The sequence below is a fragment of the Chelon labrosus genome (genome assembly GCF_963514085.1).
Source record: "Chelon labrosus genome assembly, chromosome: 3".
Lineage (NCBI taxonomy): Eukaryota > Metazoa > Chordata > Actinopteri > Mugiliformes > Mugilidae > Chelon > Chelon labrosus.
In genome coordinates, this window is record NC_140339.1 from 3395711 (window position 1) to 3538000 (window position 142290).

General features: G+C 41.4%; 9 protein-coding genes and 1 pseudogene across 12 annotated transcripts; 3 read left to right on the top strand and 7 right to left on the bottom strand.

Moving 5' to 3' along the window:
• Positions 1-430: 430 nt before the first annotated feature.
• Positions 431-9164, bottom strand: LOC311485820 (protein NLRC3-like). 2 transcript variants are annotated; one of them, XM_084541459.1, is made up of 10 exons: positions 9006-9164; positions 8797-8894; positions 8596-8709; positions 7513-7606; positions 5845-6058; positions 3855-5643; positions 3591-3764; positions 3156-3329; positions 3000-3046; positions 431-2051 (listed from the first exon to the last, which is right to left on the bottom strand). In XM_084541459.1, exons 2-10 carry the CDS (start codon positions 8883-8885, stop codon positions 1387-1389), a joined length of 3360 nt encoding a protein of 1119 aa, XP_084397585.1. In that variant the 5' UTR covers positions 8886-8894; positions 9006-9164; the 3' UTR covers positions 431-1386. The 2 variants fall into 2 exon arrangements, with proteins under 2 accessions (XP_084397585.1, XP_084397584.1); XM_084541458.1 differs by having other exon boundaries at positions 8797-9164.
• Positions 9165-10434: 1270 nt separating this feature from the next.
• Positions 10435-20234, bottom strand: LOC311485822 (protein NLRC3-like). Its single transcript, XM_084541461.1, has 9 exons — positions 18258-20234; positions 17520-17627; positions 16806-16893; positions 16160-16373; positions 14024-15803; positions 13760-13933; positions 13484-13657; positions 13338-13384; positions 10435-12293 (listed from the first exon to the last, which is right to left on the bottom strand). Exons 1-9 carry the CDS (start codon positions 18341-18343, stop codon positions 11716-11718), a joined length of 3249 nt encoding a protein of 1082 aa, XP_084397587.1. The 5' UTR covers positions 18344-20234; the 3' UTR covers positions 10435-11715.
• A 119-nt stretch (positions 20235-20353) lies between these two features.
• On the bottom strand, positions 20354-42693 carry LOC311485818 (NACHT, LRR and PYD domains-containing protein 3-like). Its single transcript, XM_084541456.1, has 12 exons — positions 42049-42693; positions 41848-41945; positions 41647-41760; positions 41426-41533; positions 41190-41297; positions 40117-40204; positions 35594-35810; positions 33595-35374; positions 33332-33505; positions 33084-33257; positions 32938-32984; positions 20354-21565 (listed from the first exon to the last, which is right to left on the bottom strand). Exons 2-12 carry the CDS (start codon positions 41934-41936, stop codon positions 20991-20993), a joined length of 3474 nt encoding a protein of 1157 aa, XP_084397582.1. The 5' UTR covers positions 41937-41945; positions 42049-42693; the 3' UTR covers positions 20354-20990.
• A 44-nt stretch (positions 42694-42737) lies between these two features.
• On the bottom strand, positions 42738-48355 carry LOC311486109 (protein NLRC3-like; annotated as a pseudogene). Its single transcript, XR_014699918.1, has 7 exons — positions 48350-48355; positions 47914-48127; positions 45948-47758; positions 45684-45857; positions 45269-45442; positions 45127-45173; positions 42738-44447 (listed from the first exon to the last, which is right to left on the bottom strand). The product of XR_014699918.1 is annotated as a protein NLRC3-like (transcript).
• A 5072-nt stretch (positions 48356-53427) lies between these two features.
• LOC311485821 (protein NLRC3-like) lies at positions 53428-65740 on the bottom strand. Its single transcript, XM_084541460.1, has 11 exons — positions 65469-65740; positions 65268-65365; positions 65072-65128; positions 64841-64948; positions 62720-62807; positions 60730-60943; positions 57154-58939; positions 56890-57063; positions 56614-56787; positions 56468-56514; positions 53428-55383 (listed from the first exon to the last, which is right to left on the bottom strand). The coding sequence occupies exons 2-11, from the start codon at positions 65354-65356 to the stop codon at positions 54806-54808; spliced, it is 3315 nt and encodes a 1104-aa protein (XP_084397586.1). The 5' UTR covers positions 65357-65365; positions 65469-65740; the 3' UTR covers positions 53428-54805.
• A 517-nt stretch (positions 65741-66257) lies between these two features.
• On the bottom strand, positions 66258-70678 carry LOC311486110 (protein NLRC3-like; the record flags this gene model as incomplete). The annotated part of the gene is made up of 5 exons (XM_084541872.1): positions 66258-67359; positions 68057-68103; positions 68199-68372; positions 68611-68784; positions 68871-70678. Coding segments are annotated over 5 exons (2781 nt in total), but the record flags the coding sequence as incomplete, so codon positions are not given.
• A 75-nt stretch (positions 70679-70753) lies between these two features.
• On the bottom strand, positions 70754-73306 carry LOC311485823 (uncharacterized protein). The gene is made up of 6 exons (XM_084541462.1): positions 73214-73306; positions 72965-73123; positions 72632-72694; positions 72395-72502; positions 71724-71811; positions 70754-71238 (listed from the first exon to the last, which is right to left on the bottom strand). The coding sequence occupies exons 1-6, from the start codon at positions 73297-73299 to the stop codon at positions 70969-70971; spliced, it is 774 nt and encodes a 257-aa protein (XP_084397588.1). The 5' UTR covers positions 73300-73306; the 3' UTR covers positions 70754-70968.
• A 1588-nt stretch (positions 73307-74894) lies between these two features.
• Positions 74895-81777, top strand: LOC311485858 (V-type proton ATPase subunit d 1). The gene is made up of 8 exons (XM_084541520.1): positions 74895-75085; positions 76587-76758; positions 77307-77485; positions 77620-77699; positions 78552-78629; positions 78727-78903; positions 79055-79132; positions 80636-81777. Exons 1-8 carry the CDS (start codon positions 74959-74961, stop codon positions 80795-80797), a joined length of 1053 nt encoding a protein of 350 aa, XP_084397646.1. The 5' UTR covers positions 74895-74958; the 3' UTR covers positions 80798-81777.
• Positions 81778-83371: 1594 nt separating this feature from the next.
• foxr1 (forkhead box R1) lies at positions 83372-90458 on the top strand. 2 transcript variants are annotated; one of them, XR_014698991.1, is made up of 7 exons: positions 83372-83656; positions 85350-85442; positions 86241-86479; positions 88844-88912; positions 89684-89811; positions 89912-90122; positions 90210-90458. XR_014698991.1 is itself a non-coding variant. In XM_084542002.1 (7 exons), exons 1-7 carry the CDS (start codon positions 83536-83538, stop codon positions 90236-90238), a joined length of 912 nt encoding a protein of 303 aa, XP_084398128.1. In that variant the 5' UTR covers positions 83383-83535; the 3' UTR covers positions 90239-90458. The 2 variants fall into 2 exon arrangements, 1 of the variants encoding a protein (XP_084398128.1); XM_084542002.1 differs by having other exon boundaries at positions 83383-83656; positions 89890-90122.
• Positions 90459-107445: 16987 nt separating this feature from the next.
• On the top strand, positions 107446-139001 carry LOC311485564 (uncharacterized protein). Its single transcript, XM_084541058.1, has 15 exons — positions 107446-107617; positions 117687-117833; positions 119885-120104; positions 122197-122333; positions 122742-123015; positions 124788-124931; positions 125912-125935; positions 126285-126326; positions 126759-126790; positions 126943-127027; positions 127234-127374; positions 128446-128544; positions 128930-129013; positions 129685-129787; positions 138656-139001. Exons 1-15 carry the CDS (start codon positions 107559-107561, stop codon positions 138679-138681), a joined length of 1617 nt encoding a protein of 538 aa, XP_084397184.1. The 5' UTR covers positions 107446-107558; the 3' UTR covers positions 138682-139001.
• Positions 139002-142290: the final 3289 nt, after the last annotated feature.

Consider the following 142290-nt stretch of genomic DNA (forward strand, 5'->3'; position numbering starts at 1 on the left):
GGGTACACCCTGGACAGGTTTCCAGGCTATTACATCCTTTCAATATTTCTAAAACAAACACACATGTTAGTATTATGTGAGAACATGTGAAAGGAGAAACTAAGTAACTGATGGCTACGACAGCAGTGACAGCTCTAAACTGAGTGGAATTAAGCAGCCAGTCACTTGTCATCCTGTCGACGGGTGATTTCTGCAGCTAGGAATGCAGCTGCTTTGTGTTACAGTTTTGTGTGACAAGAAGCTTAAAAGAAAAACATTAAATTGCTGCTGGAGATGACGCATATGCATGTGTGCATGCTCACAGATGCAGAGAGGTGGAGCTCAGAGTGCTTTACATTAGGAAGTAAGAACACAAGACAATAACATTCATTCAGATAAGTCAAATAAGAAGCAGGATTCAGGTTTATTCTGCCTTAAAAATAAACGGAATATCATTTAAAAACTAGTGAATTTAGATTCATGTGTTGTGCACAAAAAGACATTCAAAGATTCAATATGTTTTTTTTTTTATTTGTTTTTTATGGATAAATTGAGTCTTTTTTGTCTTTTTCCTATAAACTAAAAGTCAAATTTTTACACATAAATACATTACATTGCTATTGAGTTTTAATGACATGAAAAATGACTGGAATACATTTAAAATGAGTTAGAAACTACTGTTTTTGTTGACTTCATGAATTAGACAGCCCTGACCTCTACTGGTCTAAACTGTAAATAGCAAAAACTACATCCATATATCTTCCCTGGACAAAATATCATACAGAGTAAAATAAATTAGACGCATATTTAATGACTACTGGAAAAAAGATGTGTTCAGACCATAGACTGTATATAAAGATGGACGGTTGACCTGCTCCTCTGATGTGAAGCCGAAGCAAGTAGAGCTCCCCCTGGTGGCTGGCTGCAGTATATGTCATAAGCTCCACCCCCTTCATGTTAGTGGGCGGGACTTGGGCCAAACTAAAACGCTAAAATACAGTCAAATAATAAGAATGGTTTGTGTCAATTTAGGTAGTTAATATGATGTTGATGCATGCTCCTAAAGTGGTCCAGTAGGAACATGAGAGTTGTAAATGAAAAAACAAGTACAGTGTATAAGCCAACATTTCCTTGTAACTTGTGGAGGTAGAGCAGAACGTAGTATAGATTAAAAACACGAGTGAGTCTAGAGGAAGTGTGGACGGGTCATCGATATCGCGGCTCCATGTGGTTCCACTCTCGGACCGTACTGTTTGGCCAATGCAAGGAAATGGCGACAGTCTATGGTTCAGACTGTCGCCGTGTAAATTTGCAGATACATTTTTAACTTAGCTGGAACAATCAAGCATGGTGCCACAGACAGCTGCACACCAAATATTGCTTTGTTTTTCCCGACATATGATGACTCTAAAGATGCAACCAACGCTCCATGCTCCCATTCCGTCTGGCGTCTGTGTACCAAATTGTAGACGGCATTTGGTTTAGAGGGTATCCGGTACAGGGGCACAGAGAAACCAAGGACCAGAAGGATGTGGACTCAGATAGAACCTCAGGGGTTCGTCCAAACCCAAAGGCAGGGTAGAGGGGTTCGGTGAATGTGGAGTGGAAGGTGTGGAGGTGGATCCGTTTCACGAAGGAAACTCTGGAGGGGAGAGAGTAGAAGGACAGGGTTCCAGCATTCCAGTCCAGATACACTGCTACCCGGTTGGAGTCAGTGGGTGGGGGTGTGTTGATGTCTGATGGTGTGTTATTGTGCCAGGCAGTGAAACCCTGAGGCGAGCAGGACACACACCAGGACTGATCGTTCCATCCAATACAGCAGTCGTCACTGGTTCCCTTCCTTCTGATGCCTTTGTACGTCACTCCTATGCTAACCCTTCCTCTCCACTCTACCTCCCAGTAACAGCGTCCAGTCAGACCTTCAGTGCACAGCAGCTGCTTCCAGCCGTCAAATCTCTCCTGATGTTTGGGGTACGGCAGCTTCTCAATTACCACCTGCACTTCTTTGTTGTTTTCAGAAAGCAAGAGTTTTCTGTCTGCTGTGTTTGAGTCCAGTTCAAGTTCACAGAAATCTGATGGTGGAATCAAGAGAGAAGAAAACACAGATTAGTAAACTCATAAATCTGTTATCTATGTTGGGAAACTTGTAGTTGGTCTGGATGCTCTCCCTTGGGAATAATTATGCCCCAGTAAAGATCAAATCAAATCATTTGGATGGGCTTTATGTGGTGTTGGACAACAAAGTCACCAGCAACTAAATGGCTCTGATTGGTTGGAGGACTGACCAGTTTCTTCTCTGTGGTTGAAACATAGCCTTTATGGAAACCCAAATGGCGTGATAAGAATGAAATGTGGCTACATGATAATTTGAATTGTCCTGAGTGAGTAGTAATTTTTTAATTTTAAGTTGAAAATACCTGAAACTGGCATATCTCTTCAATTTACAGCAGTTAATTGAAATGAAACAACAGCAAGTGGGCAGGAGGATACCTTTGAGATCTGATCTCATTTTGACCACCTCCACATTTGGAAGTGAGAACACACAAATCATCCTGGCCACACTGATGTTCCACCATCTTCCTCAACAATGACCAGGCTCTTTACCGTTATTGCTTGCAGTTTTTCCCTCATTGCTACAAACAGCTCAGCAATGACATCACTCTGTGCATGGATGCTTCCATGGTGCTGTCAGGACCACGTAGTGTCTGTTATATTGTGTGTACCAGCTCATTACCTCCAACAGTTTATGTCATGCCCTCATTTTAAAGCACAAACATAGCAGTGGTGGTCTTGAGTGGTGGTTTGAGACCCAAGTACTGCCAACTGGTGATAGGATCACTCAAGAGGCCAGGCTAAAAAGGGCCTATTGCCGATTTGACAAGACGATCAATTAATTTCAGTACCAGACATTTCTAATCTGCACTAAAAATATGTGAAACAGTCAAACAAATACAGCGGAAACAAATGGTTGAAATGTTAACTGGTCAATTTTCGAATCTTCAAGTGACACTGTAACTTACACTTGTAGAGTGATGATTTCAGTCTGCATTTTCCACAGTGATCGGTTCTGTGGAGGGACAGAGAAAGATAGATGATCACTGACACTAAAACATGCACATGTACAGTATATGATGCACATGAAACACAGTACATAGATACTATATGACTGATTGTACTTGAGAATTTCCAGTTTCCAGTTTGGGTCCTTCAGTCCAGCAGACAGCTGCATTACTTCAGATTCTTCTAGAGCATTGTAGCTCAGATCCAGCTCTCTCAGATAGGAAGGGTTTGAACTCAGAGCAGAGGCCAGAAAATTACAGCCTTCCCCTGTGATCAGACAGCCTGACAACCTGGAAACAATGTAGATTCATACTTAATGATAAAAGTTGCCTCATTAATGGTTAAATTGAGAGGTCCACAAGGTCGTCACAACATCTCACTAATTTTAGAAAACAAAATAAATATTCTGTCTGCAACATAATGGATAGAGAGCCAGTGACCCAGATGAAGTTGTGTTGGTGGTATTTTTGGGTTTGGCACCAAATGCCAAGATGTGTACATCATGTACATATTTAACTGTTTGCATGACAAACTAATCACCAATAACCAACCTGAGAATCTCCAGTCTACACTCTGGACTTTGGAGTCCAGCTGAGAGCAGCTGTACTCCCTCACTGTGCAGGTCATTGTTGCTCATGTCCAGCTCTCTCAGACTTGAGTTCTTGGAGGTTAAAACTGGGGCTAGAACTTCACAGCTTCTCCACGAGAGGTTGCAGTCACTGAGCCTAAAGAAGAAAAAGGTTTGATTATGAAGTGTTTCCTTGTTCTCTGAAGGGAAACATAAATATGATGATGTTATTTATTTGTGCACCTACAGAGACGTTTTGGATGCTTTGACCACTGGGAGCAGCCACTGAAGGAACTCCTTCGAAGCAGAGAATTTCTTCATGTCAAACACGTCCAGATCTTTTTGTGATGACAGTAAGATGAAGCAGAGCGCTGACCACTGAGAAGGAGTGGGTTTGTTTTCAAAAAAACTTCCTGATCTCAGACTCTCTTGGATCTCCTCCTCTAAAGTGTGATCATTCAGTTCATTCAGACAGTGAAACAGATTAATGCTTCTCTCTGGAGAAGGGTTTTCCCTTATCTTCTTCTTGACATACTCCACGAGTACTTCTTTGACCTGTGGTTTACTTGCTGTCTTTTTCAGAAGACCTCGTAGCAGAGTCTGATTAGTGTCCAGTGAAAGGCCCAGGAGGAAGCGAACAAACAAGTCCAGATGTCCATTGGAACTCTGTAAAGAATTGTCCACTGCCCTCTTGTAGAGTTTTTTTAGTTTAGATTCAGCTGGTAATGCCAACCGCCTTCCTCTCAGCATGTCTTCACCAGTGTTGATGATCATCACAGAGACGTAGAGTGCAGCTAGAAACTCTTGAACACTCAGATGGACAAAGGAAAACACCCTCTCCTGGGTCATCCCACATTCTTCTTTGTAGATCTCTGTGAACAGTCCTGAGTAGACTGAGGCAGATGTTATGTCAATGCCACAATCTTTCAGGTCTGTTTCATAGAAGATTAAGTATCCTTTATCCAGCTGCTCAAAAGCCAGTTTTCCCAAAGCGAGAATGGTCTTCTTGGTCTCTCCATTCCAGACTTTATCTGTTTCAGCTTCTTTGTTGTACTTCACATTACTCTGTTTGGTCTGCACCACCAAGAAGTGGATGTACATCTCAGTCAGGGTCTTGGGCAGCTCTGCTTTGTCTTTGGTCTTCAGTGTGTGATCCAGAACTTTAGCAGTGATCCAGCAGAAGACTGGGATGTGGCACATCATCTGGAGGCTTTGTGATGTCCCAATGTGGGAGATGATCCTGCTGGCCTGCTCCTCATCTCTGAATCTCTTCCTGAAGTACTCCTCCTTCTGTGGGTCAGTGAACCCTCTGACCTCTGTCACCATGTCAACATACTCTGGAGGGATCTGATTGGCTGCTGCAGGCCGTGTGGTTATCCAGAGGTGAGCAGAGGGAAGCAGTTTCCCCCTGATGAGGTTTGTCAGCAGCACATCCACTGAGGTGGACTCTGTAACATCAGTCAGGATCTCATTGTTGTGGAAGTCCAGAGGAAGTCGACACTCATCCAGACCGTCAAAGATGAACACAACCTGGAACTCTTCCAAACTGCAGATTCCTGCTTCTTTGGTTTCATTGAAGAAGTGGTGAACAAGTTCCACCAAGCTGAACTTTCTTTCTTTCAGCAAATTGACCTCTCTGAACATGAATGGGAAGATAAACTGTATGTTGTTGTTGGTTTTGTCTTCAGCCCAGTCCAGAGTGAACTTCTGTGTTAGAACTGATTTACCAATGCCAGCCACTCCCTTTGTCACCAGTGTCCTGACTGGCTCATTCCTTCCAGGTAAAGGTTTAAATATATCCTCACATTTGATGGTGGATTCTGATCTTGCATGTTTACCAGAAGCTGCTCCTATCTGGTCCAGGACTTCATGCTGATCACTGACTTCTTTATTCTGACCTTCTGTGATGTAGAGCTCTGTGTAGATCTGTTTGAGAAGTGTTGGGTTCCCTGCTTGGGTAGTTCCTTCAAACAAACACTGAAACTTTTTCTTCAGGTTGGACTTTAATTTACGTTGACAAATTGCAGCACACGTTTCTGAGGAAACAATGCATGAGAAGTTAGTCAGTGGAAGATGAGACTATATAAAAAAAATAAAAATAAATTCATGAATCTGATCCCATATTAACAAATTCGGATCTTGGGCTTATGTAGGTGAATCTGAGACACATACAGTAGATATAATAGATAGATATTGTTTATTTCTAGAGATGGTGCATAATAATTAAAATGTCTTACTGCTCTGCAGAGAGCCAGCCAGCTGATCGTGTTTCTTTCTTCTCAAGAAGTTCAGAGTGATTTTCAGAAATGTATCTCTGTCGCTGTTTCTCTTCTCTTCTTCGCCATCATCTTCCCTGATGTTCACTGAGCCTTCTGGATGTTCTGAATTCAGGATTCCCTTGAACTTCTTCAGCTCTTCCTTCACAAAAGTAATAATGTCTTCCTCAAGCTCCTAGAAGAATACAGCAATAACAGTCAGGTAAACAAAAAAACTTTCCATCTTCACCTCTCTTGGCAACAATAATTTTACTACAAAGCCTAGAGAGTATTATCTGGATTAAAAAAAAACACATTAGACAACTGTGACTCTTTTTTATTATTATTATTTAGACAGAATCCATTTTCTCCATGTGGGCAATGATTTGTCCAATTGATGTGAACAAAAGTTAGTTATGGAGTTCCACAGGGTTCTGTGCATACTACATGCATACTACAAGCAATATTAGTAATACGTTCTTTCTGGCTCGATATACCAGAACTTAGAAACATGCCCAGACAAAACCATTATTCTTGTTATTGCGGGTTAGGTTTTATAAGAGAGATTACTTCAAGAACAAGGACTAACTCACTGGCTATCTTCCCCACGTGAATATGATTATCTCCAATAGCAGATTAGCAAGGGGAGAGCATTGGTCGTTATTAATCAACAGAAAAAAGTGTATAGTATTTACATGCATCAATACATTATCAATGAATTACATGACTAATTGTGCTTGAAAAGTCTCAATGACTCAGGAGTTTGTCTTCCAGCATTTTGGTTACACAATGCAAAACTTCCTTGTTTGGATTCACTGTCATTGCAATTATATTTATTTTTAGACATGATCACAAAGTCTGTGCCGATGGAGGTTACTGGACTTCAGCCAAATACATTCATTCATTCATTCATTCTCTGTAACAACTTGTCACCTACTGCCAATTTAGAATCACCAATGAACCTAACGAGCATGTCTTTGGACGGTGGGAGGAAGCTGGCCTACCCGGAGAGAACCCACGCAGACACAGGGAGAACCTTCTTATAACAATCAAATATGCAATCAAATATTATTAAAATAAAACAGTGTTAAACATGCATGTTTCTTCTACATACCCTACATACCTTATTGTCATCATTGTCTGCACTGGAACCAAAACTATGACATAGCTGAAAACAAAACTAAAACACAGACCACAGGTCTGGTCTGAGTTTTCTGTGAAAATGTTTCCACCGTAAGAGGACAAAGGAGTGGTGACTCATCCATCTCAATGACTAGTTTAGGTTTTTATCGTCATGGATTTGAACCTGGAACCTTCTTTCTGTGAAGCATCAGTGCTAACCACCACACCGCTGTGCCGCCCCAGCCAAATACAATAAACAGTAATTATAAAGGTTGTCTGACAGGCTGGAAAACGTGGGACATCCCAGACAACAGAACATGGATGCTGCTCTTCGGTGTAAGAGGTGAGAATCTTTACAAGGGAAATAGTTTCGAACATGTCCAACAAAACCAACAAAACAAAGTCAAATAGAAATTGTAGCATTTACTTTACTAATTCCCTATACATTTTTGTGACCTATGCTTTACGTCTGAATTGAAAGGGAACAAAGAAATGCAATATTTGTGAAGGAAATAAGGGCATTGATACCTTGAAAATAGAATCCAGATGTGTCTGCTGATGCTGATGCTGATGACTGACCTCTGAGCCCTTCCGGGAAGTTCGGGGGAGTGTATGATCACAACTAAACAGAAAGAGACGTTTCATTGATTCTTTGTTACCTAACCAACTTCAGCTCACATCTCTAGCTCTCTGTTTGATTTGTTACACAAGTATTTTTCAGTTTTCATTCAGACAGCTGAAGTCAGTCACATGAGTTTGCTCCTGGAGAAACTGTCTGGATATATTTCTTAGGAATCAAAACAAACTGGTCAGATTTACAAATGTTTGTCTGATTCATGCAGGGTGCATGTGTATTATGTAGGCGTAAAATGTCTCTTATCTGTAACATTTATTCTTTTAGCCCTTTCCAGTGACACCTGCAGGAATGAATGTGAGTATTTAACTGCAATCACTTTGTTTGTTTAGGCAGTAATCCTTCCTCTTCCTCTAAATAAAGTGTATTCACATTTTAATCTGGAGCTCAAAATATTTATTGAACAAGTCTTAAGTTCTGTTTTGTTCTTAATAATAATAATAGTAATTTTTGGGGAGGGCTAATTCATAGAACCCAAGTTACATTTGTAACTCTCGTTTTTCTGCCTTGAGCCTACACCATACTCCTAGGGAGCCTACTCCATCTCCAGTGCTAATAATAATCATTGCTGGTTGATAAAACATCATACAAAATAATGAGATTCACCTCGTGCTGATTAGTTTAATCATTGGTGAACTTGAACTTTTACTTTTATGCAAAAAAAAAAAAGACCATAGCTTCAACTTTAAGAATGTAACAATAACATTCACTGAGTATAAGAGTTAAGCTAACATTAACGTAAGATAATTACATGACAACCTTTGAGCTAAACCGTCATTGTATCAAACTTTCATCTAAATTGTTAAAAATATCTCTCAAAAGTCTTAAAGTTGAAATAGACTGGTCACTCTTCATGGAAACACGGCTGGATTGAGGTGGGCCTGGACTCTCAAAACATAAACTGAAGCTTAAACAATTAATTGAATCTCTAAGTGTTCATCAGTAAAATAAAACGGTAATAAACTTGAAATACTCACATTTGCTGATCAGAGGGTTCTCCATTCTTGAAATTAATGGGATGACACATAGACTGGTTACTCTTCAGGGAAATATTGGATACAGTTGAGTCCGAGCTCTGGCGGTTCACTTGGCTTCATTGAAAAAGTCAAAGGTTGATTTTAAGGCAGAATTCTGAGCTGGACATCCATTGTTTCCAGTCAACAATCTCTTCATCTTACCTTTTATATCTTGTCTGGTCGTCATTTTGCACACACCAAACAGCTTTAAAGGAAGAACGTCCGTGCCGTATCTCATCAGAAACATTCATGGTGCACACCTTAATAGACATAAACAGAGATTGTTATCACCTCTATCAACAGTATGTCACATACAATCAAACAGGTCAACTGTGTAATTCACATGTAGTTCAGTAGTTCAGGATTCTTACCTGCTAAACTCAAATCCAGGTGAAATGTTTAAAACGCAGCAGAAAAGCATCTTTCTCTGTTTGTTCCAGGCGATTTGTGTGTGCGTGTTTGTAATTTATTTCTCTTACCCTCCTTTGCTACGTACTTGGTAAACCGGTCTGGAAGAATGTGATGTAGATGTGATTGGTCCCTAACTATGAAAGAAGGAAATAATGTGGTGGTTGTGTGTTCGAGAACATTTGCACAAACAAGCAAGATTTCACTAACAAAACCACACCTCAGTGGGTTCAAGGAAGTTTATTTTGACTGGGTAAAGGGGTGGTGGAGAGGGGTCGAGGGGATGGGATGAGAGGGGTTGGAGGTAAAGTAAAGGTAAATTAGGTCATTATATAACTTTGTACAACGTATTTGCATGGTTGGATGGAGGGTTAGTCCCGAGCCGTTGCGACCAAGTGCGCAGCCACTGTGGGCCAACCTGACCTGGCACCAAGCACCCATGTTTTTTGATGATTGTGGGAGGAAACCGGAGTGCCCAGAGGAAACCCAAGCAAACATGGAGAGAACATGGAAACTCCACACAGAAAGGCCCTGAGAATCAAATCCTGTCTGTCCCGGTTATTTGAACTGAGGACTGTGAAGCACCAGCACTAACCACTGCTCCACCTTGTTCAAATAAACTTGCGGAAGTTTATTGAAGCTTGAACATGGGCTAATGTCGACCATAGCCCACGTTAACACCATAAACACCATCAGTCCGACACTTCTAACACTCTTGCTCTGCAAACTGTCAGCTCTACCATAACTGCTGTCTCTGGCATGGTGCATTCACTGACATCAAGGACAAAAAACACGTGCTACAACCACAGCAACAATGTCAACTAATATAACCCAAGAGAACTGACCACAAACACATGCGCTTATCAATACTGTGCACTGCAGATATGTTTAGCCTATATAAATCGGCACCGTCAATAACATTTAATAGTACTTCACAGTGTGCTGTAAGATAAGATAATAGATAAGATAAGCCAATTTAAGATAAGATCTTAAATTGTACAGCATATTTGCATGATTGGATGGAGGGTTAGTCCTGAGCCGCTGCGACCGAGTGCACCGCCACTGGTTTCCTGAGTTCTTGTCTCGCTTTTGTTTTTCATTTCAGATAAGATCTACAATTGGCCCAGTTCACATTAGTTTAAAAAATGCTAATGTCCAGTAGTCATGGTGGTCCATTGGAAGGGACAGCACTCTCTTTAAAAATGCCTTCATCTTTGCTGCGCAGATTTTTCAATTTCAGGATATTTGCCATTATGGTGAAAGTTTTTGCCTTTGACGTTTAGAACCAGTGTCTTTCCCCATGTATCCTAACTACAACACACACCAGACAAAGGCTGATTTAAATATTTATTTCAACAAGATGACAAAGAAAATTATAGATAAACAGTAAACGAACATATGAGTTTTAAGTGAAATAAATTAGGCAAGTATTAAATCTCCAAGAAGTCAGAAGTCAGGTTTAAATTAGTGTGCAAATATGCAGACAAGTATTGAACTCTGCTGAATTCTGTGCTCAGCTTCTTATTGTGTTGTGGACTCGAAAAGTAGACACAAGGGGAGGCAGAAGAAGGAAACTAAAGAACATTATTGAAAACTTACAAAATCTGGAACAAAAAGTGCTGCAGGTTAGGCGGGGTAAAACAAAAAACAAAAGCGAGACAAGAACTCAAGAAACCAGGAATCATGAGAAGACAACCAGAAACACGAGGGTACATCAACAAGCAACTGACTAAACAGAGGAAACTTAATAGACTTAACTCAACAGGGGTAACTCCACAGACAACTTGACAAGGGACAAAGAGAAAGACTGGACTATATAAGCCAAAAGGATAAAAGAGACAGAGGTCAAACAAATGAGGTAGGAACACACACAAAGAAACCAATTATAGAATTGGAGGGAAAACACAGACAGGAAGTGAAGTAGGACAAGAAACCTCAAGGAAGAAGCTTACAAAATAAAAACAGGATAAACAAGAAAAGCCAGATAGGGTTACAAAAACATTCAAAAGTCAGTATCAGGACACTTCTAGAGTTTAAATACAGGCAATGTAGTTGTTAAATAATAGTGCGGGTTTCAGCGACTGGTTCTGGTTTGTTGGTCTTGACCAAACAGTACAATCTGACACCAGTCTGGATTTCAGACAACACATCCACAGTCCTGATTTAAACAACGTAGGGTCACTGTAGAGATACAACCCATACTTAGATTTACAGATTATTATACATGATCTTATTCCATCTGGCTCGTATTACCATAATGACCTGTATAAACCCGCTAGAATGTCCTAAAACCAGGATGTTTCATCCCATGCCTGCCCATGCATTTCACACTAGGTTGGAAAGTTTTATTGACAACTTTTTAATGCCTTTATTATTTACGACTATTTATAAGAGCTTCTTCATTTTGGTGAGCTCTCACCCAGCAAGAAATGGTCTAGTTGGGTTATGAGAAGCAACCATGCTTTTACATCCAGTCCTCTGAAGCTCTGGAGCAGTAAAATGCTATTTTATGCTGAGCTTAGTTTGCTTCATAACACATAACACAACCTGTAGTTGTGTCATTTCTGTGTTGGACCGATTTCTTTGCTCATCCACAAACAGCCAGAGATTGTCTTTATTGTAGGCTTCAAGAACCTGGTGAGAGCTGTTCTACCAAAGGAGTAACCTTCATTACTAAATCAGAGTCAGAGAAACTGAGGACGAGAAGGTTGTGGACTCAGTCCCATCCTCAGTCATTTGTCTGAACCCTACAGCAGGGTAGAGGGGTTCAGTGAATGTAGAGTGGAAGGTGTGGAGGTGGATCCGTCTATTAAGGAGGTTTCTGGAGGAGAGAGAGTAGAAGGACAGGGTTCCAGCATTCCAGTCCAGATACACTGCTACCCGGTTGGAGTCAGTGGGTGGGGGTGCGTTGATATCTGATGGTGTGTTATTGTGCCAGGCAGTGAAACCCTGAGGTGAGCAGGACACACACCAGGACTGATCGTTCCATCCAATACAGCAGTCACTACTGGTTCCCTTCCTTCTGATGCCTTTGTATGTCACTCCTATCCTAACCCTTCCTCTCCACTGTACCTCCCAGTAACAGCGTCCAGTCAGACCTTCAGTGCACAGCAGCTGCTTCCAGCCATCAAATCTCTCTGGATGATCAGGATACGACTGCTTCTCTGTCACCACCTGCACATCTTTGTTGTTTTCAGACAGTAAAAGGTTCCTGTCTGCTGTGTTTGGGTCCAGTTCAAGTTCACAGAAATCTGATGGTGAAAACAGGACAGAAGAAAACTTTGTGAACTCACAAATGTGTTATCTATGTAGCTGATGTGTGATCATTGCTATTAGTTGATCTTCTAATATGGCTCTGGTTCCCATATTTTATATTTCTGCATAAATATGACTCAAAACATCAACATCAGCAGATTATCCCACAAATTGTGGAAGTAGGAACCCAGGGTAACTTCTAAGCAGCTAAAGGCCTCTCTCACATTGGCTAAAGGTTCTGTGTTATGATTTAATGTGTTCATGTTTTGAGATTTGTTCATGTTTCATGTTTTAGAGTTTCCTGTTGTATTTTGTTAAGTTTTTCCTTGTTTCCTGTCTTGCCTTCTTCCTGTCCTGTGATTTCCCACCTGTGTAATTGTCTGCCCCGCCCTGATTGTTTTCACCTGTGTCTCCTCTGCTCTTGAGTATATATAGTCCTGCCTTTCCCTTTGTCCTCTGTTGTCTCAGACTGTTCTTTTTTTCCATGTCTTGTCTTGTCAGGTCTTAGTATAGTTACTGTTTCCATGCCGAGTTATGTCAAGTTTTGGTCCTGTCATGTCCAGGCGTTCTTCTTGTTTTCATTTTCATTTTTGGACTATCCTGCCATTTAGCATCTCTTTGTGTCTCTTTTTATTTGATTAAATTCATTTGTACCAACTCCCATCTCATCCCATCCATGAAACATGGGGGTGGGAATGTCCTCGTTAGGGCCTGTTTTGTTCAATCTGGGCCAGGACAGCTTGTCATTGGTGATGGACCAATGTCTACTTTCAGGCCTTGAGTGAAAATGCGGTGATGGTTCGAGTAATATTCATGCAGAAATGTAGATAATTCTGAATTGTACAAAAACATTTAAGCTGATAGGAACCCAAGGCCAGGTTGAATCAATCAATCACAACAAACATTTTGTGATTGTCATGTTGAAGATGGTACATCAGTGCAGTAGATTATAGAAGTTATCAATCACTTCATTTAACTAACCCTAACCCTAACCCTAACCTATTTCATTTAATACGTGATGCTGGAAAAGTGTAACTTACACTTGAAGAGTGATGGTCTCAGTCTGCATTTTCCACAATGATCAGTACTGCAGAGTGACAGAGGAAGACAAATGGTCACTGACACTAACACATGTACAGTATATTATGGAAATAATCCATCTCTACACTGATATTATTAACTGTACTTGAGAATTTCCAGTTTCCAGTTTGGGTCCTTCAGTCCAGCAGACAGCTGCATCACTTCAGATTCTTCTAGAGGATTGTAGCTCAGATCCAGCTCTTTCAGATGGGAAGGGTTTAAGCTCAGAGCAGAGGCCAGAACATTACAGCCTTCCTCTGTGATCAGACAGCCTGACAACCTGGAGACATGAGCACAATGTAGATTCTTCTTAATAGAGGTGATGGATCATGTACATACATGTTTAATTGTTTAAATGCCAAACTAATCACCAATAACCAACCTGAGAATCTCCAGTCTACACTCTGGACTCTGGAGTCCGACTGAGAGCAGCTGTACTCCGTGGTTGTGCAGGTCATTGTTGCTCATGTCCAGCTCTCTCAGACTTGAGTTCTTGGAGGTTAAAACTGGGGCTAGAACTTCACAGCTTCTCCACGAGAGGTTGCAGTCACTGAGCCTAAAGAAGAAAAAGGTTTGATTATGAAGTATTTCCTTGTTCTCTGAAGGGAAATATAAACATGACGATGTTATTTATTTGTACACCTACAGAGACGTTTTGGATGCTTTGACCACTGGGAGCAGCCACTGGAGAAAGTCCTTTGAAGCAGAGAATTTCTTCATGTCAAACACATCCAGATCTTTTTGTGATGACAGTAAGATGAAGCAGAGCGCTGACCACTGAGAAGAAGTGGGTTTGTTTTCGAAGAAACTTCCTGATCTCAGACTTTTTTGGATCTCCTCCTCTAAAGTGCGGTCATTCAGTTCATTTAGACAGTGAAACAGATTAATGCTTCTCTCTGGAGAGGGATTTTCCCTGATCTTCTTTTTAACATACTGCACGAGCACTTCTTTGACCTGTGGTTTACTTGCTTCCTTATTCAGCAGACCTTGTAGCAGAGTCTGATTAGTGTCCAGTGAAAGGCCCAGGAGGAAGCGGACAAAGAAGTCCAGATGTCCGTTGGTACTCTGTAAAGAATTGTCCACTGCCCTCTGGTAGAGTTTTTTCAGTTGAGATTCAGCTGGTAATGCCAACCGCCTTCCTCTCAGCATGTCTTCACCAGTGTTGATGATCGTCACAAAGACATGGAGTGCAGCCAGAAACTCTTGAAGGCTCTGATGGACGAAGGAAAACACCCTCTCCTGGGTCATCCCACATTCTTCTTTGTAGATCTCTGTGAACAGTCGTGAGTAGACTGAGGCAGATGTTATGTCAATGCCACAATCTTTCAAATCTGTTTCGTAGAAGATTAAGTATCCTTTATCCAGCTGCTCAAAAGCCAGTTTTCCCAAAGCGAGAATGGTCTTCTTGGTCTCTTCGTTCCAGACTTTATCTGTTTGAGCTTCTTTGTTGTTCTTTACATTACTCTGTTTGGTCTGCACCACCAAGAAGTGGATGTACATCTCAGTCAGGGTCTTGGGCAGCTCGGCTTTGTCTTTGGTCTTCAGTGTATGATCCAGAACTTTAGCAGTGATCCAGCAGAAGACTGGGATGTGGCACATCATCTGGAGGCTTTGTGATGTCCCAATGTGGGAGATGATCCTGCTGGCCTGCTCCTCATCTCTGAATCTCTTCCTGAAGTACTCCTCCTTCTGTGGGTCAGTGAACCCTCTGACCTCTGTCACCATGTCAACATACTCTGGAGGGATCTGATTGGCTGCTGCAGGTTGTGTGGTTATCCATAGGTGAGCAGAAGGAAGCAGTTTCCCCCTGATGAGGTTTGTCAGCAGCACATCCACTGAGGTGGACTCTGTAACATCAGTCAGGATCTCAGTGTTGTGAAAGTCTAGAGGAAGTCGACACTCATCCAGACCGTCAAAGATGAACACAACCTGGAACTCTTCCAAAGTGCAGATTCCTGCTTCTTTGGTTTCATTGAAGAAGTGATGAACAAGTTCCACCAAGCTGAACTTTTTTTCTTTCAGCAAATTGAGCTCTCTGAACATGAATGGGAAGATAAATTGTACGTTGTTGTTGGTTTTGTCTTCAGCCCAGTCCAGAGTGAACTTCTGTGTTAGGACTGATTTACCAATGCCAGCCACTCCCTTTGTCACCAGTGTCCTGACTGGCTCATTCCTTCCAGGTAAAGGTTTAAATATATCCTCACATCTGATGGTGGTTTCTGATTTTGCATGTTTGCCTGAGGCTGCTTCTGTCTCCCGGACTTCATGCTGATCACTGACTTCTTTACTCTCTGTGACGTAGAGCTCTGTGTAGATCTGACTGAGAAGTGTTGGGTTCCCTGCTTGGGCAATTCCCTTAAACAAACACTGAAACTTCCGTTTCAGGTTGGACTTTAATTTACGTTGACAAATTGGAACATGAGTTTCTGAGGACAGAAACAATAATATCAGTCAGTGAATGGTGATGCAATACAGTAATTTTTCTGATTTTAGCAGTTAGTGCAGACACTGAGGGTATTGCCATCCAAATCGGATGAAGGCTTGTCTCTTTTTCAAATTATCGTATTTGATTGGACACAACATCAGGTTTATGGTCAGATGTTGGATATTTCTTCAATAGTTTTTTCATCAATTGCGCAGGTAAATGTTCCAGAGTTGTTTGGCATTTGCTAATTGCTGCTGTGAACCTACAATATGCATTCAAAGGAGGTATCAATACAAGTTAAGCAGGTCTGCAAAACAAAATAAAAAGAGATGGTGCATAATAGTTAAATCATCTTACTGCTCTGCAGAGAGTTAGCTAGCTGGTCCTTTTTCTTTCTCCTCAAGAAGTTCAGTGTGATTTTCAGAAATGCATCTCTGTCGCTGCTTCTCTGCTCTTCTTCTCCATCATCTTCTCTCAGGTTCTCTGAGCCTCCTGGAGAGTCTGAAATCAGTAATTTCTTGAGCCTGTTCAGCTCCTGCTTCACAAACGTAACAATGTCCTCCTCCAGCCCCTAGAGAAAATGTCCAACAATATGACTCGATGAGTTTAGAAGGTTTTGCTGATTGACATCATAAATGTCGTAGTTCCAACTTGACACAGCAGATCTTTCTAAACTGAATGCAAATGTTTTGGCCTCCCCTAGCAGTAAAAGCACTTACCAGGCAAATATCAAAATCAATTACACATATACATTTTCTGCTATGACAAGTCAATTCATTTTTCTCTTTCTGTTCTGTGGACTTGGCTCACTGTTGCTGCAGAAAAACCTGGACAAGACCTGATATTAGCTTCAGTGGGTTGGTTTTATAAACCTTTAGGAATGAGGACTAACTGGTTGTTCTGGCAAATGCATATCTGTTAAAGACGGCCACATATTATCTTCATATTATCCTGCTCTTCTAAGTAAGAGAGTGAAAATCTGAATAAATAAATACAGTTATACCCTGAAAATGAAATCCAGATGTTTTGGATGCTGATGACCGATTACCTCTGACCTCTTCCGGAAAGTGTGGGGAAGTGTGTGACTAAAACTGAACAGAAAAAAAAGAGATATAGAAAAGAACAAAGATCAACCAGAAATATACACTGTCTGAACTGAATGTTGAATGATTGGATAGCATTTGGGCACAAATATTTGGGTCCGCAAATTCTTGATTAATTACGTTTTTTAGAGGAACGTCTGGGCTCAGCCAGCTTGGTTAGAACATGAGAGGGGGACAACAAGAGAGCTAATGTCCCACTAATGGAAGGCTGTTAAACATGATCAATTTTGTGGCTATGTGATTCCCTGATTTAGAGACTAAGAGCCTAAGATTAAAATCTTAGGGGTACTGAGAAAATGCAGAGAGATGTTGATTAGCTCAGTCAGCATTGTGTGAACTAAATGAATATATTTTTTTTATAGTTTTTATTTATAGTTTTAACGTTAAAAATGAAACAATAACACAAAATGAAAGAACTTAACATTGCTTTTACAGCTGCTCGAAGCTTCAAGTATTTTTGTAATGATCCTTTTATAAGCTCATTTTATTTCCAACAATAGCTACTATACAAATTCACATTCTATGGTTTCTTTACGTGAAAAACTAATGTCACTTAAAGTAAGATCAGATCCTTGATTTCAGCTCAAACTTAAGTTAGTATTCATAATACATACCTTTGCTCATCAGAGTGTTGTTTATTATTGAAATCAACTGGTTCATTTCTTGACCGGTCACTTTTCATGGAGACATTGGTGGGTTCAGGTGGGTCTGGACTCACTTGGCTTCAACACAACAAAAACATTCACATTCCAGGTTATAAACTGAACTTAAGTACATTTCACAATTCAATAAACCTCCAAGTATTCATCGGTAAAGTCACACAAGAACAGACATCTACTTTAAATTCTAACATTTGTTGATCAGAGTAGTTTCCATCCTTGAATGCTATGGGTTCAGTCATAGACCGATCACTCCTGAAGGAAACACCAGGTACAGGGTTCAACACATCATAAACATTTAAATTCCAGGTTATAAAGACAGCAGTTAATGTTGTCTGTCAGGGTTCCTTTTCATCAGGTTTAAAATAATGTACTTCCTGAAAGAAATGACATAACCTAAAGTAAAAATTAGATTCCTGACTTACTTCAAACCTCAGTAAGTATTCATAATTCATACCTTGGCTCAACAGAGTGTCGTTTATTACTGAATGCAATTGGTTCATTTCTTGACTGTCCCTTGTCTCCACCCTTAAATTCAATGTGTTTACTCATAGACCTACCACTCCTCAAACAAACACCAGGTACAGGTGAGTCCAGTCTCTCCTGGTTCACTTGGCTTAAACACATCATATACAGGTTGATTTTAGAGCTGAACTCTGAGCTGAACAATCGTTCAACATTCAACATTTTTACCTATTTTGTCTTTGGCCATCGTTTTGCTCAGACAGAGCAGCCTTTGAGGTAGAAACACCGTCCTCTCTCTCTGCAGAAACATTCATCGTACACACCTCTATGGAGATGAGATTGATCGTTATCACCTCTATCAGAAGTACATCACATACAGCCTAACAGGTCACCATCTAATCTGTATGAATAGTTCAGGATTCTTACCTTTCAAACTCACGTCCAGGTCAACGATTTAAAACACCACAGAAAATCACCTTTCTGTGTTGCTTCCAGACGGTTTGTGTGTCTGATTTGTTTCGCTTATCTTCCTGTGCTATGAACTTAGTAAACTGGTCTAACCAGTGGTAGAACATGAAACACAAAATAGTTCCTTACCGTCAAAGAAGGAAATGTGTGTGATTGAGTGAGCGTTAGTCCAATCAGACATTGGTTGTCAGTTCAAAAAATAACATCCAACCTTCATTTCATCTGTTGTATATTGTCAGCCATTATCAGATTCATACATGTTCAAACTAATGATCCAATGCCATTTAATCATGTAGGCTATGAAACCTGAAAGAAAAGATGAGCAAGGTAAATTGTAAGTATTGTAAATTGTGTTGTCTTTTTCCTCCCTGTCCTTGTTTAATAATTTCACAGTGGTTTCTAAGTTTCTTGCTGTCTTTCATAAATATCAGGGTTGTTGCACATTCTTTTCAACTGTGATATTTCTTTATTAGTAGTTCAGGTTTCAGTCTTTGAACTGGTTCATTTTTTTTTTTGGTCTTGTACAAACACAATCTGCAACACAAACACAGCCACGGTCCTGGTTCTACCAACTGTAAAGATACAATCCATGCTCAGATTATTATAGATTATTATAAAAGCTCTTATTCCATCTGGCTTTTATTACCATAATTACCTTTTGAAACTCGTAACTGTCTTGAGGACGTCCATAGCTGATTTTCATCATTTCACATTATCCCAGTTTAACTAATGGGGTCTACTCGTCTTTTGGTCATGTGCTGCATGTGTTTTCGTCTGGAGATGTGTCATTTCTCTGTTGGACAGCTTTCTTTGCTCATCCATAAACATTCATTCATTCATTCATTCATTCATTTTCTGTAACTGAACGAATGAACCTAGCCAGCATGTCTCTGGACGGTGGGAGGAAGCTGGAGTACCTGGAGAGAACCCACGCAGACACAAGGAGAACACCACCCCATCCAAAAACAGCCATAGACCAAACCTTTGCTTTATTGTCTTTACAAGTTTCATCTCTATTACAGTTCACGTCTTATTAGGGTTGTTGCACATTCTTTTTAAATGCATTCCTTTTTCTTTTTTTTTTAACAAAGGATTTACACAAATAAATTATGGGATTATACCCTCTACCTGACCCATAGTTTGAGAAAGCCAGCAGTGATGTGGAAACAGCACCGTGGACGGAGGGCAGAAACTAACTCCCTCTGGTAGAAACAGACAAAGAAAAGGGTTATTCTGGATTATTCTGGAGAATATTCTGGACTGTATTTGTGTGGGATTGTTGCAATAATCACAAACATTCACTTAAAGGAAGCTGGAAAGCACTTTTGTCCACTCCCACCATGTTCATAAGAGTGTTGAAAACTTGAAAAATATCTTATTTTACACGATAGACTGCCCTATTTAAATATATTATATTCTTTATTTTTAGGTCTACTGTTTAGACCAGGAGATGAGGGAAGTAACAAGTACAACTGTTCCCATGGAAAATTACTAGTTACTTGTATGTCTTAATACAGCTGTGAGAGTGTTATTTTACTGTACATCATTTGCATTATGAACTAAACCAACCAACCAACAATCACAAGTGATTAAATCAAATTAAATTAAACGTCCTGCGGCCCATATGTCCTTCAATGTCTTTGAAAATAACAGGATGTATTAAACATTGATGGTTCCTAAAAAATGCATTATAGTGAGTTTAAACAAAGTCAAACATGTTTTTTCTCATATCTTGATTGTTACTGTGCAGATTTTTCTATTTCATGGTATTTGTCATTATGCTGAAAGTTTTTGCCTTTGAGGTTTCAGCACTCATGTCTTTCCCCATGTGTCCTAACTACATCACACAACAGACAAAGGCTTAACATTTATTTCAACAAGATGACAAAGAAAATTACAGATATACAGTAAAAGAACACATGAGTTTTAAGCTAAATAAATTAGGTAAACATTTCATCTCCAAACAGTGAGGTTTAAATCAATGTCCAAATCATCAGATAGATATTAAACTCTGTTTAAACTGATAACTGCAGGTAGGTTAGTTCATGTTTCATTCTTTGGACTGGTACTGGTTTGTTGATCCTGAAGAAACAACACAATTTGACACCACTCTGGATTTCACAGTCATTCACAGTCCTGATTTTATCAGTCTGATCACTGTACATTTGGTAGATAAGTTTTATTGACAACTTTTAAATTACTAGCGAGAAATGGTCTAGTTGGGTTATGAGAAGCAAGCATGCTTTTGCATCCAGTCCTCTGAAGCTCTGGAGCAGTAAAATGCTATTTTATGTTGAGCTTAGTTTGCTTCATAACTCATAACACAACCTGTAGTTGTGTCATTTCTGTGTTGGACAAATTTCTTTGCTCATCCACAAACAGCCAGAGGTTGTCTTTATTGTTTTTATTGTAGGCTTCAACTCTATTACAGCTCAGGTCTGCTGGTCTCAGTCTGTGCTGAGAGCTGTTCTACCAAGGAGGTAACCTTCATTATTAAATCAGAGTCAGAGAAACTGAGGACCAGAAGATTGTGGACTCAGTCCCATCCTCAGGCGTTTGTTCGAACCCAAAGGCAGGGTAGAGGGGTTCAGTGAATGTAGAGTGGAAGGTGTGGAGGTGGATCCGTCTATTTAGAATTCTGGAGGAGAGAGAGTAGAAGGACAGGGTTCCAGCTTTCCAGTCCAGATACACTGCTACCCGGTTGGAGTCAGTGGGTGGGGGTGTGTTGATGTCTGATGGTGTGTTATTGTGCCAGGCAGTGAAACCCTGAGGTGAGCAGGACACACACCAGGACTGATCGTTCCATCCAATACAGCAGTCGTCTCTGGTTCCCTTCCTTCTGATGCCTTTGTATGTCACTCCTATCCTAACCCTTCCTCTCCACTGTACCTCCCAGTAACAGCGTCCAGTCAGACCTTCAGTGCACAGCAGCTGCTTCCAGCCGTTAAATCTCTCCTGATGTTTGGGGTACGGCAGCTTCTCTGTCACCACCTGCACATCTTTGTTGTTTTCAGAAAGAAAGAGTTTTCTGTGTGCTGTGTTTGGGTCCAGTTCAAGTTCACAGAAATCTGATGGTGAAAATAGGACAGAAGAAAATGTTGTGAACTCATAAATATGTTATCTGTGTTGCTGACGTGTGCTCATTGCTATTAGTTGATCTTCTAATATGGCTCTATTTCACATATTTTATATTTCTGTATAAATATGACTCAAAACATCAACATCAGCAGATAAGTCCTGAAAGTAGGAACCCAGGGTATGAAAAAAATGACTTTTAGGCATTGTAATATTTACTTATTCAAATGTAGCAATTCTTACAGTGTAATATCAAGTTTCAGTGGGGACTAGAAAAAAACATGAAACTATAACACAACATATTCATGTAATAAATGTTCTTGATTTGGAAGAGTATTTTTTACTAGATATTTACTCGTAGTATCTAAATGATTTACCAACACCTGAAAATTCTAAGTAACTTTTACTAAATAAAGCTTCGCGCATTTGAATTCGCGCATGCGCCGTTGGACAATGCCTAGTGGTAGTGCGGCGCACTTGAACTGAAGACCTGTCGCCGAAGAAGTCGCCATTTTGCTGCACCTGACTGTCGAAACGAGTGAGTATTCCCTTTTTGTTTTATATTTGTGGTCGTATACGAGTTCGTGTACATGTTGGTAATTTGATAATTGTCTGACGTACAGTAGCACACATTAGCGATACTGTTCGTACTTCGGGTAGGCTACAGTTAGTTTGGATATCGGGTGATCAAAAGTTAGGCTACTCAGTTAACGTCTGCAAACGTTTGAGGTGAGTTGGAGGTTATCTTGATAATAAGCACGGCAACTTCTAAGTTAGAATATCTTCTCTCAAAACAAAAACGATAAAGGTTTTATATCTAAGTGTTTGTGGTTGAGGTCCAGTCGAAACAAAGTACTTTCTGAAACTTTTGGCGGCAATGTAGTGCTATGACTTGAGCCTTAAACTGTTAAGTCAGCGCTAGCCTAGCTATAATTTCACTGAAGTCCACATATGTAGCGCTACCAGAGCTAGTGAGCGGAGCTGAGCGGTGCGAATTTCCCGCTCCTCGCTCAGGTGGCTGTTCAGTCGGCCGCTCCTGTGTCTGTGAGTAGTCATGGCAACCAGCAGAGTCACCATGGCAGCCTCAGGCCAGGGCCACAGCTGCAGCCATTTTTGTAGTCCTTGGCAGTTAATTTCAGTTTATTTAAGTAAATAACAAAGAAAGAGACAGAGAGAGGGTAAAAGACAGACAGGCAGTAACAGAGAGGTAAAGCAAGACATTTTTTGAGGTGACTGTCACTCTGCTTGCTCTGTGTGTACATCTGAGCTGAATGTTTTCTATTGTGTGTGTGCGTGACTTTGCTAATCTCTAGCCTTAGCCTAGTTCATGGTACAGAGCCCCTCCCCTCGATATCGCGGGATCCTCCCCCTCTCCGCCATGTTGGCAGGATTCCAGCGGCAAAACATGATTGTTTACGTGTGTTGTTAACTCGGTAGTAGAGGAGGTTCTCGCAATTCCGCACTGTTTTACCATGCCTGGAACTCACTGCTGCGTTAAAAACTGCTCCAGTACCTCACACGACACATATGGAAAACATAGGAACAATGGAATACAGTTTTTTAAGTTACCGAAATGGCCACAGCATCAGGGAGAGCAAGTCTCTGACCTGACGAGGAGATGCCGGATTGCTTGGTTGGCTGCAATGAGAAGAAAGGACCTTACTTTCGATCTCACCAGTCGATGAGAGTGTGTTCTCTGCATTTTCACTCGGGTACCTTCTCTAAAAAATGTCTTTATGTTGTTTGTTAAAGCTACGAAGTGTAGGTTACCTAGCTGTTAATGTTGTTGCAAACCCTGAAGTGCATCTGAAGTTTGCTGCCTAGCTAACTATCTAACAAACTGTTGCCTCTTCGAAAATGCTCAATGGCCAACCATTAATGTTAACTAAAAAGTAGTTGAGATTCTGCTCATGACATTATGCTACCGCTGTTTTGCGGCGTAAGGTCCATTTTCTTTCGCCTTAACTTTCTCCATTGCTTTACTTTCTTACTTTTCTTGTATTCGTAGATCTGTCCCGCCGAAATAATAAACGCGCAAAAATTAAAGAGCTCTGAAATGTTTAGTCGTCTCCGTTAAGTTCTGAAGGCGTTGCCCCTGGCAACCGATAGCGTCTCCTACCATCATGGCCGACCGGCTCAGACCCAGCCGCTCCACTCAGTGTAATCTGTTTAGCAGGCGCAGTGAAGTGTCAGCGCATTTAATCAATCATAACTCGCTGAATACTTAACTGATTTTCACGCGGGTTTTTTTGCTGCAAACGTCATACATGTACCTATAAGCCTATTCACAAAGTACAAAAAAAGAATCATTTTCAATCTTACTTGTGAAAAGTAATCCCCCGAGCCCTGTTATAAATAGTCCGCCGATTTTTACAGAAATACGCTGCACAGTGCTCAGGCATGTTGTTGCTTTGGTGGTTGCTAGGTTTACGCGTTGGTAGGATGACTGGTTCACGATGGCGGCCGCATTTCTCGTGCCCCAGCAGCCAATGCGGCGTCTACTCTTTATTATGTCTATGGTGTGAGAGGTATCGGAGCGAAATTGGAGCGGAACAGAGCGCCCGCTCTGGCCTCTAATGTTACATTATGCTTATATAAGTACAGTATACTTATTTTTTTACTCAAATACTGACTGGAAATGTTGTGGTAATATTAATTTGTGATTATTTTAGTCTTACTATTGTATTTTTCTCAACAGGAATCACTGATTTGTCACGCGTCATTGCGTTATTGCGGGTTGAGCCAGGCAAGAGTGCCATAAGGTTGACTCTGCACCTTAGTCTATTTCAGGCAAGTAAACATCTATGTGTGTGTGATATGATATTACTGCTGTTATTATATGCCATTGTTCACTCTGTACTGTAATATTTAATGTTGAAATGTTCCCGTATTTTGTGTGAATAACCCGGGAAATTTCCCTTATTTTCAATGTTGACAGCTATGTAATTGTGATTTGCAGGTAGGCGTTAGGACAAGCCAGTGCAGCCAGTTGAAGTATAAGGAGGACAGATTGAAAGGTTTTAATGTGGGAGAACCCATAGGCTTATGGTATGAGATGGTCATGCAAAAATTGCAACTTTAGGGCATCAACCCGTCTAGAGCTCTTAAAACATTATAGGTTGAAACATTTACACTCTCGTCAAGGCCGCTCTCTACCCTGTTTGTACCCTGATTGTCCTTGCTTGTTTAAGACTTGGGGGGCCCTTCGTACACATTTGTCAAGAGAGCATACACAGACAGAACAGTCAGGACAAATTCATTCATTCTCATGTGTTTTATGTAATTCATGTAGCTTTCACACTGAGCGGCAATATTTTGAACACCTTGGAGCTCACCTCAAAAAATTTGAAACTCTCCATTGTGTTTTTAAAGGTTGCGACTTCAGCACTAATATATATTCAACCTTTTTGTCACATAAAAGTAGAAAGCACAATCCTCACAGCCTTGAAGATTTCAAGGAAACTGTATGCCATACATATTCAAATCAGGGAACAGAGGATGGTGTTTGCGTATTAGATGAAAGTGACATTCCCTCAGATGACGTGCTTGTGAGTGAGGGTGAAGACTTAGTTCAAGTCATTGTTGATAAGCTTGGCTCCTTACTACTTAAATTAGATTGTGTCTTTAATGTGTCCAGTAGGTGTATAGATGAGATTGTTGAGGAGCTTCAATTTATTACTCATTCAGCATCTGCACCCATTATCAAAAACATTGTCTCTAACACATTACAAAATCATGATTGTGTTGTTGAAGAACTGGTGGTTACAGATTTGGTAAATAGCATTTGTCAGTTAAATCCTCTCAGTGTAGCCTTTAGTGAGGAAGGTCCTCTTGGCACAGCATACAAGAGAAAGAGTTTTGTAACGGAACGTTTCTCTGTTGTTGAACCATTGGAGTATATACTTGATGCAAAAGAGGGAAAGTCATTCCAATATATACCAATTTTGCAAACTTTGTCACATGTGCTGGAAAATAGTGACATTCAGGAGAAAGTTTTAAAGAGTGCAAGGCATTGTGGTTCTTCAGGTCACTATACTAGTTTCCATGATGGTTCCCACTTCAAAGGAAACACATTTCTGTCTGGAGAGGAGTTAAGACTTTCACTTCTTCTCTACTGTGACGATTTTGAAGTATGTAACCCCTTAGGAACCTCTCGTAAGAAGCACAAAGTGACCGCTGTCTACTGGGTGTTTGCTGATATTCCTTCAGTGTTAAGGTCTACATTATCATCAATTTACCTAGCTGTTTTGTGCAAGGCAGTTGACATTAAGACATTTGGTTATCCCAAAGTGCTAGAGCCATTATTAAGTGATTTGAAAAGCTTAGAAGATGATGGTATTTTTGTACCCTGTTTAGGGGAAATTATTAAGGGCACTGTGTTTTCTGTCATCGCTGATAACCTTGGGGCCCACTCAGTCGGGGGATTTGTTGAAAGTTTTAGTGGGCCATACAGTTGTAGGTTTTGTGTTGGAGAACGGTCCCAATTTCAGGAGCTTGAAGTTAGGGTAGGAGAATTCCCTAGTAGAACAAAACAGCAACATCAGTTGGACATTGAAGCAGCATTGGCTAGTGACACCCATAGTCACGGAGTAAAAAGGCACTGTCCAATTACTCAAAGATTAAGTCATTTTCATGTAACAACAGGTTACCCACCAGATATACTCCATGACTTACTCGAGGGTATTGTACCTCTAGAATTGTCTCTGTGCCTAGGTGTTTTGATAAAGAAAAGGTATTTCTCTTTTGAAGAGCTCAATCGAATCATCAAACAGTTCCCTTATAAGTGGAAAGACCGCACAAATTGTCCCCAAGGTATACCGCTAAGCTTTGCCTCGCGTAGAACCATTGGGGGAAATGCAACTGAAAATTGGTGCTTACTGAGGCTGCTTCCATTTATGATCGGCACCAAAGTACCTGAAGATGAGCAAGCCTGGCAGTTGTTGATGACACTCAAAGATGTTGTTGCCTTGGCTATGTCACCTACCCACACAGATGAAAGCATCGGTCTCCTAGATAGCCTGATTTCTGAGCATAGGCATAGATTTAGCATTGTTTTTCCACAACAGAGACTGACTCCAAAACACCATTTCTTAGAGCATTACCCGCATCTCATTACGGCGTTTGGTCCTCTAGTGTCCTTATGGACCATGCGGTTTGAAGCTAAGCATAGCTTCTTTAAGAAGATAGTGAGACAGACTAACTGCTTCCGCAACATTTTGAAGTCTATGGCAAAAAAACACCAGTCAATGATCGCATACCATCTACACAATTCAAATGTAAAAAAACCTGCTGTTTCTGTGTCAAAGATGTCAAGAGTTCCATTAGAGGTTGTAAATGAGAACATACAAGAATTCCTATCACAGAAATTCCCAGAAGAGACAGCTGTTCATTTGACAAACCAGGCAGAATTTCAGGGCACCAGTTACAGTATTGGCATGGTTTTGGTGTATGGCTCCAAGGGTGGATTGCCCGACTTTGCTGAAATACTGCAAATCATCATAGTTCGTGACAGCTTAGTGTTTGTGCTGAAATTGCAAAATGCGGGGTACCTTGAGCATTTTAGATGTTTCAAGTTGGAGTCCACAAGCATAGTCAAAGTGATCGAGCAGTCACAACTCACTGACACATACCCATTGGCTACGTATGCAGTACAAGGCGATCGTATGGTTTCTCTCAAACACCACATCTGCTTGTCAGACTAGGTAAAGTATGAATATAAATTGTGTGAATAAAGATTGTGCCTTTTATTGTAATGCAACAACTTTCCTCAACATACTGTATATTTATTCCAGATTTTATATATCGTTTGGGAACCAATGTTCTATGGATTTGCTTGGTTATTTGTTTAAGCATTGAAACACTTTCATTCAAAGCGACTTATAATTATTAATTATTTCAGTGCTAGTCTCCCCTAAGGCAATGTGGTGTTACGTGCCTTGCTCAAGGGCACACATGTGATGGCGGAGTTTGAACCCCTGTCTTCCTATGAGTACTGGCATGTTAACCATTTGAACTTTACCAACAATTATGCATTTGACATAGGGTATTGTGGCTAAATGTAAATGTGTGGCTAAATTTGCTCTTGTCATATTAAATCATTTCTTTGTGTTGTCTTTTAGATGTCCTTGCCTATGGCTGACATGTCTGCCCCAGCTCAACTTCGTGTTGTTCTTGAAGAAACACAAGTTCACAAGTTAATCCTACCAGATGGACTCCCCAGCACTGTAGAAGAACTTTTAGCAGCTGCACAGGATCATTTTCAACTCCAAGGGAGCTTTACAGTGATGTACATAGACAAAGACTTTGACAACCAATTCTTCACTCTAACATCTACAGATTTGATTAAGGACAAAGACACAATCAAACTAGTTGGAGCAGAACAGCCTGTGATTCTGACATTGACTCCCACCAATGAGTCATTTGCTTCCTCATCTCCAGGGACTTCCCTTGACACGTCAGTTGTTTCTTCTTGTCCAGTGTCACAGGATCAGGCTTCCCAGGATGACCTTTCTGCAGTTAGCTCAGCTGACACCATGATTTTACCACGGTCACCAGAGTGTCGCTCTGAACCATGGCCAACTAATTTTGTCATACCTACTTTTTCATATGATTCCGAATTGCTCCTTCAAGCAGGAAATAAGGCTTACGAAAGCAATGGCTCACTCCTTAACAATCCAAACTTGAATTCGAGCATACTTGACAAACTTGCTGACACAATCTTCTATTACACTGCTTATCCCACTAGCCTTCAAAGACTGGCCGTTGTAGAAGCCCTGTTAAAAAAGCATCCATGCCTTAGGGAGCCTAACACCTCAGTTTCAGCAATGTATGGGTGGCAGCAGCGTCTTACTTGGAAGGTGGCTAATTTCCGCAGCAAAATAAAAAGACGTGGACTACCATGTCCTGAGCTGGATGTCAACTCCTTCAAAAGGAAACCCCCGGGTGAGCGAAATCCAGCAAAGAATTGCAAGAGACCGAAGAAAGCAGAGGTGAACTACCTTCCTCCACATCCGAGTGGAGAAACTAGCAACAGTCTGGAGATGGAGAGAACGGGACTTCTCAATGAGGTAAAGAAGAAGAATAACAACAAGGTCATTCAAGAAAAGATGTCCAGAACGTTTTCAATGCGAAGGCTTGAGGTTGTGAGTGGAACTCCAGCTGCTGAAGACTTCAGAGAGCGATGGCCTGCATTGTTTTGTGAAGATGGGGTAGGTGAATCTAGACAATTTGAAATGTCACCTGCTCCATTGGGCAGTAACAATGGTTCTATAATACATAATTCTCATTAAGCATCAGATTATTCGGAGCCGTTACTGATTGTTCCACATTGTTTTTGTGTTTTTATAAATCCAGATAAAAGAGGAATTCCGCCGAATCACCACAATTTCTCTGGAGCAGAGCTTCATGAGTAAACTTGACGCCTACACACCGAAATTGCTACTCCTGATGAAGGCCAAGGGGGGTGAAGTGGGGGCTAAATTGAGGCCTTTCCTGTTTAAAATGAGTCAGGTGTGTGCTTTTTTACTTTTGCAGAAAGATGGACTTTTTTCTTTCTCTTTTTCTGTCTCTCTCTCTTGCTTATGTATACACATATACACACATACAGCCTAACACATACACTATATTGCCAAAAGTATTGGGTCACCTGTCTTGACTCCCATATGAACTTTAGCCACATCCTATTCTTAATCCATAAGGTTTAATATGACTTAAGTCCACCCTTTTCAGCTATATCAGCTTCAACTCTTCTGGGGAGGCTTTCCACAAGGTTTAGGAGTGCGTTTATCGGAATTTTTGACCGTTCTTCCAGAAGCGCATTTGTGAGTCACACACTGATGTTGGATGAGGAGACTGGCTCCCAGGATTCGCTCTAATTCATCTCAAAGGTGTTCTATTGGGTTGTGATCAGGACTCTATGCAGGCCAGTCAAGTTTATCCACACCAAACTCAGTCATCCATGTCTTTATGGACCTTGCTTTGTGCACTGGTGCACAGTCATGTTGGAACAGGAAGGGGCCATCCAGGAGCTGGGCTTGGCCTCTTAGTTCCAGTGAAAGGAACTCTGAATGCTTCAGCATTAACTAAGAGATTTTGGACAGTTCCATGCTCCCAACTTTGCGGAAACAGTTTGTGGATGGCCACTTCCTGTTCCAACATGACTGTGTAACAGTGCACCAAGCAAGGTCCATACAGACATGGATGACCGTTTGGTGTGGATGAACTTGACTGGCCTGCACAGAGTCCTGACCTCAACCCATAGAACACCTTCGGGATGAATTAAAGCGGAGACTGAGAGCCAGTCTCCTCGTCCAACATCAGTGTGTGACTTCACAAATACGCTTCTGAAAGAATTGTCAAAAATGCCCATAAACACACTCCTAAACCTTGTGGAAAGTCTTCCCAGAAGAGTTGAAGCTGTTATAGCTGCAAAGGGTGGACCAATGTCATGTTAAGCCCTATGGATTAAGAATAGGATGTGGCTAAAGTTCATATGGGAGTCAAGGCGGGTGACCCAATACTTTTGGCAATATAGTGTATTTGTAAACGCAAATTCTCATACCCGTGCGGGACTCTTATATGTACTCTTATGTGTGCTTATCTCTCCCCCAGATGTATTTTTTGTGACATTTTATTGTTTATGATTTAGAGTTCACTATACAGACACTATTTGTTTACAGAATCAAAGCATTGAGATGAGACGAGAAACTCTAATCCGATGCCTCATTCTCTATGTTGGCGAGAAGGAGGAGGAACTGTTTGAAGATTGCCAGGTATATGTACAATCACATCACAAAATCCAAGATGAGATGAGATGGATAGTATACGTTATTGATACCCAAGGGGAAATTCAAGGAAGATGGATGTGCCCTTCTCAAATCAATAGAGCCTTCTGATGAATCTAGTCTTCTAGTCAAACATTTGGTGTTGGGGAGTGTTTTGTTTGCTGGAGATACTGCTCATTGGTTGATTTTAAAAACAGAGTGCTCTTTGCTTTCTCCCTCCAGGGAGGTAATAATCTTAATACCATGTGGTATCCCAACCTCCTGCTCACAGTGAACTAAATAGGATTTACTGTGGAAATGAATTTGATATGAATGATTGAAGGAATTTGGTTTTGTTCCTCATTAGCATTGTCTTTTCTTGTCAATTGTATGCAGGAGGACCACCGCAGTGATCCTACTGGTCACGTTTTGAAGATTATGGTCGTCCATGGTGATTCCGAAGAGGATCCAGTTGATGTCTCCATCATTCTTGAAGGCAGGGAGGTGCTGCATGGATGTGGAAACACTGCAAGAGCTTGCATGTTGCTTATGGGACTGATCTATGCCCTCAATCTTGCATACCCCAAACCACTGCGTTACACATTTGAGGTGTTTCAGAAACTTTTCCTGGAACTGGATGGGATGAAGCTGACACCAAAAGTACAAGCATTGAAATCCAAATTGCTGTCTTAAACCCACACACACTCAAGCACACACACTCAAACCCCCCCCCCCCCCCCCCCCCTCAAAGATCATTTTGATGTAACGGGTCACCCATCTGATGACCTGTCTGCCTCCATCTCTCTCTTTCAAGTAGTGTTCTCTGTTCTTGAACCATTGGTGTATAGTTGATGAAAAGCATGAAGTCATTCCAATGTATACTCTTTTTTTTTCTTGTTTTTTTCCAAGTTTGTCACATGTTCTAAAAAATAGTGACGTTCAGGAAGGCAGGCTCTCTCTCTCTGTCTCTTTCTCTCTCTCTCTGAGTCTCTCTCTCTCTCTCTCTCTCTCTCTCTCTCTCTCTCTCTCTCTCTCTCTGTTTGTCACATGTTCTGGAAAATAGTAGTGATTCAGGAGGTTTTGTGGTTCTGTCAGTACACTACTTTCCGTACTTGAAGTCCAGTTGGTATGGATGCTCGTCTGTATATTTATTCCATCAAATTGACTGCACCCCAGTGTTTTTGTTGTATCTTCACTTGAAATATCAGTGATATTTTGTTTGTTATATAGAGAATTTTTGTTTGAATTGGTAAAATAAAAGTGTAATTGCTTTTTACTTCAATAGTGTGATCCGTGTAATTTGCCATTCAGTAACATTTATCAGAACAAAACAAGCAACATTTACATAATTTTGGTGTGTAAGACCTCTCAATACAACTGAGTACTTAAAACAAAAACAAATCTAGTAAAATCTACTTATTATAAACATGTAAGATTTACTCCATATTTTCATGACCATGGTGTTTCTGTATTGACATGGTTAAGTAAAACTTACTTAATTTTTTCATAAATGTCAATGATAGTAGCAAGTAAATTTTGATTGATTCCGGCAAGTAAGTTGTACTTGATATTACAGCATTACATTTACTTAGTTTTAATGAGTGCAATTTGTTACAAAGATTTTTTTAAGTAAATTCTACAAATCATTTTTTTGTGTGTAACTTCTAAGCACCTAAAGGCCTCTCCCACATAAAGGTTCTGTGTTATGATTTCCTGTGTTCATGTTTTGAGATTTGTTCATGTTTCATGTTTTTGAGTTTCCTGTTTTATTTTAAGTTTTTCCTTGTTTCCTGTCTTGCCTTCTTCCTGTCCTGTGATTTCCCACCTGTGTAATTGTCTGCCCCGCCCTGATTGTTTTCACCTGTGTCTCCTCTGCCCTTGAGTATATATCGTCCTGCCTTTCCCATTATCCTCTGTTGAGTCATACTGTTTTTTCCATGTCTTGTCTTGCCAGGTCTTAGTATAGTTATGCCAAGTCATGTCAAGTTTTGGTCCTGTCATGTCTAGGTGTTCTTCTTGTTTTGATTTTCATTTTTGGATTATCCTGCCATTTAGCAGCGCTTTGTGTGTCCTTTTTCTTTCATTAAATTCATTTTTACCAACTCCTGCCTCACCGCCGCTTTGTCCTGCATTTGGGTCCTTACCCCCTTATCCTGCAAATCCTGAAAAATCCACGATTAAATTAGAGGCATCATGATGAGAACCTCATCCCATCCCCCTTGGTGGGAATGTCCTTGTCAGGGCCTGTTTTGTTCAATCTGGGCCAGGACGGCTTGTCATTAGTGATGGACCAATGAATTCTGAATTCCACCAGTGACCTCTATCCATGAGCTGAATCTTGAGCATAAAGTTTTTTATTTGTTCCATTGGGTTCTCTTTGTCTACTTTCAGGCCTTGAGTGAAAATGTGCACATGGTTTGAATAATATTTACACAGAAATGTAGATCATTCTGAATTGTACAAAAACTTTTTGTTAGATTGAAGATGGTACCTCAGTGCAGTAGATAATAGAAGTTATCAATCACTTCATTTAACTAACCCTAACCTATGATGGAGCAGCTTCTATTTAATTTAATATGTGATACTGGAAAAGTGTAACTTACACTTGAAGAGTGATGGTCTCAGTCTGCATTTTCCGCAATGATCAATACTGCAGAGTGACAGAGAAAGACAAATGGTCCATGACACTGACATGTGTACAGTATATTATGGAAATAATCCATCTCTACATTAATATTATTAACTGTACTTGAAAATTTCCAGTTTCCAGTTTGGGTCCTTCAGTCCAGCAGACAGCTGCATCACTTCAGATTCTTCTAGAGGATTGTAGCTCAGGTCCAGCTCTTTAAGATACGAAGGGTTTAAGCTCAGAGCGGAAGCCAGAAAACTACAGCCTTCCCCTGTGATCAGACAGCCTGACAACCTGGAAACAAGAGCACAATGTAGATTCTTCTTAATGGAAGTGATGGATTATGTACATAATCACCAATAACCAACCTGACAATCTCCAGTCTACACTCTGGACTTTGGAGGCCAGCTGACAGCAGCTGTACTCCCTCACTGTGCAGGTCATTGTTGCTCATGTCCAGCTCTCTCAGACTTGAGTTCTTGGAGGTTAAAACTGGGGTTAGAATTTTACAGCTGCTCCACGAGAGGTTGCAGTCATTGAGCCTATAGAAGAAAAAGTTTGATTATGAAGTGTTTCCTTGCTATCTGCAGGGAAACATAAACATGATGACATTATTTATTTGTGCACCTACAGAGACGTTTTGGATGCTTTGACCACTGGGAGCAGCCACTGAAGGAACTCCTTTGAAGCAGAGAATTTCTTCATGTCAAACATGTCCAGATCTTTTTGTGATGACAGTAAGATGAAGCAGAGCGCTGACCACTGAGAAGGAGTGGGTTTGTTTTCGAAGAAACTTCCTGATCTCAGACTGTGTTGGATCTCCTCCTCTAAAGTGCGGTCATTCAGTTCATTCAGACAGTGAAACAGATTAATGCTTCTCTCTGGAGAGGGATTTTCACTGATCTTCTTCTTGACATACTGCACGAGCACTTCTTTCACCTGTGGTTTACTTGCTGTCTTTTTCAGAAGACCTCGTAGCAGAGTCTGATTAGTGTCCAGTGAAAGGCCCAGGAGGAAGCGAACAAACAAGTCCAGGTGTCCATTGGGACTCTGTAAAGAATTGTCCACTGCCCTCTGGTAGAGTTTTTTCAGTTTAGATTCAGCTGGTAATGCCAACCGCCTTCTTCTCAGCATGTCTTCACCAGTGTTGATGATCATCACAGAGACGTAGAATGCAGCCAGAAACTCTTGAACACTCAAATGGACGAAGGAAAACACCCTCTCCTGGGTCATCATACATTCTTCTTTGTAGATCTCTGTGAACAGTCCTGAGTAGACTGAGGCGGATGTTATGTCAATGCCACAATCTTTCAGGTCTGTTTCATAGAAGATCATGTTTCCTTTATCCAGCTGCTCAAAAGCCAGTTTTCCCAAAGCGAGAATGGTCCTCTTGGTCTCTCCGTTCCAGACTTTATCTGTTTGAGCTTCTTTGTTGTACTTTACATTACTCTGTTTTGTCTGCACCACCAAGAAGTGGATGTACATCTCAGTCAGGGTCTTGGGCAGCTCGGCTTTGTTTTTGGTCTTCAGTGTGTGATCCAGAACTTTAGCAGTCATCCAGCAGAAGACTGGGATGTGACAAATGATCTGGAGGCTTCGTGATGTCCCGATGTGGGAGATGATCCTGCTGGCCTGCTCCTCATCTCTGAATCTCTTCCTGAAGTACTCCTCCTTCTGGGGGTCAGTGAACCCTCTGACCTCTGTCACCATGTCAACATACTCAGGAGGGATCTGATTGGCTGCTGCAGGCTGTGTGGTTATCCAGAGGTGAGCAGAGGGAAGTAGTTTCCCCCTGATGAGGTTTGTCAGCAGCACATCCACTGAGGTGGACTCTGTAACATCAGTCAGGATCTCATTGTTGTGAAAGTCCAGAGGAAGTCGACACTCATCCAGACCGTCAAAGATGAACACAACCTGGAACTCTTCCAACCTGCAGATTCCTGCTTCTTTAGTTTCATTGAAGAAGTGATGAACAAGTTCCACCAAGCTGAACTTTTTTTCTTTCAGCAAATTGAGCTCTCTGAACGTGAATGGGAAGATAAACTGTACATTGTTGTTGGTTTTGTCTTCAGCCCAGTCCAGAGTGAACTTCTGTGTTAGAACTGATTTACCAATGCCAGCCACTCCCTTTGTCACCAGTGTCCTGACTGGCTCATTCCTTCCAGGCAAAGGTTTAAATATGTCCTCACGTTTGATGGTGGTTTCTGATTTTGCATGTTTCCCGGAGGCTGCTTCCATCTGCCGGACTTCATGCTGATCACTGACTTCTTTACTCTCTGTGACGTAGAGCTCTGTATAGATCTGATTGAGAAGTGTTGGGTTCCCTGCTTGGGCAATTCCCTCAAACAAACACTGAAATTTCCTCTTCAGGTTGGACTTTAATTTACGTTGACAAATTGGAACATGAGTTTCTGAGGACAGAAAAAACTAATATCAGTCAGTGTGGCAATACAGTTAGGTCCATATATATCTGGGCACTTTTGTGACTCTGATTCCACATTACGTAACAACTGCACATGTGAAAACATTAAGTTCACATGTCCTACCATGTAGGTAACTCTGAGGTGAATAGATGGAATTAATAAATGACAAATTACTAGAGATGGTGCATAATAATTAAAGTGTCTTACTGCTCTGCAGAGAGTTGGCCAGCTGCTCCTGTTTCTTTCTTCTCAAGAAGTTAAGACTGATTTTCATAAATGCATCTCTGTCGTCTCTGCTTCCCTGCTCTTCTTCTCCAACATCTTCTCTCAAGTTCTCTGAGCCTTCTGGATATTCTGAAATCAGTAGTTTCTTGAGCCTGTTCAGCTCCTGCTTCACAAAAGTAACAATGTCCTCCTCCAGCCCCTAGAGAAAATGTTTGAGAATAGGACTCCAGTAAAGACGTTCCTCATTGACATCATAAATGTCCATTGTCTCAAACAGGATAGTTTTAAGTTGATTGAGCAGACCTTTCTGAATGCAACATGTGTCACAGAAGCAAGAAAGGGAGCACGTTTTGAGGCAATGTTATCTAACCAAGAGTGATATTAAAACAATTACAGTGAAGCAAAGTGCACAATACAATAATCCTGAACTAATTTCCCTAAATGGAATATCACACACAGCCTTGCCAATTGGGATAAATATTTTTAACAACTCAAGGGGGTCAAGGGGGCAGTAACAAGCCTATAAGAAGATGCTGTAATAGACTGGTTTTATAGGACTTCAAGAATGACTGCTAATTGGTTGGTTTCACAAATGCCTGCTAAAGAGCACCAAACATTATACAGTTGCAATCAAAATTATTCAACCCCCACTGCAAATAAGGTTTATTTGCAAAATGTACAAATTAGCAAAGGTTTGCAATAAACAAATCAAGCAAGAGCAACTTAGATAGCTCAACACAACTAATATTACAAGTGGTTTCTCCAAATTCAACACAAAATGCCACTTTTAATGACCACTGCAGTGTCAGAATTTTTCAACCCCCTGAATAGAATTCAGGGGGTTCCTCAAATACCTAGACCAGGGGTGTCAAAGGGATCCGTGCAAGGGCCGCTGTGGCTGCAGGTTTTCATTCCAACCATGCAGCACCCATGCAGTGGGTGTGGCTGGCAAGTTTTTGTTCGAATCAAGCAAGAGGACACCTGAAATGACTGTGTGAAGGCAGTTCAGTTGATTGATTAAGCCAAGTCAGGTGTGCCGCTGCATGGTTTGAATGATAACCTGCAGCCACAGTGGCCCTTTCACGGATCACTTTGACACCTGTGACCTAGACTGTTGATGGTGATGTTGTATTGCATGTTGGAAATATGGCTAAGTCAAGAGAATTGTCCAAAACATTCAGAGAAGAGATTATTGACTTACATAAACAAGGAAAAGGTTATAAAAAGATAGCAAGGGCACTGAATGTTCCTAGAGATACAGTTGGAAGCATAGTTCGCAAGTTTAAAGTGAAAGGAACAGTGGCTACACTACCTGGACATGGCAGAAAGAAGAAGTTATCAATGGCTGCTACCAGAGTCCTGAGGAGGCAGGTGGTTAAAAATCCTCGACTGACTGCGAAAGACCTGCAGCAAGACTTGGTGGCAGCAGGGACTGAGGTTTCAGTGTCCACAGTAAGGCGCACACTAAATGTTGAAGGGCTCCATGCCCGAATTCCAAGACGTACACCACTACTGACCCAAAGGCACAAGAAAAGTCGGCTCCAATTTGCTCAACACTATATTGAAAAGCCAAAAAGGTTTTGGGATTCTGTTCTGTGGAGCGATGAAACAAAACTGGAACTTTTCGGGCCTATGGATCAGCGGTATTTCTGGAGGAGGAAGAATGAAGCATATACAGAAAAGAACACCCTGCCTACAGTGAAGCATGGTGGTGGCTCAGTGATGCTCTGGGGCTGTTTTGCTTCCTCTGGCACTGGAAACCTGCACCGTGTAGAGGGCAAGATGGATTCAATCAAGTATCAGGAAATCCTGGGAGAAAATGTCATGCTGTCTGTGAGGAAGCTGAAGCTTGGACGTCATTGGACCTTCCAACAGGACAATGATCCCAAGCATACCTCAAAGTCCACCAAGGCTTGGTTTCAGAAGAAGTCCTGGAAGATAATAGGCTGCGTTCAGACTGCCAGCCAAAATCCGATTTTTAGCCCATTCAGATTTGAATCGGATGTCGATTTTGAAGTCTGAACAGTGACAGATAACATGAAATCCGATTTTTGCCAAACGGTTGCAAACCACATCCAGAGGTAGTTTCATATCGCATTCGTATCGGATATGGACAGATGTGTCTCAGTCTGAACAGCTCCCAACACTCAGATCGGTTTTGACTGTTCGTGACGTCACTTACACCAGTGTTTTTCAACCACTGTGCCGCGGCACACTAGTGTGCCGTGAGAGATCGTCAGGTGTGCCGTGGCAAATTATCCAGTTTCACCTAATTGATCTAAAAATATTGGCCTGTATTCCATTAGCGGCCGAGTCTCCAACATTGGCCGGTCTCGGTGTCAGCAGAGGTAAATAAAGGCCGGTCTCTAATAGTGGCCGGGGCTATTATTAGAACCATCTCGGCGGGTCAGGGTTTCGGCGGCAGGTGTGGGAGGATCCCCTCAGCGGGACCTCTCCCCGGCGTCGGCCGGCCCCCGCCGGGCGCATTTCCTCCGTGGCGGTGGCCGCAACCGGCTCTGGGTCGGTCTGTAAGTGCTCGGGGCGAAGGTGGCTCGTCGGCTCCGGCCGCGAGCTTTACAGCGACCCCACGCATCTCACCTCACCGCTTCCCTGGGGTCGTGGAATCAGTGCTCACTGCGCCCTCTCTCCGTGCGGGGAGGGACGGGTCCCACTCGCTCCCGGCGCGACTGCCGACCGGCAGCGGACTCACTGTCCTCAGTGCGCTCCGACCGCGTCGCGCCGCTCATTTGTTGTTAATGTTCTGTATGCATACCATGTTATAGTAACGGTACGTTTTTAATAAATGAACCTAGTATTTTATAGGTTCAAATAGACACAAAATCTTGTTTTTATTAATTCTACTCGTAGTTCGTTTTGCTCAAATAGAAATTGGCCTGCCTCTAATTCTGGCCTCCTTCCAATAAAGGCCTGGACCGCGATGCGCTTGAGTCAAATAAAGGCCCGGGCCTGTATTAGAGGAAAGACGGTATAAGACTTTTTTCTTTGTGTTTATTTGATTAATATTCAAGACACTTTGACAAGAATGACTTTATATTGTTACTTTAGGCTACAGAGCTTCATTTTTTTTTTAAAATATTTTCAGTTGGTGGTGTGCCTTGTGATTTTTTCAATGAAAAAAATGTACCTTGGCTCAAAAAAGGTTGAAAAACACTGACTTACGCGAATGACGCTTCCGCTCGTTGCTACAGCAACCTATCAGATCGGTGAAGAATGTGGCCCAGTCTGAACAGAACCATATCCGATTTGGACACTTGCTAAAGGCAGTGTGAACAGTCAGCCCTAAAAATACTCGGATATGAGAAGGAATCAGATTTGAATCAGATTCGTCTGCAGTCTGAACGCAGCCTTAGAGTGGCCATCACAGTCGCCTGACTTGAACCCCATTGAAAATCTGTGGTGGGATTTGAAAAAGGCGGTTGCAGCACGCAAACCCAAGAACATTAGTGAACTGGAGGCCTTTGCCCATGAGGAATGGGCTAAGATTCCCCAGGAACGCTGCCAGAAGCTGGTGTCTGGCTATGCATCACGTTTGCAGCAGGTCATAACAGCAAAAGGGTGCTCTACTAAGTATTAAAGTTGCTTATCATTAAGGGGTTGAATAATTTTGACAATGCAGTGGTCATTAAAAATGATATTTTTGTGTTGAATTTGGAGAAACCACTTGTAATATTAGTTGTGTTGAGCTATCTAAGTTGCTCTTGCTTGATTTGTTTATTGCAAACCTTTGCTAATTTGTACATTTTGCAAATAAACCTTATTTGCAGTGGGGGTTGAATAATTTTGATTGCAACTGTATTCAGTAGTAAAGAAATCACAGATAGGCGGTAATTATATGCAAAAATGAATGGATGGTATTATTGTTATTATATTATTGTTCGAAAATGAGAGTAAATGAAGTAGCAACTACTTTTCTAAATACTGTACATTTGCAAATAAAGTTCAGACATTAAGCAATGGAAAAGGCTGCAAAGTATTCACTTGCACCTGGTCTTTCATATTTTTACATTAACAGCAAAATATGTGACTGCTTGTGTGTGTAAAAACACTTGGAGTGTCCCTCAGTTGTGCGGTCTTCATGTCTTTGAGCTCATTGTTTTGGCTTTACAGCCTACAATGTCATTGCTTTGATTCAATGTCTCATCTTCTTTTGGGAACTGTTGTTTACCAGCTCAGAATAGATCTTCTCATTATATTGAGTGACAATGGAGACATTTGGACTTCAGCCAACGTAGACTATAAGCAGTAACTGCCAAGGTGTGTGTAAACAGGTTGGAATGCCTGGGACTTTCCAGACAATGGAGCAAGATGCTGCTCTTCCAATGTATTAAAAATCAAAAAGGAATTTTAAAACATTAAGTTTAACTTATCCCCATACAAACCATGTTAAATTATATCATAATATTTGTTGGACTCATTGTTTTTTATGTAAATGCTGAGTTTAAAATCAGCTGTGCTAAATTCAGAAGAAATAAATGCAGTTATACCCTGAAAATGGAATCCAGATGTTTTGGATGCTGATGGCCGATAATCTTGGATTCATTCCGGGAGGTGTGGGGAAGTGTGTGACTAGAACTGAATAGAAAATAGAGAGACATAGTAAATCACAGGTAAGAGTTTAGGCAGCAATGTACTCTGTCCAAATTTGTTGTTGACCATCCGATAGCATGTTCTCCCACTCCTCTGTGACCTAACCAACATGAACACAGACTTTGCACCTTCTCTTGCTCTCTGTTTTATTTGTTGTAAATCTTTTCTTACAGACCAATGATTTCAACTCTAGTTTCCTGAATAGATTGTCGAGAAGGTTTTCAAAATTAAAAGTAACTGCTTTGGGTTTGCAAATTCTTCAGATTAATTCTAACCGGTTTGGTTCAATGATGAGAGGGACAGCGAGAGCGCTAACAGAGGTCCATCAGTTTTGTCAATAAATCAGTTTTAATGTGCAATTCTCTATTCTCTGCAGGAGTTAGCGGTTAGTCCCCCCTGTCCCATCCATGGTAATCCATGTTTACCATTGCTGGAAACTCATGACTGTATTAAGAGTGATGGTAAATTCATAGGATCCAGGTTACATCTGTAACCTTTAACATTTCTGTCTCCTCCACAATAATACTAGTTGCAGCAGATACCAGATTAAAATCTCACTTTAAAAAAGACACAGAGATGGTTGCTGATCAACTTAATTAGCATCGTGTGATCTGTTGAACTGAATCGAAATGAATAGAATAAATTCACCGTTTTAATGTTAATATAAAAACTACCTCAACCATAGCTATGACAAAGTTACCTGCCAACCTTGGACCTATACTGTCATTATGATAAAATATACATCTAAATGGTTGAATATATCACTGCTGCTCTAACCCTCAAATATGAGGGTAATAAGTTTCTTTTATTTCCAACAATAGCTTCCTTGTGAGAATAGTCTGGTTTCCGGTAAATGGATTCCTTTTGATCAGGTTTAAAAGAATGTACCTCCTGGAACACATGACGTGAACTAAAATAAATATCACATCTGACTGCTGCTCAAACTTAACTTAGTATTCATAATTCATACCTTTGCTCATCAGAGTGCTGTTTTTTATTGAATGAAATTGGTTCATTTCTTGACCGGTCGCTTTTCATGGAGACACAGCTGGGTTCAGGTGGGTCTGGACTCACTTGGCTTCAACACAACAAAAACATTCACATTCCAGGTTATAAACTGAACTTAAGTGCATTTCACAATTTAAAAAACCTCCAAGTCAGTAAAGTCATGCTGCTCAAACTTAAGTTAGTATTCATAATTCATACCTTTGCTCATCAGAGTGTTGTTTTTTATTGAATGAAATTGGTTCCTTTCTTGACCGGTCGCTTTTCATGGAGACACAGCTGGGTTCAGGTGGGTCTGGACTCGCTTCGCTTCAACAAAAACATTCACATTCCAGATTATGAACTGAAGTGCATTTCACAATTTAATAAACCTCCAAGTCAGTAAAATCATGCAACAGAAAACGTCTGCTTTAAATTCTCACATTTGCTGATCAGAGTCGTTTCCATCCTTGAATTTAATGGGTTCACTCATAGACCGATCACTCCTCAAAGAAACACCAGTCACAGGTGAGTCTGATCTCTCCTGGTTCACGTGGCTTCAACACATCATATACAGGTTGATTTTAGAGCTGAACTCTGAGCTGAACAACAGTCATATACAGTCAACAATTTCTGTATTTCACCTATCGGCAGTAGTCTGGCCATTGTTTTGCTCAGACAGAGCAGCCTTTGAGGTAGAAACACCGTCCTCTCTCTCTGCAGAAATATTCATTGTGCACACCTTTACAGAAATAAGATGGATCGTTGTCACCTCTATTAGCAGTACGTCACAAACAGCCTAACAGGTCACCATCTAATCTATATGAATAGTTCAGAATTCTTACCTTTCAAACTCACGTCCAGGTCAACGATTTAAAACACCACAGAAAATCACCTTTCTGTGTTGCTTCCAGACGGTTTGTGTGTCTGATTTGTTTCGCTTATCTTCCTGTGCTATGAACTTAGTAAACCAGTCTAACCAGTGGTAGAACATGAAACACAAAATAGTTCCTTACCGTCAAAGAAGGAAATGTGTGTGATTGAGTGAGCGTTAGTCCAATCAGACATTGGCTGTCAGTTCAAAAAATAACATCCAACCTTCATTTCATCTGTTGTATATTGTCAGCCATTATCAGATTCATACATGTTCAAACTAATGATCCAATGCCATTTAATTATGTAGGCTATGAAACCTGACAGAAAAGATGAGCAAGGTAAATTGTAAGTACTGTAAATTGTGTTGTCTTTTTCCTCCCTGTCCTTGTTTAATAATTTCACAGTGGTTTCTAAGTTTCTTGCTGTCTTTCATAAATATCAGGGTTGTTGCACATTCTTTTTAACTGTGATATTTCTTTATTAGTAGTTCAGGTTTCAGTCTTTGAACTGGTTCAGGTTTTTTTTTTTGGTCTTGTACAAACACAATCTGCAACACAAACACAGCCACGGTCCTGGTTCTACCAACTGTAAAGATACAATCCATGCTCAGATTATTATAGATTATTATAAAAGATTTTATTCCATCTGGCTTTTATTACCATAATTACCTTTTGAAACTCGTAACTGTCTTGAGGAAAATTACTTGTTACTTGTATGTCTTAATACAGCTGTGAGGGTGTTATTTTACTGTACATCATTTGCATTATGAACTAAACCAACCAACCAACAAACACAAGTGATTAAATCAAATTAAATTAAACGTCCTGCGGCCCATATGTCCTTCAGTGTCTTTGAAAACAACAGGATGTATTCAACACTGATGGTTCCTAAAAAATGCATTATAGTGAGTTTAAACAAAGTCAAACATGTTTTTTCTCATGTCTTGATTGTTACTGTGCAGATTTTTCTATTTCATGGTATTTGTCATTATGCTGAAAGTTTTTGCCTTTGAGGTTTCAGCACTCATGTCTTTCCCCATGTGTCCTAACTACATCACACAACAGACAAAGGCTTAACATTTATTTAAACAAGATGACAAAGAAAATTACAGATATACAGTAAAAGAACACATGAGTTTTAAGCTAAATAAATTAGGTAAACATTTGATCTCCAAATGGTTAGGTTTAAATCAATGTCCAAATCATCAGATAGATATTAAACTCTGTTTAAACTGATAACTGCAGTTAGGTTAGTTCATGTTTCATTCTTTGGACTGGTACTGGTTTGTTGATCCTGAAGAAACAACACAATTTGACACCACTCTGGATTTCACAGTCATTCACAGTCCTGATTTTATCAGTCTGGGATCACTGTAAAGATAGAACCCATACTTAGATTTAAAGATTATTATACATGCTCTTATTCCACCTGGCCTGTGTTAACATAAGGCCTTTAATAAACTCTTCTGTACATTTGGTAGATAAGTTTTATTGACAACTTTTAAATTACTAGCAAGAAATGGTCAAGTTGGGTTATGAGAAAAGCATGCTTTTGCATCCAGTCCTCTGAAGCTCTGGAGCAGTAAAATGCTATTTTATGTTGAGCTTAGTTTGCTTCATAACTCATAACACAACCTGTAGTTGTGTCATTTCTGTGTTGGACAGATTTCTTTGCTCACCCACAAACAGCCAGAGATTGTCTTTATTGTAGGCTTCAACTCTATCATAGCTCAGGTCTGGTGGTCTCAGTCTGTGCTGAGAGCTGTTCTACAAAGGAGGCAACCTTCATTATTAAATCAGAGTCAGAGAAACTGAGGACCAGAAGATTGTGGACTCAGTCTCATCCTCAGGCGTTTGTCCAAACCCAAAGGCAGGGTAGAGGGGTTCAGTGAATGTAGAGTGGAAGGTGTGGAGGTGGATCCGTCTATTAAAGAGGTTTTTGGATGAGAGAGAGTAGAAGGACAGGGTTCCAGCATTCCAGTCCAGATACACTGCTACCCGGTTGGAGTCAGTGGGTGAGGGTGCGTTGATGTCTGATGGTGTGTTATTGTGCCAGGCAGTGAAACCCTGAGGCGAGCAGGACACACACCAGGACTGATCGTTCCATCCAATACAGCAGTCGTCTCTGGTTCCCTTCCTTCTGATGCCTTTGTATGTCACTCCTATGCTAACCCTTCCTCTCCACTCTACCTCCCAGTAACAGCGTCCAGTCAGACCTTCAGTGCACAGCAGCTGCTTCCAGCCGTCAAATCTCTCTGGATGATCAGGATATGGCTGCTTCTCTCTCACCACCTTCACGTCTTTGTTGTTTTCACACAGTGAGAGGTTTCTGTCTGCTGTGTTTGGGTCCAGTTCAAGTTCACAGAAATCTGATGGTGAAAACAGGAGAGAAGGAAACTTTTTGAACTCACAAATCTGTTATCTATGTAGATGATGTGTGATCATTGCTATTAGTTGATCTTCAAGCAACCAATAATCAGACAAATCTTGAAAGTAGGACCCCAGGGTAACTTCTAAGCAGCTAAAGGCCTCTCCCACATTGGCTTATGGTAATGTATATGAATCCACCATTAAATGAGAGGCATCATAATCAAAACCTCATCCCATCCATGTGATGGTAATGTCCTTGTTAAGGCCTGTTTTGCTCAATCTGGGCCAGGACGGCTTATCATCATTGATGGACCAAAGAATTGTGAATTCAACTATTGACCTCTATCCATGAGCTGAATCTTGAGCATTTCTTGAAATATATGAACTTTATTTGTCCCATTGGGTTGTCTTTGTCTACTTTCAGGAATTGAGTGAAAATGCACTGATGGTTTAAATCATATTTATAACCTTTTAAGCTGATAGGAACCCAAGGCCAGGTTGAATCAATGAAGCACGAAAATAATTTAGTGTGATTGTCAGGTTGAAGATGGTACATTAGTGCAGTAGATAATAGAAGTTATCAAGCACTTCATTTAACTAACCCTAACCCTAACCCTGATCCATGATGGAGTAGCGTCTATTTCATTTGATATGTGATGCTGGAAAAGTGTAACTTACACTTGTTGAGTGATGGTCTCAGTCTGCATTTTCCACAATGATCAGTACTGCAGAGTGACAGAGAAAGACAAATGGTCACTGAGGCAATGTACATACATGTGATGGCCATAATCCATCTCTACACTAATATTATTAACTGTACTTGAGAATTTCCAGTTTCCAGTTTGGGTCCTTCAGTCCAGCAGACAGCTGCATTACTTCAGATTCTTCTAGAGCATTGTAGCTCAGGTCCAGCTCTTTCAGATGGGAAGGGTTTAAGCTCAGAGCAGAGGCCAGAACATTACAGCCTTCCTCTGTGATCAGACAGCCTGACAACCTGGAAACATGAGCAAAATGTAGATACATCCTTCATTAACCATAAATGATTCTTTATGCATTTTTACATTAACAGGTTTACTGTTTTTACCACATGCAGTAAAGCACTACATTCTATCCTCATTTAATCTAAAAACCTATTCTGTAAGAGGTCAGGTGGTCTCACAAATATTGTGAATGTGATGGATTATGCACATACACATTTAATTGTTTAAATGCCAAACCAATAACCAATAACCAACCTGAGAATCTCCAGTCTACACTCTGGACTCTGGAGTCCGATTGAGAGCAGCTGTACTCCGTGGTTGTGCAGGTCATTGTTGCTCATGTCCAGCTCTCTCAGACTTGAGTTCTTGGAGGTTAAAACTGGGGCTAGAACTTCACAGCTTCTCCACGAGAGGTTGCAGTCACTGAGCCTAAAGAAGAAAAAAGTTTGATTATGAAGTGTTTCCTTGCTCTCTGCAGGGAAACATAAACACGATGATGTTATTTATTTGTGCACCTACAGAGACGTTTTGGATGCTTTGACCACTGGTAGCAGCCACTGAAGGAACTCCTTTGAAGCAGAGAATTTCTTCATGTCAAACACATCCAGATCTTTTTGTGATGACAGTAAGATAGAGCAGAGCGCTGACCACTGAGAAGGAGTGGGTTTGTTTTCGAAGAAACTTCCTGATCTCAGACTCTCTTGGATCTCCTCCTCTAAAGTGCGGTCATTCAGTTCATTCAGACAGTGAAACAGATTAATGCTTCTCTCTGGAGAAGGATTTTCACTGATCTTCTTCTTGACATACTCCACGAGCATGTCTTTGACCTGTGGTTTACTTGCTGTCTTTTTCAGAAGACCTCGTAGCAGAGTCTGATTAGTGTCCAGAGAAAGCCCCAGGAGGAAGCGGATAAACAAGTCCAGATGCCCATTGGGACTCTGCAAAGAATTGTCCACTGCCCTCTGGTAGAGTTTTGTCAGTTTAAATTCAGCTGGTAATGCCAACCGCCCAACTCCCACCATGTCGTCACCAGTGTTGATGATCATCACAGAGACGTAGAGTGCAGCCAGAAACTCTTGAAGGCTCTGATGGACGAAGGAAAACATCCTCTCCTGGGTCATCCCACATTCTTCTTTGTAAATTTCTGTGAACAGTCCTGAGTAGACTGAGGCAGATGTTATCTCAAAACCACAGTCTTTCAGGTCTGTTTCATAGAAGATCACGTTTCCTTTATCCAGCTGCTCAAAAGCCAGTTTTCCCAAAGCGAGAATGGTCTTCTTGGTCTTTTCGTTCCAGACTTTATCTGTTTCAGCTTCTTTGTTGTACTTTACATTACTCTGTTTGATCTGCACCACCAAGAAGTGGATGTATATCTCAATCAGGGTCTTGGGCAGCTCTGCTTTGTCCTTGGTCTTTAGTGTGTGATCCAGAACTTTAGCAGTGATCCAGCAGAAGACTGGGATGTGGCACATCATCTGGAGGCTTTGTGATGTCCCAATATGGGAGATGATCCTGCTGGCCTGCTCCTCATCTCTGAATCTCTTCCTGAAGTACTCCTCCTTCTGTGGGTCAGTGAACCCTCTGACCTCTGTCACCATGTCAACATACTCAGGAGGGATCTGATTGGCTGCTGCAGGCCGTGTGGTTATCCAGAGGTGAGCAGAAGGAAGCAGTTTCCCCCTGATGAGGTTTGTCAGCAGCACATCCACTGAGGTGGACTCTGTAACATCAGTCAGGATCTCATTGTTGTGGAAGTCCAGAGAAAGTCGACACTCATCCAGACCGTCAAAGATGAACACAACCTGGAACTCTTCCAAACTGCAGATTCCTGCTTCTTTGGTTTCATTGAAGAAGTGGTGAACAAGTTCCACCAAGCTGAACTTTTTTTCTTTCAGCAAATTGAGCTCTCTGAACGTGAATGGGAAGATAAACTGTACGTTGTTGTTGGTTTTGTCTTCAGCCCAGTCCAGAGTGAACTTCTGTTAGAACTGATTTACCAATGCCAGCCACTCCCTTTGTCACCAGTGTCCTGACTGGCTCATTCCCTCCAGGTAAAGGTTTAAATATATCCTCACATTTGATGGTGGATTCTGAACTTGTATGTTTCCCAGAGGCTGCTTCTATCTGCAGGACTTCATGCTGATCACTGACTTCTTTACTCTTACCCTCTGTGATGTAGAGCTCTGTGTAGATCTGATTGAGAAGTGTTGGGTTCCCTGCTTGGGTAGTTCCTTCAAACAAACACTGAAACTTTTTCTTCAGGTTGGACTTTAATTTACTTTGACAAATTGCAGCACAAGTTTCTGAGGAAACAATGCATGAGAGGTCAATCAGTGGAAGATGAGATTATAAAAAAAATTTGAATCTGATCCCTTATTAACAAATTCGGATCTTGGGTTTATGTAGGTGAATCTGAGACACATAGATATAATAGATAGATATTGTATATTTATAGAGATGGTGCATCATAATTAAAGTATCTTACTGCTCTGCAGAGAGCCAGCCAGCTGACCGTGTTTCTTTCTTCTCAAGAAGTTCAGAGTGATTTTCAGAAATGTATCTCTGTCACTGTTTCTCTTCTCTTCTTCACCATCATCTTCCCTGATGTTCACTGAGCCTTCTGGATGTTCTGAATTCAGGATTCCCTTGAACTTATTCAGCTCTTGCTTCACAAAAGTAATAATGTCCTCCTCAAGCTCCTAGAAGAATACAGCAATAACAGTCAGGAAAACAAAAAAACTTTCTATTTCCACCGCTATTCATGTTATTGCAGGTTAGGTTTTATAAGAGAGATTACTTCAAGAACAAAGACTAACTCACTGGCTAACTTCCCCACATTTGAATATGATTATCTCCAATAGCAGATTAGCAAGGGGAGAGCATTGGTCGTTATTAGACAGAAAAGGGTGTATTGTATTCACCTGCATCTTTTATATTAATACATTATCAATGAATTACATGAATAATTGTCCGTGAAAAGTCTCAATGACTCAGGAGTTTTTGTCTTCCATCATTTTGGTTTTACAATGGAAAACTTCCTTGTTTGGATTCACTGTCATTGCAATTATATTTATTTAGACATGATTACAAAGTCTGTACTGATGGAGGTTACTGGACTTCAGCCAAATACATTCATTCATTCATTCATTCTCTGTAACAACTTGTCACCTACGGCCAATTTAGAATCACCAATGAACCTAACAAGCATGTCTTTGGATGGTGGGAGGAAGCTGGCCTACCCGGAGAGAACCCACGCAGACACAGGGACAACCCTCTTATAACAATCAAATATGCAATCAAATATTATTAAAATAAAACAGTGTTAAACATGCATGTTTCTTCTACATACCCGACATACCTTATTGTCATCATTGTCTGCACTTGAACCAAAACTATGACATAGCTGAAAACAAAACTAAAACACAGACCACAGGAATGGTCTGAGTTTTCTGTGAAGTTGTTTCCACCGTAAGAGGACAGAGGAGTGGTGACTCATCCGTCTCAGTGACTGGTTTAGGTTTTTATCGGCATGGATTTGAACCTGAAACCTTCTTTCTGTGAGTCATCAGTGCTAACCACCACACCGCTGTGCCGCCCCAGCCAAATAAAATAAACAGTAATTATAAAGGTTGTCTGACAGGCTGGAAAACACAGGACATCCCAGATGATAGAACGTGGATGCTGCTCTTCCGTGTAAGAGGTGAGAATCTTTATATGGAAAATTGTTTCGAACATGTCCAACAAAACCAACCAAACAAAGTCAAACAGAAATTGTAGCATTCATTTTACTAATTCCCTATACATTTTTGTGACCTATGCTTTATGTCTGAATTGAAAGGGATAAAAAATAATGCAATATTTGTAAGATGTGAAGGAAATAAGGGCACTGATACCTTGAAAATAGAATCCAGAGGTGTCTGCTGATGCTGATGCTGATGACTGACCTCTGAGCCCTTCTGGGAAGTTCAGGGGAGTGTATGATCACAACTAAACAGAAAGAGACGTTTCATCGATTCTTTGTTACCTAACCAACTCCAACTCACATCTCTAGCTCTCTGTTTGATTTGTTACACAAGTATTTGTCAGTTTTCATTCAGACAGCTGAAGTCAGTCACATGAGTTTGCTCCTGGAGAAACTGTCTGGATAGATTTCTTAGGAATCAAAACAAACTGGTCGGGTTTACAAATGTTTGTCTGATTCATGCAGGGTGCATATGTATTATGTAGGCGTAAAATGTCTCTTAACTGTAACTTTTATTCTTTTAGCCCTTTCCAGTGACACCTGTAGGAATGAATGTGTGTAAACAAAAATCACTTTGTTTCTTTAGGCAGTAATCCTTCCTCTTCCTCTAAATAAAGTGTATTCATATTTTAATCTGGAGCTCAAAATATTTAATGAACAAGTCTTAAGTTCTGTTTTGTTCTTAATAATAATAATAGTAATAGTAATAATAGTAATTTTTGTGGAGGGCTAATTCATAGAACCCAAGTTACATTTGTAACTCTCGTTTTTCTGCCTTGAGCCTAAACCATACTCCTAGGGAGCCTACTCCATCTCCAGTGCTAATAATAATCTTTGCTGGTTGATAAAGCATCATACAAAATAATGAGATTCACCTTGTGCTGATTAGTTTAATCATTGGTGAACTTGGACTTTTACTTTTATGCAAAAAAAAAAAAAAGACGATAGCTTCAACTTTAAGAATGTAACAATAACATTCACTGAATAAAAGAGTTAGGCTAATGTTAACCATAAGATAATTACATGACAACCTTTGAACTAAACTATAATTGTATCAAACTTTCATCTAAATTGTTAAAAATATCTCTCAAAAGTCTTAAAGTTGAAATAGACTGGTCACTCCTCATGGAAACACGGCTGGATTAAGGTGGGCCTGGACTTTCAAAACACAAACTGAAGCTTAAACAGTTAATTGAATCTCTAAGTGTTCATCAGTAAAATCACACAGTAATGAACTTGAAATTCTCACCTTTGCTGATCAGAGGGTTCTCCATTCTTGAATTCAATGGGTTCAATGATAGACCGGTTACTCTTCAGGGAAACATTGGATACAGTTGAGTCCGAGTTCTGGCGGTTCACTTGGCTTCATTGAAAAAGTCAAAGGTTGATTTTAAGGCTGAATTCTGAGCTGGACATCCATTGTTTTCAGTCAACAATCTCTGCATCTTACCTTTTACATCTTGTCTGGTTGTCATTTTGCACACACCAAGCAGCTTTAAAGGAAGAACCTTTGTGCTGTATCTCATCAGAAACATTCATGGTGCACACCTTAACAGACATAAACAGAGATTGTTATCACCTATATCAACAGTATGTCACATGCAATCAAACAGGTCAACCGTGTAATTCATATGTAGTTAAGTAGTTCAGGATTCTTACCTGCTAAACTCAAATCCAGGTGAAATGTTTAAAATGCAGCAGAAAAGCGTCTTTCTCTGTTTGTTCCATGCGATTTGTGTGTGCGTGTTTCAAATTTATTTCTCTTCCCCTCCTTTGATACGTACTTGGTAAACCGGTCTAATCAGTGGAAGAATGTGATGTAGATGTGATTGGTCCCTAACTGGGAAAGAAGGAAATAATGTGGTGGTTGTGTGTTCGAGTTTTCGAACATTTGCACAAACAAGCAAGATTTCACTAACAAGACCACACCTCAGTGGCTTTAAGGAAGTTTATTTTTACCAGGTGAAGAGGAGAGAGGTTGAAGGGGTGGGATGAGAGGGGTTGGAGGTAAAGTATAAATTAGGTCATTATATAACATTCTACAACGTATTTGCATGGTTGGATGGAGGGTTAGTCCACTGTGGGCCAACCTGACCCGGCACCTAGCACTTGTGTTTTTTGATGATGGTGGGAGGAAACCGGAGTACCCAGAGGAAACCCAAGCAAACACGGGGAGAACATGCAAACTTCACACAGAAAGGCCCTGAGACTCAAACCCTCTCCGTCCCAGGGATTCAAACCGAGGGCTGTGAGGCACCAGTGCTAATCACTGTTCCACCGTGTTCAAACTTCAGTAAACTTATGCAAGTTTATTGAAGCTTGAACACAGGCTAATGTCGGCTGTAGCCCACACATTTTTGCTTATACTATTTTTATTTTATTTTATTTAATCTTTTTTATCTGAGGTTCTTAAGAGTGTTTTTTATGTACAACTAAGCTACTGTGACCAAGCAATTTCCCTTGTGGATGAATAAAGTTTATCTAAGTCTAAGTCTAAGTCTAAGTCTAAACACCGCCAGTCCAACACTTCTGACACTCTTGCTCGCAAACTCTCAGCTCTACCATAACTGCTGTCTCTGGCATGGTGCATTCACTGACATCAAGGACAAAAAAGGGGGGTGGAGGTATTCCAGTGCAGACAGGCATCCGCGGCTGCGACCAGTTTCGGCAGCGCCTTCGGACCCCGCCTGTTGCACTGGGGGGTGGTAGCGATGAAGGCGTGGGATTGGGGGTTAGGGAGGTGTATTGCATATGTGCATGTGTGTAAGTGTCCGTGGGTGCGTGTGTGTTTATAAGCCTGGAGAGTCGCTTCGTCTAGCCTCCCAATCAGTGCCTCAGTTCGCGGGATGTCATCGCGATAACAAAGCAGATTGCCATGGAGACGTCCCTGATCGAGTCCCAGACGGAGTCAACCATCAACAGGTGTCCGTGAAGGAAGGGAGGGAGGAATAGGACAGAGCGTCTCACTGCAGCGATCTCCTGGGGGGTTGTTCCAGCAGCGGCCTTGGCCAAGGCCGGTGCTGCTCAGGGGCTGGAATGCAGATTAGATTATGATTGTTTGGGTTAGGGCGAGCAGTCGCATTTCAATAGACACGACTTACTCTATTTGTTCATTCTGGTCTTCAAATCGATCCATTCGCCTTGCAAAGCCGAAAACTTCTCCAAGATGTTTTCCATGTTGCGGTTAATGACCACAGTCTGAGCACAAACAGCTCTGTCCAAGATGTTATCCATGTTGCGATTTATAACCACAGACAGTGCGCTGATAGCTCTTTCCAAGGTGTTATCCATGTTGCGGTTTATACCCACAGTCTGAGCGCTAACAGCTCTGCTCACTCCATAATCATGTCAGGCAGCTTCATGGGGCTTTGGACTGCTGACACTGTCTTCCGAATTTTCCGATACACCAGGGCAATACCTAATCCAATCAGCAGATAGCCTGTTATCATGGTTCCGAATATGTAAAGATCCTCGATGTCCCCTACGGAAAGAATCGCCAGGCACATGACCCTCCACTTCTCCCAGGAGTCCATCATGTATCCAGCGGCAAATGTTCCGTCAGGGCAGACAGGTTCCCCCGAGCCCGAGCTTCTCGTCGAGAACATTCTGTCAATTGCGTTGAGAGACCAGTTGACCAATTCCATGATTTTAAATGGATTTTAAAACGGAAAGAGGCTCCCAAAGTTTGAGACAAGACAGGACAAGACATGAGAAGCAAAGCAGGGAAGATAAGGGTGAGGGGAGAGACAGAGAGACATTGAGTGCTGGAGAAAACGGTATATAATACAAATGTTCCGCTGCTAGTTTGCTGCAACGAACCACTGGGCTCCTCACCTGTTTTCTCATAGGTGTCCATATTGTTATTGTCACGTGATCAGTGACTAGTCGACATGATTCTTTAAGTGTCATGGCACAGCAGTAAAGTCGACTAGATGGTACAATCCCTAGTGTGTAGAGTGAGTATTTTTTTGAGTCTCGTTCTTCAACAGTTTTATAACCAGTTGTGACTTTCATGACTTGAAAAATCTCTTAAACTGGCCCAGTTCACATTAGTTTAAAAAATGCTAATGTCCAGTAGTCATGGTGGTCCACTGGAAGGGACAGTAGAAATGTTGACCGATGTCATGCCTTCATCTTTGCTACGCAGATTTTTCAATTTCAGCATATTTGCCATTATGGTGGAAGTTTTTGCCTTTGAGGTTTCAGAAGCAGTGTCTTTCCTCATGTATCCAAATTACAACACACATCAGACAAAGGCTGATTTAAATATTTATTTCAACAAGATGACAAAGAAAATTATAAATATACAGTAAAAGAACATATGAGTTTTAAGTGAAATAAATTAGGCAAGTATTAAATCTCCAAGAAGTCAGTAGTCAGGTTTAAATTAGTGTGCAAATATGCAGATAAATATTCTGGGCTGAGCTTCTTGTTGTGTTGTGGACTCAAAGAGTAGACACAAGGGGAGGCAGGAGAAGAAAACTAAAGAACATTATTAAAAACTTGCAAAATCTGGAACAAAAAGTGCTGCAGGTTAGGGATAAAACAAAAAACTAAAGCGAGACAAGAACTCAGGAAACCAGGAATCATGAGAAGACAACTAGAAACACGAGGGTACATCAACAAGCAACTGACTAAACAGAAGAAACTTAATTGACTCAACTCAACAGGGGTAAATCCACAGACAACTTGACAAGGGACAAAGAGAACGACTGGACTATATAAGGCTAAAGGATAAATGAGACACAGGACAAACAAATGAGGGAGGAACACACACAAAGAAACCAATTATACAACAGGACACAGACAGGAGGTGAAGTAGGACAAGAAACCTCAAGGAAGAAGCTTACAAAATAAAAACAGGATAAACAAGAAAAGCCAGATAGGGTTACAAAAACATTCAAAGTCAGTATCATGGCATTTCTAGAGTTTAAATACAAACAAAGTAGTTGTTAAACAGTAGCTGTGGTTTCAGGTCATGGGACTGGTTCTGATTTGATGGTCTTGATCAGTACAACAGTACAATCTGATACCAGTCTGGATTTCAGACAACACATCCACAGTCCTGATTTAAACAACGTAGGGTCACTGTAGAGATACAACCCATACTTAGATTTACAGATTATTATACATGGTCTTATTCCATCTGGCTTGTATTACCATAATGACCTGTATAAACCCTCCAGAACTTCCAACGTAGGGTGTTGACTAAAACCAGGATGTTTTATCCCATGCCTGCCTGTGCATTTCACACTTGTTTGGAAAGTTTTATTGATAACTTTTTAATGCCTTTATTATTTACGACTATTTATAAGAGCTTCTTCATTTTGGTGAGCTCTCACCCAGCAAGAAATGGTCTAGTTGGGTTATGAGAAGCAACAATGCTTTTACATCCAGTCCTCTGAAGCTCTGGAGCAGTAAAATGCTATTTTATGTTGAGCTTAGTTTACTTCATAACACATAACACAACCTGTAGTTGTGTCATTTCTGTGTTGGACGGATTTCTTTGCTCACCCACAAACAGCCAGAAATTGTCTTTATTGTCTTTATTGTAGGCTTCAACTCTATTATAGCTCAGGTCTGGTGGTCTCAGTCTGTGCTGAGAGCTGTTCTACCAAGGAGGCAACCTTCATTATTAAATCAGAGTCAGAGAAACTGAGGACCAGAAGATTGTGGACTCAGTCCCGTCCTCAGTTATTTCTCTGAACCCTACAGCAGGGTAGAGGGGTTCAGTGAATGTAGAGTGGAAGGTGTGGAGGTGGATCCGTCTATTAAAGGGGTTTCTGGAGGAGAGAGAGTAGAAGGACAGGGTTCCAGCATTCCAGTCCAGATACACTGCTACCCGGTTGGAGTCAGTGGGTGAGGGTGCGTTGATGTTTGATGGTGTGTTATTGTGCCAGGCAGTGAAACCCTGAGGCGAGCAGGACACACACCAGGACTGATCGTTCCATCCAATACAGCAGTCGTCTCTGGTTCCCTTCCTTCTGATGCCTTTGTATGTCACTCCTATCCTAACCCTTCCTCTCCACTGTATCTCCCAGTAACAGCGTCCAGTCAGACCTTCAGTGCACAGCAGCTGCTTCCAGCCATCAAATCTCTCTGGATGATCAGGATACGACTGCTTCTCCGTCATCACCTGCACGTCTTTGTTGTTTTCAGACAGTAAGAGGTTCCTGTGTGCTGTGTTTGGGTCCAGTTCAAGCTCACAGAAATCTGATGGTGAAAACAGGACAGAAGAAAATTTTGTGAACTCACAAATCTGTTATCTATGTAGCTGATGTGTGATCATTGCTATGAGTTGATCTTCTAATATGGCTCTATTTGCCATATTTTATATTTCTGCATAAAATGACTCAAAACATCAACATCAGCAGATTATCCCACAAGTCCTGAAAGAAGGAACCTAAGGTAACTTCTAAGCAGCCAAAGGCCTCTCCAACATTGCCTAATGGTAATGTTCATGAATCCTTCATGTTTCTGAGTTTCCAGTTTTATTTTGTTAAGTTTTTCCTTGTTTCCTGTCCTGTGATTTCCCACCTGTGTAATTGTCTGCCTCGCCCTGATTGTTTTCACCTGTGTCTCCTCTGCCCTTGAGTATATATAGTCCTGCCTTTCACATTGTCGTCTGTTTTGTCATACTGTTTTTTCCATGTCTTGTCTTGTCAGGTCTTAGTATACTTACTGTTTCCATGTCAAGTTATGTCAAGTTTTGGTCTTCTCATTTTCAGGTGTTCTTCTGGTTTTGATTTTCATTTTTGGATTATCCTGCCATTTAGCATTGCTTTGTGTCTCTTTTTATTTGATTAAATTTATTTGTACAAACTCCTGCCTCACCACCGCTTTGTCCTGCATTTGGGTCTTTACCCCCTTATCCTGCAAATCCTGAAAAATCCACTGTTAAATGAGAGGCATCACGATCAGAACCTCATCCCATCCATGAAACATGGGGGTGGGAATGTCCTCATTAGGGCCTGTTTAGTTCAATCTGGGCAAGGACCGCTTGTCATTGGTGATGGACCAATGTCTACTTTCAGGCCTTGAGTGAAAATGCGCTGATGGTTCGAGTAATATTCATGCAGAAATGTAGATAATTCTGAATAGTACAAAAACATTTAAGCTGATAGGAACCCAAGGCCAGGTTGAATCAATCAATCACAACAAAACTTTTGTGATTGTCATGTTGAAGATGGTACATCAGTGCAGTAGATTTAAGTTATCAGTTACTTCATTTAACTAACCCTAACCCTAACCCTAACCTATTTCATTTAATATGTGATGCTGGAAAAGTGTAACTTACACTTGAAGAGTGATGGTCTCAGTCTGCATTTTCCACAATGATCAGTTCTGCAGAGTGAAAGAGAAAGACAAATGGTCACTGACACTAACACATGTACAGTATATTATGGAAATAATCCATCTCTACACTGATATTATTAACTGTACTTGAGAATTTCCAGTTTCCACTTTGGGTCCTTCAGTCCAGCAAACAGCTGCATTACTTCAGATTCTTCTAGAGGATTGTAGCTCAGGTCCAGCTCTTTCAGATGGCAAGGGTTTAAGCTCAGAGCAGAGGCCAGAAAACTACAGCCTTCCCCTGTGATCAGACAGCCTGACAACCTGGAAATATGAGCACAATGTAGATTCTTCTTAATAGAGGTGATGGATCATGTACATACATGTTTAATTGTTTAAATGCCAAACTAATCACCAATAACCAACCTGAGAATCTCCAGTCTACACTCTGGACTCCGGAGTCCGACTGACAGCAGTTGTACTCCGTGATTGTGCAGGTCATTGTTGCTCATGTCCAGCTCTCTCAGACTTGAGTTCTTGGAGGTTAAAACTGGGGCTAGAACTTCACAGCTTCTCCACGAGAGATTGCAGTCACTGAGCCTAAAGAAGAAAAAGGTTTGATTATGAAGTGTTTCCTTGTTCTCTGCAGGAAAACATGAACATGATGATGTTATTTATTTGTGCACCTACAGAGACGTTTTGTAAGCTTTGACCACTGGGAGCAGCCACTGAAGGAACTCCTTTGAAGCAGAGAATTTCTTCATGTCAAACACGTCCAGATCTTTTTGTGATGACAGTAAGATGATGCAGAGCGTTGACCACTGAGAAGGAGTGGGTTTGTTTTCGAAGAAACTTCCTGATCTTAGACTCTGTTGGATCTCCTCCTCTAAAGTGCGGTCATTCAGTTCATTCAGACAGTGAAACAGATTAATGCTTCTATCTGGAGAGGGATTTTCACTGATCTTCTTCTTGACATACTGCACAAGCACTTCTTTCACCTGTGGTTTACTTGCTGTCTTTTTCAGAAGACCTCGTAGCAGAGTCTGATTAGTGTCCAGTGAAAGGCCCAAGAGGAAGCGCACAAACGAGTCCAGGTGTCCATTGGGACTCTGTAAAGAATTGTCCACTGCCCTCTGGTAGAGTTTCTTCAGTTTAGATTCAGCTGGTAATGCCAACCGTTCACCTCCCAGTTTGTCTTCACCAGTGTTGATGATCGTCACAAAGATATAGAGTGCAGCCAGAAACTCTTGAAGGCTCTGATGAACGAAGGAAAACATCCTCTCCTGGGTCATCACACATTCTTCTTTGTAGATCTCTGTGAACAGTCCTGAGTAGACTGAGGCAGATGTTATGTCAATGCCACAATCTTTCAGGTCTGTTTCATAGAAGATCAAGTTTCCTTTGTCCAGCTGCTCAAAAGCCAGTTTTCCCAAAGCGAGAACGGTCTTCTTAGACTTTTTGTTCCAGACTTTATCTGTTTCAGCTTCTTTGTTGTACTTTATATTACTCTGTTTGGTCTGCACCACCAAGAAGCGGATATACATCTCAGTCAGGGTCTTGGGCAGCTCTGCTTTGTCCTTGGTCTTCAGTGTGTGATCCAGAACTTTAGCAGTGATCCAGCAGAAGACTGGGATGTGGCACATCACCTGGAGGCTTCGTGATGTCCCGATGTGGGAGATGATCCTGCTGGCCTGCTCCTCATCTCTGAATCTCTTCCTGAAGTACTCCTCCTTCTGGGGGTCAGTGAACCCTCTGACCTCTGTCACCATGTCAACATACTCTGGAGGGATCTGATTGGCTGCTGCAGGCCGTGTGGTTATCCAGAGGTGAGCAGAAGGAAGCAGTTTCCCCCTGATGAGGTTTGTCAGTAGCACATCCACTGAGGTGGACTCTGTAACATCAGTCAGGATCTCATTGTTGTGGAAGTCCAGAGGAAGTCGACACTCATCCAGACCGTCAAAGATGAACACAACCTGGAACTCTTCAAACCTGCAGATTCCTGCTTCTTTGGTTTCAATGAAGAAGTGATGAACAAGTTCCACCAAGCTGAACTTTTTTTCTTTCAGCAAATTGAGCTCTCTGAACATGAATGGGAAGATAAACTGTATGTTGTTGTTGTTTTTGTCTTCAGCCCAGTCCAGAGTGAACTTCTGTGTTAGAACTGATTTACCAATGCCAGCCACTCCCTTTGTCACCAGTGTCCTGACTGGCTCATTCCCTCCAGGTAAAGGTTTAAATATATCCTCACATCTGATGGTGGTTTCTGACCTTGCATGTTTCCCAGAGGCTGCTTCTATCTGCAGGACTTCATGCTGATCACTGACTTCTTCACTCTGACCCCCTGTGACGTTGAGCTCTGTGTAGATCTGATTGAGAAGTGTTGGGTTCCCTGCTTGGGCAATTCCCTCAAACAAACGCTGAAACTTCCTCTTCAGGTTGGACTTTAATTTACGCTGACAAATTGGAACATGAGTTTCTGAGGACAGACCCAATAATATCAATCAGTGAGGCAATACAGTTAGGTCCTATTATATTTGGGTACTTTTGTGACTCCACATTAACAACTTCACCGGTGAAAACGTGAAGTTCATATTTCCTACTATGTAGGTAACTCTGAGGTGCATACAGGACCAGTCAAAAGTTTGGACACCCTCTCATTTAATGGTAATTCATTTACACTGTACATTCTCACTGAAGGCATCAAAACTATGAATCAACACAAATATATTCATGTAGTAAACATAAAAGTGTGAAATAACTCCAAATATGAATCATATTTTTGAGTCCTCAAAGTAGCCACCCTTTGCTTTGTTGACAGCGCTACAAACCCTTGGACTTCTCTCAATGAGCTTCATGATGTAGTCACCTGAAACGGTTTTCACTTCACAGGTGTGCCCTGTTAGGGTTCATTTGTGGAATTTCTTGCCTTCTTAATGGGGTTGGGACCATCAGTTGTGTTGTACAGAGGTCAGGTTGGTACACAGCTTACAGCCCTATTTGACAACTGTTAGAATTCATGTAATGGCAAGAACCAATCAGAAACGGAAATGACAGTCCATCATTACTTTAAGAACTGAAGGTCAGTCAGTCCGGAAAATTGCAAAAACTTTGAATGTGCAGTTGCAAAAACCATCATGCGCTACGACAAAACTGGCTCACATGAGGACCACCCCAGGAAAGGAAGACCAAGAGTCACCTCTGCTGCTGAGGATAAGTTCATCAGCGTCACCAGCCTCAGAAATCACAAGTTAACATCACCTCAGATTAGAGCCCAGATCAATGCCACACAGAGTTCTAGTAACGGACACATCTCTACATGAACTGTTTAGAGGAGACTGCACCAATCAGGCCTTTATGGTCAAATAGCTGCTAGAAAACCACTACTAAGGAAAAGCAATAAGCTGAAGAGAATTGTATGGGCCAAGAAACACAAGGAATGGACATTAGACCAGTGGATATCTGTGCTTTGGTCTGAGTACAAATTTGAGAGTTTTGGTTCCAACCGCTGTGTCTTGTGCGATGCAGAAACTGTGAACGGATGGTCTCTACATGCATGGCTCCAACCGTGAAGCATGGAGGAGGAGGTGTGATGGTGTGGGGGTGCTTTGCTGGTGACACTGTTGGAGATTTATTCAAAATACAAAATTAAAGGCACAGCATGGCTACCACAGCATCCTGCAGCGATATGCTATCCCATCCGGTTTGCGTTTAGTTGGACCATAATTTATTTTTTCAACATGACAATGACTCCAAACACACTCCAGGCTGTATAAGGGCTATTTGACCAAGAAGGAGAGTGATGGAGTGCTGCGTCAGATGACCTGGCCTCCACAGTCACCTGCCCTAAGCCCAATCGAGATGGTTTGGGATGAGATGGACCACGGAGTGAAGGCAAAAGGGCCAACAAGTGCTTAGCATCTCTGGGAACTCCTTCAAGACTGTTAGAAAACCATTCAGATGACAACCTCATGAAGCTCATTGACAGAATGCCAAGAGTGTGCAAAGCAGTAATCAAAGCAAAGGGTGGCTATTTTGAAGAATCTAAAATATGAATCATATTTACTTTTTTTGTTTACTACATAATATCATATGTGTTGATATATAGTTTTGATGCCTTCAGTGAGAATCTACAATGTAAATAATGATGAAAATAAAGAAAAAAAACATTAACTGAGAGGGTATGTCTAAACTTTTGACTGGTAGTGTAGATGTAATTAATAAATGACAAATTACTAGAGATGGTGCATAATAGTTAAATCATCTTACTCCTCTGCAGAGAGTTGGCCAGCTGGTCATGTTTCTTTCTCCTCAAGAAGCTCAATGTGATTTTCAGAAATGCATCTCTGTTGCTGCTTCTCTGCTCTTCTTCTCCAGCATCTTCTCTCAGGTTCTCTGAGCCTTCTGGAGATTCTGAATTCAGTAGTTTCTTGAGCCTGTTCAGCTCCTGCTTCACAAAAGTAACAATGTCCTCCTCCAGCCCCTAGAGAAAATGTTCAAGAATAGGACTCCAGTAAAGATAATAATAATAATAATAATAATACATTTTATTTAAAAGTGCTTTTCAAGGTACTCAAAGACACTTTACATAAGAAGAACATCAAATCAAATCAAAGATGTTGCTCTTTGACATCATAAATGTCCATTCTCTCAAACAGGATAGTTTTAAGTTGATGGAGCAAACTTTTCTGAATGCAACAAATGTCACACAAGCAAACAAGTGAACACTTATCTGGTAATTTTATTTAACTAAGAGTAATATCAAAAAATTACAGTGAAGCAAAGTGCACAATACAATAATCCTGAACTAACTTACTTAAATGGAATATCACACATCACACACAGCTCAGCCAATTGGGGTCAATTTTTTAAATATCTCAGCTGTTGGGTCAAGGGGATGGTAACAAGCCTATTTTAATTTGGTTTACCATAAGAAGACGCTGCAATGGGTTGGTTTTATAAGACTTCAAGAACGACTACTAACTGATTGAATTGGTTTTGCAAATGCATGTCTGCTAAAGAGCACTATACATTATCTTCAGCAGCAGAGAAATCACAGATAATTATATGCAAAAATGAACAGATGGTACAACGTATACTATTATTGTTCGAAAATGAGAGTAAATGAAGTAGCAACCACTTTTCCAAACATAAATACTAGGGGTGGGACTTTAGCGTGTCAATTGCGATTAAATAATTACATAAAATGATTGCGTTAAAAAAATTAATGCATTTAACCACAGTTTGCATTCCAAACAACGCGGAATGTTTGTCAGTGCAAGATTTCCCGGTACACCAATTACACTGATGCACACGTCAGAGCTTGGCTAATTGCTACCAAAATAGAGGAATCAGATGAAAGTATGTTGCTAGGACTGATGGAAGGCAAATTTCATTTTTAAAAAAACTACCTGATGGAAGCCTTGATAAAAACGTGGTTTTGTGCAAATTGTACATGACAGAGTTTGCATACTACTGAAGCACTTCAACCCTATGGTACCATCTAAATGCAAAGCATGTTGCAGCGAACACAGAAACCGCTGGAGCTATTAGCGTTAGCTGTCCCGGTCCAATTACGAATAAGAGGTGTCGGCAGCCCAAACTGTTGCCATTAAAATGCAATTAATCAAGATTAATTAATTACAAAGCCTCTAATTAATTTATATAATTTTTTTAATCAAGTCCCACCCTTAATAAATACTGTACATTTGTAAATAAAGTTCAGTCATTAAGCAACAGAAAAGGCTGCAAAGTATGCACCTGGTCTTTCATATTTTTACATTAACAGTGAATTATGTGACTGCTTGTGTGTGTAAAAACACTTGGAGTGTCCATCAGTTGTGCGGTCTTAGCGTCTTTGAGCTCATTATTTTGGCTTTACAGCCTACAACGCCATTGCTTTGATTCAATGTCTCATCTTCTTTTGGGAACTCTTGTTTACCAGCTCAGAATAGATCTTTTCATTATATTGTGTGACCGTGTAGACATTTGGACTTCAGCCAATGTAGACTATAAGCAGTAACTGTCAAGGTGTGTGTAAACAGGTTGGAATGTGTGGGACTTTCCAGACATTACAGCAAGATTGCTGCTCTTCCAATGTATTAAAAATCAAAAAGAAATCTAAACATTCATTTTTACTTATCCCCATACAAACCACGTTAAATTATATCATAATACTTGTTGGATTCATTGTTTTTTATGTTAATGCTGAGTTTAAAATCAGCTGTGCTGAATTCGGAAGAAATAAATAAAGTTATACCCTGAAAATGGAATCCAGATGTTTCGGATGCTGATGGCCGATAACCTCAGACCTCTTCCGGAAAGTGTGGGGAAGTGTGTGACTAGAACTGAATAGAAAATAGAGATATAGTAAATCACAGGTAAGAGTTTAGGCATCAATGTACTCTGTCCAAATTTGTTTTTGGCCAATCCGATAGCATGTTCTCCCACTCCTCTGTGACCAACCAATATGAACACAGACTCTGAACCTTCTCTTGCTCTGTTTTATTTGTTGTAAATCTTTTCTTACAGACCAATAATTTCAGCTCTAGTTTCCTGAATAGATTGTCTAGAAGGTTTGAAAAATTAAAAGTAACTGCTTTGGGTTTGCAAATTCTTCAGATTAATTCAATCCATTTTGGTTAGATTATGACAGGGACAGCGAGAGCGCTAACAGAGGTCCATCAGTTTTGTCACTAAATCAGTTTTAATGTGCAATTCTCTATTCTGGACACAGAAAGCAATTAGAGATTTATCTTCAGTTCTGCAGGAGTTAGCGGTTAGTCCCCCCTGTCCCTCAGCCCTTGGTAATCCATGTTTACGACTGCTGGAAACTCATGACTGCATAAAGAGAGATGGTAAATTCATAGGATTCAAGTCACATCTGTAACCTTTAACATTTCTGTCTCCTCCACCATAATACTAGTTGCAGCAGATACCAGATTAAAATCTCACTTTAAAAAATGCAGAGAGATGGTTGCTGATCAACTTAATTAGCATTGCGTGATCTATTGAACTGAATCGAAATGAACAGAATAAATCCACCGTTTTAACGTTAATGTAAAAACTACCTCAACCATAACTATGACAAAGTTACCTGCCAACCTTGGACCTATACTGTCATTATGATAAAATATACATGTAAATGGTTTAATATATCACTGCTGCTCTAACCCTCAAATATGAGGGTAATACGTTTCTTTTATTTCCAACAATAGCTTCTTTGTGAGAATAGTCTGGTTTCCTGTTAATGGATTCCTTTAGATCAGGTTTAAAAGAATGTACCTCCTGGAACACATGACGTGAACTAAAATAAATATCACATGTCTGACTGCTGCTCAAACCTCAGTAGGTATTCATAATTCATACATTTGCTCATCAGAGCGTTGTTTATTATTGAATGAAATTTGTTCCTTTCTTGACCAGTCGCTTTTCATAGGGACACAGCTGGGTTCAAGTGGGTCTGGACTCACTTGGCTTCAACACAACAAAAACATTCACATTTCAGGTTATAAACTAAACTTAAGTGCATTTCACAGTTCAATAAACCTCCAAGTCATGCAACAACAAACATCTGCTTTAAATTCTCATATGTACTGATCCTTTGCATGCTTAAATGCTAAGGGTTCACTCATAGACTGGTCACTCCTGAAAGAAACACCAGGTACAGGTCTGGATGCTGAGAGCAATTAGAGACTTGTCTCATTTCCCTGCCTATTTGAAGTGTATTGCTCAGAATCCTAACATTGAAGCTAGGCTTTAGCCTTCCCCTTCTGGGGTAACATTTGCCTCCATTGAGAATAGTGAGAATAATTGCATTACACAAACAAGACGACATATGTCTATGGTCCTCTCAGTCCCCCATGTACCTCAGCCCTTGGTAATCCATGTATACCATTCATAACTGCATAAAGAGAAATGGTAAATTCATAGAACCCAAGTTACATCTGTAACTTTTTGCATTTCTGTCTCCTCCACCATAATCCTAGTTGCCGAAGACACCAGATTAAAATCTCACTTTAAAAAATACAGAAAGATGGCTGCTGATCAACATGAACACACTGAATTGAATTGAACTGAATTGAATAAGTCCCCCAACCTTTGAGCTATACTGTTATTATATTAAAAATATACATCTAAATTGCTAAATATGTCCCTTTTATTGCTGCTCTAACCCTCAAATATGTTTGTAATGATTATTTAACAAGTCTCTTTTATTTCCAACAATAGCTTCCTTGTGAGAATAGTCTGGTTTCCAGTTAATGGATTCCTTTAGATCAGGTTTAACAGAATGTACTTCCTGAAACAAACGGCATAAACTAAAGAAAATATCACATGTCTGACTGCTGCTCAAACTTAAGTTAGTATTCATAATTCATACCTTGGCTCAACAGAGTGTTGTTTATTACTGAATGCAATTGGCTCATTTCTTGACTGGTCACTTTTCATGGAGACACTGCTGGGTTCAGGTGGGTCTGGACTCACATGGCTTCAACACAACAAAAACATTCAAATTCCAGGTTATAAACTGAACTTAAGTGCATTTCACAATTCAGTATACCTCCAAGTCAGTAAAGTCATGCAACAACAAATATCTGCTTTAAATTCTCACATTTGCTGATCAGCATGGTCTCCATCCTTAAATGCTATGGGTTCATTCTTAGACCTCCTGAAAAAAAACACCAGGTACAGGTGAGTCCGGTCTCTCCTGGTTCACTTGGCTTCAACACAACATATACAGGTTGATTTTAGAGCTGAACTCTGAGCTGAACAACAGTCATTTACAGTCAACAATTTCTTTATTTCACCTATCGGCAGTAGTCTGGCCATCGTTTTGCTCAGACAGAGCAGCCTTTGAGGTAGAAACACCGTCCTCTCTCTCTGCAGAAATATCCATCGTGCACACCTTTACAGAGATAGGATTGATTGTTGTCATCTCTATCAGCAATACATCACATACAGCCAAACAGGTCACCATCTAATCTATATGAATAGTTCAGAATTCTTACCTTTCAAACTCACATCCAGGTCAAAGATTTAAAACACCACAGAAAAACATCTTTCTCTGTTGCTTCCAGACGGTTTGTGCGTCTGAGTTGTTTTTACTTACTCCTGTGCTATGAACTTGGTAAACTGGTCTAACCAGTGGCAGAACACGAGACACAAAATAGTTCCTTACCGTCAAAGAAGGAAATGTGTGTGATTGAGTGAGCATTAGTCCAATCAGACATTGGCTGTCAGTTCAAAAAATAATATCCAACCTACATTTCATCTGTTGTATATTGTCAGCAATTATCAGATTCATACATGTTCAAACTAATGATCCAGTGACATTTAATTACGTAGGCTATGAAACCTGAAAGAAAAGAATAGCAAGGTAAATTGTAATTATTGTAAATTGTATTATTTTTGTCTTTTTCCTCCTTATCCTTGTTTAATAATCTCACAGTTGTTTCTAAGTCTTTTTGCTCTCAGGGTTAAATATCAGGGTTGTTGCACATTCTTTTAAACAGTAATTTTATTTTTTTTTTGTAGTTCAGGTTTCAGTCTTTGGACTGGTTTTGGTCTTGTACAAACAACACAATCTGACACTCAGCCACAATCCTGCTTCTACCAACTGTAAAGATACAACATATGGTCAGATTATTAGAGATTATTATTAAACTCTTATTCCATCTGGCTTTTATAACCATAATGACCTTTAGAAACTCATAACTGTCTCTGGGATATCCACATCTGATATATCGGATATCCAATTTTAAAGGTCTTCTTAGCAAAGAATTTTAATTGAACCAGCTAACTGCCAAATTGCTTCTACTTCATATTTGGTCTATATTTATGACAGAAGCAGTGTTTCTTAACATTTACCTTTACTTTGATCAATTCACTTACATACATTACATTGAATCTTATCAAGCCCCTCTCCAATTACACACTTTGTTTCTTGTAGAACCTTTAAAAGGGTGTTCAGACCTCATGGGGACACATAAGAGGAGACATAAGAAACACATCATTCTACAACATAAGTTTCCTCACTACACAAACCTGTTCAACAACTGCCAAAAATAAAGATTAATATGGCGTATTTTTATAAGTCATTCTCGTGAAGAGTTCCTTCTTTACATTGCTCTTATTCCATCTTGCTTGTCAAATAAAACCAGGAACAGAGCGAACAGACCTGTGATCCCAAAACTGGAATATATGTACCAAACTGCGGATATTGCGTCGTATTGGCTTTACAAGTTTAAACTTTATTACAGCTCAGGTCTGCTGGTGTCAGTCTGTGCTGAGAGCTGTTCTACCAAGGAGGTAACCTTCATTCTTAAATCAGAGTCAGAGAAACTGAGGACCAGAAGATTGTGGACTCAGTCCCATCCTCAGGCGTTTGTTCGAACCCAACAGCAGGGTAGAGGGGTTCAGTGAATGTAGAGTGGAAGGTGTGGAGGTGGATCCGTCTATTAAGGAGGTTTCTGGAGGAGAGAGAGTAGAAGGACAGGGTTCCAGCATTCCAGTCCAGATACACTGCTACCCGGTTGGAGTCAGTGGGTGGGGGTGCGTTGATGTTTGATGGTGTGTTATTGTGCCAGGCAGTGAAACCCTGAGGCGAGCAGGACACACACCAGGATTGATCGTTCCATCCAATACAGCAGTCATTACTGGTTCCCTTCCTTCTGATGCCTTTGTATGTCACTCCTATGCTAACCCTTCCTCTCCACTGTACCTCCCAGTAACAGCGTCCAGTCAGACCTTCAGTGCACAGCAGCTGCTTCCAGCCATCAAATCTCTCTGGATGATCAGGATACGACTGCTTCTCTGTCACCACCTTCACGTCTTTGTTGTTTTCAGACAGTGAGAGGTTCCTGTGTGCTGTGTTTGGGTCCAGTTCAAGTTCACAGAAATCTGATGGTGAAAACAGGAGAGAAGAAAACTTTGTTGTGAACTCACAAATCTGTTATCTATGTAGATGATGTGTGATCATTGCTATTAGTTGATCTTCTAGCAACTAATAGCAGACAAGTCTTGAAAGTAGGAACCCAGGGTAACTTCTAAGCAGCTAAAGGCCTCTCCCACATTGGCTTATGGTAATGTATATGAATCCACCATTAAATGAGAGGCATCATAATCAAAACCTCATCCCATCCATGTAATGGTAATGTCCTTGTTAAGGCCTGTTTTGCTCAATCTGGGCCAGGACGGCTTATCATCATTGATGGACCAAAGAATTCTAAATTCAACTAGTGACCTCTATCCATGAGCTGAATCTTGAGCATTTCTTGAAATATATTAACTTTATTTGTTCCATTGGGTTCTCTTTGTCTACTTTCAGGTCTTGAGTGAAAATGCGCTGATGGTTTGAGTAATATTTATACAGAAATGTAGACAATTCTGAACTGTGCAAAAACTTTTAAGCTGATAGAAACCCAAGGCCAGGTTGAATCAATGAATCACAAAAATGATTTAGTGTGATTGTCAGGTCGACAAAGGTACATCAGTGCAGTAGATAATAGAAGTTATCAATCACTTCATTTAACTAACCCTAACCCTAACCCTAGCTTCTATTTCATTTAATATGTGATGCTGCAAAAGTGTAACTTACACTTGAAGAGTGATGGTCTCAGTCTGCATTTTCCGCAGTGATCAGTACTGCAGAGTGACAGAGAAAGACAAATGGTCACTGACGCAATGTACATGCATGCAATGGCCATAATCCATCTCTACATTGGAATAATTGATTGTACTTGAGAATTTCCAGTTTCCGCTTTGGGTCCTTCAGTCCAGCAGACAGCTGTATTACTTCACATTCTTCTAGAGGATTGTAGCTCAGGTCCAGCTCTTTCAGATGGGAAGGATTCAAGCTCAGAGCAGAGGCCAGAACGTTACAGCCTTCCCTTGTGATCAGACAGCCTGACAACCTGGAAACATGAGCACAATGTAGATACATCCTTCATTAACTATAAATGATTCTTTATGCATTTTTACATTAACAGGTTTACTGTTTTTACCACATGCAGTAAAGCACTACATCCTATCCTCATTTTAGCCAAAAACCTATTCTGTAAGAGGTCAGGTGGTCTCACTAATATTGTGAATGTGATGGATGCACATACATATTTAATTGTTTGAATGTCAAACTAATCACCAATAACCAACCTGAGAATCTCCAGTCTACACTCTGGACTCTGGAGTGCGACTGAGAGCAGCTGTACTCCGTGATTGTGCAGGTCATTGTTGCTCATGTCCAGCTCTCTCAGACTTGAGTTCTTGGAGGTTAAAACTGGGGCTAGAACTTCACAGCTTCTCCACGAGAGGTTGCAGTCACTGAGCCTATAGAAGAAAAAGGTTTGATTATGAAGTGTTTCCTTGTTCTCTGCAGGGAAAACGATTATTTTAAATGCAATTTGTGCACCTACAGAGACGTTTTGGATGCTTTGACCACTGGTAGCAGCCACTGAAGGAACTCTTTTGAAGCAGAGAATTTCTTCATGTCAAACACATCCAGATCTTTTTGTGATGACAGTAAGATGAAGCAGAGCATTGACCACTGAGAAGGAGTGGGTTTGTTTTTGAAGAAACTTCCTGATCTCAGACTCTGTTGGATCTCCTCCTCTAAAGTGCGGTCATTTAGTTCATTCAGACAGTGAAACAGATTAATGCTTCTCTCTGGAGAGGGATTTTCCCTGATCTTCTTCTTGACATACTCCACAATCACGTCTTTGACCTGTGGTTTACTTGCTGTCTTTTTCAGAAGTCCTTGTAGCAGAGTCTGATTAGTGTCCAGTGAAAGGCCCAGGAGGAAGCGGACAAACAAGTCCAGGTGTCCATTGGGACTCTGTAAAGAATTGTCCACTGCCCTCTGGTAGAGTTTTTTCAGTTTAGATTCAGCTGGTAATGCCAACCGCCCAACTCCCAGCATGTCTTCACCAGTGTTGATGATCGTCACAGAGACATAGAGTGCAGCCAGAAACTCTTGAACACTCAGGTGGACAAAGGAAAACACCCTCTCCTGGGTCATGCCACATTCCTCTTTGTAGATCTCTGTTAACAGTCCTGAGTAAACTGAGGCAGATGTTATGTCAATGCCACAATCTTTCAGGTCTGTTTCGTAGAAGATCAAGTTTCCTTTATCCAGCTGCTCAAAAGCCAGTTTTCCCAAAGCGAGAATGGTCTTCTTGGTCTCTCCGTTCCAGACTTTATCTGTTTGAGCTTCTTTGTTGTACTTTACCATACTCTGTTTGGTCTGCACCACCAAGAAGTGGATGTACATCTCAGTCAAGGTCTTGGGCAGCTCTGCTTTGTCCTTGGTCTTCAGTGTGTGATCCAGAACTTTAGCAGTGATCCAGCAGAAGACTGGGATGTGGCACATGATCTGGAGGCTTTGTGATGTCCCGATGTGGGAGATGATCCTGCTGGCCTGCTCCTCATCTCTGAATCTCTTCCTGAAGTACTCCTCCTTCTGGGGGTCAGTGAACCCTCTGACCTCTGTCACCATGTCAACATACTCAGGTGGGATTTGATTGGATGCTGCAGGCCGTGTGGTTATCCAGAGGTGAGCAGAAGGAAGTAGCTTCCCCCTGATGAGGTTTGTCAGCAGCACATCCACTGAGGTGGACTCTGTAACATCAGTCAGGATCTCATTGTTGTGGAAGTCCAGAGGAAGTCGACTCTCATCCAGACCGTCAAAGATGAACACAACCTGGAACTCTTCCAAACTGCAGATTCCTGCTTCTTTGGTTTCATTGAAGAAGTGATGAACAAGTTCCACCAAGCTGAACTTTTTTTCTTTTAGCAAATTGAGCTCTCTGAACATGAGTGGGAAGATAAACTGTACGTTGTTGTTGGTTTTGTCTTCAGCCCAGTCCAGAGTGAACTTCTGTGTTAGGACTGATTTACCAATGCCAGCCACTCCCTTTGTCACCAGTGTCCTGACTGGCTCATTCCTTCCAGGTAAAGGTTTAAATATATCCTCACATCTGATGGTGGATTCTGATCTTGCATCTTTCCCAGAGGCTGCTTCTATCTGCAGGACTTCATGCTGATCACTGACTTCTTTACTCTGACCATCTGTGACGTAGAGCTCTGTGTTGATCTGATTGAGAAGTGTTGGGTTCCCTGCTTGGGCAATACCCTCAAACAAACACTGAAACTTCCTCTTCAGGTTGGACTTTAATTTACGTTGACAAACTGGAACATGAGTTTCTGAGGACAGAACCAATAATATCAGTCAGTGAATGGTGATGCAATACAGTTATTTTTCTGATTTTTGCTGTTTGCCTAAGCATTTCATGTAAATGCAGACACTGAGGGTATTGCCATCCAAATCAGATGAATACTCGTCTCTTTTTCAAATTATCATATTTGATTGGGCACAACATCAGTTTTATGGTCAGATGTGGGCTATTTCTTCAATATTTCTTCATTGATTGCGCAAGTAAATGTTCCAGAGTTGTTTGGCATTTGCAAATTGCTGCTGTGAATCCACAACATGCATTCACAGGAGGTATCAACAATTTAAGCAGGATAATAAAAATAAAAAGAGATGGTGCATAATAGTTTAATCATCTTACTCCTCTGCAGAGTGTTGGCTAGCTGGTCCTTTTTCTTTCTTCTCAAGAAGTTCAGTGTGATTTTCAGAAATGCATCTCTGTCGCTGCTTCTCTGCTCTTCTTCTCCAGCATCTTCTCTCAGGTTCTCTGAGCCTTCTGGAGAGTCTGAATTCAGTAGTTTCTTGAGCCTGTTCAGCTCCTGCTTCACGAAAGTAACAATGTCCTCCTCCAGCCCCTAGAGAAAATGTTCAACAATATGACTCGATAAGTTTAGAAGGTTTTGCTGATTCGCGTCATAAATGTTGCACTTCTAACTTGACACAGCAGATCTTTCTAAAATGAATGCAAATGTTTTGGCCTCCCCTAACAGTAAAAGGTCTTACCAGGCAAACATCAAAATCAATTACAGATAGACCTTTTCTGCTATGACAAGTCAATTATTTTTCATTTTGATTTCATTCGTTTTCATTTTTCTGTTTCTGTTCCGTGGACTTGGCTCACTGTTGCTATAGAAAAACCTGGACAAGACCTGATATTAGCTTCAGTGGGTTAGTTTTATAAAACTCCAGGAATGAGGACTAACTGGTTGGTCTGGCAAATGCATCTCTGTTAAAGACGGCCACATATTATCTTCATATTATCCTGCTCTTCTAAGTAAGAGGCCAGAATTTTAAATATCTAAAGTGAGCTGAAAATCTGAATAAATAAATACAGTTATACCCTGAAAATGAAATCCAGATGTTTTGGATGCTGATGACCGATAACCTCTGACCTCTTCCGGAAAGTATGGGGAAGTGTGTGACTAAAACTGAACAGAAAACAAAGAGACAAAGAAAAGAAAAAAGATCAACCAGAAATATACACTGTCTGAACTGAATGTTGAATGATTGGATAGCATTTGGGCACAAACATTTGGGTTTGCAAATGCTTGATTAATTCAGAGTTTTTTTTAGAGGAACGTCTGGGCTCAGCCATCTTGGTCAGAACATGAGAGGGGGACAACAAGAGAGCTGTCATTGAGTGTGCCAACACTAGGATGTCAGGCACACGCCAAATTAAAATCTTAGGTGCACTGAAAAAATCCAGAGATATTCACCAGAGAGATGTTGATTGGCTCAGTCAGCATTGAATCTAACAGACCTTTATTTATAGTTTTAACGTTAAAAATGAAACAATAACACAAAATGAAAGAACTTAACATTGCTTTTACAGCTGCTCTAAGCTTCAAGTATGTTTGTAACGATCCTTTTATAAGTTCATTTTATTTCCAACAATAGTTACCTTACAAATTTACATTCTATGGTTTCTTTACGTGAAAAACTACTGTCACTTAAAGTAAGATCAGATCCTTGATTTAAGCTCAAACTTAAGTTAGTATTCAAAATTCATACCTTTGCTCAACAGAGTGTTGTTTATTATTGAATGCAATTGGTTCATCTCTTGACTGGTCACTTTTCATGGAGACATAGCTGGGTTCAGGTGGGTCTGGACTCACTTGGCTTCAACGCAACAAAAACATTCATATTCCAGGTTATAAATTGAACTTAAATGCATCTCACAATTCAATAAACCTCCAAGTATTCATCAATAAAGTCACACAAGAACAAACATCTACTTTAAATCCTCACATTTGTTGATCAGAGTAGTTTCCATCCTTGAATTCAATGGGTTCACTCATAGACCGATCACTCCTGAAGGAAACACCAGGTACAGGGTTCAACACACCATAACCATTTAAATTCAAGGTTATAAACTAAACTTATGTGCTTTTCACAATTCAATAAACCTCCAAGTCAGTAAAGTCAGTAAGATAATAGTCTGGTTTCCGGTTAATGTTGTCTATCAGGGTTCCTTTACATCAGGTTTAAAATAATGTACTTCCTAAAAGAAACGACATAAACTAAAGTAAAAATCAGATCCCTGATTTACTTCAAACCTCAGTAAGTATTCATAATTCATACCTTTGCTCGACAGAGTGTCGTTTATTACTGAATGCAATTGGTTCATCTCTTGACTGTCCCTTGTCTCCATCCTTAAATTCAATGGGTTCAATTATAGACCGATGACTCCTCAAAGAAACACTAGGTACAGGTGAGTCCGGTCTCTCCTGGTTCACTTGGCTTCAACACAACATATACAGGTTGATTTTAGAGCTGAACTCTGAGCTGAACAACAATCGTTTACATTCAACATATTTTTTTTTATTTTACCTATTTTGTCTTTGGCCATCGTTTTGCTCAGACAGAGCAGCCTTTGAGGGAGAAACACCGCCCTCTCTCTCTGCAGAAATATCCATTGTGCATACCTTTACAGAGATAAGATGGATCGTTATCACCTCTAGCAGCAGTAGGTCACATACAGTCAAACAGGTCACCATATAATCCATATGAATAGTTCAGGATTCTTACCTTTCAAACTCACATCCAGGTTAAAGATTTAAAACACCTCAGAAAAGCATCTTTCTCTGTTGCTTCCAGACGGTTTGTGTGTCTCATTTGTTTCACTTCTCGTTCTTTGCTACTAAACCTGTCTGACTAGTCAAGTAAAAAATCTGATAAGATCTCAAAAATGAAAGAAGGAGATGAAGTAATAGAGTCACATATCAGTCCGGTTGAATCTGGTCACGAATGAACAGGATTGGTCTAACAAGTGAGATATCATTAAGCTTCATTTCAAACTTTTGGCTTTTGGTTTTTGCACAATATCAAATTAATACATGTCTAAACGAACAGTCTTAAATTATACCATTTTATATGGTGGCTGATAGAAATCAATGCAGGGCAACTTAAGAAAACACAGGCACACCTGATTATTAGTAGTGTTTTATATTACCATTAGTATTTTAACATCTTGTAAGATAATTATTATTGCAAGAGTTTACTTATTATTAGCATTCAAATGAAAATAATCTGAAAACATTTCAGATGTGTTTCCTTCAGTGTGTATCTGTATTCATTTGTGTCGCAAGTATCTGGAGCACATGTGTTGTCAAACTGATGATGAAGGCATGTTCTCTTTTCATGTGAGTATGTATGTTTTTTAACCTTTTTTTAAGCTGCGGGGCATTGAGCTCTCTGTCTAATTATGGTGTATAATAAAGACTGTATTTATAATTGGGGTGTCAAACTTAATTTAGTTCAGGGGGCCTCATATAGCCCAGTTTGACCTCAAAAGGATCTATAAACAATGACAATTTTTCCCTTTGTTTTAGTGGAAAGATGTACATAATGAAAATGTTGACATTTAATCATACTATCCTTTTACAAAACATTTTATAAACAACCTGAAATTTCTTAAGAAAAATAAGTGCAACGCTTCCATCAGCCGTGTAGTTCTGGGTCTCAGTGTCCTGTAGAAGTTACAATGCAGTAGGATTAGTAGTTACTCTTATAGCTCAAGAAAAAGGACGCAGTAAAGCATTAATGTCTTCTGTGTTTTTTACACTTTGCTAATTCATTCCGTGGTGTTTGACACCCTTGTTCTATAATAATGCTTTTTCTTTTTTAATTCCACTTCCCTGTTTAATAAGTTTACTGTATTTCAATTTTTGACTGCTTTCATTCTGTGATTATAAAAATATTTTATGCTGTAAGTGTGAATTATGATGCAATATATAAAATTATACACACAATTATATGTAAAAATGCAAATGAGGGACTTTATATATATATATATATAAAACCCCTCATTTGCCCCTCATTTTTAAACATTTTAAATATATATATAATTTAAAATGTTTAAAAATATTTATTACTTAAAGTGAGTAAGAAGCAGAAATGCAAACTGTGAAAACACACACACACATAAACACACACACGCACACACACGCACGCGCAGAGGAGCAGATGACTGATCAGATGACGGTCACGTGCTTCGGTCAGCTGATGCTAACGCTAACCAGCCGGACGGACGGACGGTTCTCCCGGAGCAGCTACGGATCTGACAGTCAGACAGGATGCCTTTCTCCGAGCTGTACTTCAACGTCGATAACGGCTACCTGGAGGGGCTGGTGAGAGGCTTTAAAGCTGGAATCCTGTCCCAGACGGATTACCTGAACCTCGTCCAGTGTGAGACCCTGGAAGGTGAGTCGACAACCGATGCTAGCTAATGGCTAGCCGCCAGGGCTAACTCCGCTAGCCGACGAAAAGCTGTCATTCCTAAAGCTAGTTAGCTTAGCACGGTTTAACGACAAGGCAGGCTTTAATTCCATCTCTTTCTGTTGTTATTTAGCGGCAGTCGTTGAGCTTTACATCAAATATTTGTGCAGACTTAAAGCGAAACAAAAACATTTTAAATATTATAGATGTACTAAAGGGCTACATGCACTCTTATCTTTTAGCTAGCTAGCTAGCTTAAGCTAACCTGGGCTTAGCTAACATAGCAAAGAGTCGTTTATTGATCAATGATGGGGTTTTTAGAGGAAGTGAAAATAAGGTAGGAGGAGATTTGAGTTAAACATTTAAACTAAACTTTGGCAAATGCTTTATTAACTTTATCTTGTTTCCTACATGATCCCTTTTCGTTTTATTATGGTTTTGATCAACCAACCTGACAGTTTTCAGGCTAACATAAATATAACTGAGGTTTTACTGCAGCAACCACTTCTTGTTTTCTTGTTCATGAACTTGGATTTGAAGAAAGAAGCTTGTTAGACTTGACATTAATAATTCAGAATTACCCTTACTGTCAGAATATTGGTTGGAATACAGTTTTCACTTTTAACAGGAAGCAATTATAAATACTTATTTATGTATATGCAGCATAAAAACCAAATAGTGAAAAATAAGATTGTCATTCACACTGGCTATGTTCTTTGGCTGTAATATGTCAACAATGTCACAGAGCAGAAAATACACACCGATCAGGCATAACATTATGACCAACTTCCTAATATTGTGTAGGACCCTGTTGTTAGTGGGGGGCCTCTGTGGATCATCCCACAGATACTTGATCAGTTTGGGATCTAGTGAATTTGGAGGCCAGGTCAACACCTTGTGCTGTTCTTCATGTTTTTTTTTAGTTGTTCCTAAAGTGTTTTTGTGTGTGTGTCTGTGTCAGGCTGCATCCTGCTGGGGATGGCTGCTGCCATCAAGGAGTGTCATTGCTATGGGGTGGGGGTGCCTGGTCTGGTCTAGGTGGGTGGTACATGTCTAAGTAACATCCACACCAATGAATGCCAGGTCCAGAAGTTTCCCAGCAGAACACTGAACTGTCACAAGATGGTTTATGTTATTTACTTCTCTCGTCAGTGGTTTTAATGTTGTGGCTGTTAGAAGTGTCATGACAGCTGGAATAGGCTCCAAGCCCCTCACGACCCTTCACAAGACAAGCAGTTACAGAAGATGAATGAATAATATAATATAACCATCTATAGCAGTGCAAAATCAGTTTGAAATAATTCAGTGCCTCCATGTTCATCCGTCACTGGTCAAAGTAAGGAGTGCTGTTTTTTTGGTAAAAGGAAGGAGTGCTGTCCTTTATTGTTCCCTTTAGGTTTTCATATAAACGCCTCATAGAGCAAACACCAGTCAGATTTATTTCTAACCACCCGTTCCTTTCTCCGTCCATGTGTTTCTCGCGCAGACCTGAAGCTCCACCTGCAGAGCACAGACTATGGCAGCTTCCTGGCGAACGAGGCGTCTCCTCTCACCGTGTCCGTCATCGACGACAAGCTGAAGGAGAAGATGGTGGTGGAGTTCCGCCACATGAGGAACCAGTCGTACGAGCCGCTGGCCAGCTTCATGGACTTCATCACGTAAGAGAAAGAGTTTTCTTTTTGTGAACGACAAAATTTACAAGATTTAAGGATGCTTTAAATTCATTTTTCACAATGGAGACACAGACATACAGTACTTTCTGGTCTGTTTAAATTTTACAACTGTACCATTACTGTAGATATTTTTCTATACGAGGGACGTTGTCTGAAAACCAAAGTTTGATAAGTGAACCCAGTGGCCTTTTATTGCATTTAACATGCTCTGAATCAAAAACTATTTTCTTTCTTGAATCAAAAGTTGCAAAGTGATGCAGCCTAAAAATGCACTACAGTCAATTAGGTACAGAAATAAATTGATTAATAAGTAAGTCTTCTAATTTTCGGTCTTCTTAGATGTTATTTTATTTCAAAGTCGTTCAATTATCGTTCAGTTCTTAGAATAAAATGGATTGAGAATGTAGTGTACTGTAGAAAATGTGCAATTAATGAGCTAAATCTTCTATATGACGAGTTTAACAAAGATCCAAAAGAGGACTACGCTGCTAACACGGTGATCCCCACTTTCCCCTCTTAAACGCTGCCTTCAGGTACAGCTATATGATCGATAACGTCATCCTGCTCATCACCGGTACCCTGCACCAGCGGGCCATCTCTGAGCTGGTGCCTAAGTGTCACCCGCTGGGCAGCTTCGAGCAGATGGAGGCCGTCAACATCGCCCAGACGCCCGCCGAGCTCTACAACGCCATCCTGGTGGACACGCCTCTGGGTACAATTGAACAGCTGTTTAAACCACACCTGATCAGTAATGCCTCGTACTGAACAGCAGATGGCGCCAAAGCTAACGTGAACATGGAGCGCTACCGTTGGTGTGACGTGAATTCTTTTTTCTTTTCTCTGCAGCTGCGTTCTTCCAGGACTGTATATCTGAGCAGGACTTAGACGAGATGAACATTGAGATCATTCGTAACACACTTTACAAGGTAAAGCACACTAAACTAAGGAGAGATTATATTATGAAGTAAAGTAAATTTAACAGAGAGACGATGGGTAGATTACAAACAGTAGATTAACATAATTTATGAAACATCCCAATTTTTGCTCCAGATGTCATCTCCAGTTCTTAACCCAGTTTTAGTAGTTTCTTCAATCTCCTTAGATGTTTTCTCTGCTTGATGCATGCCAATGATTTGACCCTTCTCAAACAGACTAACATCTTCTCCACGACCACAGGATGTGTCTTTAGACATGGTTGTTGAAGAAATGAGAAGCTACTCATTGCATCAGTTGGGGTTAAATAACTTGTTGTCAGCTGAAAGATAATCACCCATGCAGTAATTATCCAAAGGAGGCTCCTACCTGTTTGCTTAGTTAAATCCAGGTGGAGATTTTTTTTTGTCCAGGCAGTGTATAACAGTAAAGAAACTAGAAGCGTGTTGTCTGATATCGCAAGAAACATTCGTGAAAAAATTTCTGGGGACATGACAGAAAATAATTGAGAACCACTGCCTTAAAGGGAACGTCCTGGGTGGTCACATAGCAGACATGTTTGGTTTTAGTTGAGTGCAGCTGTAAAATAAATCAAAAGGCTGGGGTTGTCTATGTATCTGATCCAGTCGTTTTACAAAAGCCTTAAAATGATCAGATCCGGACCTCCCTAACCACAACTCAAGGTACTCTGCTCTATATGATGCAGTCTGTTAATTCCAAGGTGAAATCCACTGACATTTTTAATTTTTAAATTTGAAGTGTTTGAAAGCTGCTTTTACTAGAGCATTTATTTTAATTTGTCTTGTAAAATGCCAAAATCTAAATGTAGTTTTGTGTCTTCTCAGGCTTATCTGGAGGCTTTCTACAAGTTCTGCTCCAACCTGGGAGGAACGACGGCTGACACCATGTGTCCCATTCTGGAGGTGAGTCTTTATACCAACATGTGTCCTGTTGACTCCTCGTTGTTCACGTCGACACTCTGAGCGTCGCCTCACCGACTCACTTCCTTCTCCGCTGCAGTTCGAGGCCGACAGGAGAGCCTTCATCATCACCATCAACTCCTTCGGCACGGAGCTGTCCAAGGAGGACCGCGCCAAGCTCTTCCCTCACTGCGGCAAGCTTTACCCAGAAGGCCTTGCACAGCTGGCCCGGGCAGATGACTACGAGCAGGTCAAGGCCGTCGCTGATTTCTATCCCGTGAGTCCAGACGTTTGTGGCCTGCACAAATCAGCTCGGCATCGAAACATGAAGCAAAGCATTCAGATGTTTTAAAATTGTCACTTGATTTTTGGTGACAGTGTTTGTGGACATTTTTCTCTCAGTCTGAACTTGTTTCTCGTCTCTTCAGGAGTACAAGCTGCTGTTTGAAGGCGCCGGCAGTAACCCAGGAGATAAAACACTGGAGGACCGTTTCTTTGAGCACGAGGTAACAAACATTATCAGACTCTTATTATGGGTCCAGACTAACCTTTTAAAGACTTCCAGAGTCTTAGTGTTTATTTTGACGTTGCAATAAAAATTCCAAGACTCAGAATTACACTTTCAGATCCTTCTTACATAAAGAAATGACCTCAGTATTAACTACTGAATCAACCACAAAACATAAACTAGACAGCTGAGTGTCCTTTAAAATAATTACACAAAACTCTTAACATTGCACCAGTGACAGTAATAACTATTCATATTTACAGTTTACAAAGTTGTTCCCAAACCACGTATTCTTCCCACATTGACCCAACCATTATTACTATTGTTTTTACCATTAGAAACAATACATTAGCATAGCAGTTTGCACAACAGTGTACATTCATGACAAGTTCCAGTTTTCTCGTCGCTGAACCGCGGCCCTCTCTGATACATTATCCAACAAAAAGTTTTAAACAAAGTTGACAGGTAGGAGGATTTGAGACGACTGGGTCAGAGGATCTCCAAAACTGCAGCTTTTTGGGGGTGTTCCTGGTCTGCAGTGGTCAGTACCTGTTAAAAGTGGTCCAAGGAAGATAAAGAGATGAACCAGAGACAGGCCCATTGATGCACATGGGGAGAGAAGGCTGGTCAGTGCGGTTTAGTCCAACAGACGAGCTGCTGTAGCTAAAAAGGTTGATGCTAGTTCTGATAGAAAGGAGTCAGAACGCTCAGTGGATCACAGTTTGTTTAGTTTGGGGCTGTGTAGCTGCAGACCTGTCAGGGTGTCCAAGTCATACAAATGTTTGTATCTCCAAACCTCCTCAGTTAACCTTTCTTCGACACGTTCCATCTTTATTGATCCAAATCAATCAATTCAAAAATTGTGGAGATGGAGAAGCAGCCGGAAATACTAAAGCAGAAACACGCTACTACCAAGCGGACCAATCGCGACTCATGCAGTCTGGGTCGCTGCGGAACGTAGTTACATTTCTGGGGAGGTGCATGCCAGGCTACGTCGCTAAGGTCTACGCTGTCTTCTGTTAATGCAGAAGTCTAAACCGCCTATTAGCTGGAGAACGCATGGCATCAGGATGCAAGGACCGCCCCTTTAGCGTTGCCATGGAGGCTTGCATGATCTGCAGCAATGTTCAGGTGGTGGTAGGTACTGTTGTCTAAGGTTTACACCACCTCTCTCAGTCTGATTAAAAACTCCTTCTGATCATGTCAGTCTGTTCTGACTGAGGTCTTTACATGAAGCAGTTTTATTCTGATTATTAGATGAATACTAGTGTCCATGTAAAAATGGCAACTGCAGAATGGGGGGGGTGGGGTGGTCTGGTGAAGATTGCACTGTGCTACAAGACTAAAGTAAACCATTCACGAAACTGATGAAACTTCTTGTCAGAGCAGGTGGACACCAAAGGTTGACTGTAGAAACTAAACTCCAGCTATGTTTTTTTTATTAATATCTCCTCCTCCTCCTCCTCCTCTTCCTCCTCCTCCTCCTCCCCCGCATGTGCAGGTGAAGCTGAACAAGCTGGCCTTCCTCAACCAGTTCCACTTCAGCGTCTTCTACGCCTACGTCAAGCTGAAGGAGCAGGAGTGCAGGAACATCGTGTGGATCGCCGAGTGCATCGCCCAGCGGCACCGCGCCAAAATCGACAACTACATTCCCATCTTCTGAGCCCCCCCTTGTTCTCCCCCCACCGTCATTTCATTCCCTCTTTTGTCTCCCGGCTGCAGCTCGATGTCAGAGATTCCGACGTCTTGACGCTGAAGTCCCTCCATTCTTGTCTCATAGGTGTAAATTGGTTCCAGTCAGGCTCATTATTAGCTCCAAACTAAAACAACAGTCAACCTACAGACGGAGTAAGAAGCAGAACAGAATCCCATGAGCCGGTTTTAGCCGAGGTGCTTGTTTTAAGCTATTTGACTTTCAAACACTTGTTCGTGAGCGTCAAAGCTTTCTACATCAGCGTGTTGTTTTATGCAGCACGCCGATCCACCTGGTGGCTCAGCTCGGAAAATAAATTTGCAATTTACTAAGAACAAAAATTAACCCATTGGCCACCGGGACACGATGATCTTGAGCTCATTTACCTGCAGAAAACACTGACCACCTTTTTGAGATCATCCCCAGCTGCAGCTGCAAAGTCAGTCAAAAGATAAAAAAAAAAAAAAGTATTAATGTCCCAAATCTGGATCTTAACTCACCTAAACATTCCTCTGCTCGCCATCAGTCGGATTTATTTCTGTTTTAGTGCTACGTTTTGTTGGCATGTCTGGTAATTACTGTGGTTTCCTCCCTCCCTTCTAAAACTAATGAGTGAAATGTATGAGCCCCTCCTGATTTGTTGTCTCACTAGATTGTCGTTAAATATTAAACTGATCAGGAGCTTCCAGTCGTGGCTGTCCCTGCTCCTGTGTGGCGTTTCTGTAAAGTGAAGAAACCAGAATGAGGAAGAATCTGTTGGTACACGACGGACGAAATGTTTAAATGAAATAAACGTACAAAGAATATAGAAATATTTAAGGATGAATATATGATTTTGTTTTTCTCATGCTGTAAAAAAAATGATTTATTACTGTTTTCATGTGTTATTTGTGACGTGTGTGTGTATTGTAAATGTGACAAAAAATAAACTGCACCAACGCAGGTCTGGAGAGAGCTGTTGACTGAATTATTAATTAACACCAAAGAAGCTTCATTTAAAGATCATTAGGTTTAAAATATTAAAATATATTAATATGGTATATTTAATGTTGTGGCTGATAGGTGTATTTAAATTAGCTCTAAATGAAAAGGTCAGCAGAGGCAGATGAGAGACTCATTATTTTCTTAAACCTGGTAAAACTGAATTCCAGCCTGATGATGGCACTAAAAAATAAAAGATAGGGATCACAGCAATGAGTTTAGTAAAGAGAGATAAACAGTTTGACAGACGATGAGAGGGGACATTGTGAAGAGTAGAGATAGTAGACGGAGACAGGATCACTCCAGCCTACACCTTAGTGGTGGAGGTGGACCTCAGTTTAGACGATTAACATGAGGTGGAGATAACTTGGAACTCATTGGTTCAAAGAAGGCAAATGGATCATCGGACGAGAGTAGTGACACTTAATATTGAGAATGAAGTGATTCTGACAGAGTGGGAAAGTGATAGAAGAAATAGAAATAACCTAAATTCAGTGTAAAGGAATGGAGACAGAAATGTGGTGACTTAGGCTGACGACTGCGATTGAGAGGATGATTATTTGAAGCTCAGATTAGAAATCGAATCGCAAACTATTATGTTCACATGGGAAAGTCAATGGAGACAAATCAAAAAGTTCAAACTGAATTTAAAATGCTGCCTGCAGCTTTTTATTTTGACAAAAACTAATTCTAACTAAAGGTAAAGTCATTACGTTTTTGAGCTCTGTCACTTGCATTTTCATGGTCAGTTCCTTGGTGGAAAGAGTTTGATTAGTTGTCGCCACATGATCCAAATATTGTAAGAACTGCAAGATTATAAGAATTACAAACACGTGACAGCAGGTGGTATTTTAGACTGATACTCTAGTTCAGACTGCCAGCCAAAATCCGATTTTTAGCCCATTCAGATTTGAATCGGATCTCGATTTTGAAGTCTGAACAGTGACAGATCACATGAAATCCGATTTTTGCCAAACGGTTGCAAACCACATCCAGAGGTAGTTTCATATCGCATTCGTATCGGATATGGACAGATGCGTCTCAGTCTGAACAGCTCCCAACACTCAGATGGGTTTTGACTGTCCGTGACGTCACTTACGCGACGCCAGGCCAGAACCAATGCGCCAGACCGCGTGCCTATTTCCGTTGTGGAGGAGCCACGTTACGGCCACGGACAGTGATATTACAGCTATCACAATGGAGGAGGACTTTGAAAACAATTCGCCTTGGACAGAGGAAGAAACTGCATGCCTTATAAATCTTTACACTGACGTGACGTACATCCATCGTGTTGTTTGTTGTTGTTTTGCTTGTCGCTGTCGCAATTATATGATGTCTGACAAATACACGTGCTGAATGACGCTTCCGCTCGTTGCTACAGCAACCTATCAGACCGGTGAAGAATGTGGCCCAGTCTGAACAGAACCATATCCGATTTGGACACTTGCTAAAGGCAGTGTGAACAGTCAGCCCTAAAAATATACGGATATGAGAAGGAATCAGATTTGAATCAGATCCGTCTGCAGTCTAAACGCAGCCTTACAATACATCCACGGTCTGAAACTACAGCCGACTGCAGCCCCGTCCCTTTGTCACAGGCTGCACTCTTTTAGTTGATTGAGTCCAATCAGTCTTCACAGGTCCAGCTGTTGTATCATCAGCCTTCATGCCTTCAGTTTTCCTGCTCCTCTCCTCAGAGATCAAACCTCTGAAACACACACCCAGACATGACCTTACAGCTTCGGACCAAAGCCTGGCTCTTTGACCTGCACTGCTCCGTAGGTCTGACCGACTGGGACATGGACAAGGAGCTGAAACTGGCGACCACCACTGACCAGTTTTACCACGGTGACGGTTTTTCCTAATTCTTTCTGTAGAGTTTGGTCTTTAATGCATCTAAATAATGATCGTCTTTTAGTTCGAACCACAAAAACAACACAAAATGATGATAATATTCCTCCGATCAGAATAAAACTGTCTCATGTAACCACCTCAATCAAAACAGACTGATCTAGTGTAAACCTTTGATAATGTGATCTCCTAATACCCATATATCTGCTGGTTTCTCTCTGGTTGGAGTAAATCCAATCTTTCTGGCTTCGTAATCCGCATCAGTACCGGCTGCTTCATATCTATCTGTTTAAGTTTTCTACCTACGACCACCTGAACATTGTTGAAGACCAAGCATGCACCAGTGGCAACAGCAAGAGGATGTTCCTTGCATCCTGAAGCCAATATGCACCGAGAAACGAAATGCAAAAGACAGAAAGCATAAGCAAATACCAAGATGCTCATACAGGACTATTTAACTAACAAAACCTGGATATTAAAATCACATAAGCGCAACTGCTTTCCTTACTGAGCAGATGCAGCTCACATTGATTTTATCGTGGCTTCTTCACAATAATCCTTCCTGTAATCAATCTGCTGAATTCTTTAACGTGAAGTCATCTTCAGCAGCTTAACTCAGGTTTGACGCTGTGTAAAGCTAAGAGCAGGAATGGTGGACTTGTTCAGTATCAACAAAAGGTGATGAAGATATGATCAGAAGGAGTTTTCAGTAATCGGAGGTAGAGGTGGTGGAGTAAACCTTTACCAACCATGTAAATTCCTGATGTGCTGGTTTCTCTCTTGGTTCTTGGAATAAATCCATTCTCTCTGAGCATGTCTGCTCCACGTGGAGTAAACATCAGGTGAGGAGTTTCCAGAATGGACAGAAACATGGAGGTAGAAAAACAAGTAATTGAAGATGTCATCTTGGTTCTTCAACTTCTTCTACTGAATCAGTTCAGGGTTCTCCTTTACGTTGTCAGTAAAGTTCTAGAGGTACTGATGTTTTGATGTAAACAGATTTATCTGATCAGATGATTTTATGTTTGAAGAAACACCGTCCATGTAAACTATCATTTTCAAAGAATTAAATGGCAAGTGCAGGAAAACATCAGATCTTAATGTGACCCTGTGAATGAGCTCTCTCAGCCACCATACTTGGTGGAAAAACCGGAATCAATGTGGACAGCAGCGTTGAAAACATCCTGGTTAGTTGGGGAATAACTTCTTCTGTGTTCTCTTTCCAGCAGCTCCACGTATTGAAATGAAGTTCTGTTGTGATGTCCTGAAAAATGTAAACAGAAGCTGAAAAGTGAACAGTGCTTTATATGGCATGAAGTCTGTGATTTTAGTCCATGATTCCAGACTCCTGTCAGCTGTTTAGGAGTCTCAGGGGTTCTACATTTCACACTCCTGTACCTCCATCCTGAGGGTAGGAGTGTGAGCAGTTCATGTTGGGGGTGGGTGGGGTCCTTGGTGCATAAAGTCCACAGCTGTCCTGTGGACTCTATGCTTATAGATGCAAATTGGAATGTAAACTATGTCCTGAAAACAATGACTCTATGCTATGCTGCAGAGAGGGGAGTGGAGTCCTGGTGATCCAATCTGCAGTCTGCGTTTGCGGTCCACGTGCCCACATATCTCATCAGATCATTTTATTTTTAGCGTCCATGTAAACTCTCTGATCAGTGTGTCTTATCATTGATGACAGATGACAAAGTGAGTGATCAGTACGTCGTCCAGAGGCCTTCCGCTAGAGCCTCCAGAAGAAAAGACGAATTCATTTGGTACGATAAAACATCAGGTACGTCTGAACTGAACTCAAGGGTTTGACTAACTGGTTCAATATTCTTTTCTTGACTGGTTATGAGTACGTAGGAAGCATGCTAGCTGAGGAACTAGCTAAAGGTAAGGATGGCCGCATGTAGGCCACGGTAGATTTGTTTGTTTGTTACTAGATTTGTTTGTTCGTTACGTGTTTCAGCCCGCATCAACGGGGCAAATCATGGTAGATTTGTTTGTTTGGCTCGTGGTTATTAGTTGCTATATTAGTTGCTGATAGACATCGAATGGTGAGGAAAACAGGGTTGTGCAGTGGCGGTGTGGAGGGGGGTGACTCCAGGACGCTGGAAGTCACTGTTAAGCCTTCTCGAGGTGTCGTGGGCCTAACTTAACGAAACATCGGTGAAAGGAGGTTCCCACTTGAAAACCCCAATGACATGCTGCGTACTGCTGTTGTTTAGGCCAGGTTCCTGATGTCTTCATGTTGCTTGGTAGCTATGGTTAGCTGCTGAGCGGGCCATACAAGCCAGCAGCGTTTAGTTAGTTTATGTTTTACAATGTTTGAAGTATCCTCTGCTGCTCAATGGGCTTACAAGTCAGCAGCTCTTACTTAGTTTATGTAGATTATAGGTTAATTGTCATATTACATGACCGTAGGTTTGGTAGGGTTTTCTTAGTTGAACAGGGCCTCTAAATGTGTTTTGCCTGGGATCTTGGCACAAGGGATTGTAACATATTATCCTGTGTATTACTGAATTCTGGAATAACTGCAGCCTCCTGCTGTTTTCAGTGTCATATGTTGGTTTTTTCCATCCACCAGACACCTTTGTTAAACCAAACCTATGGCTGTGGGTCAATCCCAACATCGCCTGCCCGATCCAGTACAGAGAAGATGCGAATTATGCGCAGGCTGAACTTGCTGAGGAATTCCAAACACCTTTACTGGGGCCTGCAGGGATCAAACCTCCGACTGCAGCACAGCTTCACATGTTTGCGGCCAATGATGATGCACTGCAGGAGGAAATCCTGCCCTCGGTTTCCTCTTCCACCGAGTATCTGGTAAGCGGCATGTTTTCATTCATACTCATTGTGACATTAATGTTCTGCAGCTCGGTGTCCTTTTTGTTTCTGGATTTAGTAGGCAGCCTGCATCTGTTGACGGGTTTAACGGGTTGTTTCGGGTTCACATTAGGACTGGATCTCAGCACGGAAATTAACTTTGAGGCTGCGTGATGAATTTAATGGGACCCTCAGCCTTGTGTATGTTGGCTGGAGTCACTGCAAATAATACCGAGGCTGTTTATTACGTAAATAAATACTGAAACCAAAAAGCATGTTGGAGACTACCGCAGAAAGTGATACAGACTAAAGAGGAAATACAAACAAGGTGACAAACGGAATAGCTGTCGGCGCCACAGTCTTGTAAAATCCATATTTGCATGACTTCATGAATGGAGAGACGGCAGAACGCAGGAAAGGAACTAAGCAAGACGTCTGTAGGTTTGAAATTTCTTGTTATCGCAACTGCTGCACTGACCTAGGTAAACATGTTTTCAACCAAAAAACCTTTTCAGTCAAAGGTGTTCGTGTTTCTTTGTCAGTTATCGGTTTAAACAAATCACCAGACTCTTTTTGGGGTATCCTAAGGCATTCACTTGGGAAATAAAATCCCTCTGTAGTTTCCTGACTCTTAGCCCCAACGGAACAAAAACTTGTTTTGGCCTCTTGCTTCCACAATCCCACAACGAGCAGGGACAGCAGTAATAGGCGTAATTGACTAAAGACTACGTGATGATAACATGATTCATTGTCTCAGCTTAGACGATTATGGTCAATGTTTCTTGGCTTGATGTGGCCAAGAAATATGGAGGTCTCGCGTGAAATGTGGTCTCAGTTGGAGATCATTTACACCTGACTGAGATCCAACCACTATCTGAACTTGGTTTTTATTTACTAATGCAGATAAAAGATCCATCAACAGATCACACACTTGATATCGGGTGGACACCTTTAACTACCAGGGGTAACAAAAAGGGTATATTAAGGAAAACATGGTTGTTTAAGATAAAAATAAATAAATAAATGGGCTGTTAAAACGGATGTGGTCAAATACAATTCTTAATGTGTTATCATAAATGTGGTTTAAAAGTTGTTTCATTAAAGGGGAACTACTGTTTTTTTACAACCTGGACCTTATTTCTGACATAAAATACGATAGTTTTTTCACCCATATAACTTTGGTGTCATTTGGAGTCATTCGGATGATATTTAGATCAGCGTATATCCATATAGTGGGAGTGACTGGGGTACCGAAACGCAGCCTCTGAATAACGCATTATCTGCTGCGAAACTCGTTAATTTCACCAATATTTTGTTATCGTATGCTAGTGCTATTCCCCGTTGAGTCTGGAGTTTTTTTTTATGCCAGAAATAAGGTCCCCTTTAAGGGTTAACCGTCTTCCTGTCGACCATGCGACTTTTGTCCTCACCTGGGGCCTCATGTACAAAGGGAAGCACAAAAACTGAATGGAATCGGAGCTATCGACCTCACACTGCTATAAAAGCGCCATCGCATGATGAAACATTTTCATTCGATCAATGTTCAGATCATGTGATGCACAAATGCAATTAACCAACATTGTGGCACGTGGAGGACAGCTGCCAAAGAGGACTTTTTTTGCCTCCACTCCAGTGAGCAGCGTCTCCAATTCACTTTCTGTTAAGTTCTTCTTTTTTCCCGTCTTACTCATTCTTATGTTTTCATTTTTTTGTACGTGCAGAGAGGGAAATGTCAGAGTCAATTTAAATATAATTTGCATATTTAAATGAGGGCGTGGACAGGGAGGTGTCGGGTACAACATGTGCGCTCAATTCCATGTTGATTGGCATGTACAAAGGAAATGTGCTTCTGGATCTGAGCGTGCTCCACGTTTTAGTAGGAAATCCACGCAAGTCTTTGTACATGAGGCCCCTGGTCTCTTTGACTAAAATACATTTTAAGCAAACTTCTTTTTTTTTAACTAATTACCAAATACTAGACACTTCTTCGCAGGATTCATGGGCAGTAGACCATATTTATATCAAACTGTGTGATATAAAGACGGTTAAATTTGACCCAGAGGACAATAGGAAGGTTAAGCAGCATTTTCATTTAAAAATTAAAATGTAAAATGACATATATGGATATTGTACATAGGAGTTCATAGAGAAGGACTCCGGAAAAACGTTAAACACTGGTTATTTGTTTGCTGAAGTGAAGGGATTAAGACCGGAGATGGTTAAGGTGCGGATAAAGAGAGTAGACGGGCTACATGCAAATAGGATTTGAATAAATGTGTTCATGTCAAAAAAAGATGTCTTGAACGCTAATGCAGGATTAGATCATCTAAGGCTGAACGTGAACTCGTTGTGTCTGACCTTTAGATCAAGACCGAAGACGCCTCGTGTCGACCGGCCAAGAACAGACGCAAGGGGAGGACCGTGAAGGTCAAGGTGAGGTCTGGGCTTTGAATGATGTTCACTGAGGTAGAAGTGTGGAGCTCCTCATGAAGTCATCTCAGAAGTTCAGAGAAGTTTGTGTCATTTAACAGGACTACGTTTAATTTTATCTTTTTCTTGCCATCAGGGTTTGTTGTAAGAAGTTGATTATGTTAAGACGTACGCTAGTGTTCCTCTAATAACAACGTCTTGTGTAAAGACCTCAATCAGAACAGACTGATCTTTCTTCTCCTCCACCTCCACCTTCTCCCCTTCCTCTTCATGTTTCTACTCACTCTTCTCTTTCTCCTCCTCTTCATCATTTACCTCCATTTCTCCTCCTCCTTCTTCAGCATCATTTTCTTTATCACCTTATCTTTTTCTTCTTCTTCTTCTTTGTTCTTCTTCTCGGCATCCTTGTCCACCTCCTCATCCTTCGTTTTTCCTCCTCCTCCAGTATCATTTCCTTTGTCCTATTTTTTTTCTTCTTCCATGTTCTTCACATCCTCCTCGTCCTCCTCATTTTCTCTTTCTCCTCTTTTCTTCTTCTACTCATCCCCCACCGTCTCATTCTGCTCCTCCTCTCCTTCTTTCTTCTCCTACTTTTCTTCTTTGTCCTTGTTCTTCACCTCCTTCTGCTCAACCTCCTCCACCTTCTTGTTCTCTTTCTTCTCCTACTACTCCTTGACGCTTTAATTCCTATGATTCCCTGTCAGTTTGAGGTGAAGTGTTGTGTTCTCTCTAGGTATCATGAGTTGGTTTTTTTATGTGTGTTTCTTCTTCCAGGACAATAAGACCCTGAAGCCAGGATGCTGGCCTCGTCCTCCAGTTAACTACTGCATCCTCATCTCCTTGGCGCTCAAGAACAGTCATACCGGGAGCCTGAAGGTTCAGCAGATTTACAACTTCACCAGGTCAGGATTCATTAGTTTAGTCAAACAGCAGCTTCTATGCACTCTCTGACTGTCAAAGCATTTCTTCTCCTTTCTCAGAGAGCACTTCCCCTTCTTTCAGACGGCTCCAGATGGCTGGAAGAACACCATCCGACACAACCTCTGCTTCAACAACAGCTTCCGCAAAACCTGCAACCAGCTGTGCAGAGACGGCAAGAGGAAGTCGTGTTTCTGGCACCTGACTCTGGACGGCCATCGTCGGCTGAAGGACGAGATCCACATGTTGACGGGAGAATCCCTGAGGCAGCTGGAGGGGAGCATGTCCCACCCGGGTAAATGGGTTCCTACACCAGATCACTGAAGGAATGAGCTGCTGAGGTTGATGCTGACTGCTGACGACTGCTTTGTTTTCTTTTCAGATATAATTCGGAGTTTACTTGCAAATTGATTGCAGTTACAAACCCTACACCGGTGCATAATAAAAGCCAATACGCAGAAAACTTGTTCTGTGATGTTCTGTGTTATTTATGATTGCACAGTATGTTCTGTGAGTGTATATAATGATCCCTAAAAGGCAATTTTGATTTACTTTATTGCAAAAAAGATCTACTGTATATGATGATATTAGTTGATTTAATATGTGTTAATAAAAAAAAATATGTGCAGTTAAGATTTTCTGGTTGAATTTATTCATTATTGCTGCACCAGGTCCTCCAATATAAACCACATCTTAATTTTAGTTTGTGCCCTGGAGAACATTATCTACAGATGAAGTTTGAAAGTTTTTAAAGATAATTGCAAATGGAAAAATAAATCATCCCGTTACATTACAGGATAGAGCTATGTAAAAGTTTGGGCACAAAAACAATTTGGTTTCAGGATTTTGGGCTAAAATGAACTGAACCCTTAGTAGTCATTAATAAAGATATGAAAAAAGCTAATGAGGAAACACATGGTTGTCCCTTTTGTCCAGTGTTTCATAATCCTTCCATCCACCCCGACCTCCTCCCTCAGTGGACGTGAGTTTTATTACTGGACTGTCTGTCTTGTTCATGTAAACAGTTTGCTTTGTTGAATACTGTGTGTGTTAGATGTATAAGCTAGCTAGTCTTGCTTTCTAACACATCAGATATGGGATGGACCACGGTACCAACGACTGCTGTGGATGTTTTAATACATTTCTGCAACTGTCCCGGGCCGTACAGCTCTGCATTGGGTGCACTTGAAGGGAAGCCTTTAAATTCACCTCATCATATGATAAGACACTTTTGCTAACACGCAATTCGAAACTGGGAAGGTTTCTCTGTCATCCAGGCCATGTTGTACCCAAAAAACAAGCTGAAACGAGGACAACTGGACTCGTAGAGTTTCTTGAAGACGTTTCATCCAAGTAGCTTCTTCTGTTCTAAAAGACTGATGGGGAGTTGGGGTTTAAATAGAAACATTTGCGGGTTTTCATCATTTTAACTAAAAGTAAGTATCTAGTTGTTAACAGACCCTATGCTAGTCTGACTATCCTACTTTCTGATGGGCTGCACTCACGGAGCTTCTTATTTAAACTCCAACTCCCCACCAGTCCTTAAGAACAGAAGAAGCGACTTGGGTGAAACGTCTTCACAAGTGACTCAAGCAACATCTTGAGTTTACGTGAGTTGGTAAAGGTTTACACCACCACCTCTACATCTGATCAGATTGTTCTGATTGAGGTGGTTGCATGAGACATTTTAGTTCTGATTATCAGAGGAATACTAGTGTCTATTCTCTGATCACGTGTTTTTCTTACTTCAGTCAGGACGGTTTATGATACGGATGTTTAGTGCTCTGACCCGAACAGCGTATGGATGAACTAGTTTTGCTATTATTTCTCCCTGCCTGCATGTAAATGTTCATTTGTCTACAGTCAAATGATTTCTGGAGATGCAGCTGATAGTTGACTTAAGCGTGTCTGCTAGTCAAACAATTGTAATGACATGCAGAAGTCTCAAGTTAAGAGACGTCACCTGGGAACCTGAGGCTCATTGAGCACTGTTCATCATTACGGAGAGGCGACTACACTTAACGGGACAAACAAAGTCATTGGTGAATTGAATGGACCTCAAAGTTTTTTTGTACAACAGATTTTTGATGAAGATGACGAAGAGCAGCACGTCTGGACCACTGCTGCAGCTCCTCCTCGTCCTCAGCGGTACTTCGTCCATCCTGGGGTTAGGAGTGTCAAGATTTTACACTTACGTCGACACTTTTTTGACCTGGGAGGACGCCCGAAACTACTGCAAGGGGTAAATGAATGTTTAGTGGGAGTCATCCCCTGTTGAATATGAATGCCTGATTAAAAGCAGTGCAAAGTGGGAAACTAGCTGATATAACATCCTGAAAATTCAGTCATCCAGGTTATGGTATGTCTAAAACAAAGGTAACTGGACTTGCAGATTTTCTTGAAGACGTTTCATCCAAGTGGTTTCTTCTCTTTTAAAAGACTGGTGGGAGTTTAGTTTTGTTTTTTTTTTTCATTTGGAACATCTGTGGGTGTTGTCTACCTGAAACTAACACGAAAAGAGTCTGTTAACAACAAAACACTCGCCTCCAGTAAGAGGATGTTGTTCATAATAACCTGGGTGGGTCGTCTTCGTTCAGAAGTAGTGGTTCTCTGAGGTTTTGTTAATGACCATAATCGCTCCACGTTCGGGGGGTGAGCTGTCAGTTCTCACTGACTGGTGTGGAGTTTACGTTTTTATTTAAGAACAGACCTGGGAAGGGTAGGGTTGGGGTTAGGGTTAGGGTTGCACCTTGCACTTTGTCAAAACGACAATGAAGCTTGATTTGATTTGAAAAAGAAATTTTACCTCCAGTCACACCCTGAGTGTGGAGTATCTCAAGAAAAAAAAACATGCTGAAACAAAGACTTGTAGAGTTTCTTGAAGACATTTCATCCAAGGCTTCAGTTCTAAAACACTGGTGGTGAGTTTGGGTTTAAATAGGAACATCTGTGGTTGTTGGTGTCTGTTAATGACCAGATACTTAGCTTTTCACAAACTGCAGGTTCATACTTTTCTCTATTCTGCAGATTTCCGTGCTCTGAAACAGTTGTTGTTGAAAATAATTTAAACAGAACGCACACGTTCTTTAGTAAATACACAAGTTCCTGTGATATTCTTCTGGCAGCTCAGCTTATCTTCAAACTCAGTACCTCTCTGTCCCCTGCAGAATAACTTATTGATGTGCAGAGGTTCCATGTCTCAAGGTTTGAACAGGTGTGAAACCTCTTCATGTTCAGACTGTTTTCATCTTTGACAGATAGGGCTTCTTTCACTCCTCTTTCGAACCATTTGTCTTCTCTGGAGTAAATGTGGAGCAGTGTCCTTTGTCCTCCTGAATCCTAATCTGAGGAGCTGGCTCTCCTGTGTTGAGTCATGCATTTGTGAATAGGTTGCTTTGCTTACTCCTCACCGCATGGAACTACATAAACTACATTTCCTGTATTTTTGTCTGGGGATGCAAGTTTCTCTGATACTCCAGCCCTTAGAGGATGGCAAGGTCTCCCCTTTTACAGTTCTCTTCCTCACTGTCCGTTCTGAAAGTTTGGATATCCACCTGTTCCAAGTGTGTGCTTTTGTTCCTTCTCTTTGAGTGTGGAGAGTTTCTGCCCATTAATATGTTGTTACAGAACTACTTATTGTGAAAAAAAGGGAGATGCCGCTTTGGTTAATCTGAACAACATCCTTTAAATGCAGGTGTGTGGTCGTTAACAGACCCTCGTCATGTTAGTTTCAGGTTGTCAGCACCCACAGATGCTCCTATGAAAACCCCAACTGAAGAAGCTACTTGGATGAAACGTCTTCAGGAAACTCTACGAGTCCAGCTTGAGTGAAAATATAGTGAGTGTGACTGAGCCCGATAACATTGGCTATACGCTGATTTAAGATATCTTCTGTTCAGTCAGCCTTCAGTTAAACGTCTGCTATTAGTTTCATTTGTATCTGTGACTTGTATTCACAGAGATCGCTTTGCAAATCAAACTACATTTTTGTCCAAACAGCTTGCACTCCAACGGTGACTTGGCCACCTTGGCTACGTGGCCAGATATAAACGACGTGTACTTGGGTCAGTATAAAGCATGGGTCGTTCTGCAAAAAGACAACACTGAAGATTTATGGGACTGGATTGATGGACTCCACCATGATGGCTGGGCGTGGGATGAGCCAGATGATGATGACACATGTGCATACTTCTCTTACAACAATAAAAGGTAATGTGAGATTATACTTGAGCTGTCTTAAAGGTTCTAATAGTGTATTTGCATATTAACTTGTACACCGATCAGACATAACATTAAGACCACCTTCCTAATATTGTGTAGGTCTCCCTTGTGGTGACTCATCAGAGAATGGACATGGGTCTTCTGAGGGTGTCCTGTGGTGTCTGATCAATCAATGTTGTTAGTGTGGGGGGGTCGGGCATCCCACAGATACTCGATCAGTTTGGAATCTAGTGAATTTGGAGGCCAGGTCAACACCTTGTGCTGTTCTTCATGTTTTAGAAGGAAATCCACGCAAGTCTTTGTACATGAGGCCCATGGTGTTAGCCCTAAGTGGAGCAGACATGCTCAGAGAGAATGGATTTATTCTAACTAGAGAGAAACCAGAACATCAAGAGTTTATATGGTTACTGAAGGTTTACACCACCACCTGTACATCTGATTACTGAAAACTCCTTCTGATCAGATCAGTCTCTTGAGTGAGGTGGTTACATGAGACATTTTTATTCTGATTATTGGAGGAACACTAGCGTCCATGTCTATTTTTTTGGTTGATATTGAACAAGTCCAGCATTCCTGCTCTAACTTTACACTGCGTCAAACCTGAGTCAAGCTGCTGCAGATGTCACTGCTTTACGTTAAAGAGTTCAGCAGGTCGATTACAGGATGGCTTATTGTGAAGAAACCACGATAAAATCAATGTGAGCTGCATCTGCTCAGTAAGGAAAGCAGTTGTGTTTATGTGATTTTAATATCCAGGTTTTGTTAGTTAAATAGTCCTGTTTGAGCATCTTGGCATTTGCTTATGCTTTCTGTCTTTTGCATTTTGTTTCTCAGTATTGCGCATGTATTCTTTCTTGTTATGCTTATTAAGCTCTCGCTGCCATTATACATTGTAGATGAGTACACAGGTGTCAAAAACCTGATGCATGATTTAAATTAGTGAACAGGTCACAACACAATCATCTGTGGGTTTCTTTATCTCTTGAAAGGTTTTACGGCAGTGGTTGTGAAGAATATTACTTCTTCTTCTGTAAAGATCCCTCTGAAGACTATGACTCCTCGTTCGCATTCGTCCCTCAGTCAAAGACGTGGTCTGAGGCTAAGGAGTACTGCTGGAATAACACCGAACTTCTGGAGAACAGAGCTTTCACCAAGCACGACTTTCCCGTCTGGATTGGACTGCACAGAAACGATGGTAAAGACAGTCGCAGCCTCTTCTCCTTTTAATACTGACAGACATTTTTGATTTAGTCTCAGTATTTGTTACTTTACACGCTTATTAGTCTTTGTCATGTTTAAGTCATTTTTGTCTTCCCAGGTTTTAGTCAACAAAAAGTCATTTTTGTCAACTAACCAGTATAATTGTGGCAGCTGTTTTATGTGTCGTCTTCAGACAAAATAGAAAATGTATTGTGTGAAACGTCAAATTAAATTTAATAAACACAAATGCTCAAAAGCAGAACACATTTTCCTGAGATACCTTGTCTACCAGTCCAGTATTGTTGTGGTAATTCAAGTCCAAACATAATGAGGTCAAACCATTGAGGGCGAACACATTCAGAAGCAAGATGACGTTTCAGATCTTCGACAATAAATTGCAGGCTTGCAGCTTGATGAGTTTACTGCATTGCTTTGTATTTGGACTCATGCACAAGAAGGATTCATTCCTGGAGCTATACATTTATGGACCGTTTTAGTTTGCTAAATGCAAATAACTGGTTAAATATGACTCAGTAAAAAGTCAGAAAGCAGTAACTTCATGTAAAAAAGGAACTTTTAAAGTACTTAGATGAGACTAATGTATCGTTTGATTGCTGACCCTGATGGAGGCTGCATTGATATCGGGGAGATGATTCTTCAAATGCCATGTTCTTTCACCTTATTTATAGCTACAGGGCTTGTGACAGCTAGACTACCATCAACTGAGATCAGATGGACAAACGCCCCTTATCCAATCCAACGACAGAGATGAACATCCGATATTCAAATAACATCTATTGAGACTATTAACGTTCTAGTCTCATCTCGTCTTGTTAACATTTCATCATAGTTTTTATCATCAGATATTAGCTTTAGCTTGTCAGCGTCTCATCTTAGTCCCAGATTCTTCTGATTCTGATTTATTGTAGTAGAGTAACTCATCCACGGCTGAGTTGTTTATTCCAGGATGCCACCAAAGACTCAACACAGTGCCCGTCTTTAGCCATAAAACCAGTAAAAGAGTAATTTGTGTTGCTGAACTTGCAACGTCTCGTTCTTTAGAAAACGAATGGCAGTGGGCCAGAGCCTTGTCCGACTACAGAAACTGGGCAGATGATGAGCCTAGTGACAACGGCGACTGTGCCTACGTATACTCTTTGGAGAAAAGCATGGCAACCCAAAACTGCTCCACCCGGTTACCCTTCCTGTGCTACTTTGACAAAATGGTCCTGATAAAGGAGGAGAAGACCTGGGAGGAGGCGCTGGAAGTCTGCAGAGGCCTAGGCTCACCCGGTCAGTACGACCTTGCCAGCGTTAAGCCGGGAGCCGACATGGACTACCTGATGTACCAGATCCTGAAGGCAGACACTGAGGAGGTGGGCTCATATTCTCTAAGAATACATATCATAAAATGTTATCAGATAACCGGGCTAGTGTTAATCACATCATATCATCAGAGTCATAGATAGCCATCTGTTTAGGTGTGTCTGAGCCAATCCAAGTTAAGTCATCCTCACTCATCCATGGAAGCGCACTCTTTCTCGTCCACAGGTGTGGTCTGGGCTGCGTTTCCTGGCCGGCTCGTGGCTGTGGGTGGACGGGGCCGACCATCAGCTCCCTGACCTGCCCAGCTGCCCCCATCTGGGGCACTACTGTGGAGCCTTTTCAAAGAAGAAAGTGGGCACTGTGGAGACCAGAGACTGTGCAGAGAGAAAGAACATCCTGTGTTACATGCTCTAACTATCACCTGTGTGACTGTGGTTCCTGCAGCTACCACCTCTCTGCATGGTCACGTGTCTCCACCGGTTTCTGTACATTAGCCAACTGTGTGAAAGGATTTTAATAGTTAATTGATAATCTCACAGAATTCAACTTTATATGTATCTAATACGTGTAATATAGGGGCGGCACAGTGGCGTGGTGGTTAGCACTGATGCCTCACAGCAAGAAGGTTCTGGGTTCTAATCCATCATGGCCGACTGGTTCCTTTCTGTGTGTAGTTTGCATGTTCTCCTTGTGTCTGCGTGGGTTCTCTCCAGGTACTCCAGCTTCCTCCCACCGTCCAAAGACATGCTGGTTAGGTTCATTGGTGATTAGAGATGATAAATTGATCATTAATAAAGTGTGAAAGTGTAGTTTATTAAATTATTATAGATATGCTTACGAATTAACAATGAATCATTTATAACTGCATTTACAAATGGCTTACTGGTGTGTGTGTGTAAATGAAGGAAATGTTAAATGTTTAAATAATGCTTTATTAATGCTTACCATATTTCCTTCTTAAAATTTTTTCCCCGCTTTAATAACTTGTCCTAAGTGTTGTTGTCTGCTTCATGATTGTATAACACATATATTCCTAAATGAGATAAAAATAAATCAGCAAACAAATTTCTGTTTTTTGTTTTCTTTTGTTTTCTGTGTCCTGTTGTGTGAGAGATGGAGCGAGTGATTAAGACAGAGGCACACCAGATCTTAACTGACTGTGAATTGTGTTGTAATGGAAACTCCGTAGAGGAAACTGATGATGAGTAAGAGCATCAGTGAGCTGAGGAGCTGGAGTTAGAGTCGGGCCGTCTTGGCAAACAGTGGAGACAGCTTTGGATTCTAATATTGGAGAGATCTGGGATGATTTAAAAACTGGACCAAGGAGTTTGTTGTGATTGGATTTTTGCTGCTCTTTAACGGCCGAATCCCTCCCTGTGTTTAATGAAGCCGGCGCCTGGTCCACGAGTCCATGAGTCACCGAGGCCTGTTATGGAAGCAGTCGAGAGCCTCTCTAACAGGAGGGTGAATTCTTTAATTAGTACGCTGCAATGTTGGTCCTGGGGCGAAATAAATAAAATAAATAAAAGATTCATAAAAAGCGAGAACATGTTTAGAAAGAATTTTCCACAAACTTAATCTGAGCAAAAGACGTTGCCTTTAAAAGGAGAATGAAGCCTGAGAGAAACATCTTCCACCGCTATGACTGATGCATCAGAAGGAAGGTGAGAGCGCCAATAACCTTGAGTGTTTTTTCTTAACTGTCTATCGTCTGTCGTGGCTCTGTGGTTCATGCTAATGTTGCACGTTTGAAGGCAGGCATCAGGCAGAGATCTCCAACCTGCTGGCTGACCTGATTACCCAGCATCAGTTCATCCCCTCGTACTGGAGGCAGGCAGGTCCTCTGCAGGTTCTCTGCAGGTAGGTTCTCTGCAGGGCCCAGTAAACTGACGAGGCACATCTGCTCAGGTTGAATCTGTCATGCAAGAAAATCTGAAGCTGAACATCTACAGATTGTACAGATCCTAGTTTGGTATAAACCAGGAAACAGATAGATAGACAGATAGACAGATAGATAGATAGATAGATAGATAGATAGATAGATAGATAGATAGATAGATAGATGTCTACCTCTCATTATCTTTTTATAGATACTGAATTTCCCACTGGGTATCTATCTCTCTATCTGTCGCCATCTCTCTCTCTCCCCATCCATCTCCGGCTTTATCTCCATCTCTCTCCATCTCTCTCTCCATCCACCACTCCCTCTATCACTGTCTCCATATCTCTCCATCCATCTCCGTCTCCATCTCCATCTCCATCTATGTCCGTCCATCTCCAGCTCCCCTTCTCTCCATCTCCATCCATCTCTCTGTGCTCATCTCTATCTCCAATCTCCTTCAATTCCATCTCCTTCTCCACCCATCTCTGTCTATCTCCACCCATCTCCATCTCTCTCTCTCTCTCTTCATCCGCCCCCACCTCTTTTACCATCCATCTCTATCTCCTTCTTTCTCATCTCTCATCTCTCTCTCTCTCGCTCTCCATCCATGACTACTGTATGTCCATCTCTCTGTCCCCATATCTTCACCTAACTCCATCTCCATCCATCTCTCTCTCTCTCCAAACATCTCCATCTCTCTCTATATCTCCATCTATCTCTCTATCTCCATCATCTCTCTCTCTCTTCATCTATCCCCATCTCTTTTACCACCCAGCTCTATCTCCATCTCTCTCCATCCATCTCTATCTCCAGCTCTATCTCCATCCATCTCTCTGTCCCCATCTCTATCTCCATCCATCTCTCTCTCTCATCTCCATTCACCTCTCTCTCTCCATCTATCTCTCTATCTATCTCATCCACCTCTCATCTCCATCTATCTCTCTATCTCCATCGCTCTATCTATCTCCATCCATCTCTCTATCTCCATCTATCTCTCTATCTATCTCCATCCATCTCTCATCTCATCCATCTCTCTATCTCCATCTATCTCTCTGTCTATCGCCATCCATCTCTCTATCTCCATCTATCTCTCTATCTATCTCCATCCATCTCTCTCTCTCTCTCTCTCTCTCTCCAAATCCCAGTCATTCATTTAATCATTTTATTCTGGTCTGAATGTCACCGATCACTTTGGAAACCTGAACACTCACAGACTCTGACTCTGAGAAGGAATGTGTTGTTAGTTTTTATTTATTCACAGTTTGTTCGTTCATTTACTGCGGAGGTGAAAACAAACCTAAACTGTGGTGATGAGGACTCGTTTTCTCCTCCTGTGGAAAGTGGAAGTCATAGTTTAGTTTATGTTTGGGTGCTTTCTGTCCCTTGCTGTCTAAATACGACATTCTTAAAATGTATAACAGGGGAAATGTTGAGCATATGAACTAACTGCTGCTGCTTTTTCTTCTTTGTGATCACAGCAAATGAGAAGGTGGAAAAACAGTCTGTGCACCTCATCCAGTGTCTGAACAGTGACATGAATGACTTTAACAGATAGGAGGGGCAAACCACCTGACCACCAGTCGCTGCAAAGATTTACCTTCCGTCTAGTTTTCATCTTCCACACTCTTTGCTGTAACAAATTGGACAAAAGCCAGATCACGCGGGTCCATCAATCAATCCCAGTCTGAGCCTTTCTAGTGAGAGGGCCTTCTCCTCCACCTCCATCCAGCTCTGGCGTCTTTGGCTTTCTTGGACGATCCGCAGAATGCCGCCTTGACGTCACTCACCTTGAATCCATTCCCTCATCCGTCTGGATCGGATCGGCCGCCTTCCTGCTCGTGATGCCGTCTTTACGGGACATCTGGCAACGTTTACTGCAGCGAGAGAAGAGAGAGAGAGAGAGAGAGAGAGAGACTGACGGAGAGTGGAGGACGTGAGCTGCAACCATCGAGGCCAAAACACAGACGGAGGGAGGTTTTTTTTTTTTCAATTGTTTTAAGAACTTTTCCAACTTTTCAGAATTATGAAACTCAATGAAATTGAATAAGAAAACAGCGGTTGAAGTGGTTGATTTCACAATGGACCAGCTTTTATTCAAATACAACATGAGGGAGAGTGGATGAACGGTGCAGAAGCAGGTTCTCTGCAGGACACATGAATCTGCTCAGAATCTGTCATGCAAGAAAATCAAAAGCTGAACATCTACAGATTGTTTAAACTCTCCCAGACCCTGCTTCTATTGTAATCTATTGTAAACGTCAGATATAAACCAGGAAACATGTAGATACAGATAGATAGATAGATAGATAGATAGAGAGATAGATAGAGAGATAGATCGTCAGCTACGATCCTACTTTGCTACAGGGGGATCAGTTTGAAACTGATTTCCAGGTGGTATAACAGTATAAACCAGGAAACTGTAGGAAATGTTAGGGTTGCATTAGATATACGGATGGATGGATGGAAAAACTTTATTGATCCTGCAAGGGACATTGTTGTGTTACAGCAGCAGAAAACAACAATATTAATAATTAATACTGTATTGGTCATCATTGGGGAAATTATGTTCCTGCTGTTTGACCTATCCATTCATTCACACAGTAGTGTGTACAGTTGGAGCAGTGAGTTGCAGCCCCTACAAGACTGTGCCCGGGAAGCAGGTCGGGGGTTCGGCAAACCAAGCTGCTTCTGTAACTCCACTACTCCCCCCGTTAAAACATGGTTCCACTGGGGATTGAACCCAGGACCTTCTGCGTGTAAAGCAGACGTGATAACTACTACACCATGGAACCTCTGGAGAAGTCAACAGAAAATGACTGAATGATGTTCCAATACGAATATTTAAGTGATTCAGGCAACATATAATTACTTCATATTGTATGTTATGGTAAAATCTTGTTCCAAATTTGTGTATTAAATATGACACAGCAGGTAGATATGGTACTTTGCTTCAGTTGTTAGTGTAATAAATGTCTTGATGCCAATTTTAATAATTAAATCAAACAGATTCTTTAGAAGATTGAAATGTCACCTTATACTTTTCACCTTAATTTATTCTACAGTAGTCATTTTTTTATATGTATATGTATTTTATATGTCTTTTTTTCCCAAAAAATAAAAAAATTAAATAGCAAATTGTCAAAACTGCCAAGTTGTTATTTTATATCCTTTTATTTTATTTTATTTAAAGGTCCAACTAGCACTTTAATAAAAAAAAATAATAATGAAAAGATGTTCTATTATTTGTCATCCTTTAAGGGTTAAAGGGGAACTACTATTTTTTACAACCTGGACCTTATTTCTGGCATAAAATACGATTGTTTACTCACCCATATAACTTTGGTGTTATTTATAGTCGTTCGTCAGATATTTAGATCAGCGTATATACATATAGTGGGAGTGACTGGGGCACCGAAACGCAGCCTCTAAATAACGCATTATCTGCCGTGAAACTCGTTCATTTCACCAATATTTTGTTATGATACTCTAGTGCTATTCCCCGTTGAGTCTGGAGTTACCTATTATCATTATCCAGGGTCTGTAGGTTGACCTACTAACCTCTGACCTGGATGATGTCATCTCTTGCTACTGCTAGTTTTTTATCTAAATATCTGACGAACGATACCAAATAACACCAAAGTTATATGGGTGAGTAAACGGTCGTATTTTATGCCAGAAGTGAGGTCCAGGTTGTAAAAAATGGTAGTTCCCCTTTAAAAGTTAGAGACATCCAGTAAAAGTGACAGAAAATTCAAAATGTATAAGATACAAATATAGTTTAAATGTACATAGAAAAAAATGCTGAATGTGAAAACACCAAATGTCTGCAGAAGAAAAATGCTGATGCTGATTTTACCAAAAATGCTGAACTGATTCTGATTCTAACTTCAGTTTTACTTTTCCTACAGTATGTGCTGCTGTAACATGACAAATTTCCCCACTGTGGGATAAATTAAAGGATTAAAGGAAGCAGTGGTTAGACGTCGGAACATTTAAATGTGAATAAATCTTAAAACATATCAGATATCTGTTGATTATAAGAAGAAATGAGGAGAGCAGTGGTCTAAGAGAAGTTTAATTCTCTGAGCTGAAACTTCGTCCTTTGGGGAAAACACTAGAGAACGTGTAGAAGTTGGCGGTCGGCGCGGCGGCGGCCCTGCTCGAACCCGTCATCCTCGCGCCGAGCTGCTGCAACAGTCAGACCCTGTTAAGTGCTGTGGGAGTGTTGCCTCGGCAACCGTGTTTTTTTGTGTGGAGTGTTTGTGAGTGTTTCGAGCTCCTGCGGGATTTAGGGTGGGTGTATGTGTGTGTGTAAATCAGCGCTGGCTGCAGATGCCTGGGTGACCTAATGCACATCTGTGTTTGCTGGACTGATAGACGGAGAGAGAGACTCTGCAGAGAAAACTTCCACTCACGTCCTGAAGCACAGCACAGCACGAACAAACACAAACAGCCTGCGCGTCTCCAGGCCTGACGCTCTGACGGTGACTCGGATCCGCTCGTCGCCTCCAGCAGCTGCTCCTGTTCAGAGCTGCCATGTCTTATTCATGACCTGCAGAACAGTAACCAGATCCAACGCGCTCGTTAGGTGCTCGGCCTCGTTCTCAGACTGCTGCTGCTGCTGCTGCTCGTGTCCGAACAAAGAGCTCAGGTCAATTACATCTGACGTGTTTAATACTAGGAAGCCTTTTCTGATGTGGTTTTATTCCCAAAATCCATCTCATTAAATATTCATATAGGAATATAGGAACATTTAATTCAATTCAATTCAATTCAATTTTATTTATATAACATCAATAACAATACGAATAGTTTGAAGACGCTTTATAAAATCCGGCCTTTAACTCTCAGAGCAGCCTGAAGGCAACGGTGGCAGGAAAAACTCCCTTTTAACAGCAAAGGAACCTTGAGCAGAACCTTAAGCTCATATGGAGGGACCCATCTGCCTAAGGCCGGCCGGGTACAGACAGGAAACGAGAAAGAAGAGAGCAGCAGGAAAACGAGATAAACATCCATCCTACAAAACATCAACGGTGGAACAAGTTGGTCGGAGAGATCATTTATTGCATAAAAAAGTAAACAAAGCGACACACATCTTCAGTGTTTCTGCAACCACACAGTCCTCTATCTACACTCCAGTGTCCAACCTCTGCTTATGTAGACCCCTCAATCAGCAGGAACTAATCCAGACTGAACCACACATGAGACACAGTGACTTTCCCGCAGCAGCTAACTGATGGACGTATCTAATTCTACCTTCTTCTCATTAAACCCACTCCTGTTTACCATACAACACGCATCCCCTGCCATTTGAAGTCTGAGTGCATTTATCATGCAGTAATTATCACTCTAAGATGACACATTCTTAATTCCACCCCCGCACACATGGTCTTTCCCAGTGATGTCACTAATGATGTTTAAATACAGGAAGTGATTGTGCATTTCTTCCTGTTGTCCCTGCAGCATGGAGCACATGGTAAGTAACTAAGGAAATGATGAATGATGAGATTCTGGACAGAACCAATACACAATTAGGAAACTTGACACTTTTCAATGTTTGACTTTGACCAGAAATGATGCTGATGGTGTATTAAATGGAACTAGAAATGATTGAAAACACACACAAATCCGGAAACTACGATTCACCAATGGAAAGAAAAACATTACTTTATTGATATTTCCTTCAGAGATCGCGTATCTGTGTAATTTGAGTAAATTAAATTGGGTTATTGATATTTCTGTTTGTACAGAGTCCTGTAGGAACTTTTTGATTCTGCATTTTTTTCTGTGATTTGCACTGTGCAGGATTTACTTTCTGACTGACAGCACCATCAGTTTACAGAGTTTTCTACCTCCTTTTTATGTAACGGATTAAACAAATAGTTTACTTTGGCATAAATTGCTGTGTCATTCTGCACAAATATTTATGTACTGAAAGTTTAGAAATGCTTGACTGGTAGCAGCGCTGGGGAGCTGAAAGGTTGAGACTTTTGTCGTCTGTTTGCCAAGCTGTGTCCTAATATCTGTCTGAACGGTTTCAGATTGATGCTGCAGCTTGAACATGTGTTTTTTTTCTCCTGTTTAGTGAGTTTTCTATGAAGTTAAATAGTAGATAAAAACTAGTCAGGACATTATTTTTATTATGCATTGACACAAAGCTTTGATGACTCTTGCAAAGGCCTTAACTTAGTTATGTTGACGTCGATTTGTATATTCTCACTTCATTTTGCGATCTGTCTCACAGTCCAGTCTTTTACCTCTGAACACCACCTATGTGTCCTTAACCTGGTGACCTTAAGGACGGTCAGTGAGCGTCAGTGACCTTTGTTGTGACGGTGACCTGCTTCATTCCCACTAGGTGGGACACGTTTTGTCTTTTCAACCAATCCAGGATGTTAACTCAGCGGCAGAACAAGTCACTCAGAGATCACTCTGACTGGCAATAAATGCCATGGCGCACAGTCGCTGCTGATGCTCCACTTGCAGTGATTACTGGAGAGCTGTGTTTCAGTGGTTAGAGATGCAGCATTGGTCTGAAGGCTCCCAGGTTGGCTTCCCCCAACCACGGCTGCAGCCTACTGCTCCAATTGGATTAAATTTCCCATGTGTGATCATTACAGTGTAAATAATTATTATCATTATTAGCTGATTTTCAGAAATCCAATTTTTAGTCCTCAAAATTATGACCGATCACAAAATTGTTGCACAGAACGTTCATGAACATGGACCTAACCGAAGTTAAATTCAACATTTAAACAAAATTCAATTCTGTTCTAATTCAGTCAATTAGTCCCTGAATCAGAATGAAAGATAAGATAAGATAAGATAGGACTTTATTTATCTCCGTGGGGAAATGAAGGTGTTGCTGTGGCCAGAAACAAAAGTGCAAAAATACAAAAAATAGAATAAGGTAAGACTAGAGAAACTATATAAAAGTAAAGTAAAGGTAAAATGTTAAGGCACAAAAAATATTTACATATTGCATCAGGTTTAAGCAGCTAATAAAAAGTTGAAAAACGACAACTAGTGTTAAAGTGGTAGGAGGATGAATTTATATAATGACATCCATGAATATCATGAATAAAGACAAACTCCAAGAGGAGCTGCACCAAGTATTGCACCAAAAAGATATGAGGTAGTGACAGGGACGAGTCGGTATAGACAGATGTATTACGTTCTTTGCAGAGAACAATCAGGTCTGCAGAGATGATTACTGGTACTGATCTTCCCTCTATCCAGGACCTGTAGCGGTCCAGGGTCAGGAAGCGGGCTGGTAAAATCTCCACAGACCCTTCACACCCCTGATACAATCTGTTTACAGAGCACTGTACGCCAAAACCACTCACCACAAAGACAGTTTCTACCCCCGGGGTGTCGCTCTGACGAACTCTGAGCAGTCACAGAGTGGACCGTTGTATGTATCTGCTCTTATCCTTTATTCTTCAATGTTTTAAGTTCTGTGTTTTTGTACAAGAGAGTGAAAGTTACCGGAGTCAAATTCCTTGTGTGTGTGCACACATACTTGGCCAATAAAGCTGATTCTGATCGTGATTATATGTCCAAGAAAAGAAGCTGAGCAGCAGCAGAGCTAAGAAACGCTGATGTTAAGGAGTCTGACTGATGAGGGGACAAAGGACGTCCTAAAGAGCTCCTTACTTACTACAAATATCTGGGAGTGCACATTGACAATAAACTGGACTGGTCAAAAAACACTGAGGCTACTTTACAAGAAGGGCCAGAGTCACCTCTACTTTTTGAGGAGACTGATTTCCTTCAACATCTGTTGGACAATGTTGAGGATGTTCTATGAGTCTGTGGTGGCCGGTGCGCTGCTGTATGCTGTTGCATGCTGCAAGTGGCAGCAGGCTGCGAGCGGCAGACACTAATAGACTCAACAAAGTGATCCGCAACACCCACTCCACAACACACTGGCCAGTCTAAGGAGTACCTTCAGTAACAGACTCATTCTACCCAAATGCACCACAGAATGCCACAGGAGGTCATTCCTGCCTGTGGACATCAAACTTTATAACTCCTCCTGCTGAGTGTTGGTCACTCTTAACACCTTTAACACTTAAGATGCTGTTAATTTATTTGCAACCTCTACCTCTGCATATTGTGAATACTTGTGCAATATTATTTCTTTTACTTTAAATGCATCTTACTTTATTTTTTATATATTTTTGTACTATCTTTATTCTGTTGTATTTGCTCCGTCAACTGTCACTTTATGGGAGCAACAGCAACAAAATAATTTCTTCGAAGGATTAATAAAATATTCTGATTCTGATTCTTGCTCTGTGGGTGCAGCAGTCGGTGGCTGAAGGAGCTTCCTAAAGTCTCACCTGTCTCATACAGGAGGGTGAGAGGGGTTGTTCTTGACGTTTGACAGCCTCAACATCCTCCTCTCCCTTCACCTGCTCCACTGAGTTCAGAGGACGGCCATGGACAGGATGGAGCTGGACCTCTTTATCAGTTTGCCCCATCTCTTTTTGCACACACATACAGCAGGATTTCTGTGCAACTGAAAAAAACTCAGAAGTCAGTTTGACCTTTGACATTGAACACATGTGCAGAAGGTTGAAACCTACCACTGCTTTCAGGCTCTTTAGAGGAACTTAAATCACCAGTCAGGACACAAGATATTAAATTAAACACATTAAAGGATCATTTGTGCCTGCCCTCTTGTAACAGACCGGGGCTCTGTGCATGTATTGAGCAATGTATTGACACTCACTGCTGCCTCCCAGCATGATCCCCCTCACAAAATACAATACACATCAATATAACATTGTCCCCAATCCACTCATATGATATCATCTTACTTCTCCCCTGGGAGAGTCACATGACCCCTGTTATGGTGAAAGGAGGAGGAGGTGGTTTGGTGGGGGGTGGCAAAATGCTTCAATGAAAACCACATGGAGGGAGGAGAGATCTGCAACTAAACAGAGAGAGAGAGAGAGAGAGAGAGAGAGAAAGGGAGAGAGAGGCCAACATGAGCTGCAGAGGCAGGAGGAGAAGGAGAAGAAGAAGAGAGAGAGAGCAGCTGTAGAGAGAGACGTCCGAGACCAAGACCTGACCCAGGAGCAGCCCTGGTCCACCATGTCCGAGCCCATCAGGAGGAGAAGCTCCAGCAGACAGCTCCTGCAGAACCTCATCAGGTGAGAGGCGAAGGGTTTTAACGGTGTCAGGGTCGTACCTGCTCTCCTGCAGGTATGACCTGCCTTTCTCTGGAGGCACTATTAGACTTTTAATTTGATTTGTCATTTTTGAATTTATCAGCGCATGATTAATTCCAGCTTTCCTTCAGCCGTCACTAAATACTGAAACGTTAATGAACCAGGGAAGAGAAGCTAATTTACTCAAGTTTAACTGTGGTGTAGTTTTATTTACAGATAAATCCAGGCGGCTTTAATTAGAAAATGTTTCATTATATTTGCAGTGCAGTGTAGTATTGAGACTTCTAGCATCCATAAACCACCTGGATCATATGCTGGTAATATAACAGACTGATGCTCATATTCTGCAAGTGGAACAACCCTTAAACTGAGAGAAGCAGTTTGCACGATTAGAAGAAATATAAACTCTTGTTCTTGCCACTTGACGTCCTGTGGGCCACGGTTGCAGCTTTAAAGTTTCTTTATGAGCTGGGTTAGAGGTGCAACGAGGGGCTTGTTTCGGGGGTTCAGTGGAGGACTTGGCTTTGACAGGACCCTGTCTTTTCCCCTCCGCCCAGAATCTGTCACCTTTACCTAAATTTAACTTTTATGTCTCCATTTTGTGTCAAAAAACAAAAACACAATGGTATTTACGTTCATGACTGCAGCACAAATGCTGTCTTTATATATCTACTCTGACTTATTGTCTTGCGGCCAAACAACACACATAGCACACACATGTAACCGATCATAAAACCTAATAACATGCATAAAACGTGCACTGAAAATATGTAACGCATGCTAAACCTCCCACGCGCGACCACATAAAACACTCCACAAAACCTACATTTGCTGACATTTAGATTCAGTTTAATATTGAGCTCATAGTTAGAGGTGTTGCACATGGAAAAAAAAAAAAGGTGTTTCTAAGGTTCATGTCATTTACCTACAGAGGCACGATATTAGAAACACGTGCGATCACCGTTACTATGAGCTCAGTGTTAAAACATAAAACTGTAATTAACACCTTCGCGACAAAAACTGAAGCAGATTTTTATGGAAGAACTTGCGTCTTCGCACACGCTGTGGGGAAACTAGCCTGGAAGCCTCTCCACTGGGAACTGATTGTGCTCCTGCAGAGATCTGGGTGGGCTTCATTTGGAGAAGGAGAGAGGAGTAACAGCGATGTCATCTAAGTGGCGTGGAGATGAGTTTGTTTACAGCAAAATGGCTCTGATTGGTTGGATGTGGACTTATTTTTCCCTCTAAATCAGTAAAACAATGCTCCATAATGACTTGTGTTCTGGAAAAACTGAGTCAAGCAGAAAACCTGACTTAAGTATCTATATCATACTTTCACCCCATGCTTTTAAAGCAATAAAATCTAAATTTGGGGAAACGGAGCCAAAGAGTGGGGACTGATTGAGGCAGGTGTCAATCAAGCGACTTCAGTCTTCATCATGACGCAAGTTAATATAATAATAAGTAAAATAAGATTCTGACAGCAGAAAAAGTGAATGCAACTCCCATTCTGAAAGATAAATATTACATTTACTCATGTTTTCTTTCAGAATAATTATAAAATTATAATAATTTCTTTGTTTGAGGTTAATGTTTTGTAAAAGGTTTGTTTTTTAGCCCTGGGTTTTGCCTGCAGGCAAGGTAAACCACGGACAGGAAACAATTAACCAATAGAAAATGCACTGAATGCATTGAAAACAAAAACTTGAATTAAAAAATCTAATATTGACTTTGAGACTTTTGTATTTGAAAAAAAAAAATGTAATGGCATGAATGGCAAAACATATTTGTCACCCTAGTTGGGAAAATGCAAAGGAAGTAATGTGGCAAGAACCTTTCAAAGTTAAACAGAAAACTGAAATGAAACTGCATGAAAACTGAGTAAAACTGAAACTTATAGCGCAATAACAAAGTGTCTCATGTCATGAAACTGCGAGTTTGTTCAGGCAGCTCCACAACCTAAAACTAATCTCCAAGGAACAAGCTGCAACTGGATATGTAGAGTTTACCGAAGACGTTTCATCCAAGTAGCTTCTTCAGCTCTAACGGAAGTTGGTGCAGATCAGGGCACTGCAAACAAACTCAATATCTAAACTCCCTGAATCAGTCCAGTTGTCTTCCAGATTTGATGTGACTTGCAAAACTGAGAATCTTCACAAGTGTTCTCCCACTTCAACTTCTTCCAACCTTCCCCATAAAACAAAGCTGAAACCAGCTGCATCTGGACTTTTAGATTTTCTCGAAGACGTTTCATCAAAGTATCTTCTTCAGTTCTAAAACACTCGGGGGGTTTGGGGTTTAAAAAGGAACATCTGTGGGTGTTACCCAACCGAAACTCTCATGATTAGGGTCTGTTTATGATCAGATATCCACCTGTGATTGGAGGAATCTGTTTTGGTAGTGTTTGTGTCCGGTGACTCCGGTCTCAAGCTGCGAACGAGGGTGAAACTTATTGAAGATGTTGAGTAAATTTTAAATTAATGGCAGATTATAAATCGGTCCACCTCCCCCGTCCAGAGACGGGTTTCCCAATGTGACATAGATCTGTCTTCTATGACTAAATTGAGGCTTGGTAACTGGATTAAATGCATCCGTTCAAATGATCCTCATCGTGGTAGTCGCTTTCAATTCAACCACCCTTGTTGTTATTTGTAACTACACTGGTCTCCACCGGCCTAATCGGCCCAGGAGCCTAATTCCTTGTGTCGTTTTCTCCAAACCTCCAGCTCCTCATTGTCAGAGAGCTTCTTGTTTCCTCTGAGTGGTGGAACATTGCTGTGTGACTTCACCGAATATGACACTGAGCTCTGAGTTCAATGGCTTCTTTTATAGCAGCAACTTCCTTAATGGCCATGACATCATCTGGCTGAGTCGTGAACCCCCCCCCCCCCCCCCCCCTCCCTCCTCCTGCTCGAGTACACACACACACACACACACACACACACACACACACACACAGAAAAGAAAATGCCGTTTTCCCTCCAGGCCTCCATTGCCTCATTGTGTAAATGGTGGAAAAAGTGATGCATATCAGACGGATCCCCTCCGTAATTTACTCGCTTCGCATTCGGGCTTCATGGCATCACGTTAAATGTCCCAGCAGACCCTAAACACACCGTGTAGTCCAGACTGTCCTGCGGAGACGATACGCTTCTGCACAGGAAAAACGGAAATCAACACAATGTCCTGTAGCAGATGAGGGAAGCAGTTTGTCTCCAGTTATTTCTGCAACGGAGAAGATTGTCAGTACATTGCGTGCATTTCCTGTTACACCTGTTTCAGCTGTCAGTGTTTATTCTTTTGGCTGAGTGTGTGACGATGCTCCTCCACTCATTCAGGGTCTATCCCACCGCCAGCTGCCTCGTCTCCACCTGTACTCTACCGTCCCCTCCAGAGAAAGGCAGAGCTGAGCTTTCAACATGAAATTTTACTGGAATTTGGAAACGGTTAAATGTGCTCCAGAAAACCACTTGATCTGACAGTTTCTCGCTATCTAACTAAAGTGTGGATACTTGGCGTATCACTGACAACATTTTTTATTTGTTTTGCTGAAACATCCTCTCATGGCGTCGACATCATTAGTAAACTATTTTTATGGTTCCTCTGTGGCCCAGACCACAAAACCGCAATGTCCGCGGTTCAGTTCGCAGCTAACCAAACAACTGTTGCATGTCGTGTCACGTATACAGCGCAGCTTACAAGTGTTTTATATGTAAGTCCTGAAAGTAGACAAAGACAACAAATCACCAATAAAACAAATGAAACCAGTATCATGACCTCCTTGTGCAACAATAACATCAACTAAACATTTCCAGTAACTGCCAGAGGTGGCAAAAGTATTCACATTCTGTACTTAAGTAAAAGTGCGGCTACTTGTGTAAAAAAAAAAATATTGTAAAAGTACTGATTCAACTCCTTTACTGAAGGAAAAGTAAGAAAGTACAGGCTCTGAAATGTACTTAAGTAAAAAGTGAAAACGATTTTGCCATTAATGACACAATACATCCATTGATAATTTTGCAAAATGAAAAAAGTTCTGACAGAATAATGTTGACTGAACTGACCAGAGGTCCTGCATGAGCATCTGGATCATTTCTAATAATAAATTTGAGGGTGATTTGGTTGTTGTTTTTTTAAACCGAGAGCTAGCTAGCGTTAGCTATATACAATCAAAACGGGAAAAAAAATCATTCTTGGAGCCGACAACATCGAACAGTTCTCTTAAATAAGGCCGTGGATGTGGAATGTCTTCTGAAGCGTCGCCGTCGGCACTACACCCCGGTTCACTTCCTTCCTCCATGTTTCTGGAGGTTCTCTTTCTAACTCTCCACTCATTCAACACCTTTCAGTGGTCTGTCCCTCTTCTTATTCTTCAACTTTCCCTCTCTAGTCCGATGCTCTAGTCATGTCCGATCATGTCACGTATTTTACGTCTTGTCATCCGAGGAGGTTAAAAAGGTGACAAGCCTGTTTTTCCAATGTAAGGAGTAGAAAGTACCAATATTTGTCTACAAATGTAGGGAGTAAAAGTAAAAAAAAAAAAATCTGAAAATGAAATACTCAAGTAAAGTACAGATACCTGAAAAATGTACTCACGTACAGTAATGAAGTATTTGTACTTCGTTATTTTGCACCTCTGGTAACTGCTGATCAGTGGTCTACAGCAGCTTGGAGGAATTTTAGCCCATTCCTCAGAACAGAACCACTTCAGTTCTGAGATGTTGGTGGGTTTCCTCACATCAACTGCTTGCTTCAGGTCCTTCCACAACATTTCTATTGGATTAAGGTCAGGACTTTGACTTGGCCCTTCCTAAACATTCAACGCATTCTTTATTTTCTTTCTCTTTATTCTCTTTTACAGCAAAAACAACTCTTTTTCTGTGGTCCTCAGAAAGCCTCTTGTCCGTGCCATGATACACTTGTGACAAATCCCAAATTTTTCACCTGCGTCTCATTACATTGATTTGAACACTTCTGAACACATGGACTCTAATTTGACCTTGAATTTACCTTGTATTTCTCAAACTCAAAGATATGTAATATTGGCTCATTTTCCTGAATGAACTAATACACAAGTGTAATATTTTTGTCTGATTTGTTTGACTGGCATCTCTTTGTCTAGATTCAGGGCTTCCACTTAAAAAAATAATTGTGCAGAAAAGTAGAAAATTCTGAACGGCACCAAAACATAATGTGTAAAGACTCAAGGACTCTAACCTGACAGTTATCTGCACCTTACTGCACATTTGCACCCTTACTGGGTAAACCCAAGCTGCAACCATACATTGCACTGTGTACATAGGCTGATTTCTATTTATTTCCTATATTTTTCGATATCCAGAATGTTTATTTATTCGTATGTGCGAGAGAGAGAGAAACGTTTTTACGATTTTTCTGTACGCCGTGAACGTGTTGGGAAATTGACAATAAAGAAATCTTGAATCTTGAAAAAAAAAAAAAGAACTTTAAAGCGTTACTGTAGATCTCTGTTTCACCATTTATACTGTTAAAGGTATAAATGGTGTAATGTACAAATATAGAAGACATTACTTGATGGTTAGGAAATTCAGGAAAACACCTAAGTGGTGGTTTTATAAAATCTTAACCAAGCAATCACTCTGACCGCCTCACCGTGACTTCATTTACTCGTCGAACCTCATTACTCGTGAACATGATCCAGTCACCATCCCCGTAATTAGGAAAACAAATTACATAAAACCCTGAATTTAACTTTAAGGAGATGGGGGTGAGCAGGAAGAATGATGTGGCAAGTTTCAGAGTAACTGAAGTATTAGTTCATCTGCCTTTAGAACAGCAGAGAGACCTCAAGGATAAAAACACTGGGTGATATCAGTGCATCTGCAGATTTTCACCAAATGGCAACATGTTCGATTTTACTCACCCAACTCATCTCTAATGACTCATTTTCCGTTACTCTATTTTTTGTGACTCATATTCATATTTTTTTACTGGCAAACCATCCGCATAAATTGGCGGAGTTTATCCGATTGCATTAAAGCAATGAAATACACTGCCTGGCCGTGTAAAAATAGTTGCCACCTGGATTTAACTAAGCAAACAAGCAAAGCAAATATGTAGGAGCTTCCTATTGGATAATTACTGCATGGGTGATTATCTTTCAGCTGCAACAAGTTATTTAACCCCAACTGATGCAATGAGTAGCTTCTCATTTCTTCAACAACCATGTCTAAAGACACATCCGGTCGTGGAAAAGATGTTAGTCTGTTTGAGAAGGGTCAAATCATTGGCATGCATCAAGCAGAGAAAACATCTAAGGAGGTTGTAGAAACTACTAAAACTGGGTTAAGAACTGTCCAACGCATTATTAAAAACTGGAAGGATAGTGGAGAACCATCAGGGTAAGAAGAGAGGCAGATGAAGTGATGCACCCATCATGCCTAGTGTCTACTGTACAAGCCTGTGGGGGCAGTGCTATGATCTGGGGTTGCTGCAGTTGCTCAGGTCTAGGTTCAGCAACATTATGTGATCAAAGAATGAGGTCAGCTGACTACCTGAATATACTGAATAACCAGGTTATTCCATCAATGGATCATATTCCAAGATGACAATGTCAGGATTCATGGGGCTCAGATTGTGAAAGAGTGGTTCAGGGAGCATGAGACATCATTTTCACACATGGATTGGCCACCACAGAGTCCAGACCTTAACCCCATTGAGAATCTTTGGGATGTGCTGGAGAAGGCTTTGTGCAGTGGTCAGACTCTCCCATCATCAATACAAGATCTTGGTGAAAAATGAATGAAACACTGGATGGAAATAAATCTGGAGACATTGGAGAAGATTATAGAAACAATGCCACAGAGAATGTGTGCTGTAATAAAAGCTAAAGGAGGTCCAACGAAATATTAGAGTGTGTGACCTTTTTTTTTGTGGCGACTTTTTTTTTTTTCCCAGGTAGTGTATTAACTAATGCAACTGTCTAATGTCCCGTACTTACTTGTGCAGAGAATAGAGTAAAGGACCGCCAGCAGCTAAAGAAAAGGAATCAGTTTGACAATGTTTTGCTTTTGGTTTGTTTCACATGTGCTGCAACGAAGCTACGCTGCTAAAGCATGCAGCTCATCAACATGTTCCTTTAAGGATTTCATTCTCCTTCAAGCAGCAATGATGAGGTCCAGACGATCGAACCTGATCCCCAGTTGATCCGTTCCCCCCCACAAAAAAATGTCCTGACCGAGGAGCGAAAACAGGCCTGTCACACATCAAATCAATTTATTACTGACTCCTGCCAATAAGGCTCTTAGTTCATCTCTAGTGAGTATGATCTTATGTAGGTCACTTTCCCACATAATTATGACCACGGCATGTTTGACTCAGAGCAGATCAGTGCTCTCATCATCAGCAGCGTTTTATATTTAGTTTTTGTTTTATTTTATGCACATTAAAATGTTTTTTCGTAGCGATTTCCTCCGGTCTGATGAACCAAGCCTTTTGACATGTTGGGAACATTAATCACAGAGTTTTGCATTGAACTGATCAACAAAAGACAAATGGCCTGCGTGTTTTATGAACTCTCTTAATGAGAACAAACAAGCTGGAGGGCTTGGCTGGTTCCTGTTCCATGATGCTGTTGTGATCATCACTGAATTCACGAGCCACTTTTAACGGCAGAGTTTAGCAGCTGGCAGGAGTTTTGAAGCAGAATGAGCTCGAAGCATCGGCGCCAGGTGCCAAATGTTGTCAGAGGAGGCAGAGACAAAATGATACCTAAACTGAAAACATGAGCCTCGGTGATTTCCTAAGAAGATTACAATAATAACACAGCAGAGGGAGTTTTCTACATTACTGACTGTTGACATAATGTTTCTAACTCTGCTTTGTAGTTGATTAGATCAGTTATTAGTCCTTTATCTTAATCAGGACTAATCGCTCTAATCAGGCTTTCCAATCATTTAATAAAATGTTCATCGGCCATGTAACGTTTTAAGATGATCGTTATAGGAAAACTACAAATCCAGAAATCCTAGCAAACATCATAAAGGCCACTGCATTTACACCAATCAGCCACAACATTATGACCACTGGCAGGAGAAGTAAATAACGTCAACCATCTCAATTCAGTGTTCTGCTGGGAAACTTCTGGACCTGGCATTCATTGTTGTGGATGTTACTTAGACATGTAGCACCCACCTAGACCAGACCAGGCACCCCCACCCCATAGCAATGACACTCCTTGATGGCAGCAGCCATCCCCAGCAGGATGCAGCCTGACACAGACACACACACAAAAACACTTTAGGAACAACTAAAAAAAAAACATGAAGAACAGCACAAGGTGTTGACCTGGCCTCCAGATTCACTAGATCCCAAACTGATCAAGTATCTGTGGGATGATCCACAGAGGCCCCTCCCCTCAAAGCCCCCCCCCCCCCCCCCCACTAACAACATTCTGTTGCCAGACACCACAGGACACCCTCAGAAGGCCCATGTCCATTCTCTGATGGGTCGCCACAAGGGAGACATACACAATATTAGGAAGATGGTCATAATCTTATGCCCAATTGGTGTATGTATTCAGTCGTGTTGAAATCAATCAGATTAATTAACATCCGATCACCAGTGGCCAGCCTTAACTTCCTGAGTTCACACCTGGCATTAAAATGCGTCTCCACATTCGTCCCCAGCCAACACGTGAGATCTGATCTCAGTTTTATGAAACTAAATAAACACTGACATCATTCGGTTTGCAGTAGGATACTGTAACAGCTGCTGTCTCTAATGGATCTCTACCTTCTGCTGGATCAGCGTCACTGTGACTCAAGTTGCAATAAAACAGATTTTTTTGGCATCTCCTTTTGGAGGCTTCAGATTTTGAAGGTGAAGTCAGACTCTTAGTCATTTTAAAGGCCGGCTAAATATTTCCAAAATTCAAATTCCGTGACAGGATTTGCTCCAGGCCTCCATCAGTATGACAAGACGCAGCATTAAAGTCTGTCCTCCACTCAGTCTCTTCATCTTCACCTCCTCTTCCTCCTCCTCCTCCTCTTCCTCCTCCTCCTCTTCAGTCGTCCTCTAGAGATTGAAATTAAGTGAAACAACACAGCAGCTGGCTCGGACTCAACCAGATGTGCTCTGACAATAAAAGGAGTTATTGTTGTCGAGTCCCGCCCACTGGGACCGAAAGCGGATCAGGACAGGAGAACTAAATGAGCGTCCCGTGAAAGAACCGGTTCTTTGTCGTGATTTTTTAAAATTATTACCTCATACTTTTCCATCGAGACGTCTCGCCGCTGCAAGAGAGCAACGCTAACGAACAAGAAATGTGAATGGTGCACGGGTAGAGCAGTCGATGGAGCAGAAGACACACACTTCACGACGGTTTCAGCCTCTTAGAGTCAATCAGAGGAAATCTCAATGCGCTGATATTTCAGGAGATATTTCAGACGACCCTCACGTCTTTAAAGCTTTGGGGTTTTAACCTGCAGGCCTTTCTGCCGTTGTGGAGTTTGAATGTTCTGTGTTAGTGCAGGGTGTTCCCTATTGCCTCTTGCCCAATTCCACTTAGAATAGACTCCAGCCCTTGCATGGCTGCGGGGTAGATAACAGTCATAGATGATAAACAGTGATATGAAGCAGCTTTCTGCTACAAAACACTTGTGCACAGGCTCTCCAGAAAGAGACTGTTCTGTGTCTAAGATCTCGACTGGCCCGCACGGAGCCTGGACCTCAACCTTGTCTAACATTTAGACGACAGACTGTAGCATGCATATACTTTTATGTACTTTTATACATGTTTAAATGATGCAGAATGTATTCCCATTTGACAGAATTGTGCAGATTTTCTGATGCGACGAGGAGACAAGGAGTGTTTTGTATGCCTGTTTGTGAGGTTGATGATATTTCTGACCTTAAAGATCCTTGAGGAAGAATCTGACTAAAGAAAACATCTGAATGTCTCAGTTTGGACTTTTCAGTTTATAGACGATATCATTTATCAGTGAACGATAATAATAATAATAATAATACGTCATAAAGTAGCTGAGAGCCAGTTTGTTTGTCTGATTTCCAGGGTGACGGCTCAGCGGAGCCAGGAGGACGCCGAGGAGGTGGAGAGGGAGCGGCGGAGAAGGGCCAGGGAGAAGCAGAGGGGAGAGGGGAGCCCGTCCTGGCCAGAACCCCCCCAACACGACGACATCACAACACACAACACAACAGAGTGAGTTTGACAAGCTGTCGCACCGCAACACACTCTACTCTGTAAATAGTCAACAGACTCAAAGTTTGTGTTATTATTTGTACGTACTATAACATTTAAAGGAAAAATACAGCCTATCCCAGCTGTCATTGGGGCGAGAGGCGGGGTCCACCCTGGACAGGTCTCCAGTCTACCACAGGGCTAACACAGAGAGACAGACAACCATTCACACTCACACCTACGGCCAATTTAGAATCACCAATGAACCTAACCAGCATGTCTTTGGACGGTGGGAGGAAGCTGGAGTACCTGGAGAGAACCCACGCAGACACAGGGAGAACATGCAAACTCCACACAGAAAGGAACCAGCCGGCCCATGATGGATCAGAACCCAGAACCTTCTTGCTGTGAGGCATCAGTGCCCATGTCAGATGATTTCTTTTAACTTCGCAGATCATAACGGACTCCTTTTTCTCATTTTTGTAGCTCGTCTAAGTAATAATGACGGTTTTCTGCAAATGCACCGTCTGCACGTCAACCTCCCGCTGTCACACGTGACACAAATGCACCAACTTTCCTTATAATTAAACAACAGTTTCAACTTTCTAAATGTTAAAATTAACAAAGATTTCACCTCAACATGTACCCAGTAAGCTGCACAGTCTGTTTATAAGTTGCAGCTTGTGTTATATAAATCATCCAGTGACGCTTTTTAAATTAATACCACACCAGTTAGATGGTTAACAATTAAGTGGTTATTCATCTTCCAGGACAGTTTTGTTTTTCTCAGCTTGAGACTCAAAGAATCCAATCCTGTGTGAATCTCAGTGTTGGGACACACTCCGATCACAGACGGGATGTTTACAGCTTCATCACCTGCAGAGCTGATTACAGCGGAAAGGGTTCGTCTCATCAGGAGGTTCAGCTTCACGGTCCAGTGAGTTGAGAAAGTTGCTGCATCAACAGCTTCTGGTCGATTGGATCAGAGACATGGCATCAGTGGAGGAACCTCCAGGGGGGAGTACGTTCATAACTGTTCACCGGTTCAGTCATTACCTTCATGACCTGATGTATGACTATATGCAACTGCAGAAAATAAGTATTCAGGCACAACATTATGACCACTGACCACTGACTCCTCAATCCAAATTGGTTGTTTCAACTCAGACCAGACACTGTGAATCTCTTTGATGCAATATGTAAATATTTTTTGAACATAACATATTTGTTGGCCGTATTCTATTTTTATTCTATTCTATTTTTTTGTATCTTCTGCATCTCGCACTGTTGTTTCCTGCCGCTGTAACGCCCTAATTTCCCCACGGGGATGAATAAAGTCTTATCTTATCTTATCTTATCTTATCTTATCTTATCTGACAGGAGAAGGGAGTAAGATTGACCATCTTGTGACAATTCGAAGTTCTGCCGGGAAACTTTTGGACCTGGCATTCATTGGTGTGGATGTTACTTAGACATGTAGCACCCACCTAGACCAGACAAAACATGAAGAACAGCACAAGGTGTTGACCTGGCCTCCAAATTCACTAGATCCCAACTGATCAAGTATCTGTGGGATGCACTGTAACGAAAGGTGGTCATAATGTTATGTCCACTTTCATCTTTTCACTAACTGCCTTTGAGACTCAGTCTGCTGATCTGAGGTGAAACAGGAGGCAGCGTTGCTCTCTGTTTGGCGTTTCCATGGCTTCTGTCTCTGTTGCCACGGTGCTAAGAGCTCCAGGCTCCGTCAGCCACCTGCTGCCCATCTTTCAACGGTGTGACACGAGAGACACAGGTTACCTGGTTGAGACACTCAGCAGCAGCTGCAGATAAAGCCTCTGTAAATCATTTTGTTCCTTTGTTCAGCTTAATATTCATCCCCACTGCTGTCTTAAAAAAGAGACTTGACTAATTAGTCACAAAAACACAAGTTAGAGAACCATCTGATTAATACTTGTACAAGGGTCTTTCGTGTGCTGATTGAGAACTTGAAAGGTTCAGCTCGGCCTGACTTCTTCACGTCAGAAAGCTCATTTAATTGACCAGCTCACTAAACCGCTCTCTGTTTCCAGGTCTGACGAGGAGCTGAAGCCTCGCTGCTGCTTGGTTCTGGACGAGGACGAAGGCTTCAGCGACTGGAGCCACAGGCTGGAGAAGGATGAGAGCAGGGCCGGACGGCAGAGACCCTCAGCACCCCCGCCCGACCCTGAGGAGGAGAAACGACAGGAGGAGAGAGGACGGCCGGAGCTGAGCAGTCGGTCTGAGGAAGTTTCAACTCGAGCTCCAGAGAAAGTGAGACGGATCAGTTCTTGGGGCTTTGCTTCAGCAGCTTATTCCTATTTCCTTTCTGAAAACAAAATGTGACCTTCTCAGTGAGTTATTTTTGTGTGTTTAGCCTCACCAGAAACATATCTTCATCTTGGTCTTTCAGTTCATGTCTTTGTTCAAGGCTGAGCTGTTCCTCTCTAAATATTTGAAGACTGAACGAAAATCAGATTAACTGAGGTTTAACTCCAGCAGCAACCTCATCATCGTCCTCTTCTTCTATGGTTTAATTGTCACAAGATGGTCAATGTTATTTACTCCTCCCGGTCATAATGTTGTGGCTGATCGGTGTATTATCAGTGTAAATGTAGCCAGTGATGTTTCTGATGTTTGCTAAGATTTCTAGATTTGTGGCTTTTCTATAACAACCATCTTAAAACATTTTATTAAATGATTGTAAATCCTGATTAGAGCGATTAGTCCTGATTAAGATAAAAGACTAATAACTGATCTAATCAACTACAAAGCCGAGTTATAAACATTATGGAGACATTATGTCAGTAGTCAGGAACCTACTGTGTTATTATTTTAATCTTAGAAAATCACTGAGGCTCAGGCTTTCAGTTTGGATATCATTTTTGTCTCTGCTGCCTCTGACAACATTTGGCACCTGGCGCCAATGTTTCGACCTTATTCTGCTTCAAAACTCCTGCCAGCTGCTAAACTCTGCCGTTAAAAGCGGCTCGAGAATTCAGCGATGATCACAACAGCATCATGGAACAGGAACCAGCCAAACCCTCCCACACCAATGAATGCCAGGTCCAAAAGTTTCCCAGCAGAACACTGAATTGTCACAAGATGGTCGATGTTATTCATTTCTCCTGTCAGTGGTCGTAATCTTTTGACGGTGTGCAACAAAGATGACTGCAGTTGTTTGTATGACAGGTAATTGTTTTTTTTTGTGATCAACTTTTTATTTTCTTTTTTATACTGAAAAAACTTACAGGTACAAGTCAATAATACAACAATAAATCATAAGCCACGTATTCATATATACCCATACTTATAAACGTACTGTATAGATACATGAAAGTGAACAATAAAACTAAAATAATAATAAAAATAAAATAAAATAAAATAATAATAAATTACATGTGCATGTAATAAGGTCAAAGAAAAAATAACAAAATACATAAATAAAATGATTACCCCAAACACAATCCACCCACCCCCTGGATCCAGATTCCAATAGCCTTAATCACACACTACAGTTAAAGCGCACGGAGGACAGTTAGGAGCGAGTTCCAAGCCTCTATTGCGGATTCTTTGGCTCCGTGTACTCGAGCTGTCGACAACTCTAAATAGACAATGTCCAGGTACGTTAAAATCCATGCTCGGAAGGAAAGTGAGTGAGGAGGTTTCCAGCGTGTGGCAATTAGTTTTTTTGCAGCTGTGATTCCCGCCAGCAAAGCTCTCCTCCCGTCCAGTGTCAGACCCAGCCCTGACAAGTCATTTAAAATTAGTGTGGCAGGCAAACAAGGCAGCCTGATCTTGAACAACTGGGACAGATTCAAGGCAACCATTTTCCAAAATTCCGCCACTGGTGTGCACTCCCAGAACATGTGAAAATAACTGCCGATCACTTTGGAAGAACATAACGTACATGTAGGATCATTTATAACTTTCATCAAATGAAGCTTCCTAGGAGTAAAGTATATTCTATGTATATAATTATAGTGTATTTGTTGATGGTCAGGATTTCTGGATGCTAAACTTACATCAACCCATACTCTATCCCAATTAAATGTAGCTTTCAAATTTGGGATATCTTTCCTCCATGTTTTATCTAATGCCAGAGGTCTGTAAGAGTGTCGCAACACGAACCAATAAAGTCTTGAAACAAAACCACTTGTATTTCTAGCAGAGTCGAACAATTTGCGGATTGGGTGTGTTACAAGAGGGCTCTGTGTATGACAGGTAATTGTTAACTAAAGGTTCCTATTGTGTATCCCTGTGCCCCAAAGGATGAACTATAATAACTTATGAGTTGAGTAAATATCGATCAAAAACACAAGTATTTCCATCAGTGTTCGCTTTACAAACATCTTGTTCTTTTCAGACATCCAGCAACAAAAAGGAAGTCAGGACGTCTTACAGCTCGTCAGTGTTCCTGGCTCAGGACGCCAGGCTGCAGCACGCCGCAGGCCGACCGGTGGACAGGACGTCCTACCTGGCTGCAGGGACGATGAAGCCACGGTGGGTTCTCCGCTCTCCTCCGTCAAGGATCACTTCACCTGGCTTGGATGTCTTCCCTTACTCTTCTTTCAAACCATCTGTCTTCTTTGGCTGAAATATGGTCGTCCTTAAAGGAGTGTCCTTTGTCCTTTGGGTGTAGGTGGACAGCTGAATGATTCTCCTATTGTTGCTCTCTTCTTTTCTGTCCATCTTCAAGCCCAGTTAGGATGCCCACATGTCTTTAGAGCATTTACAACCAAGAAGCTACTTGGATGAACTGTCTTAGAAACCTAACAAGTCCAGATATCTTTGTTTCAGCTCAGCTTTTTGGATATAACATGACCTGGGTGAACGAGAACCTTCACAGGTATTCTCTCTATCCTGGTAACTTAATCAGTTCATTGACCAGTTGATTGATCTCCTTCACAGTGGAGGAGCCTGCAGAGTGGACGGCGACGTGGAGCAGGAGATGCAGAGGGAGGAAGTGCAGCAAGCGCAGCCACCTTTGCAGGAGTGCAAGGCATGGAGGTCGACCGAGACTGAACAGAGGCCCCGAGAGGAAGAAGAAGATGAGGAGGAGGAAGAGGAACTGAGGTTCACATGCGAAGCAAAGGAAGATTACCACCCCAGGACGGTGCAAAGACATGGGGAGGAAGAGGAGGAGGAGGAGGAGGAAATGCAGGAGAAGGAGGTGCAAGTCAAGGTTTGCTTTCAAATAATTCACCTCAACCTTTTCGGCAGATCAGGATTTTCCTTGACCACGTACCATATTTAGTCTAGTTTTGAAGCTCAGTGTGATGTTTAGGACTGCCCCCATCCATACTCAGACTATCTCAGTAAAACATCCTCGTAAAACACCATTTTCAGTAAAGGCTGAATCTTTACGTTTATAACTTTCAGTCTTCTTCTCTACCTTTGCTCATGCACTGCTGTGTTTCTTGGCACATTACCGACACCTGTAGGTCATATGAGGTAATATCTGCAGCATTTCCACATGCTAGAAACCTAATCTGAAAGGAAACTATCCTGACTGCAGAACCACAAAAGCTGCAAACCGTGCGTTTAAAGGTCTGTGTTGGCCTGACTACATGCAAGCCACAATTTACGGGTTTATCTCCAAGAAACCAAACAAATGGTAGGATAAATGCTTGAAGATAGTTTGAAGACTATCTTATCAAAAAACTGTAACAGAGAGTTTAAAAACAGTTAGTTTAATGGAGAAGTAGTTTTCCTGTAGAGCATATTCGAAGCTCAGTGTGGTGTCTCCGGCCGTCGCCATCTTGGCAGTGTCTTACTCCACCAAACTCCCAGGTAATTCAAAAATGGTGCGTTAGTAGAGCTGTAGACCTTGGATTACAACCACCTGTCACACAAAGCTGCCACACCCTTAAATTAATCATGCAATTAAGACTTTATATAAATAAGTGAGTCGTAGAAAAATTCTTCCCCGTACAGTTGTCATGAATGAGCTGCAGAGATCAAAACATGTTTATTTCTGCTGTAAAATTGGACGTTTTAACACAGACGTCTATGAGGTTTTCACTCACTTTCGGAGCCAGCCTCTAGTGGACATTTGAGGAACTGCACTTCTTGGCTCGTCCACTTTTCCAGCTTCATTTTTCAACCCAAGAAGGGGAAGCCTTTACAACAAAGAGTCAGACTGATCCCAAATCAGTTCCACAGCATTTCACTCTGCTGGAGAAAAATATGAAACGATGACACCACAAAGTACTAAATCAACAACCGTTACTGTCGAACATTTATGGTTCCAGCTTGTAAAAAAGCGAGTTCAAGCTGTGTGCAATTGCTATTGTTATTTGGTGACAAAAGACTTATGAATATCTGGCAGCATAACTGAAAACTAGATTACTTACAGCCTTACTCGTTGTTTCATCAGCCTGCATTTAATTTCTGCACGAGAAGAAACAGGACGGGTAGCCACATGTAAAATTTAAATGTCACTTCGACGTGTGATCCAAAACTTCACACGGAAAATATAACATCCAGGAGCCACCACTCTTCTCCATTCTGTCCAACTCGTTCACATAGACTTGGACTCTTACTCGTAGAACTAAGCAGTAGTCTACTATCCTGTTTCTCCTAGTGTTTCATAAAAGACTTTATCAAACAAATGCAATGCTTATTACACAACACGCAGTTTAGAGTTTGGCTTCAAATCTGAAAGTAATAAACCAAAAGAATGCAGCTTTGGCTCGCAGGGTGTAGAAATTCAGTGTGGCCTGACGAAAGCAGCAATGATGTAAGACGCTGTAAGAAATTCCAGTTTTTGCCAGTTATTCATTAGTCCTTTGCCACCAAGCAAGACAATGTGTATGCTACAGGTTTTAGAAGTTTGACACAATGTGCAAGAACGGATATAAGAACAGACCGTGAAATCATATCAGACAAAAGAATTTAAAAGCTGACAGCACCTGCTCGTAAAACGCTAACGCCGATGTTTTGATGGTGTCCTAGAGGTCAGTGCAGAGCCAGGACAGGAGGAGAAAGGAGGAGGAGGTGAACAGAGGTTCTGCTGGTTCTCTCGTCAGCGGCAGCGGCGGCGGCGGAGAAGGCGAGGAGACGTTGAACTGCTACGGTCCCATGAGCCCCACGTTCAAGGTAACTCGTAAAACCAAAGGTGGTCTGCGGAAGGAATTTAGCTTTTTACAGGGTCTCCTTAAGAATGCAGTGTCCTGTTTCAGGCCGGTTACACACAGGTTCAATGAGGAGAGAGATCACAACAGGCAACAGGAGCTTGAGGGATTCAAATAAGAAGCTTTATAAAAGAGTCATAGATGAAGACGGGACCCTGTGAAGTCTAGACGCTGGTAGTTGTGGAATTTGGTTGAGACGACCTGAATAAACGGGGTGATGGGGTGAAAGAAAGGTCTAGTGTTACGCCCTCCTCTGCACCCACCAACCAGTGCATGCGTCCTTAGCTAGTGCATGGACTTGATTGGTCTAATCCTACACACCTATGAAGGTGTAGATGCAAGAAATGCCTCAAAAGGGCCTGAGTGAGTCACCACTCTTGCTGCAAAAGTTCCTGTCACCTGCAATCAATTTAAAGAGCAAAAAATTATTCATTTGATGTGTATTTTAGTGTTTTAGTTTAGCCCAAGTCCCGCCCACTAACATGGACGGGGTGGAGCTTATGACCTATACTGCAGCTAGACACCAGGGGGAGCTCTACTTGCTTTGGCTTCACTTTAGAGGAGCTGTAATGTCGTCCACCTTTTTACTCTTTATGGTCTAAAGCAGGGCTTAAAACTCATTTTAGTTCAGGGACCACGTACAACCCCAGTTTGATCTCAAGGGGGCCGGACCTGTAACATAACAGTATAATAAACTATAAATATAACGACATCTCCAGATTCTTCCTTTGTTTTAGTGCGAATAAGTACATTATGAAAATTTTCAGTTGAGGTGCACTTTCTCCCTGTTCTTACCCTCCTCCTCCCCCTTCTCTTCCGCTTCTCCTTCTTCCTCATTTTTATCTTCCTCATCCTCCTGAATGAATGTGATGATTACTGATGAAGACGTTTTACAGTGCTGTGCTGTGCTAACACTTCCTGTCTCTTTAATGCTTGTTCCAACAGAAACTCCTCATACAGTTCTACCCGGTAAGTACTTCTTCCACTCACCTGGACTCATTGTTTTCCTCAGTTTAGACACTAATCTGTGATAATATACTGCTTGTCAGTCTCATACAGGAGTTTTAGCTGGTAGTTTGGTTCCTTTTGCTTTCAAATGCAAACCTTCGTATTTCAATTTCCAGTCGTTAAACTTTGTTCCTGCTACAAACCATTCGATCAAGTGACTGTTGTTACTTAAAGTAGCTCCTTTTCTTCTGTTGTCAGATAATTTACTACTTTTACAAGCTTTTATGACTTCATTCCAGTTATTGAGGATTACAGGAGTTGACAGAATAAACCACTGAGATATATCTAAGCTCAGTTTGTGTCTTCACAGGATGAAGCAAACAGCCGAGTCTCACCAGATGGAAAATGCAAAGTGAGTTCTGTCTGTGAAAGGTCTCTTTGTCTGAACGTGAACCTGCTTCAGTCATTTTTGTGCCCTTAATTTTTATCAAAAGAAGGAAGAACAGATCAGATTCAGGTCCTTTTAGAAGCAAGGGAAACAGAATGCAAAGATTTGGGTGCATTTATTACTTTTGTACCGTGGGAACGCCTCGGTTCACCTTGGTTCAGTTTCTCAACTCGAATAAAATCCTTCTGATAGGATTTTCCAGCTCAACTGTTTACATGGATGCAAAATAAAATGATCATCCCATGTGTTTTATGTTGTCTCGTAATACATTTGTGAATTATCGGGTGTGTGTATTATTAAGTGTGAAGAAGGCGGAATTATTAAAAAATGATATCTTAAAAACAGTAATAATGTGAATTCTTGTGGGTTTGATTGTCTTTTTTTATCTTTCCTCAGATCACAGAGAGAACAGAGTCGCTGAGAAGAAGGTGAGACTCATCTTTACTGTGGTTTAACATGTGTAATAACACTCCACCTGCTAGAATATTCCTAGAAAGCAAAATTCTCACTCTACTTTTAAAACCAGTCTGAAATATACTGTCATTATGAACAGTCAGATCATTTATTATTTCTTTCAAAGCACCAGCAACATAAAGAAGACGCTGCCTCCAGTTCCTGTCTCCAAGATTGACAAGAAGCTGGAACAGTACACACATGCAATCGAGGTAAAACCACTTTTTCCTTCTTCTTCTTGAACAATGAACTATTTGTGGGCTTTAGACTCGCCACGATTTTATCTTCAGGTTTCTTTCTTGAGTGAGAACAGAGTCTGATATTTCTGATACTTCTCTTCCCATTATATTTTCTTATCCGACATAAAATACGGGTCCCCCTCAAGCATAATATCTAAACTTTCTTTTTTTTATCTCAGGTGTCTGCAAAGGAAGGCAGATCAGGCTGTCAGGTGCTGACAGACTTGACGAGTCCCACCGAACCAGTCGCATCCAAGAAGAACCTGTTTGAGGCCAGAGAAGCGTTTAACCAAAATCCTTCATCCGTCAGTCTCTCTAAGGTTGATAAGAACCTTGTTTAAATGTATCATAACTCAGGCTTGCTTCTGCAGTTACCAGTGGTTCCAGAGAAATTATATATTTAATTTGGTGATTACTGATTAATAATAATATAAGTCTGATTATTATCTCTTTAAAATAGCTTCTAAACTATTCGGAAATTCCAGATACAGTTTACAATAAATGCAATTTATATAGTTTTTATTACCTTTTGAGCCTATCCACACACTATTCCAGCAGGTATGCACCACATGGTGACTTGCCTGACAGAATCTGAGCCCTGTGCACCAATTTCCTACATTGCATTGGTCTTTTGTCTCCATCTAGTGTGCAAATGTTAGTACTAAAAACACATTTCCAGTGTTTTCTAGCCACTAAGCCACTTCAACAAGTTGCAACAAGCCTGGATGAATATTTGGGATGACTCTGGGATGTTTATATGGGCACAACAGTCATATAGAGGAAATATTGATATTTTTAGGGATTTTATAATGTGCACAATGGCAGAATTTGATGATGTAAAGGCTAATTAAAATGCTCAAATGTTGAATTGTGTGCACCTTCAAGGTAAAACCCCAATTTGTCACACTTTTGGTACTTTTGTTATCCAAATGGCCAATGACCTTCGTAGAATATGTGTGCTTTGGGTATTTCCAAAACTCTTGGTCCAGTTATAGTCAAGGGGATGCTGAATGAGATCAGTGGCATCTCTGATGACACCCCTGATATTGTTGTTTCTACTATCTAATCTATAATAAATTTTAGGCACGGATAAACACAGATTAATCAGGTGCAGTATCACTGGCATCCATTCTCTGAAGCTATTCCTGTTTTGTTTTGGGTTTGTCTTTCAAGGCGAGCATCACCTCCCAGCACCCGAGGGCTTAAGAGGTTAAAATATATATTTATATTTACAATGGATGCACGGTGAAAAAGTTTCCCTTAGGTTCCATGTACACATTGCATCAAGCATGTTTTGTAGATCAACCAGAACTAAATGAAGTTAAGGTCAGAGAGGCAAAATAAATAAACTCAACTGATGCCAGAAAAGCTTTTTTCCACTTCTGTCTTAGGATGCTGATGCTTTAAAAGTTGGCGTGGCTGATCTCATCAACCAGTGGGTGAAAGGAAGTGACGATGGCAGCAGGTGCAGCTCGCCCTCCAAACCAGCAGTGAGTCTGACACTTTTCTCCACGAGTTTCCCTGATTGCAATGAATGCACATCGTTGACATTGCTCTTCTGACGTTCGACACTGTTGGTCTGCAGAGCCCAGATTCACCAGGTCGTCTTAATGACACTTTCTGCTTCCACGTTTAGTAATCACCTCAGAGGGATAAAGGATAATTCTGAGGACACCTCTCACTGTGAACAATGTCAAATATAGACTTGATGTTATTTACTTCTCCTGTCAATGGTTTTAATGTTGTGGCTGATCTGTGTATGTAGTCTAACTGACCCAGCCACACTGGATGGGGCAGTTAGTGGAAGCCTGCTCCCTTGTGGCAGCAGTATTCATATGCACTCCATTCATGCAGAGTTGATTGTTCTCTTTTCAGGAAATAAAACCTGGTGGTGTTTTAAACAAGAAGAATTTGTGGGAGAGTCTTGGTGATGCAATATCACCTGGAAGAGAAGGAAAGGTATTCACTAACACCAAAATCTGCTGATTGATTCTTGTGTGTTTGGTTTAGGATCTAGTGCAAGGTTACCTTATCAAATATTATTCTGCAATGTCAATAAATAAGACATCACTAAACAAAACTTACCCTGGGAATGAAATTTTCATCTAAAATGTATCCTGATTTTGCAAAAATCCTGAATACTTTCTCTTATTCAGGCCTGTAAAAATAACAAATCACATTGTCTAACATAAGCTGCAATGAGTTTTCTCAAGCGCAAGTTTTTTTTTTTTTTTTTTTCATAGATCTCCAGTCTATGATAATTCTGGCTAAAAACTTAATAATATGATTATGAATACATTTAAGGACATAGGAAAAGCTGGAAAAGCAAAATCTAGGTAATAACTAACGAATGCAAGAATGCTCTGCCTTCTCTCTTGGACATTTATCTAAAATTAAATGCAGATTTTGTAGCTATTTCTGCTGTTTTATCTGCAGGGAGGTGGTGGTAATGTGGAGGCAACAAAAACAAATATGCACCACAAAAATCTGCTCTGCGAATGTGAAATTTGAAAGAGTTTGCAAGAAATCGGGGATTGTTGGCATGAGTTGAACGATAAATGCTTAACTTGCAGTGTAAATTATCCTTAACTTTCTCTCTGATACACTTTGTTTTATCAACTGAATTTCAGGAGAGCTCCGGCAGTAAAAAATATAAGTTTGTGGTGGCAGGTCACGGCAAGTATGAGAAGGTTTCTGCTGACGACTGCGGCGAAGACGTAAACTACCAGTCAGGTAAGAAAGTGAATTATTTGCAGCATTAAAACAGATGTGGAACACGTTATTAGCTAATGACACACTTTAGTCCTGAAACTAGACAACCCAATCAAACAAATAATTGTTTATTCAGGAAAATTTGCTGAATATCTGAGAGGTGCAAAAGTAAGTTCAACTCTCTGATTACAAGTTAATCTCGAGGCCAAATTAGAGTCGTTATATTATTTTTAAAGAGAGACCTACAAACAAGAACACACAGTCTAGTAGTAGTTTGTTTAACTCTACCAAAGACCACCCATAAGCACCAAGTGTGGATTAATCCGCCACTGAAAATAGTTCCCAACAATTCAATACTTTCACCTTTTGCAAAGTATTTTCTTAAAAGCTGCAGCATCCAGCAGCTCCAGGAAATCTTTTTAAAACCCCAGCCATATTTTGGTGATGTGCATTTGAGAGAACTTAAGTTATAATTGTCATATTAGAATAATAATAATAGAAAAAATAGATAATAGAAAATGTCATATTAAACATTATTCATTCAGCTATTTAAATGGGATTTGTTGACAAAGTGATGTATGACATGTTCTAAATTGGTTTAGAACTTGCTATTAAAGTGAGATTAAGAAAAGAAGGACAAAGAGAAGAGTTCCACAACACTTTATGCATTTTTAAAAAGTCACACAATAAACAAAGACATGTTGAGCATCGGTGTAATAAATGGGGCCGTGTTTAGCTTATGGGGGATATGTCACCCTCACCAAAGAAAGTCCACTTGACCATCTTCGGGGGGTGGGGGTGGGGGAGGGGCACCAATTTGAATTTAAAATCTACTATCTAGACAAAAAAGGGTCAAACAAAAGAGACACAACAACAGTGTGATCATACCTGCTATTTCAGCACCATAACCCTTCAAACCTGTTTAAAAAAATACACTTCTAGTATCTCCAGCTGTCACTACATGTCATTCAGTTGTCGACTTCTTACAGCAGCCCTCCTCATCATCAACATCACCATCATCATCAATCAGTGGTCTACATCTTCATTACAATCTAGACTCAGGAATACTATTCAGAAATCTTTTCTGGAAAAGAGTTTTCCAAACAACTGTTTAGTTTGATGGACTATACACCCATGCTAGCAGCATTGTCGTCTTGAGCTAAATGCTAACACGTAGATGTTCAGCCAAGCAGACAGTGCAAAAGTGCCAAACACTTTGTGTTGAGCATTAACTCCTGGGGCTGAAAAAAATGAAGCTAACGTGAATGAAGCCAAAAACCACAGTTCTTCTATTGGCCACTAGCGTACTCCAAAAGTGAGTCAATCTCCATTGACCTCCATCTTAAAATGTCCAACTTTACAGCAGAAATAAACGTGATTACAATCTGGTACGTGAAATGTTTTGCAGTATCTTTGGTATTTGGACAAAATCATGTTTTCACCTGACATTGGAAATCAAATCTCACAGCAGTCTATCCAATAGTTGTCCAAGATTTTCACCCAAAGCCAAAAATATCAGCTTCATGGTGGTCCAGTAAATCCAATCAAGTCCAAAATGCTTAACTAAAACACAGACATTGAAATTCCTTGAGCTGCTAGCATGGGTTGTTCCAGTCCCAATATTTACCAGCCTATGCCCTGACTGAGAGTCACCTCCTTCTCATCCATGTCTGACTTGCAGAAACCTAACTTTATTCAGACCGTACTTTCAACCCTTTCATCCATCTCTTGTTTTCTTCTTACAAAATCCATCTGCCCTGTTGTTCCAGGAATGTAAAAGCCCTATTTATTACAGAGATTAAAAAAAAAGACTGCCTACCAGCGGTGTACACTAAAAAGCTTAAATTTGATTAGAAAAATAGAAAAACATTGTGAAACAAGCTACTGGTAATACTTGCATTCCCTACGTCTAGACCATCGTCAATTGAACAGAAAAATCTGAGTACACTAACAGAGACTACTTCTTTCTTTGCCTTACTTACTAATTTGACATCATTTAAAGCATAGATTCTCAACCGGGGGGCCGCGGACCCCTAGTGGTCCGTGGTGTAATTGCAAGGGGTCTGTGAAAAAAATATCTTTTAAAAAACATCCTATGACATTTATAGAAATAGCATTATTTCATTGAAATATGATTGAGACACAACTGAAAGCTCATATTTGCCTCAAAGAGTGAATAAATGCCATAATGCAATTTAAAATGCAGTTTCTGCTGTTTCTATCAAATTGCACCGCCACCCCCCAGATTGGGTGGGGGTTCCTCAGGGTTGATTAAAAATATGCAGGGGGTCCAGGACCCAAAATTCAAATGATGTAGGGATGAATTTTCCCTCATATTTTCTTTCTTAGATTACATCTAAAGACAACAGCAAAGTACTATGTCAAGCATTCAGTCAAGTAGTTTGTGATTAAGCAGCAATCAATCAATAATTTTTAATCCTTTACCTTCAGCTATTCTATCACCGAAATCCATTTTTCTGATACGATTTTACGATTTCTCTTTGTATTATTTCCTAGTTTTTCTTCTGTGGCTCCATCCTACTCAATAACACATCAGCTAAGTCCATTACAAATCACTTATCATTTACTTCATCAGTATTTTTCGCAGAACCGAACCCTCTGGCTGTTCTGTTGAAGTCCTTAGGTTCGTCCTCCTGACATTTGCGCTTTATCAGCCCCCTTTCAAACACTGCTGCTATTTTCGTGAGCGGCTTCTCTGCCGCTTCTTTCAGCTTCCGGGCATCGAAACGTGGGCTGTACAGTAAAACTGGCAGGCGGTTGACGAAGGAAGGTAATTCTGCCTGTTTGTCATTAGAGGGCTTTTTCTTGTCTGAGTCTTTCTTGGCGGCGTTGAGCTGGTACATGATTTTCTCTTTCGTGGAGAACATCTGAAACAGGAGTGCGTCCCACATCTTCAACGCCACGGGACCGGCCACCTCCTGATTGTCAGATTGGCTGTTTGCTGACGCCTCACTAGTGACTTGATCTGTTTTCTCATTGCTGACACTGGGACCAGCCTGAGGTTTGACCTCTGGAAACGTAGGTTCGTCTGGCTCAACGACCATGTGCTTCTTCAGCCGCGACCACCCGCTGAGTTTCCCTTTCAGGCCTTTTGGTTTCTTGGCTGCCTTCGGCTCAGTGGACAAGGAGGATGTTTCCGCCATAACGGACTCCTTTCCATCAGTTGAAGATGCAGTTGATGTCGCTGACTTCGTGGAGGGTTCGACTGCCGGGGCCTCCGTCGGTGCAGCTGCAGTTTTGGTCGTCTGAACGTCCTTGCCCTTGAGTCCAGTTTTTTGCTGAGATGGCGGTGACGTTCCTCTGTTTGGGGATGGAGCTTTGACTGAGACTGAAGCCTGAGGCAGAGAGGCAGGAGTGGCAGAGTCAATCACAGCGGCTTTAACTATGGACGGTTTCATGACAGTATCTGTTGCTGGCTTTGAGGGGGAAATGTTCTCTACCGGTTGCTCTGGTGAAGGTTGAACATTAGAGCTAACCTGGATCAGGCCAAGGAGAGACTTTAGGGATTCTGTTTTTACAGCTGAGGGTTTTGCTTCTACAGCGGCAGAGGAAGGTCTTGGTTCTACCTGCTTAACAGGAGCGTTCCTATTTTGAGGAGGTTTATTTGTCAAAACGGGACTGGTTTCGGTGGGGGTGCTAGCTTTGGTGATCAGTGAAGAGAGTTTTCCATCTTTACCAGAGTTTGATGCTATGTTTGTTTTTAGGAATTGCATTTGGGAATGTGCCTTTACCTCGGGGACTAAAATGTCCTTAGTTGATGGTGGTGGTATTTCTTGCTTAGGGATATTTTCTATGATTGATTTAGGAGACGGCTGAACAACACTAGCAGGTGCATTATTTTGAAAATGTGTTATCTGGTCTCTTATAACGACCGATGAGGGGTTTGTTCCCATCAAAGGGTTTAGAGGGACAGGGGTTTGAGAGGACTGAGGTATGGTAGGAGTGTAGATTTGTCTAGGTGTGCACACTCTTGGCTCTGGTAAAGGGGAAGATCTGGTTCTAGTCCAAGGGTTGGTTGCTGTTGGAGGACTATTTGGGGTTTTAACATCTCTGATGGCTTCACGAAGAGGCTGAGTATTTGTGGCAGATTGGATATTTAAAGCAACTGGAGAGAGGGGTTGGGGATTCACAGCTTTTGTTTCATTAACAGAACTAAACTGTTTAACTAAGGTTTGAGAGCTCATTGAATTCACAGACATTTGAGCGTTAACCTCATTCAAAGTGATTTGACTTGACCTTGCTGCTTGTGTGGTTTTCCTGTCCACACAGATACCAGACGTGTTAGCTGTCGTATTACTAGTAGTAATGGAAGCTATTGTCTCTGTTTTAGATGTTACGGATTGTTTTATTTTGGTAGGTGGACTTGGCAAAGGTTTTCTGTCTAAAATTGGCTGAATGAACGAAGCTTGTTCTTTTATGGTGGTTTGAGTGGTAATTTGGTGCCCCAATGTTTCAGATGATCTGTTCTCGGCAAGAAGACTGGTAATCAGTTTACCATCAACAGAACCCGAAACTGAGTTTGCGTTCACGGCTGGCTTCATTACAGGTCGACTCTCGGGTCGCTCTGGTTTGATTTGAGGGCTTTTTGGTGTTAGCTGCCTCATGGTAGGGCTGCAGGGGATGGCAGGTTTACTGACTTCAGTAGCATTAAAAGTTGGTTTACCACTCAGTGTTGGGCTTGCTATAATCGGTAGAGGCTTGTTGGGGACTTTGGTTTCAGCAACAGGAATATTCTTAACATTATCGCCCAGATAGTCTTTGTTTGGTGGTGCAGGTTTGTGTTGAATAACTACACTTCTTTGTGAAACTGGGTCTGTGGAAGACCTCGGCTGGTTTGCAGTGGGTGTGTTGGGTAGTTTGGTTTCATTGCTTAGCCGGTTTGTAAGATTAGAAGCCGGATTCATTTCAATAACACGTTTAGTTTGAAGGTTTTCTGCTGTGACAGATGTGACGGGAAGATGCTCTAGTGGTATATTCCCTGTCAGTAAACCCACTGTCTCTGTGTTGAGCTGTGGATGCACTTCTTTTTCTGCTGTCAAGGTGCTGCATCTGTTATTGTCAGTATTAACATAAGCCGGGAGTTTGACTCCTGTATTTGCTTGGCTAAACGTTACTGCGTCTTTGGTGCTAAGAGTGGTTTTATTTGCTTGTGAAGACTCTCCTGCAGGTCTTGTGTAGGAACCTGCACCTTGAACAATATTACCGTGGCCACCGGATGCTATGCTAGTCTGTGTTTTTGCAAATATGTTTTCCCCACCATTGGTTAACTTTTGCTGCACTTTTGTTGGATCATTCAATGAGTTTGTCTCTAAAGGAACCTTCATGTCTGAAATATTGGGTGATCTGGTTGCAATAACTTGTTGGGCAGGCAGATTAGTTTCAGTAGTAGGTTTACATGGTAAGATAGTGTTTACAGCAGGTATATTAGATACAATGGATGGAGGTAAATGGGTCTTGTTTTCAACAGTTTGATTGTGTCTGTAAACTTGAGTTTCTGCTCTGGATGATTGCATGAATTTGGTGCTTTGCTCAGCTGAGGATACTGTGCAGATACCAAACTGTGCAGGACATACAGATGCCATGACAGGCTTGTGAGGCAACATTGATGGTGTGGTGGGGATGATTGGTTCTTTAGAAAATGTATTTGACGACTGGGGGCCAGTGTTTGTTTTGTTAAGGTTAGATTCCATATTAGCAGCCACAGAAGGCAAAATGTTCCCCATGTTTGTCTTATTGGGCAGAATAACCTCACTGCTCGCTTTGATTTGCTGCTTGAGCTCTTCCCTTTGTTTGTGTAAGATAGCTTCAGTAGCCACTTTACCTAACACTGGAGTTTCTGAAACTACTTTGGTGGATTGTTGAATTCCTACGACAGGTGCACCGCTTATACCAACACTCTTTGTGAATTTAGGCTCTAATTGTGTGGCAGGGGGCAGAACAACCAGGTTTTGATGGTTTTTAACAGACTTGGCAACTTCTATTGATGGACTGACTCCACCGGAAGTTTGGTAATTCTGGATTAGAGGTATTTCTAATTTTCCTGTCTGTTCTATTGCATTTGTAACACTGGTTTTCCCTGAACAGCTTTTACTAGACGCTTGTTGTCTTCCTGTATTTAAATCTTTCACTAAAGGGGGGGACGAACTCGACAGACCACTTCTATCAGTCAGGGATGAGGCCTCTATGGATAACTGTGCCGCATTTTGTGTGTGTACCTCACCTGCTTTAGGTATTGGTATTGGAGCCTCTGAGTATGAGGCTTTTGGTGTGGATACATCACTTGTGGGTTGTTGAATTGTTTTCTCTGCCAAGGCAAGGGGAAGTTCAACTTTTATTATGTCCACATTAGGTGTTTTAGGTGATTGTATTCCAATACCGTGAGCTTCAAACTCACTTTCCTCAAAGGCGTCTTTGCTACGCGTGGCAGTCCGTTCAGCCGGGAGCTCTGAATCCTTTGGATGTTGTAAACTGTTGCCTGAAGAGGTTGGATCCTCATGTCCGTTGACCTGTTTCTCAAGCTTTGAGACATGCGATCCATCTGTAGGTATGTCTGAGGGTATTTTATGTGACGAGGTTTCATTAACCCTGGTGGGTGCACTGTTTTGTTGTGATGCGAGAGTCCTAATTCCACCGTAGGCAACATACTCAGCTGGTGTAAGCCCGTAGTACGTCGACCGCGATTTGGGCTTTGAGGTCGCTAATGACATCTGAGTTTCCAGTAGTGACGTCAGAGACTTGCGAGCCTCGACTACAGGAGGACGATGGGGGGAACACGCGGGGCTTGGGCTTGGTTGTGATTGCAAAGAAATCACAGCAGGGTTGAAAGTCTTTGGTACAGTAAGAAACGACGGAACCTTTGGCAAAGATGTAAGTTCGTTTTCTGATGCTTGGTGTGTGTTTTGTTGATAGGTGTTTTGTGATTCTGTTACTGCTGGTTCTACCACAGAGAAGCCAGGTTGAGGCATGCTCTCTCTGTGGTACAGCTCGGTATTGGCAAAGCTTAAATTGAATGTACTCCTTCGTGTATGTTGGATCTCCATCTCTTTGTAACTGCTGGCAGCTTGTTTGGTAGAAGATGTGTGATTCATATCAGTCTCCTTCCACTCTTCTGTGGCGGCTGGAGCTTTACTTATGGCATTAGTTTGAATCGCTAATTTCTGTCTCGGAGCCTCGGGAATACTAGGTGCTTGAACATCTTGCGAGGAGTTGAAAGCCGGAGTCGCCGCAAATAAAAGTGGGTTTGGTTTTGATATTTCAAAAATGGGAGTAGATACTCGAGCCGGTGTACAAGAGGGAGTCTTGGACCTTCCACACTGGGACCTGGGTGCAGACGGTGTGTCAGTTTTTGTCACGGACACGCCTGTTTTCTCCCTGAGCTCCGCAGATAAAAGTGTTCCCTGGTACGATGGATTAGTCACTGTGAGGTCCTGAATAGACGGAGGTTTAGAGATCTCATAAAATGTTGCTTTTGATGTGTAAATCCTAGTTTGTGCTGCTTCAGGCCTTGTCTCTTTCACTGCATCAACAAGTGATATTTTTGAGGCGGTTACCTCAGCGGGCATGTGACTTGGAACAAAGCTGCCATTGCTGGTTGGCCTGGCAGTCCAAGACGATGTCTGGCTATGAGGGTTGTCCTTTGAGCCGCCGTTTGTCTCCCTCTGGCTGGAAATAAAAGGTTGAGTGTTTGAAACCGATAGCAACATGGGAACAGGAGGTAGGTCCGAAACCTGAGACGGTGCCAGGCCTGGGCCACAGTTGGGGGCGGCTGGGGATAGGGTCAGGCTGTGGGTTGATATTTTAGGGGTTGACTGCAACACAAGGACTGGAGGGACTGTTGTGACTGCCCCATGGGAACTTGGTGTCATGTTTAAATTGAGAGCAGAGGGAAGTGGTGGTGCTGCAACCCGCTCAGGTGGCGATCGGGGTGGAGAAGTCAAAGGTGGCATCGTGAAAGGAGTCACCGCATCGTCAAATAAGAACGAGGAGCACTCGTACAGCGGCGCCACCTGCTCTTCATAAGTCCTGATCTGATCTGCGTAGGACTGAGGGGAGAAGCCGCCAGTTTGGCCACAGGGGTTGCTCTGAGGATGAGGGAATGCAGATGCAGGGTGATCGTAGAGGGAGCCAAAGGGGAAACTGGACACCGAGGAGTCTGCGACGTAGACTGAATCCGGCGTCCTCGGTGGGCTGGACTGGTCACTGTGCTCGAGGTCTGTGCTCGCTTCGTTGACGGGGGACAAACAGGAGCGAAAGGGGATGGGCGTCTGAGAGAGGCTGCCTTTCTTCTTGGCTCTCTTCTTCTTGAGTTTCTGAAGCTTTGCGTTGTCTTTGCCCGGTTTTGGCAGCAGGGGCGGAGGATACTGCTGGGAAAGGTCAGGCTCCAGCCCGTTACTGTAGCTGACTTCCATCAGCATTTCACACTCTGCAAGACAGATGATACACATCAGTCTATTGATCTTCAGCCAGAGATGTAGAGGAGATGCAAAACAGTTAAAACATTCATCAAAAGGTTCTGATATTATTATTAGTCAACACTAGTAACTGGAAAATATCTAGAGGGGTCGTGAAGGTGTCATACATCACCTTTCCAAACACACGGATCATAAAACTGTTTTGGCATTGGCTTTTATGGCTTAGGAACAAGATTATAAAGACTTAACAATAGGAATCTGATGAGATGCCGTTTGCATGGTGTGATGTTCTCAATCACAGAGTACGTGGAAAGGATGAAGTCTTTTCTTTAAAAGTCAAAGTTGAGCCTAAAAAAGTAGCCAGAAATGTTGAGAGCTGGACAAATGTTATTAAAAATATAATAAATATCATCTGACAAATATTAATGCTGACAATATATTTTTTTCTCTTTTGCAGCTGGACAGTTCTACGAAGATCTGTGAAACACGTGTGGATGGGTATGATGGGAAAAGCAATTTTTAGCCACTTTCACTTCACCACTGTCTGTATTTCAAGCTTTAGGTTCGATGCTTTTTTATTTCCTGAGACGCTTTGTTATAATTCTGCAGTTTTAATCAGGTACATACAACACAGTGAAATAAATCCAATTAAACCGATGTTTGATTCCTCTGAAAGTTTTTTTGTTTTTGACTCCGCTAATTATCTTCCTTTGCAGCGTGTTCCCTCCCTGTGTAGTGTCTTCAGCTGTTAGTGTCGGTTTGTGCCAGTCTGCGGCTGGTTTTGGAAAACTATGAGCTCTTATGACAACGATGCTCATTAGCAGGACCCAGAACTCTTAATTGGGTCCTGAAGATGCTGCGTGGCTACAAGAAGCGTCACTAGTGGAAATAGAAAGGCATGTAAAGCCGTCGCTTTTGGCAAGGCTTGCTTTTGCAATGGTGACAAACTACTCATGAAAATAGTCTCTCAAGGAGACGGTCGGGTTTAAAAATGACCTCTGCAGGAAATCAAAGCAAAGAAAGATCACTGACACGTACAGGAAGGTGAACCGGTTCGTGCGGGGAGTAGGGAGGGAGGGGGTGTTAGCATTTAGCTAATGTCCGTGACTAAAGAAGCTTAAATGTGAGCAGCAGCAAACTGGATCCAAGTCCATCACAGAATAAGGAGAAGGCTAGAGGTCATACGTTTAATAAATAGACAACAAATAAAACTTATGTTCCTCTTCTTTCAGGATTATATTAGAAAAGATGTGTTTCAAAAGAATATGCTGTAAAATCGAGCACAATTATCTACATTAACATTAGCTGTCTTTGTTTACTTTCACTTGGTTTCTGTTTGAATGTTGGCGTATCACTGGGTAGCGATAGAAAAGTTCCTACGGTCTAATTTTAGACCGAAGGAAATAAGAGCAAAGATCCTGACACCGAGCACCTGCTGCCCGCCGTCCTGCCTGCGTTGAAACAGCCTCAGTCTGCTGGAAACCAATCCGAGGCCCAAATCCTCTCAGAGCCCGGCGACTGAGACCGTGGCTTTGTGTTTCGATGCGACGAGTCCCCTTTCATTTTTATTTATATCTGCTTTTTCCCAAAGAGAAGCAGGAGAATTCAAAGACAGACAGTTTGACCTTCTCTGACTTTGAATGTTCAAAACCGTAGAAGCTACGATGTGAGCGCCCGACGTGAGTTTAAACAACCTGGCTAGCTTTTGAGTTTATTATGAATCCCTGTTGTCAAAGTGACTCGTCGTCCGTCACTGTGACAGGAAGGCCAGCTGACACATGAGACGCCCCCCCTTTTAAGGCTCTGGGGCTGGATATCTGGGAGGCTTCCACTACAGCAGCTCAAAAGAGGAAAGTGTAAGATTAGCTTGGTGACAAAACTGTGCCATGACCTCGATCTATCTCAATTCAACAAAACCTAGGGGGAAGATTTCATTGATTATGTGCCTGCTACATTATGAAACTCTTACCTGAAGTGGAAATATGTGTGTCGCTTGCGTTTTGATGGACAGGCTGCAAAGTAAAGAAGTTAAATGTAAGGAGGGAGCTTGAGAATGGATCTACTTTTTACAACTAAGCCCAAAAAAAGAATAAAAGAAAGTAATAGATGTGCTGGTGTGCATGTTTACTATCTGCTGACTCATGCTTACATTTATTTGTCAAACTTGTGCAGAGGCATAAGACATGTTAACCATTGCAAGCTCTCCTCCTAGTGGGTATAATCTCTGATATGAATCATGCGTTTAAGATTTCAGATCGTGCACGTGCTGCTATCAAATCCTACGCGACCCTCGCAGGTTAGCGCCCCGGGCCCCGCGGGTCAGGAACACGCTGCAGAAGCTACCGGCTTGTCAATCAACAGGCACCGAGTCAGACTGGTTTACCTTCAGCGAGCGGCTGTCGGGGGACAAACTGCTCTCTGCTTGTTAATCCCGGCTCAGAGTGCCACAGGGCCGTCTCATCCCGAAGTGAACTGGAGCCGCGGGGAGCGAGTCACAGCGCCCGTGGCCGCTCCAAAAATAAAACCAGTGCCTTCAGTGCGTGTCGCAGGGGGCATGCAGGGGGTTTCCGAGCCACCTGAGATGGCTGAGGTGCAGCCCCTACAGGCCGGTGACGGACACCTCCACCTGAGGGAAAGGTGGTTGCTTTTGTTTGCAGCATCTTAGGAGAACGGTGTGGAGGAACGTAAATGGACAAAGGAGACCTCCAGACCAGACACTGACCTGGCTGGGTTCACTGGTTTGTAACTATTCTGGATAAATGGTACCTATTTTATGAATAATCATTAATGAATAAATCAGTAACTATTTAGTTTATAAAGTTGGGTTACAAAAGAACAAACTGGAGGTAACTAAGGTAATTCACAAATATTTATGCTGTGCTTCCTGTGCACCTCCCAAATAAGGTGACACCACTTCCTCCTTCCTGATCAGCTGACTGTTGAGAATAGTACAGTTTTGATGCAGGCCTACAGTGGCCTGTAGTTCTACTCATTTCACCTCTCTCACTTTTCAGAGGGAACTATTTTACTTTTTTCCTCCACCTCATTTAGTTGTCATCTTTACTTACTGATTTAATTTAGGCATTTTAAAAAAGCTCAAAATGCAGCACACCGTTTAAGATTAAATCTTGACCTGACCTGACCTTTCAGAAACGTGCTGTTTTGTCAGTTCCAACAAAAAAAAGATGCCTTCATTAAATATCTACTTGAAGGACTAGAGAGATAAAAACTATCTCATTATTTAAGATGGAATTTATAAAAAATAAAAAAAGTCCAATAAAATTTTGTTCTGTTTTATCAGATTCATCTGGTGACCTTTTCAAGGGGCCTGACCCCTCGGTTGGGAGCCACTGGACTTTTCCTAACTGTATTTATTAAGTTTATCTGTGAAGGTTCTTGCTCATCCAGGTCGTGGTATATCCAAAACCGTTTTCTTGAGTTTCTTGAAGGTGTTTCGACACTCATCCAAGCAGCTTCCTCGGTTCTAAAGGACAGGCAAAACGTCTTCAGAAAACCTTGACTTACTTTTCTTTAACATTTTTTGGATATTTATTTACTAGCTCCGGGCGGCACAGTGGAGTGGTGGTAAGGTTCTGGGTTCTAATCCATCATGGCCGACTGGCTCCTTTCTGTGTGGAGTTTGCATGTTCTCCCTGTGTCTGCGTGGGTTCTCTCCAGGTTCTCCAGCTTCCTCCCACCGTCCAAAGACATGCTGGTTAGGTTCATTGGTGATTCTAAATTGGCCGTAGGTGTGAGTGTGAATGGTTGTCTGTCTCTCTGTGTTAGCCCTGCGATAGACTGGAGACCTGTCCAGGGTGGACCCCGCCTCTCACCCAATGACAGCTGGAAAAGGCTCCAGCTCCCCCACAACCCTTCACAGGACGAGCGGCTTAATTTTACACTGTGTTGTAGTGTAACGTGAATAAGGAGACTGAACACTTACTCCGTAGTACGTCCCAGTCTGTTCTCTCTCTTGCAGGTTGTTGGGTTCTGGCCAAACTATGATCACAAAGCATTTGTTTCCTTTTAGGAATAAATAAAACTGATAGATGTTACAGGAATGGTAAATTAGGATCATCTTTTCGCCACTAG

Coding starts and splice junctions, on each gene's coding strand:
- LOC311485820 (XM_084541458.1), bottom strand. CDS start 8,906: ATGTCTATTAAGGTGTGCACCATGAATGTTTCTGATGAGATACGGCAC. Junction 3,765..3,854: donor AAAGCATCCAAAACGTCTCT/GTAGGTGCACAA, acceptor TTTCTTCTTTAG/GCTCAGTGACTGCAACCTCT. Junction 3,330..3,590: donor TGTAGACTGGAGATTCTCAG/GTTGGTTATTGG, acceptor CATTGTTTCCAG/GTTGTCAGGCTGTCTGATCA.
- LOC311485822 (XM_084541461.1), bottom strand. CDS start 18,343: ATGAATGTTTCTGCAGAGAGAGAGGACGGTGTTTCTACCTCAAAGGCT. Junction 16,894..17,519: donor CAACACTCTGATGAGCAAAG/GTATGTATTATG, acceptor TTTTCTGTTCAG/TTTTAGTCACACACTTCCCC. Junction 13,385..13,483: donor TGGAAACTGGAAATTCTCAA/GTACAGTTAATA, acceptor GTCACTCTGCAG/TACTGATCATTGTGGAAAAT.
- LOC311485818 (XM_084541456.1), bottom strand. CDS start 41,936: ATGAATATTTCTGCAGAGAGAGAGGACGGTGTTTCTACCTCAAAGGCT. Junction 41,534..41,646: donor AACGACTCTGATCAGCAAAT/GTGAGAATTTAA, acceptor TTTTTGTTGAAG/CGAAGCGAGTCCAGACCCAC. Junction 35,375..35,593: donor GGCCAACTCTCTGCAGAGCA/GTAAGACACTTT, acceptor TTCTGTCCTCAG/AAACTCATGTTCCAATTTGT.
- LOC311485821 (XM_084541460.1), bottom strand. CDS start 65,356: ATGGATATTTCTGCAGAGAGAGAGGACGGTGTTTCTACCTCAAAGGCT. Junction 65,129..65,267: donor GGCCAGACTACTGCCGATAG/GTGAAATAAAGA, acceptor GTTTTTTTTCAG/GAGGTCTAAGAATGAACCCA. Junction 64,949..65,071: donor GACCATGCTGATCAGCAAAT/GTGAGAATTTAA, acceptor GTTGTGTTGAAG/CCATGTGAGTCCAGACCCAC.
- LOC311485823 (XM_084541462.1), bottom strand. CDS start 73,299: ATGGATATTTCTGCAGAGAGAGAGGGCGGTGTTTCTCCCTCAAAGGCT. Junction 72,503..72,631: donor AACTACTCTGATCAACAAAT/GTGAGGATTTAA, acceptor GTTGCGTTGAAG/CCAAGTGAGTCCAGACCCAC. Junction 71,239..71,723: donor ATCTGGATTTCATTTTCAGG/GTATAACTGTAT, acceptor CATTTTCTCTAG/GGGCTGGAGGAGGACATTGT.
- LOC311485858 (XM_084541520.1), top strand. CDS start 74,959: ATGCCTTTCTCCGAGCTGTACTTCAACGTCGATAACGGCTACCTGGAG. Junction 76,759..77,306: donor AGCTTCATGGACTTCATCAC/GTAAGAGAAAGA, acceptor CGCTGCCTTCAG/GTACAGCTATATGATCGATA. Junction 78,630..78,726: donor CCATGTGTCCCATTCTGGAG/GTGAGTCTTTAT, acceptor TCTCCGCTGCAG/TTCGAGGCCGACAGGAGAGC.
- foxr1 (XM_084542002.1), top strand. CDS start 83,536: ATGACCTTACAGCTTCGGACCAAAGCCTGGCTCTTTGACCTGCACTGC. Junction 85,443..86,240: donor TTGGTACGATAAAACATCAG/GTACGTCTGAAC, acceptor TCCATCCACCAG/ACACCTTTGTTAAACCAAAC. Junction 89,812..89,889: donor CAGATTTACAACTTCACCAG/GTCAGGATTCAT, acceptor CTCCTTTCTCAG/AGAGCACTTCCCCTTCTTTC.
- LOC311485564 (XM_084541058.1), top strand. CDS start 107,559: ATGTCCGAGCCCATCAGGAGGAGAAGCTCCAGCAGACAGCTCCTGCAG. Junction 120,105..122,196: donor CAACTCGAGCTCCAGAGAAA/GTGAGACGGATC, acceptor TGTTCTTTTCAG/ACATCCAGCAACAAAAAGGA. Junction 126,791..126,942: donor ACAGAGTCGCTGAGAAGAAG/GTGAGACTCATC, acceptor TTTCTTTCAAAG/CACCAGCAACATAAAGAAGA.